We start from the raw sequence: 144,179 nt of genomic DNA, 5'->3' as shown, positions 1-144,179 counted from the left end.
CCTCCTTCCCGGGGACCTCGGCATGTACTGCTCCCGTCTGTGCCTCGCTCCCATAGGGTGCGCGCAAGTGCCCTGTTGACCTTATAAAGGGCCAGCGCACGCACCACTATATACCTCCCTAGCCTATACCTGTGTAGTCCTTCCAGTGCGTGGGCGTTGTTCTGTCTACCCATGTTCGTTATTGCAAATGGTCCCTTAGTTGTATCCTGTATCCTGTGTTCTCGTATCCTGTATCCCATATCCAGTAATTGTGTTTGATGCTGTAAAGGATCTGCCAGACACAGCTTCTGTGTCGACGCCCGTGGTTAATCAGTCTGCACCTGCTCCTAAGTCTGATAGAGTGACTCGATCTGCTACCACTCAGGCTGGTAGGCTCAGGAGTGGGAGAACCTATCACAGCCTGGCCAGACGGTTCTAGCTCCCGCCCTCGGTCTATTTATACCTTCATTTCCTGCTTGTCTCTGCCTGTGATTCTTTCCTGTTTCCTGGCTCTGCTGCTCCTGCTATCATTATTGACCTTGCTTTATTTTGACCCTGGCTTTACTGACTACGCTCCTGCTCTGCGTTTGGTACCTCGTACACTCCTGGTTTAACTCGGCTCGTTCACTACTCTTGTTGCTCACGGTCTTGCCGTGGGCAACTGCCCCATTTCTCTTAGCTTCTGTGTACCCTTGTCTGTTTGTCTGTCGTGCACATATTGAGCGTAGGGACCGTCGCCCAGTTGCACGCCGTCGCCTAGGACTGGCCGTGCAATTAGGCAGGGACTGAGTGGCGGGTAGATTAGGGCTCATCTGTCTTCTCCGTACCCCGTCATTACATAATCACAGGCCCATATACCTTTTCTACTCTGGTCCCTGACACAACTATGGACCCCCTTGAGACCCTGGCTCAGCAAATGCAGGGCCTCTCCCTACAGGTCCAAGCCCTGGCTCAGAGGGGCAACCAGCGTGATGCTACCTTGGTAGTGCTCCCCACCTCACCTCTTGAACCCCACCTCAAGTTGCCTGACCGGTTCTCAGGGGACCAGAAGACTTTTTTCTCCTTTCGGGAGAGTTGTAGGCTCTATTTCCGTCTATGGCCCCACTCCTCAGGTTCTGAGAGCCAGCGAGTGGGTATAATTATGTCCCGGTTCCAGGACGGGCCCCAAGAATGGGCCTTCTCCTTGGCTCCTGACGCCCCTGAACTTTCCTCTGTTGATCTTTTTTTTTTCTGCTCAAGACTGACAAGACTGCCTTTGCCGAGAGTCAGCTGGTGACCTTACGTCAGGGTAAAAGACCCGTTGAGGAGTACTGTTCTGACTTTAGGAAGTGGTGTGTAGCTTCTCGGTGGAATGATCCTGCCTTGAGGTGCCAGTTTAGATTTGGTCTGTCGAACGCCCTGAAAGACCTGTTAGTTAGCTATCCCTCTTCAGACTCTCTAGATCAGGTTATGGCTTTAGCGGTACGTCTTCACCGACGTCTCAGGGAACGACGACTTGAATGTTTTTGTGCTTTCTCCTCTGGCTCCCCCATGATGGCTCCCAAGGTTCCGTTGCTTCGTTCTTCCACAGAAAACTCGGATGAACCAATGCAACTCAGGGCCTCCGTGTCTCCCCAACAACGTAGAGAGCTCCGCAGGAAGAATGGTCTCTGCTTCTACTGTGGGGATGACAAGTAGAGATGAGCGAACCGGGACAACCGAACCCGGTTTCGGTCCGAACTTCCGGTAAAGTTCGGTTCGCAGCGAATCCGAACTTCACCGGGTTCGGCCGAACCCGTTTTGACCGAACCCGGTCAAAAACATTATACAAATCGGGAGCCACTTATCTCTATCAATCACTGATAGAGAAAAGAGGCTGCTGATTAAAAATAAAATAAAAAGCATTTCATACGTACCCGGTCGTTGTCTTGTTGACGAGTCCCTCTTCTTCCTCCAGTCCGACCTTTTCTGACGCGGCAGCCTGTGATTGGCTGCAGAGGCCTCTGCAGCCTGTGATTGGCTGCAGAGGCCGCGGCAGCCTGTGATTGGCTGCAGCGCTCACAAGGCTGCATCGTCATCAAGGAATGTCGGGCCGGATGTCGAGAGGGACGCGTCACCAAGGCAACGGCCAGGAGACCGGACTGGAGGAAGCAGAAAGTTCTCGGTAAGTATGAACGTCTTTTTTTTTACAGGTACTGTGATCGGTAGTCACTGTCCAGGGTACTGAAACAGTTACTGCCGATCAGTTAACTCTTTCAGCACCCTGAACAGTGACTATTTAGTGTATGTGCACACACACTAATTACGTCCGTAAATGACGGACGTATTTCGGCCGCAAGTACCGGACCGAACACAGTGCAGGGAGCCGGGCTCCTAGCATCATACTTATGTACGATGCTAGGAGTCCCTGCCTCGCTGCAGGACAACTGTCCCGTACTGTAATCATGTTTTCAGTACGGGACAGTAGTTCCACGGAGAGGCAGGGACTCCTAGCATCGTACATAAATATGATGCTAGGAGCCCGGCTCCCTGCAGGGTGTTCGGTCCGGTACTTGCGGCCGAAATACGTCCGTCAATTACGGACGTAATTAGGGTGTGTGCACATACCCTTACTGACGTCGCCTAGCAACGCTGCCGTAATGACGGGTGCACACATGTAGCCACCCATCATTACGGGGCCTCATGCACACGACCATAAAAACACCCGTTATCACGGGTCGTAATTACGACCCGAAATAGCGGGCCCATAGACTTCTGTTAGCCACGGGTACCTTCCCGTTTTCTCACGGGAAGGTGCCCGTGCCGTTAAAAAGATAGAACATGTTCTATTTTTTTATTTTACGGGCCGTGCTCGTAATTACGACTCGTAAGTACGAGCACGGCCGGCCGGCCACGGGCAGCTGGCCGCTTTTGCGAACCGTGCTGTCATTATAATTATAGCAGCACGGCCCGTAAAATAGAAAAATAGAACATGTTCTATTTTTTTAACGGCACGGGCACCTTCCCGTGAGAATACGGAAAGGTACCCGTGGGTAACAGAAGTCTATGAGCCCGTTATTGCGGGTCGTAATTACGACCCGCAATAACGGGTGTTTTTACGGTCGTGTGCATGATGGGAGCACGGCTCGGAAAAACGAACGGCTGCCCGTGCTCATCTCCTGAAATAATCTGTGCTGCCTTAAACTCTGTGGACAGGTCAGGATCCTGTTTCTTTTAAATGCTGCTAGGGAACCCGCTCGATCCACTATATAAGGCTACGCTACAGTGCAGCATTTAAAAGAAACAGGATCCTGACCTGTCCACAGAGTTTAAGGCAGCACAGAGTATTTCAGGAGATGAGCGTGCGGATCTTGTGCGTGGTGGTGACTTGCCAATCATGTGAACGTGTTATAGAGGACAGGAGTGGAGGAGATGTAACAGACTGAGCTACGTAATGGTAAGAACAGAGTTCACAGCAGCACAGAGTATTTCAGGAGAGGAGCGTGCAGATTCAGTGCTGCTGTGAACTCTGCTCTTACCATTACGTAGCTCAGTCTGTTACCTCTCCTCCACTCCTGTCCTCAATAACACCTTCACGTGATTGGCAAGTCACCACCCCGCACAAGATCCGCACGCTCATCTCCTGAAATACTCTGTGCTGCTGTGAACTCTGCTCTTACCATTACGTGGTGACTTGCCAATCATGTGAAGGTGTTCTGGAGGACAGGAGTGGAGGAGAGGTAACAGACTGAGAGCTACGTAATGGTAAGAGCAGAGTTCGCAGCAGCACTGAATCTGCACGCTCATCTCCTGAAATACTCTGTGCTGCCTTAAACTCTATGGACAGGTCAGGATCCTGTTTCTTTTAAATGCTGCACTGTAGCGCAGCCGTATATAGTGGATCGAGCGGGTTCCCCAGCAGCATTTAAAAGAAACCGTGTTTGTGTATGTGTGTTTGTGTATATATGTGTGTTTGGGTATGTGACTTTGTCTGTTTTTGTTTTTATATGTGTGTGTGTATATATGGGTGTGTTTGTGTATATGTGTTTTGTGTATATGTTTGTGTATATATGGGTGTATTTGTGTATATGTTTGTGTGTAGATGTTTGTGTGTGTTTTTGTATATGTGTATATGTGTGTATATGGGTGTGTGTTTGTGTGTATATATGGGTGTGTTTGTGTATATGTGTTTGTGTATATGTGTGTTTGGGTATGTGTGTTTTTGTTTGTATATGTGTTTGTGTATATGTGTTTGTGTATATGTGTTCGTGTATGTGTGTATAACTGTGTGTGTGTGTGTTTGGATATGTGTGTTTTTGTTTGTATATGTGTGAGTTCGTGTATATGTGTGTGTTTGTCTGTTTATGTGTGTGTGTATATCTTGTTGTGTTTGTGTATATATGTGTGTGTCTGTGTATGGTTGTTTGTTTGTGTGTGCGTGTATATATGTGTGTAGGTGAGTAGAAGTATTGGTATTGTTCACATTGATAACTGTTTTTTTATGTTGTTGCAGATTTTGATGTACCGATTGGACTACATCTACGATTCGTTGGACTACTGCGTAGATCTGCGTTTTTTCAAATTTTAATAAAATGGTTAACGAGGGTTTTGTTGGGGATTTCTTATTTCAATAAAAAAGAATTGTCTTTGTGTTTTTTTTTTCAAACTTTATTAGTGCCTAGATAATGGTAGTTGGCTGATTGACAGCGTCCATTATTAAGGCGGTACTTAGTGTTAGCCGGTGCAGAGGCTAGCACTAACCACCCATTATTACCCCGGTACCCACCACCACCAGGGGTGCCGGGAAGAGCTTGGTACGATCCAGTACCCGACCATCTGTTGTGATGGTCGGGTACTGGGGCGGCCGTAGGCTGGTATTATGAGGCTGGGAAGGGCCAAAATCAGTGGACCTTCCCACCCTTGTAATGCTAGGCTGCTGCTGCTGTGTTGTATCGGGCTGGTTATAAAAATGGGGGGGACCCCCACGTCGTTTTTTTTTTGGAATTTAACAAATTTAGCAATAGACGGGTCTCCCACATTTTTAATAACCAGCCATATACAAGGCCGCAGCAGTCTGGCATTACATGGGTGGGAAGGGCCACTGGTTTTGTCCATTCCCAGGCTAATAACACTGTGTTGTATGTGGCTGGTTATGATAAATTGGGTGGAACCCCATGTCTTTTTTAAAAAAAAAATGTAAATAAATAAATAATTTAAAAAAATGACGTGGGGTCCCCCCCACTTTTATAACCAGCCAGATACAACACAGCAGCAGCAGCCTAGCATTACAAGGGTGGGAAGGTCCACTGTTTTTGGCCCTTCCCAGCCTCATAATACCAGCCTGCGGCCGCCCCAGGGCCCGACCATCACAACAGATGGTCGGGTACTGGATCGTACCTGGCTCTTCCCGGCACCCCTGGTGGTTTTGGGTACCGGGGTAATAATGGTGGTTAGTGTTAGCCTCTGCACCGGCTAACACTAAGGGTATGTTCACACGGCCTATTTACGGACGTAATTCGGGCGTTTTTGCCCCGAATTACGTCTGAAAATAGCGCCTCAATAGCGCTGACAAACATCTGCCCATTGAAAGCAATGGGCAGACGTTTGTCTGTTCACACGAGGCGTATATTTACGCGCCGCTGTCAAATGACGGCGCGTAAATAGACGCCCGCGTAGAAGAAGTGACCTGTCACTTCTTTGGCCGTATTTGGAGCCGCTATTCATTGACTCCAATGAATAGCAGCGCTAATTACGGCCGTAATTGACGCGGCGTTCAAGCGCCTGCACATGCCGGTACGGCTGAATTTACGGGGATGTTTTCAGGCTGAAACATCCCCGTATTTCAGCCGTTACGGACCCCCGCCGTGTGAACATACCCTAAGCCTCGCATTAGTAATGGATGTTGTCACTCAGACAGCGGCCATTACTAAAGTGGTAATAATAAAATTTGAAAAGAAAAAGACAAAGATATAGATAAAATATTTTATTGAAATAAAGCACCCCCAACACAACCCTCATTAACCATTTTATTGTAGAAAAAAAACCGTCATCGAAGTAGTCCTCGAAACCGACGTAGTCCAAACACCAAACCTGTAAAAAAAAAAAAAATGAAATAAAACATGTCGTAGGCTTAGATTCAGTTTAATGTGTGATACTGACTGTTATACCATGTATAGAAGCCTGCCGCGAAGTTGACTTAGATACAGGGCGCCAGCAGACAGTATCATACATGGCCATACATACATATATACAAATATACATACATATATACAAACATACATACATATATACAAGCATGCACATATATACATGCAAATATACATACATGCAAACATACACACATATATACATGCAAACTATCATACATACATACATACAAACAAACATGCAAAGATACATACATACATATATACAAGCATGCACAAATATACATGCAAACATAAATACATGCAAACATAATTACATACATGCACATATATAAACATACATGCAAACATACATGCAAAAATAAAAACATGCAAACATACATACATGCACATATATACATACATACATGACAACATACATACAAACATACATGACAACATACATACATGCAAACATACATACATGCAAACATACATACACACATGCAAACATATATACATGCAAATATACATACAAACATGCACATGTATACATACATGCCAACATACATGCCAACATACATGCACATATATACATACATGACAACATACATACATACATGACAACATACATACATATATATATATATATACACACATGCAAATATACATACATTCATGCAAACATACATGCAAACATACATACATACAAATATACATACACACATGCACATATATACATACATGACAACATACATACATACATACATGACAACATACATGCAAAAATACATACATGCAAACATACATACATGCAAATATATACATGCAAATATACATACAAACATGCACATATATACATACATGCCAACATACATGCAAACATACATGCACAGATATACATACATACATACATGCCAACATACATACATGCCAAAAAATAATAATAATACGTTCATACTTACTTTCCTCCTGTCCGGCCTCCAGCGATGACGTTTCATTCATGTCGCCGCTGCAGCCTGTGATTGGCTGCAGAGGCGGTCACGTGGGATGAAGCGTCATCCTGACGTGCGTGACCGCCACTACAGCCTGTGATTGGCTGCAGCGGCGAAAGGGATGAAACGTCATCGCTGGAGGCCGGACAGGAGGAAAGTAAGTATGAACGTATAATTTTTATTTTTTTATTACATTTAAATGGTATTTTCCGCGCGCCGAGCATGTACTGTGAAGGTTGCTGAAAGAGTTAGTGCAGCCCATTAACTCTATCAGCACCCTGGACAGTAGCATGCTCGGCACACGTAAGTGACAGGTTCGGTCAGAACTAGTTCGGTCCGAACCGAACTTTTTTGTGAAATTCGGCGAACTAGCCGAACCGAACTTTTGATAAGTTCGCTCATCTCTAATGACAAGCATCAAGTGAGCAACTGTCCTAGGCATAAAAATATCAGCCGGAAGAACTTGCGCACCTAAGTGACCATCAGGGAGGTCACTTGGGCGCACAGGTATTACCCGTAAATATGAAACCTAATAAGATCTTGCTTCCCTTTCAGGTCTCTTTTGAGGGTAGGTCTGCTACCGGCAGTGCCTTCGTGGATTCAGGGTCTTCTGCTAATATTATGTCTGTAGAATTTGCTATGTCTCTAGCTATGCCATTGATTGATTTGCCTAAGCCTGTCCCGGTAGTGGGTATCGACTCCACTCCACTTGCTAATGGTTATTTTACGCAGCATACCCCTGTTTTTGAACTCCTTGTTGGCTCCATGCATTTGGAGCAGTGCTCTGTACTGGTGATGCAGGGATTATCGTCCGATTTGGTTTTAGGCTTTCCCTGGTTGCAGATGCATAATCCCACGTTTAACTGGAATACTGGGGATCTTACCAAATGGGGTAATGAATGCATGACGTCATGTTTTTCTGTTAATTTTATTTCTCTCCCTAAGGAGGTGAACACTCCACCTGAGTTTATTCAGGACTTCGCTGATGCCTTTTTCTAAAAAGGTCTCCGAAGTGTTAGCTCCTCATAGAGAATACAATTGCGCAATCGATTTGGTACCTGGAGCTAAGCTCCCTAAGGGTAGGATATTTAATCTCTCTTGTCCCGAACGTGAAGCCATGAGAGAGTATATCCAGGAATACCTGGTCCATTGGAGAGGATACGGGTCTGAGGAGAGGACTTGGGTACCCGCCCGGGATGTTCACGCTGGGGTATTGCTCAGGAGGTTCCATCTTCGGTTCCCCAATAAGCCAGGTCCACCTAGGAAGGGTCCAGTGGCCCTCATAAAAGGGGGGTACTGTAAAGGATCTGCCAGACAAAGCTTCTGTGTCGACGCCCGTGGTTAATCAGTCTGCACCTGCTCCTAAGTCTGATAGAGTGACTCGATCTGCTACCACTCAGGCTGGTAGGCTCAGGAGTGGGAGAACCTATCACAGCCTGGCCAGATGGTTCTAGCTCCCGCCCTCAGTCTATTTATACCTTCATTTCCTGCTTGTCTCTGCCTGTGATTCTTTCCTGTTTCCTGGCTCTGCTGCTCCTGCTATCATTATTGACCTTGCTTCATTTTGACCCTGGCTTTACTGACTACGCTCCTGCTCTGCGTTTGGTACCTCGTACACTCCCGGTTTGACTCGGCTCGTTCACTACTCTTCTTGCTCACGGTCTTGCCGTGGGCAACTGCCCCATTTCCCTTAGCTTCTGTGTACCCTTGTCTGTTTGTCTGTCGTGCACATATTGAGCGTAGGGACCGTCGCCCAGTTGTACGCCGTCGCCTAGGACGGGCCGTGCAAGTAGGCATGGACTGAGTGGCGGGTAGATTTGGGCTCACCTGTCTTCTCCCTACCCCGTCATTACAGATCCTGAGTGAAGTCTATTGTTGGAGTCATGTTCATCCTCTGTCCCACGTGTTATCTGCCATGCCAAGTGTCATCTGCCATGTCAAGTGTAATCTGTGCCAAGGTGTCTGCTACGCCAAAGTGTCTGCTATACCAAAGTGTCTGTCAGAACGTCTATACAGGTACTCTAGATCATTGTCTGTAGTTTGGCCAGCTGCTACGCCACTACGGCAGAGCGGCCTAGTGGGACCACATACCCCACAGCCGTGACACAATGACATCCAGAAAGTCTGTGTCCCTGCGTCTATCGTGTATGGTATTGTGTGAAAACCCCAAGTAATGTTACATTCCATTTAAGAAATTAATACATTAAAATGCTTTCATTATAAAATACTCTTTTCTGGAGTTTGAAATGCTTATTCAATCCAAAGGAAATTAGGGAGATTTCCAAACTTTCTTACCTTTCATTTTTATCTCAACATATCCTGAGATGTGTGGCACGAGATGAACAACATGATTTTGCGATACTCTGTCATGAGATGTATATGCTGCATGTATCTATGTGCGGTAACCCAGTGGTAATGGTGCGCTTTGCAGCTTCTCAAGAGTGTTGCTAGAATGTCCCGATATTGTATTGAAATATTTTCATGATAAATTTGAGTCCCTAATCAAATTCAAGCAAAGGTAAGAGTGGATGCATCTGTATCTTAACATAACTGAAATGTTTGGAGCTTATGGAAAGGTATGTGCTGGTAGTTGATGACCCTTTTTTGACAAATATATAAAAAAAATCTTTTCATAGCAATGTTCTAATTTCTAATTAGCAGCAGTACTCCATATGGGGTCCAAATCTATCTCAAGGAACTATCTGGGTAACTACAGGATGATTTCAAAATTTGGGCAGCTGTCTGGCCATGGACATTGAATTATTATTTTTTTAAATAAAACAAGGGGGCATCCTGGCAAGTTTCCAAGTGAGGTACTCTTTACTTAAATGACGTCAAAGTACTCCCTTGGCTATGATCAAACAATATGTTACTTATTAAAAGCACAGCACGGCATGGTATATACCCCGAAGGGTACATGTACCATAGGTTGTGAACCTAGGATATGTACATCGGTTTAAAGTGCAAGGTTTGGGAAGTATTGTGAAGCAAAGTAAAAAACTGTGAATGGTACCATTATAGGCTTGCCATTCTTGCTGTGGGTTGTATAATATTCAATATTTTACTCTATTGCTTTCAAAGGCATAAAAATTTATTAGCCAAAAAACTTCATAGAACTGTTTTCCTGTAGATTCTGTATTGGAGCCGAATGGCCAGTAGATGGCATGATTGGGCCACAACTTTGCAAACTCATTATCTTGTATTTCAAATAGCACAGAAATTGTATCATCATGAAGACTCCAGACAAAGGCTCAAGCCCAGGGGTGGGATCTGGCCGGTTCACCCCAGTTCTCCCGAAGCGGTTGTTAAAATTACAGCCGGTTCTCAGAACCGAGATTAAGCCGGAGCCCGGAACCAGTCCTCTGTTCTCAATTGTATCCGCATCCTTAGAAAATGGATACAATTGATTTGCCTAGCGCTGCCATGGCAAGGCACAGGACGCCTCACCATTCGGCGCTTTAGCAGTGATGCACTCGGCGCGATTACATCATCGCACCGCTGCGTCGTTCCACAGGATGAGGCATGTAATGTTTTTTATTTCTTTTACAATGGGCAGCATTGGGGGCACTAAATCTACAGGGGGTACTAAATATACAGGGGATACTAAATCTACAGTGTACTCTGTAGGGGGCTATATCTACAAGGGGTCATATCTACAGGGGGGCGCTAAATCTACAGGGGACTCTATAGGAGACCCTATCTATAGGGGGCACTAAATCTACAAGGGACTCTATAGGGGGCCCTATCTACAGAGAGCACTACATCCATAGGGGGCACTACATCTACGGGGGACTCTATATGGGGCCCCATCTATAGGGGCCACTAAATCTACAAGGGGGCACTACATCTACAGGGGGCACTACATCTACAGGGGGCACTATATGTGGCCATATCTACAAAGGGCCATATCTACAGGGGGCAGTAAATCTAAAGGGGGTACTAAATCTACAGGGGACTCTATAAGGGGCCATATCTACAAGAGGCACTATCTACAGGGGACTCTATAGGTGCCCTTATCTATAGGGGGGACTTAATCTACATGGGACTCTATAGCGTAGCCCTATGTACAGGGGGCAATACATCTACAAGGGGAACTACATCTACAGGGAACTCTATAGGGGGTCCTATCTACTGGGAGCACAATCTTCAGGGGACTCTATAGGGGGTCCTATCTACAGGGACCCTATCTACGGGGAACTCTACAGGGGGCACTATTTACAGGGGGGACTCTATGGGGCACTATCTACAGCTAACTCTAGGAGAGCACTATCTACGGAGGGCTCTATGAGCGACACTGTCTACAGAAGGGCTCTATGAGGGGCAGTGTCCACAGGGGGCTCTACGAGGGTCACTATCTACAGGGGGCTCTATGAGGGGTGCTATCTACAGGGAGCTCTATGAGGAGCACTATCTAAGGGAGGGCTCTGAGGGGCAGTAACTACAGGGGGCTATATGAGGGGCACAATCTACAGGGGCACTGTGTGTGTGTGGTGCATTACTTTACAATGTTTGACACTATTTTATTCATGGGCACAGTGTATGGTACTATTATATTCAGAGGCATAGTGTATGGTACTATTATATTCAGGGGAACAGTGTGTAGAACTATTATATTCAGGCGGCACAATGTATGATACTATTATATTCAGGGGCATAGAGTGTGGCACCATGAGAATTTTATCTTCGTTTATAGGTGCAGAAAAGGTGAAAAAGTGAGCTTCCGAACAAATCTGACTGTCAAACTGCAGAAATGGGTCTTGGCTGGGAGAAGTCACCATAGAGGTCTGGATCGGATGGAGAAGAAAAGAGAAAAAGAACTACTCCAATCTGAGAAGACGTCACCTGTGAGTTACTAAATGTAATTGTTTAATCTCCCTGTGACTGATGAGTACTGTGGTCAATACATGATCTGCAGCGAGATGATGGGTGTATCTTTCTTTTTTGTGAAACAGCAACGCCCAGCATATCATTATCATTGTTCAGGCTATAATGAGAGCTGTAGTTTTATGCCGTACAAAATGATATGGCAGGGGTTAAACTGAATTTGCAAATGATCTTTGTACTGAGCTGTATTTGTACTTGTTCTGTATATATGTACTGAGCTTTGTTCTGGTGCTGTATATATGTACTGAGCTTGGTTGTGGAGTTATATACATCATAACAACCAAGATCAATACATATATACAGCACCAAAGAGAAGCTCAGCATATAAATACTGCACCAGAACCAAGCTCAGTACATAAATACAACACCAGGACAAAGGTCAGTGCAAATATACAACACCAGAACAAAGCTCAGTACATATATGCAACACCAGAACAAAGTTCAAAACATATATACATGTGCTGTGCTTACTTATGGAGTTGTATATATGTACTGAGCTTCTCTTTGGTGCTGTAGATATGTATTGAGCTTGGTTCTGGAGTTGCATATTTGCACCGAGCTTGGTTCTGCTGTTGTATTTATGTACTGTACTTTGTTCTGGTGCTGTATATATGTACTGGGCTTTGTTCTGGTGCTGTATTTATATACTGAGCTTGGTTCTGGTGTTGTATATATACTAGTCCTTCTTAATGAATTAGAATATCATCAAAAAGTTAATTTATTTCTGCAATTCAATTCAAAAGTGACACTCATATATTATATAGATTCATTACACACAGAGTGATCTATTTCCAGCATTTTTATTTTATTTTAATGTTGAGTATGGCTAACAGTTAATGAATACCCAAAATTTAGTCTCTCAGAAAATTAGAATATTATATAAGCCCAGTTTCAAAAATGATTTTTAATACCGAAAAGGTTGGCCTACTAAAAAGTATGTACAGCATATGGACTCAATACTTGGTCGGGGCTCCTTTTGCATGAATTACTGCATCAATACGGCGTGGCATGGAGGCGATCAGCCTGTGGCACTGCTGAGGTGTTATGGAAGCCCAGGTTGCTTTGATAGCGGCCTTCAGCTCGTCTGCATTGTTGGGTCTGGTGTCTCTCATCTTCCTCTTGACAATACCCCATAGATTCTCTATGGGGTTTAGGTCAGGCGAGTTTGCTGGCCAATCAAGCACAGTGATACTGTGGTTATTAAACCAGGTATTGATACTTTTGGCAGTGTGGGCAGGTGCCAAATCAGCATCTCCATAAAGCTTATCAGCAGAGGGAAGCATGAAGTGCTCTAAAATTTCCTGGTAGACGGCTGCGTTGACTCTGGACTTGATATAACACAGTGGACCAACACCAGCAGATGACATGGCACCCCAAACCATCACTAACTGTGGAAACTTCACACTGGACCGCAAACAACTAGGATTGAGTGCCTCTCCACTCTTCCTCCAGACTGTGGCACTTTGATTTCCAAATGAAATGCAAAATTTGCTTGGTAAAGTTTCCACAGTCAGTGACGAAGCAACCTAGGCTTCCATTACACCTCAGCAGTGCCACAGGCTGATCGCCTCCATGCCACGCCACATTGATGCAGTAATTCATACAAAAGGAGCCCCGACCAAGTATTGAGTGATCTGCGGGTATGTGGAACCACTAGGCCACATCGCCGTAACTGAGTAGCAGCTGGCCAAACAACAGTCCTAGCACAAGAGTACCTTTGATAGTCCAGACAGTAGCGGAGGCTTAGTCACAGATGAACTTGAAGACAGATGACGCCACACGTGGCGGATGATATCAGACACGGCAGATGACACCAGATGTGTGAGACAGCAGGCGTTACAGGTGGCACAACACGACTCCAACACTCTAAGGCACAGTAACAAATACATCACAGGATGCAGGATACAGGTAGCAGGGCACGGGAACAACAGGAACAAGATAACACTAAGGGACCATTTGCTAAGACTAAAATGGGTATACACAACAATGCTCAGGCAAGAAGTGAAAGGGCAGAGCCCGTTTTATAGTCCAGGGTGGTCATGGGCAAATTGGCGATGTTTTACATGTGCACGCGCTGGCCCTATAAGGCCCTATGGGACACAGCAGAGTGGAGCAGATGTGAGTATTGGTGTTTCCTAGGAAAGAGAGGCCAGCCTTCACTCACAAGTCCATGGTCCCGGCCGTCGAGGGGTAAGTCGGAATGACAGTCAGCGGCCGTGGAAGTTACAGTATCTTACGCCCCCTCTCCTTGGGACCAGAGTGAGAGAGGAATTTCTTAATGACTGTAGGGGCATTGAGGTTCTCTTCTGGCTCCCAGGACCTTTCCTCTGGACCAAAACCCTTCTAATTCACCAAATAAAAAGTCCTTCCTCCTTCTTTCTTGAAGTCCAGGATCTCCTTAACCTCGAAGAAATCTAAAAAAACGCTGGCAGCAACTGCAGGGTTAGGAGTTCTAGTGTAGCAGCTTAGGACCACAGGCTTCAGGAGGGACACATGAAGGGAGTAGGGCATCTTGAGGGTAGGAGGCAGCCGAAGTGTAACGTCCGTGGTCGCTGACCACGAACTCTTTCAATCCAGTCGACGCCCTTCTCTCAGGAGACGTCTGCACATACGGCCGTCCTGCTCCACAGTGACCACCAGGGGGCACTTACAACGTCAGTCCAGACTTAAGCAGCCAGAGCGCACATATGTTTGAGATTGAGCTAATTGCTCCCAGAGCACCCTGGGCTATAAGAAGGTCCCAGCCCCATCCTCCCATGCCCGAGCGTTGTTGTCGTATTCCAAGTTTGTCTTGCAAATGGTCCCCTAGTGTTTCCTGCTCCCAGTGTTCCCTGTTCCTGTATCCTGTAACCTATATCCTGATCTAGTGCCGTGCTGAGCTGTAACCTTGCTGTGCTGTATACCCGCCTGTCCTGTTTCTCCACGCCTGACATCTACCTGCTGCCTTGTTCCTGCCAAGCCTGCCTTGCTACTGTCCGAGCTGCCACAGGTACACTATATGAACTATAGACTCAGACCTGCGCCCTGTTGGCCAGCTGCCATACCGCCAAGGCGGTACGGCCCAGTAAGTCCACGAACCCTACGTGACAGTATGCTCAGGCCATGGACCCCGCTGGTCGATCCAAGACCATGACGACGTCACAAGAGATGCGGGCGGATATGCTAGACCTCCTGTCTCGACAGGACCAACTCCTCCAGGCAATGAACATTCTCGCAAGTCGGCAGGAGGCACGAGCTGCCGTTCCTCCTACTACACCTCCTGGCAGTGTTGATCCTCAGACTACACCTCCTGGCAGTGTTGACCCACGTTTTTCTTTGCCACTTCCGGACCGCTATGATGGAGACGCAGGTACCTGTCGTGGATTTTTGAACCAGTGCCAGATCCACTTCAGACTGTATACTAGGACATTTTCGTCTGACGGCACAAGGGTCGCTTTCATCATCTCTCTCTCCTCACTGGCATGGCTCTTGCATGGGCAAATTCTATCTGGGAGAGACAAGGACCAGAGACCCGTGACTTCCAGGGCTTCCTCCAGACTTTTTTGCATGGTGTTTGAGGAGCCTGGACGGGTCTCATCTGCAGCAGCTTCCTTGATTAACTTACGCCAAGGAGACACCTCCGTGAGCGAGTACACCATCCACTTCCGCACCCTGGCGGGAGAACTGTTATGGAACAATGAGGCCTGGTGGCTGCATTCTGGCATGGACTGTCTCCTAAAATTAAGGACGAATTTGCCGCTCGAGACATGCAATCTACCCTGGATGACCTCCTTCTTCTGTCCGCCCGGATTGATATGCGGATCCGAGAACGCCTCCAAGAGGTTCGTCGGGAGGGAGCTCTTCCTAGTCTGGCCCCTACTGTGCAGCAATCCCTGTTGTCCTCAGATGTCAATCCTCCTAAGGAGTCTGTGATGATGGACCAGTGTAAGCTATCCACCCAGGAGAGACAATGCAGACGCACTTCGGGACTCTATCTATATTGCGGCCTCGGTGGCCATCTTGTGCGCCTGTGTCCCCAAAAATCCCAAAGCCTAGGGTTGCTAGGAGAGGCAACCTTGGGTAAGAAAGGACTTCTGTTTAAATTGTCCATACCAGTGACTATAGTATCCGGCGAGAGAACGCATCAGGTCTCTGCGTATCTGGACTCTGGATCTGCTGCTAATTTCATTCGTAGAGACCTGGTGGATCTTCCTCAATTACCCACCACCCCCCTGGAGAGGCCGTTGACGGTTGCATCAGTGAATGGACTACCTATGCCAGATCCAGTTATAGCTGTGACCAAGCCGCTGAGGCTCCAAGTGGGAGTTCTTCACACCGAACTCCTGTCGTTCTATGCCCTATCCAAAGCCGTTAACCCTGTGTTGCTGGGCCTGCCTTGGCTCCGACTACATGCCCCAGTCCTGGACTGGAATTCTGGAGAGGTTCTCTAGTGGGGCTCTGAGTGTCAAAGCCGATGCCTGGTGCAGATTCGTTCGGCTCAGCCTTCGCTGCCTCGGTCATTGGCAGGATTGCCGGGTCATTATGCTGCATTTTCGGATGTCTTCAGCAAGAGGGAGGTGGAGACATTGCCTCCACACCGGGCATATGACTGCCCTATCTAGCTGATTCCTGGTGCATCCCTTCCCTGTGGTAGGGTATATCCTCTTTCCTTGCCAGAGACCATGTCCGCCAATGTGAAAGAGAACTTGGAGAGGGGCTTCATACGGAAGTCTTCCTCCCAGGAGCCGGGTTCTTCTTCTTCAAAAAGAAGGATGGTTCTCTACGTCCTTGTATTGACTACCGAGGTCTCAACCAGATCACGGTGAAAAATAAATATCCGTTGCCACTAATCTCAGAACTGTTTGATCGTATACATGGTGCCAAGATTTTTTCCAAACTAGACCTGCTTGGAGCTTGCAACCTAGTCTGGATTCGCCAGGGTGATGAATGGAAGACTGCATTTAACACCCGTGATGGACACGATGAATATCTAGTAATGCCCTTCGGCCTGTGTAATGCTCCTGCGGTCTTCCAGGAGTTTGTTAATGACATTTTCCGTGACCTCTTCTATGTTTGTGTAGTAGTCTACCTTGATGATATCTTGATTTTTTTCTCCAGATCCTATGACACATCAGAGACATGTCCGTCAAGTTTTGAAGCAGTTAAGGGAGAATCGTCTGTACGCTAAGTTGGAGAAGTGCGTGTTTGAAAAAGATGCTCTACCCTTCCTGGGCTATATCGTCTTTAATCAAGGTCTGCAGATGGATCCTGAAAAGGTAAAGTCTGTCCTGGAATGGCCACGCCCTTAAGGCTTGAGGGCCATACAGCGTTTTCTGGGATTCGCCAATTTTTACAGACAGTATATTCCAAACTTCTCACTGACTTCTCCTATCTCTAACCTCACTAAGAAGGGCATGCACGCAAAGGCATGGACTCCTGAGGCAGAGTCCGCATTCAATAGCCTTAAGAGTGCCTTCACGTCAACCTCTATCCTCCTTTATCCAGATGTATCTACACAGTTCTCGTTGGAGGTGGACACATCCTCTGTCGGTGCTGGTGCACTCCTGTTCCAAAGAGGCTCCAAGGGCAAGTCAATGGTATGTGGATATTTTTCTAAGCTCTTCTCTTCTGCACAACGCAACTAGTCGATTGGGGATCGGGAGTTACTGGCCATCAAATTGGCTCTGGAGGAGTGGAGACATCTACTAGAGGGCGCAGCTCATCCCATCTTGATTTTTATGCACCATAAAAACCTCACCTATCTTCAGACGGCCCAACGGCTGAACCCTCGTCAGGCCAGGTGGTCACTGTTCTTTACCAGGTTCCAGTTTGAGCTCCATTATCGCCCGGCCAACAAGAATGTGAGGGCCGATGCCTTATCCAGGTCTTTCAAGACAGAAGCCACATGGAGATTCCACAGAACATCATTGATCCGTCTTGCATTGTCTCTGTCAACCCCTGCAAGTTGGGGACATTCCTTCAGGGAGGACTTTTGTGCGCCTGGCTGACCGTGGAAGAATCCTCCGCTGGGGACACTCCTCTAGACTGGCAGGTCACGCGGGGACCCGTAAAACTCGGGATCTGATTGCTCGTCATTTCTGGTGGCCCACACTGCCCAAGGGCATTATGAACTTTGTTTCTTCCTGTTCAGTATGTGCAGCCAACAAGGTCGCTCACTCCAGACCTGCTGGTCTGCTCCAGCCATTGCCTGTGCCCAATGCCCCCTGGCAGCATATAGCTATGGACTTTATTACGGACCTGCCTCTCTCTGCCGGATGCAGTACTGTCTGGGTGGTGGTGGGTCGATTTTCAAAGATGGCCCACTTCGTTCCTCTGACCGATTTTCCTTCTGCTCCTCTGCTGGTCAAGCTGTTCATCCAACACATCTTCCGCCTGCATGGTTTGCCGCAGCATATTGTGTCTGATCGGGGGGTTCAGTTCACTTCGATGTTCTGGAGAGCCCTCTGCGGACTCCTAGATATAAAGTTGGACTTTTCCTCGGCCTACCATCCTCAGTCCAATGGTCAGGTTAAGAGGATCAATCAGATCTTGGAGAACTACTTACGCCAATTAATCTCCAAGCAGCATGATGACTGGGTTCAGTTGCTTCCTTGGGCTGAGTTCTCTTACAACAATCATACCAGCGAGTCCACAGAAGACACTGTTCCTTATTCTCTATGGCCAGCACCCACGAATTCCTCTCCCGATAACCGTTATGTCCGAGGTGCCAGCTGCTGACACGGCCTTTGGAGACTTTCTGCAGATCTGGCAGCAGACTCGATCCTCCATCCTAGTGGCGGTCGACCGCATGAAGCGGAGGGCGGACATAAGGAGAAGAGAACTGCCTTCGTTTCTTCCTGGCAAGAAGGTCTGGCTGTCCTCCAGGAATATTGGACTGAGGGTGCCGTCGTACAAATTTGCTCCCAGGTTCCTCGGTCCCTTCGAAATCCTGCAGCAGATCAACCCTGTCGCATACGAGCTTCGGCTGCCTCCTACCCTCAAGATCCCCAACTCCTTCCATGTTTCTCTCCTGAAACCAGTGGTTCTGAACCACTTTACCAGACTCCAAGCCCTGCGATTGCCTCCAGCGGTCATTCAGACACATTCGAGGTTAAGGAGATCTTGGACACCAAGAGAGTGAGAGGAAAGACTTTTTATTTGGTGGATTGGAGGGGGTTTGGTCCAGAAGAGAGGTCCTGGGAGCCAGAGGAGAATCTCAACGCTCCTACCTTCATTAAGAGGTTTCTCTCTCGTTCTGGTCTCAAGAGGAGGGGGCGTAAGAGGGGGGATACTGTAACGTCCGTGGTCGCTGACCATGAACTCCTTCCATCCAGTAGACGCCCTTCTCTCAAGAGATGTCTGCATATACGGCATTCCTGCTCCACAGTGACCCCCAGGGTGCGTTCACGAGCTCAGTCCAAACTTAAGAAGCCAGAGCGCACATATGTTGGAGATTGAGCTAATTGCTCCCAGAGCACCCTGGGCTATAAGAAGGTCCCAGCCCCATCCTCCCACGCCTGAGCGTTGTTGTCGTATTCCAAGTTTGTCTTGCAAATGGTCCCCTAGTGTTTCCTGCTCCCAGTGTTCCCTGTTCCTGTATCCTGTAGCCTGTATCCTGATCTAATGCCGTGCTGAGCTGTAGCCAGTGGCGTAACTACCGCTATAGCAGCCGTAGCGGCTGCTACGGGGCCTGCGGCATGAGGGGGCCCGTGTCGCCACCGGCACGGGCCCCCACCATGGCTGGAGGCTCCGCTAGCAGCCGCTATGGCTGCTACAGCGCGACGCCACTGAACACTACGGCAGAGAAGGGAGGCATCTCCCCGTTCTGCCATTAAACAAAAGACATGTATCCCCTATCCACAGGATAGGGGATACATGTGTGATCGCTGGCATTGATAAGGAGAACGGGGGACTGAAAGTCCCCTGAAGTTCTCCATCACAAACCTCGGACTTCCGGGGTCTGTGTCGGCAGCTCCGTAGAAATGAATGGAGCGCCGGTCGCGCTTCTGCGCATGCGTGACCAGCGCTCCTTTCATTTTTATTGAGCTGCGCAGAAGCCGGAAGTCAAAGGTTAGTCATGGAGAACTTGGGGGACTTTCGGTCCCCCGTTCTCCCTAGCGCTGCCAGCGATCACACATGTATCCCCTATCCTGTGGATAGGGGATACATGTCTTTTGTCTTTTAACACTGTAGGTCGCATTTTTTTTTTGGGGTTGGGGACGCTGAAGGGGGTTCCCTACAGGGGGGGCTGTATAGCGTTCCCTACAGGGGGGGCTGTATGGCGCTCCCTACAGGGGTGGGCTGTATGGCGTTCCCTACGGGGGGGCTGTATGGCGTTCCCTACAAGGGGGGCTGTATGGCGTTCCCTACAAGGGGGGCTGTATGGTGTTCCCTACAGGGGGGGCTGTATAGCGTTCCCTACAGTGGGGGGCTGTATGGCGTTCCCTACAGGGGGGCTGTATGGCGTTCCCTACAGGGGGGCTGTAAGGCGTTCCCTACAGGGGGGGGCTGTATGGCATTCCCTACAGGGGGGCTGTATGCCGTTCCCTACAGGGGGGGCTGTATGGCATTCCCTACAGACCCCCCCTGTAGGGAACGCCATACAGATCCCCTGTAGATAACGCCATACAGACCCCCTGTAGATAACGCTATACAGTCCCCCTGTAGATAACGCCATACAGCCCCCTCTGTAGAGAACGCCATACAGCCCCCCTGTAGATAACGCCATACAGCCCCCCTGTAGATAGCGCCATACAGCCCCCCTGTAGATAGCGCCATACAGCCCCCTCTGTAGATAACGCCATACAGCCCCCTGTAGATAACGCCATACAGCCCCCTGTAGATAGCGCCATACAGCCCCCCTGCAGATAGCGCCATACAGCCCCCTCTGTAGATAACGCCATACAGCCCCCCTGTAGATAGCGCCATACAGCCCCCTCTGTAGATAGCGCCATACAGTCCCCCTGTAGATAGCGCTATACAGCCCCCTCTGTAGATAACGCCATACAGCCCCCCTGTAGATAGCGCCATACAGCCCCCTCTGTAGATAACTCCATACAGCCCCCTCTGTAGATAGCGCCATACAGCCCCCTCTGTAGATAGCGCCATACAGCCCCCTCTACAGATAACGCCATACAGCCCCCCCTGTAGATAGTGCCATACAGCCCCCTTTGTAGATATCTACAGAGGGGGCTGTATGGCGTTATCTACTGTGGGGGCTGTAAAAAAGGCACTATCTACAAGGGGGGGGGTTGTGTGACACCCAGGGGAGGGGGGCCCCAGTCAAAAGTTTGCTATGGGGCGCAGTCTTTCCTAGTTACGCCCCTGGCTGTAGCCATGCTGTGCTGTATACCACGCCTGTCCTGCTTCTCCACGCCTGACGTCTACCTGCTGCCTAGTTCCTGCCAAATTCACTGAAGTGACAATAGAGTAAAAAATACCTTTTATTTGTAACTCACTAAAAACAGGGGTAAATCACCACTGTGAAAAGCCCCACCGTGTGTATTAAAAACTTATTAAACATTAAACACTGTTAAGTTTCATGAACATAGCACAGTGTTTTTGCAGATATGCATTCGGGATCAGCATTAATATTGGGCACAACAATAGTTTGAATCCCAGGTACACACCAGAGTCCGAGATTGACACACCGGAAGCTCCCAGTGCTGGGTATAACACAATGCTATCGTTCCCTATGCAAAAAATCCCTCAATCAAAAAGACCCTACGCGTTTCAAATACTTATCCTCAGGGGTCTGTGTCTTGGTCACTCTGGGCCGATTGCCAGCGATATATATTTTCAGCAGCAGATATTCTGCTGTACATCACGGAAGGATGCTCGCATTGATGTCTGCGGCACACTTCGTAACGGGGCTATGAGCTGCTTTAAACACCTAGCTCCACCCCCTGTTTTCGGCAGCGCTAACCGAACCAGCCAACCACATGCGTCCCCCGAATTCGTGACACCTGTCCATGTGACTCCCGGCCGTCAGCTGACAACCCGGAACCATCATCAACCGCATCAAGAAGAACACGCAGGCGCAGTGGAAGCCATTGACGTATCGCCCATGCTGCCAAAACCAGCGATAAAGGAGGGAGTGTAACGATATGGGATATAGGATATTGGTTTTACGGATCAGTTCCAAACCGCAAAAAGACTGCCTTTAAAAACAACTCTTCCACTGTAAGTACATATTGAAAGGATAAGTGCGATGTCCCTCACATTGTAAAGTATTGATTACACACATGATGACCCACTGGCCATATCAATTCGCTTGAAAGCCACCTTTCGAAGAAAAACAGCCATATGGACTTGGCTGCCCGATAATGGATGATATAACTGTATGTTCATATAAAGCATGTATAGTTTGTCTGTTCATTTAAACCCGCTGGTTGTGTACATGCCAATCTGTAAATCCATTGGGCTTCTTTGCGTAGAATGAGATTGTCCCAATCGCCTTCCCGTTTGGGAGGTCTTATAAGTTCAATTGCTTGAAACTTTAAACATTCTGCATGACCCTGGTGTTTGGCATGTACATGTTTAGATATCGGAGTATCCCTTGTATGGACAATATCTCCGACATGCTCCCTTATCCGGCGCCGAAATTGTCGCATCGTTTTGCCCACATAGTTTAAGGGGCATGGGCATGTGATCAGATAAACCAGCCCTGCTGTTTTTCAATTGACAAAATCACGAATGTCGTACTCCTCTTTTGTGACGACACTCCTGAACTTGTTTCCCCTTAGGATGAAGTCACAAGCCTTACAGCTACCTCATCTATATGTGCCTGGTATTTGTCTATCCAGCCATGTGCCCTTTGATGTGATAGGCTCAAAACAGCTGTGCATAACTCTATCCCTAATGTTTTTCCCTCTCCTAAACGTGACTGAAGGCCATGATGTGATCTGATCTGCTAAGTCTGTGTCAGTGCTAAGGATACGCCAGTACCTTTTGAGGATTTGCATAATTTCGCCCTGTTTAGAGTCATAAGTGCCTATGAGTCTCGTAACTTTTTCTTCTTTACGTTTTTTAGGGACAAGAAGACTCTGCCTATCCGCATCTCTCGCTCCCTCGTAGGCCTTTCTAACTACTCCCATGGGAAAACCCCTATCCTTCAATCTATTTTTGAGCTCCTTTGCTTGTCTCTCGAAATCATCCATGGAGCTACAATTACGGCGTATTCTCATGAACTGGCCTTTGGGAATACCACGTTTAAGGGGATAGGGATGGCAGCTGTTCCATTGTAGGAAACTGTTGGTTGCTGTTTCCTTCCGGTGTACTTTTGTACTAATTGTGCCCTCCATTGTTTTTGTGATTTTCAGATCTAGAAACGATAGTTCTTGGTCACTAATTTTGCTGGTGAACCTCAGCCCTAAATCATTTTTGTTAAGGGCTGCTACAAAACTATTGAACTCCTCAACTGTTGAGTTCCAGAACAACAGCACGTCATCAATATATCTTATCCATATTCCTATTGATGAGGTCCATTTGGCAAACTTGTCCCCAAAGACAATTGTCTCTTCCCACCAGCCAAGAAATAAATTTGCATAGGTGGGAGCAGTGGGACTCCCCATAGCTGTACCGCATTGCTGGTGAAAGATCGTGTCTTCGAAGATAAATATATTTTTTTCCAACACAAAATGTAATAACTGTAATACCAATTGGTTATGGGCCACAAACTGAGTACCTCTGGATCTAAGGAAGTACTCTACCACTTCACAACCAAGTTTATGTGGAATAGACGAGTACAATGCCTCTACATCCAAACTAGCCAATAGTGTGTTATGCTCCAAAGTAAAACCTTCAATTTGTTTCAGAACATCCATGGTGTCACGTACATATGATGTGAGACCCAGTACAAACGGACGCAGCACCTGATCTATATATGTACTCACATTCTGTGTTAAATTGTTGATGCCTGAAACAATCGGTCTGCCACGTAAGGGGGGATACCCTTTGTGGATTTTGGGCAGGCTATAGAAACATGCCATGATGGGAAACTGTGGATACCAAAAACCAAACTCACTGGCACTGATCAGGGATCTGCTCTTGGCATCACTCAGAATGCCCAAAAGCTCCTTTTTGAACCGTGCTGTGGGATTGTCTTTTAAAATGGTGTAACAGTCAGGATTGAGTAAAATGTCCTCACACATTTTCTTGTAGTCTTCCCTGCTCATAACTACGATGTTACCACCTTTGTCAGATGCTTTTAAAACAATATTTTGTTTTTTCTCCAAGGTGGTCAGAGCTAACCGTTCAGACCAAGACAAATTGTTGTCAATACCCCTCATATCCTGACTCAAACCTTGTATCTCGTCTCCCACCATGTCTACAAATAAATCCACATCGGTGAAGTTTCCTATTGGTGGCAATTTTCTACTCTTCATTTTGAGATTGGTGAAAGGGCCTAAACCTGGGGTTCTATCAGATTCCTCAAATAACCCCTCCAAGGCCTCAAGGCCTTCCAAATCCGATTCTTCCAACCCCATTTCTATACATTTTTTTCTATTATGATGTTTTAAAAATGTTATCCATTTTAGTTTTCGAGCGAACAAATTCAAGTCTTTTATCCAAGTGAATGAATCAAACTTCACCGTGGGGACAAATGAAAGTCCTTTCTCTAGTAACATGGTCTCAGAAGCGCTCAGATTGTATTCAGACAGGTTGATGATTTGTAGCCTATCTGTACCTTTTCCCTTTACTAATCCTTTTGTCCCCTCAACATGTAGCGGGAAATGGGGGGATTGTTGGATAAAAAATTATTACTCCCAGTGTTGGATGAAGCTCTTGCCCGGCCTCTATTCCTACCTCTGGCCCCTCCCCTAAATTTCTGTCTCCCACCACCAGTTCCAAAGAAAGGGCCCACTCTTTCAGAGTCTGTTGTTTCACTCTCTGATGTAGATGGATCAGATTCTCTTGGTACCCTATTTAGCTGTTGGTGCTGCTGTTGTTGATCGTTAACAAAGTCGTAAGCTTTCTTCTCCCTAAATTCCTGTAGATCTCTTTGGAACTGGAAGTGCTTACGCTCTTTTAGATGACTAGTGAACCTTTCTAGAGTTTGTTGTAGGGTTTTATCTTTCTTCTCAAACCCAGGGGTATCAACCAGAGGCTTAACCATCTCGATTTCTCTCTTAAGCTCGACACTGATGTGATCAAACTGGACTTTTTCTTCCTCAACTAAAATTTGCATAAGTCTCAGTGAGCTCCCTGTAATCTCCTGTTCCCACCTCTCTTTTATGTTAGTTGTTTTTAGTCTGGAGGCTGGGACAATAGGGATTCTCAGGCCTCTGGGGACTATCTTATTTTTCAGATAGTTTTCCAGACTCTGAATTTCCCACCAGCTCCTTGTGTAATCCTTGTGTAATCTAGTTAGGTTCTTGAAGGTAGATTTAAGGGACGCACCCTGCACTGTATACACCAGTTCACATTCAGAAAAAACACTTTTGGCTTCACTTATCCAACCTTCTGTATTCAAATCGGAAAGTGCAAAAGCTGCCATACCCAGATATGTATTATATAATGAACTGTATTAAATTATAGAATTCACTGTATTAATTTGGATAAATATAATTGTGCTCCCACAATATAGGAATTTCAGTAAATTCACTGAAGTGACAATAGAGTAAAAAATACCTTTTATTTGTAACTCACTAAAAACAGGGGTAAATCACCACTGTGAAAAGCCCCACCGTGTGTAATAAAAACGTATTAAACATTAAACACTGTTAAGTTTCATGAACATAGCACAGTGTTTTTGCAGATATGCATTCGGGATCAGCATTAATATTGGGCACAACAATAGTTTGAATCCCAGGTACAGACCCCTGAGGATAAGTATTTGAAACGCGTAGGGTCTTTTTGATTGAGGGATTTTTTGCATAGGGAACGATAGCATTGTGTTATACCCAGCACTGGGAGCTTCCGGTGTGTCAATCTCGGACTCTGGTGTGTACCTGGGATTCAAACTATTGTTGTGCCCAATATTAATGCTGATCCCGAATGCATATCTGCAAAAACACTGTGCTATGTTCATGAAACTTAACAGTGTTTAATACATTTTTAATACACACGGTGGGGCTTTTCACAGTGGTGATTTACCCCTGTTTTTAGTGAGTTACAAATAAAAGGTATTTTTTACTCTATTGTCACTTCAGTGAATTTACTGAAATTCCTATATTGTGGGAGCACAATTATATTTATCCAAATTAATACAGTGAATTCTAGTTCCTGCCAAGCCTGCCTTGCTACTGTCCGAGATGCCACAGGTACCCTATATGAACTATAGATTCTGACCTGCGCCCTGTTGGCCACCTGCCATACTGCCAAGGCGTACGGCCCAGTGGGTCCACGAACCCTACGTGACACTAAGCTTATAGGAGACAGGGTTAATTTGTTGCAGGATCTCAAAAGGTCAGAGAAACCTGGGAGCAAATTTGTATGAAGGTACCTTCAGCCGGATATTCCTAGAGGACAGCCAGACTTTGGTACCCGGAAGATAATAAGGCGGCTTTCTTCTCCTAGTATCCGCTTTTCGCTTAATGCGATCGACTGCCAGCAGAATAGAGGACCGGGTTTACTTCCAGATCTGTAGAAAGTCCCCAAAAGCAGAGTCAGATTCGGGTAACCTGGGATGTAGCCGAAACAGGAAGAGGGATTTGTGGATATTGGCCGTAGACAATGAATAACGGTGTGGAAGCAGCGGACTCACTTGTGTGGTTGTTGTATGAGAACTAGGCCCATGGAAGAAGCTGTACCCAGTCATCATGCTGCATGGAGATGAAGTGGCGAATATAATTCTCCATGATTTGGTTAATCCTCTCGATTTGGCCATTGGACTGGGGATGGTAGGCTGAGGAAAAGTCCAATTTCACATCTAGGAGTCTACAGAGGGCTCTCTAGAATCTCGAGGTGAACTGAACGCCCCGATCAGACACGATATGAAGGGGCAAGTTATTTCGAGCAGAAGATGTGCTGGATGAAGAGATTAGCCAGTCGAGGAGCAGAAGGTAGGACGGTCAGTGGAATAAAATGTGCCATCTTTGAGAACCGGTCCACCACCACCCAGACAGTATTGCATCCTGCTGAGGGAGGAGGATCTGTGACAAAGTCTATTGCTATATGCTGCCAGGGAGCGTTGGGCACAGGCAGAGTTTGGAGCAGACTGGCAGGCATGGAGTGAGAAACTTTGTTGGAAGAACACATAGTGCAGGAAGAGACAAAGTCCACAATATCTTTGGGCAGCGTGGGCCACCAGAAATGATGAAAATCAGATCTCAAGTCTTACGAACACCTGCGTGTCCAGCCAGTTTGGAGCTATGTACCCAACGAAGGATTCTCCTCCTGTCTGCTAACTGCACAAAAGTCCTCCCCGGAGGGATGTCTCTAACTTGCAGGGGATTATCAGAAATAGTGCAGGACGGGTCTATGATACTAAGGGGACTCCACAGTGTCTTCTGTTTCAAACAACCTGGACAGGGCATGGGCCCTCACATTTTTGTCAGTGGGACGGTAGTGGAGCACAAATTGGAACCGGACGTAGAATAGCGACCACCGGGCTTGATGGGGGTTCAGCCATTGAAGCGACTGAAGATAGGTGAGGTTCTTGTGGTCAGTGTATATCAGGATGGGGAGAGCTGCGCTCCCTAGTAGATGTCTCCACTTCTCCAGAGCCAATTAGTTGGCCAGTAACTCCCGATCCCCAAAAGAGTAATTGCGCTCTGAGGGAGAAAAAAGTCTAGAGTAATAGCCACACACTACTGCCTTTCCTTTGAAACTTCTCTGGAACAGAAGTGCACCTACACCAACAGAGGAAGCGTCCACCTCCAACAAGAACTGTCGAGATACGTCAGGCTGATGGAGGATTGAGGCTGAAGTGAAGGCACTATTAAGGCCAGATTCTGCCTCCGGAGTCCACACATTGGCGTTCATACCTTTCTTGGTAAGGGAGCCGTCAGTGAAGAGAAGTTTTCTGATAAACTGCCGGTAGGAGTTGGCGAATCCCAAAATCGCTGTATGGACCGCAGACCCAGAGGACGTGGCCATTCCAGGACGGACTTTACTTTCTCAGGATCCATTTTGTGGCCTTGATCCGAGATGATGTAGCCGAGGAAGGGCAGAGAACTTTTTTTAAAAATGCACTTCTCCAGCTTGGCATACAAACGATTCTCCCTTAATCGCAGCAGAACTTGACGGACATGCCTCCGATGAGTCGTTGGATCTGGGGAGAAGTTCAAAATATCATCGAGGTAGAACACAACACAGACATAGAGGAGATCTCTGAAGATATCATTGACAAATTCCTGGAAGACCCAGGGAGCATTACACAGACTGAAGGTCATCACCAGGTTTTCGTATTGCCCGTCTTGAGTGTTGAATGCCGTCTTCCACTCCTCACCTTGACGGATTCGGATCAAATTGTAAGCCCCACACAAGTCTAGTTTAGAGAAAATCCTGACTCCTCGTATACTGTCAAATAGTTGGGAAATTAGTGGCAACGGGTATTTATTCTTAACAGTGATCTGGTTGAGACCACGGTAGTCAATGCAAGGTCGAAGAGATCCGACTTTTTTTTTTAACGAAGAAGAGCCCGGCTCGGGAGGAGGATTTTCGTATGAAACCCCTCTCCAGATTCTCCTTGATATAGGCCAACATGGACTGAGTCTCTGGTAAGGAGAGAGGATAAACCCGTCCACTGGGAGAAGAATTTGGAACCAGTTCAATCGGACAGTCGTAAGACCGGTGTGGGAGAAGCATCTCAGCCTCCTTCTTGCTGAAGACGTCCGCAAACTGAGAGAAATGAGGAGGTAATACTGCTAATGACTGAGGCAGAGGAGGCTAGACAGGATGGATCTGCAACAGACAGCGGTGGAGGCATTTAGATTCCCATTTGAGAACTCCGGAACTGCAGTCCAGGACTGGGGCATGTAACTGGAGCCAAGGCAGACCCAGTAGAACAGGAATGACGGCTTTAGGCAAAACAAGAAATGTAATCAGTCCAGTATGAAGGGCTTCAACTTGGAGCTTTAGTGGCTTGGTCACAGACACGATCGGATCGGGCAGAGGAAGTCCATTTGCCGAGGCAACAGCCAAAGATGTCTCCAGAGGAACTGTGGGCAACTGGAGATAATCTACGAAGTCTTGTATGAAGTTTGCCGCGGACCCTAAGTCCAGATAGGCGGAGACCCTTTGCGTCTTCTTGGCGGACACCATAGTCACGGGAATGAACAGTTTAGAAGATAATTTTTTATTTAGCGCCATTCCGCCTAGGGTTGTCTCTCCAACCAATCCTAGGCACTGGAGTTTTTTGGCTTCTGGGGACACAAAAGCATAACATGGCCTCCGAGGCCGCAACACAGTCAAAGTCCCAAAGTGCGTTTGCGTTGTTTCTCCTGGGCTGACAATTTCAGCCGATCCACCTGCATAGGCTCCTCTGGTGGAACAACTGGTGAGGGCAACAGAGATTGCTGGAAAGTAGGGAATCTTCTCTCCCTATGGACAATGGATGGACAATTTAGAAGAAAGTCCTTCTTCACCCAGAGTTGTCTCTCCAACCAACCCTAGGCTCTGGGGCTTTTGGGGGCACAGACGCACAAGATGGCCTCCAAGGCCGCAATACAGACAGAGTCCCAAAGTGCGTCTGCATTGTCTCTCCTGCATAGACAACTTGAGATGGTCTCTCTTCATAGACACGTCTGGTAGAACAGCTGATGAGGGCAGCAGGTGTTGCTAAAATGTAGGAGCCGGCCTTAGGGAGTCCTCCCTCCCGACGAACCTCTTGGGACCTTTCCCGGATCCTCATGTCAATCAGGGTAGCTAGAAGAATAAGACCATCCAGGGTAGGTGGTAGATCGCGAGCGGCAAGCTCGTCTTTAATTCCAGAAGACAGTCTGTAGCCACCAAGGCCTCGTTATTCCAGGTCAGCCCTGCCGCCAGGGTGCAAAACTGTTTGGCGTACTCGCCCACGGAGGTGTCTCCTGGCGAAGGGTCAGCAGAGATGCAGCAGCAGAAGAACCTCTCCCAGGTTCCTCAAATATTGTACGGAAAGTATGTAAGAAACACAGTAAGTCACGGGTCTCCGGTCCCTGATGTTCCCAAATGGGGTTCGCCCATGCCAGAGCCTTGCCAGTAAGAAGAGAGATTATGAAGATCCTTGCGTCATCAGAAAGGAAGGCTTTTGCATGCAATCTGAAGTGGATCTGGCATTGGTTCAGAAATCCCTTGCAGGTACTCATGTCTCCATCATAGCCAGGAGGTAGTGGCAGGGAGAATCGAGAGTCAGCACTGGTATTGACAGGAGTTATAGCAGTAGGAACAGCTGGGGAAACCGCAACAGGTGCTGTGAAGACAGCAGCTTGCACGTCTGGCCGTTGTGCAATTGCGTTCACTGCCTGGAGAAGTTGGTCCTGTCGTGACCCAAGGTCTTTGTCGCGAAGGGTTCGTGGACCCACTGAGCCATACCGTCTTGGCGGTATGGCAGCTGGCCAACAGGACGCAGGTCAAAGTCTATAGTTTGTATAGGGTACCTGTGGCAGCTCGGACAGTAGCGAGGCAGGCTAGGTAGGAACTGGCAGCAGGTGGACGTCAGATGTAGAGAGGCAGGTCAGGCGTGGAATATAGCACAGCACGGCTACAGCAAGCACAACACTAAATTCAGGATACAGGAACAGGAAACCACTGGGAGCAGGAAACACTAGGGGGCCATTTGCAAGACAGACTAGGGATACAACAAAGCTCAGGCACAGAACCAGGGGGCTGGACCTCTCTTATAGTCCAGAGTACTCACAGGTCAAAGGTCAGGAACGAGGTCCGGTGCGCGAGCTGCCCCTTTAAGAGCGGGCACGAGCGTGCGCGCGCACCCTACGGGATCCGGCATTGGTGAGTAGACGCGAGTGTTGGCTTCTCCTGAGGAGGCTGAGGCCAGCGCTTGCCGACTCGTGGCTGCGGCTATCAGGGGAGGAACGGAGCTGACAGCCCGCAGCCACGGACCTGACAGTCTGGCATATCTGCCTGCATGACTTGTGACATCGTCATGGTCTTGGGTTGACCAGCGGGGTCAATGGCCTGAGCGTTTTGTCACGCTCCAAGAAGCTACGTGTTTCGACCTCGGACTAAGGTCTTCATCAGGCTTGTACAAGGTCGAAACTGGTAGCTTCTTGGACCAACTTTGAGACATATGCTATTTTACTACACGTCTTTTTTAAAGAAATACATTTCTACTTACTGTGATACTCTGCTTCGACTGGGAATTTGGTTCAATCGTTCATATAAGCACAGACGCGCCTTCTACCAAGAGTGATCATTTTTTTCCAAAATCATTTGGAACCTCTTCTTCACATCGACTCCCGCTGATTCTCCAGCCGCAAGTGTTCACTCTGAGAGCCAGCAGAATGCCTATACATGGAGCATCAAGGCTCCATACGTTTGATGATCGAGTTGTGCCCACCACCTAGCACAACTCCAAAAGGTGAGTGTATTTCATACATACACATAATTGCTATCACTGACCACCCTATTTCTGCGGCATCACCCCAGAGGAGCGCTCTGTGTCTCTCTCTTTTTTTCCCCATATCATTGTCATTTTTAGCATACACTACAAGAAATATAAAAAAAAAATTTTTTTGCTCCAAAGGTTTCAAATGTTATTTGAGTACATTCAGATTGTTTTTCCACTTTAAAGGGATACTTATTGTCACGTAGGGTTCGTGGACCCACTGGGCCGTACCGCCTTGGCGGTACGGCAGCTGGCCAACAGGGCACAGGTCAGAGTCTATAGTTCATATAGGGTACCTGTGGCAGCTCGGACAGTAGCAAGGCAGGCTTGGCTGGAACTAGGCAGCTGGTAGATGTCAGGGGTGGAGTAGCAGGAAAGGCGTGGTATACAGCACAGCATGGCTGCAGCTCAGCACGGCACTAGATCAGGATACAGGTTACAGGATACAGGAACAGGGAACACTGCGTGTGCTCTGGCTTAAATCCGGACTGAGCTCGCGAGTGCACCCTGGTGGTCACTGTGGAACAGGACGGCCATAGGTGCAGAAATCTCTGAAGAGAAGGGCGTCGACTGGATGGAAGGAGTTCGTGGTCAGCGACCACGGACGTTACATTTATCTTCAGTGTTTCCATGTTTATGCATGTCTTATATGGAATAAGCTATATATAAAATATATTTGATCCCGCTGTATAACCTATGAACATGTTCTAGCTATGGCAATTGTGTTCTTTTTTTCCCCCTACTGAGCAGTGAAAAAGCTATAGGGGTTGCATATGTAGCACTTAGAAACTGGCACCAAGATCATGGGGGGATCATAGTCTACACAGGATTATAAGAAAGTGGTAAAATGGTACAATGTAATCATGCTTAACAAACCTCTCTCACTATTTAAATTAATATATGATACAATGTATATAGATTCTATATTGTGTTTCATCATTTGATACGGTGGCATATGAATCCATTGGATGTTAGGTGACCCATGTTAGCCAAGCTATGTTTATGATACTGAGGGTTAGTTGTAGGCACAACTGATTTTTTTAATTGAATACAATTTAACGTAAAGATCTCGTCTTTGATTAATTACAAAAAAAGAAAAATCAAAATAATGGAAATAGTGATTCATAGATTCATGGTAAGAGTAAAGCATCGAATGGAACAACCTGTATACATGCTTTAGATGGAATATGCATAAAAACAAATCTCGCTTCCACCTAAGCACAGTATTGATATCACTGGTTCTCTGTGCAAACATATTACCTTACATTGATTCATGTGACATTACATGGTCTGTTAAGTCGAATTCTTACATGACTCAGACAAATTGCTTTTCCACAAATAATCTAAGTACAGACGGAATGGTGGAGCTGGCGGAATTGCCAAGATGGTTTATTGGAATGAATCATGTCTCATGTAGGTGACGGCGCATCACTTGATGCTATGGAAACATATATAATCAGGCTGCTTTTTATAGAGCGTTAATACTGAAGCAAAATTCATAAGGGTTATGGTTTAGAAAAATAGGCGCTGCTTTCTCTCCCCCAACTTAAACAGTGACACTCTTGACCATGGGCTGTGTCTGGTATTGCAGTTAAAGAGGCTCTGTCACCACATTATAAGTGCCCTATCTCCTACATAATCTGATCGACGCTGTAATGTAGAGAACAACAGTGGTTTTTATTTTGAAAAACGATCATTTTTGAGCAATTTATGAGCAATTTTAGATTTATGCTAATTAGTTTCTTAATAGACAACTGGGCGTGTTTTTACTTTTTACCAACTGGGCATTGTACAGAGGAGTGTATAATGCTGACCAATTAGTGACCACTCAAAGTCATACACTTCTCATTGTTCCAGCCCAGCTTCTATCACTGCACAATCACACTGGGCTGGAACAATGAGAAGTGTATGACGCTGATTGGTTACTGATTGGTCAGCGTCATACACTTCACTTTACAATGCCCAGTTGGTAAAAAGTAAAAACACGCCCAGTTGTCTATTAAGAAACGAATTATCATAAATCTAAAATTGCTCATAACTTGCTCAAAAATGATCGTTTTTCAAAATAAAAAACACTGTTGTTCTCTACATTACAGCGCCCATCAGATTATGTAGGAGATATAATCTGGTGACAGAGCCTTTAAGCCCCCTTCAAGTGATCCTAGGAGACAGAGCCCACACTATGTCAGACTTTGTGAACGTGACGCCCAGCGAGTTCATTCTGCTTTTCATCTGTAAGGCAGCAAACACTGCCGCATAGTATTTTTAATGTTTAATTGGAGGCACAGTTTGGGATGATTGGTAATGGACCAACAACCTGGTAATCATTTCATCACTTAAGCGGTGTGTGTATTAGAACCGTATTGTGGCCATGTGAGACAGGCCTAACAAAACCATTAGAATAGTGACATCTACTGGTTACAAATTATAGATCTTCAGAGTTGTCGTGTGTGATTTACATATCAAGACATATCATCATACAGAAGATGTAGGCCAGATCCATATTCCAAGCCTGGGAGAGGGCTACTACTCCCCCTGAATTGTCCTTAGGGTTCAAGAAGAAGAACATTTTGTTTTTTGTGTTTCTCCGAGTCCTCACAACAAACAGTCCACCTGAGCTTGATCCCTCTTGTCTGTTAGGGATTTAAAGAGGTTGTGCAGTCCCTAAAAGTTGATGGCCTAGCCTCAGGATATCCCATCAATAGCTGATTGGTCGGGGTCAGACTACCGGGACCCCCGCCGATCAGCTGTTTTGAAGGTGCTTCCCCTTTAATTCCTTGTCTGCTCGTACTGTGAATCGCCGCGCCAAAACACACTTATAGCGGCGGTTTACAGTATTAAAGCCTTCTCCCATTGAAGTGAATGGGAGAAGGTTGGAGTACTGTGAACTGACGCCAAAAGCATATCGGCGATTCACAGTACAAGCAGATAAGGAATGAAGGGGAAGCAGCGCTTGTACGCTGGAGACCCCGACCAATCAGATATTGATGGCCTATCCATAGGATAGGCTATCAATTTTTAGGGATTGGACAATCTCTTTAAATATTACTCAGTTCAGGGTCAACTCAGATGAATGAACGAGGATGAGGACAGAATTTTCTACCCAGCTGAAGATTTTTTTTGAGGCTAGAGATAGCAAACAACGATCTCTTGTTCACCCTTGGTGGCAGAGAAAGATAACTGCTGTCATGTGGAGAATTTTTATATGACAATTTAATAGTAGATGATCTGCCATTGCAAGGGTAATTTCACACCAAAGTTTTGTCGGGCTTAAAAAAATCTGCCTCAAAATTCCTTCAGGATTTTGAAATGCCAGCGTTTTTTACCACGTCACAATACAAATAACCCTTCTGTTAAGGAACAACTGTTCCTTCTCTAAGGGTATGTTCACACGACAGCGTCCGTAACGGCCGAAATTACGGGGCTGTTTTCAGGAGAAAACAGCCCCGTCATTTCAGCCGTAACGGCATGTGCAGGCGCTTGAACGCCGCGTCCATTACGGACGTAATTGGCGCTGCTTTTCATTGGAGTCAATGAATAACGGCTCCAATTACGTCCTAAGAAGTGACAGGTCACTTCTTTGGCTCGGGCGTCTATTTACGCGCCGTCTTTTGACAGCGGCGCGTATACGCCTCATGTGAACAGACAAACGTCAGCCCATTGCTTTCAATGGGCAGATGTTTGTCAACACATTCAAGCAGTAATTTCGGACGTAATTCGGGGGTTAATACGCCCGATTTACATCCGTAATTAGTGTGTGTGAACATACCCTAAGGCTTAGTTCACATCTGGGCGGATACACTGCGTAATAGCACGCAGCGTATCCGCCCTGTGCGAAAAAGCGCACCAAACTGTGGTTCAGTTTTTCGCCCGGAATATCCGCTGCAGCACTTAGCCGTCCTGCTAGACGTCTCATCCCAAGAGACCGGAGCCTGTGATTGGCTGCAGCGGCGGTCACATGGAATGAAGCGTCATCCCTCCTGGGATGTTTCATCCATGTGACCACCACTATAGCCTGTGATTGGCTGCAGCGGCGGTCACATAGGATGAAGCGTCATCCCAGGAGAATGAAACAGATTCCTCGGTAAGTATGATTTATTTTTTATTTTCTGAGTTGCGTTTTTTTGTGGCAGGATCGCTGCGAACCTCCCGCAAAAAACGGAACAGCTATTTGACGCGGGATTTATATCCCCATGGAATTCAATGGGGAAATCCTGCAACAAATAAGCAGCATTTACGTAAATACAATTGACATGCTGCGGAATAAAACTCTGCAACGCAGGTAAATTTTTGAGCGTTTTTTCTGAGATTTGTTTTATCTCATCCACTTTGCTGCTACTGTATTTGCTGCGGATTTTCCGGTGGAAGGAATGTTGAAGAAAAGTATCTGTGAGAACGCACCAAAAATTATTTTTTTTCAGGAAGATTTGATTTTATAGATTTATGATACAGACTAGATCTTCTAGATGTGTCTGAAGGATCCTGGAAATGTCTGCGTTAACAACAAGGAAATTGTTCAAGACTGGGACTATAAGGGGGCAATTTATTAAGACTGCCGTTTCACACGTCAGTCTTATTAACCCCTTGATGACCAGCCTATTTTAGACCTTAATGACCAGGCTATTTTTTACGTTTTTCCATCGTCGCATTCCAAGAGCTATAACTTTTTTATTTTTGCGTTTACATAGCTGTATAAGGTCTTGTTTTTTGCGGGACGAGTTGCATTTTTTAATAGCACCATTTTGAGGTACATATTATTTATTGATTAACTTTTATTAACTTTTTTTTGGGGGGGGGGGGGGATAGTAAAAAATCTGACATTTCGCCACTCTTTTTTGCGTCCTAAATCTACGCCGTTTACCGTGTGGTATAAATAACACAATAACTTTATTCAGCGGGTTGTTACGATTGCAGCGATACAAAATTTGTATAGTTTTTGTATGTTTTACTACTTTTACACAGTAAAAACGCTTTTTTTTCAAAATTATTTGTTTTTGTGTCTCCATATTTAAAGAGCTGTAACGGTTTTATTTTTTCGACGATGCGGTTGTATGAGGGCTTTTTTTGCGGGAAGACTTGTAGTTTTTATTGGTACCCTTTTGGAGTAGATGCGACTTTTTTGATCACTTTTTAATCACATTTTTTTAAAGTCAGGATTCACAGAAAACAGCAATTTTCCCGTCGTTTTTTATTTAATTTTCACCATGTTCACCGTGCGGGTTAAATAATGTAATAGCTTTATAGTCGGGGTCGTTACGGACGCTGCGGCGATACCAAATATGTGTAACTTTTTAAGTTTATTTTATTTTTTTAATAGTACAGCAGTTTGTAAGGGGAAAAAGTGGGTTTTTCATTTTTTTTTCCACAATTTTTTTATTTACTTTATTAAACTTTTTTTTAAAACTTTTTTACTAGTCCCACTAGGGGACTTCATTATGCGATCCTCCGATCGCTATTATAATACACTGCAATACTTTTGTATTGCAGTGTATTACTGCCTGTTCGTTTAAAACATTTATTACAGGCAGACCTGGGGGCCTTTATTAGGCCCCCGGCTGCCATGGGAGACACAGCACTAGGCGATCTTATCGCCGGGTGTCGGTGGGAGAGAGAGCGAGCTCCCTGCTCTGTTTACTTATTCCAATGCCGCGACGTAAAAAGTCTATGGCATCAGAATAAGGCCCGTTAGTGACCGACGTAAAAAGACTATGGGCCGGTCACTAACGGGTTAAGAAAAGTCGGAGTAAGAGGCGACACATTTATTAACAGGCAAAAGCCTCTTAATAAATGTGTGGCATCTTCCCGGTGCATCCATGCACCATTAGGTTCCCCTACATCGCCAATAAAATAAACGGATACTCACCTCCGGGCCCTTCATCGCACTAGTGCCGTGTATTCCGAAAGGCATCAGGGCCTTATATGCGACACGGCACTTCAACATCATCAGTGCTGCATCTCATGCAAAGTCCTGACACTGCTCAGCATCATTACATCGTATGAGTTGTGCCGGCGTGATGAGCGAGTTGGAGAGAACTGAGGTGAGTATTGTTTATTTCTTTTTTTATTTAATGTTTTTCTATTTATTTAGCTATCCAATGGGGTGGCCAGGGGGGTAGTGTGACGGGGGGGGAGGGGGGTCAAGGTAAAGGCCCAGACAATAAAGTGGAATCTATGCCAGCTAAGAGCTGGCATAGATTTAAATTATAATTTAGACCAGTTTTCTGGCGTAAATTATAATAAATTTATCAGGCCGCTGTGGCCCCGCCACGTTTCACAAAACCATGCCCCCCTTACTACAAAAGTGGCGAAAAAAAAGGTCAACAGCCACACTCTGCACTGCAGATTTTGGGCCCTTTTGTGATTTTTCTACGCCAGAAAACTGTCATAGAAAGGCTAATAAATTAGCCCCAAAGTCTTACTTCTTGAAGAACGCCATTACATCTGCTATTAGCTTTGTAAAATATTTTGAAACGGAGACAATGAAATTTAAATCTATGAATGGACGAGTTCTTGCATAGCAAACTAAAGAAATGAATGATGCCAGGGACGAAACCTGCATTGTTAATATTTCACCGATTTGTTCAAGTGTTCTCTTAGCTTTATTATGCGCCTTTGACAAGAAGAGTCTTGAGTAATGGCCCTATAATTTTGCTTCTTCTGCTGCAGGAACTATGACCTGTGTATAAAGATTGTCTATGCCTTCCATAACTTTTTCTTGGATCATGGACTCAATCTCGACACCTACAGCACAAATCTGTTATATGACCAGAGGACCTTGTGTTCCTACAAACTACTTACTATATGTAATGAATACCTATATAGAACCAGACCTAACGATAAACGTTATAGTAAACGTCCACACATATCAAGGAAAAACAGACAATAAATACCTATAACTGTATGTGAAGACAAATCAAATCTCCCAAAAGGGAAAAATAATGACACCAAGTACAGTAAGTAACTTGCAAAAAATATAAATTCTTTATTACAATATACATAAGAACATGTTGGCCATCAGGACCTAAAAACCACAGACAATTAAAATATACAATGTGGAGAACATGAGGCTACTCAGAATGGCCTATATTCAACATTCAATAATACCGAACAGGGTCACTATGACAGTCATGCTATAAATGTGCAGTACAAGGATAACCGACACCACAAAATGTGTCTCCAAAAAGCATGCTGAAACAGAACAATGTAATACAGACCCTGTAAAAAATAGTATACCCGAGAGACTTGTAGCTAACACTGAAATCTCAGTGTAAATAAAGTGGTATAGAGACCAGGGTATCACCAAAAATCAGAGTAGGTCCCAGAAGCCATACCAACCCGTGTATTGCATATCAAGCCACAAATGAGCTCCACAGCAAGAGCCCCGACGCACGTTTCGCGGTACCCCTTGAAAAAGCTACCGCGAAACGTGCGTCGGGGCTCTTGCTGTGGAGCTCATTTGTGGCTTGATATGCAATACACGGGTTGGTATGGCTTCTGGGACCTACTCTGATTTTTGGTGATACCCTGGTCTCTATACCACTTTATTTACACTGAGATTTCAGTGTTAGCTACAAGTCTCTCGTGTATACTATTTTTTACAGGGTCTGTATTACATTGTTCTGTTTCAGCATGCTTTTTGGAGACACATTTTGTGGTGTCGGTTATCCTTGTACTGCACATTTATAGCATGACTGTCATAGTGACCCTGTTCGGTATTATTGAATGTTGAATATAGGCCATTCTGAGTAGCCTCATGTTCTCCACATTGTATATTTTAATTGTCTGTGGTTTTTAGGTCCTGATGGCCAACATGTTCTTATGTATATTGTAATAAAGAATTTATATTTTTTGCAAGTTACTTACTGTACTTGGTGTCATTATTTTTCCCTTTTGGGAGATTTGATTTGTCTTCACATACAGTTATAGGTATTTACTTACTATATGTAGTTTAATCTCTAAAGGGATGCTTATTGTCATAGACATACTTCATCCATGGATGTGTATTATGTCTGTATGTAAACAACGATGTCCTCTTATTTACATTTCTACAGTACAGTAAACGTAATATTCCTTTGAGGAGTCACAAGGTCACTTCTAGATGCGTCTGAAGGATCCTGGAGAAGTTGGCAACAAGGCTAGGGCTAGATGGAAACTTTGACTGACACGGTTCATGCGTCCAAAGATCTCTGTCGCGCTGCGTACATCACAGCAACGTAAGTGAATCTTGCTGCTCTGCGACCCACCAGATGACTTGACCATGGTATCCCAGTTGCAAGAAGTCCATCGGGTTAGGATTCCTTGCAACTGTGGTGTCACAGTTGCTGCAACTTGCTGATCGCAAAGCCACCATATTTACTATTATTGCCTGTGATGCAAGCATCGCGACACAGTAGTCCTTAGCTATTTGACCCAGGCTGCAGCCAAAGTCACCGTGTAGCCTTAATCTAATAAGAAGGTAATTTTTCAAGTATGGGGCTTTATCTCATTCTCTCTTAAAGAGGCTCTGTCACCAGATTTTGCAACCCCTATCTGCTATTGCAGCAAATCGGCGCTGCAATGTAGATTACAGTAACGTTTTTATTTTTTAAAAAAACGAGCATTTTTGGCCAAGTTATGACCATTTTTGTATTTATGCAAATGAGGCTTGCAAAAGTACAACTGGGCGTGTTTACAGTAAAAGTACAACTGGGCGTGTATTATGTGCGTACATCGGGGCGTTTTTACTTCTTTTACTAGCTGGGCGTTAGGAATGGGAGTGTATGATGCTGACGAATCAGCATCATCCACTTCTGTTCGTTAACACCCAGCTTCTGGCAGTGCAGACACACAGCGTGTTCTCGAGAGATCACGCTGTGACGTCACTCACTTCCTGCCCCAGGTCCTGCATCGTGTCGGACGAGTGAGGACACATCGGCACCAGAGGCTACAGTTGATTCTGCAGCAGCATCAGCGTTTGCAGGTAAGTAGCTACATCGACTTACCTGCAAACGCCGATGCTGCTGCAGAATCAACTGTAGCCTCTGGTGCCGATGTGTCCTCGCTCGTCCGACACGATGCAGGACCTGGGGCAGGAAGTGAGTGACGTCACAGCGTGATCTCTCGAGAACACGCTGTGTCTGCACTGCCAGAAGCTGGGCGTTCTGAAGAGAAGTGGATGATACTTCTCGTCAGAACGCCCAGCTAGTAAAAGTAGTAAACACGCCCAGATGTACATACACGCCCAGTTGGACTTTTACTTTAAACACGCCCAGTTGGACTTTAGCAAGCGTCATTTGCATAAATACAAAAATGGTCATAACTTGGCCAAAAATGCTTGTTTTTTAAAAATAAAAACATTACTGTAATCTACATTGCAATAGCAGATAGGGGTTGCAAAATCTGGTGACAGAGCCTCTTTAAGGACACAATTACCTCTGCTATTAGCATTGTAAAAACTTGAGAAGCCGAGGAGATTCCGAAAAGGAGACACGGAAATAGAAAATTATGAATCGAGGAGTCCTGGTATAGCAATCCGGAGACTTTGCTGATGCCAGGCACAAATGAGTAGATAGTAATATGCATATATTAAGTCTATTGTACACATGACTGCATTTTTTTACTAGAGAAACAGCTCCAGCTTGAATTTTCAACAATTCAGTGTGTTATTTTTTTCCTTTTAACTTTATTATGGTCCAGCAAGAACAGTTGCGATTTTTTGACCAAGAAGATTCTTGAGTAATGGCTCTTGAATTTTGCTTCTTCTGGTGTAAGAACTATGATATGTGTATGAATATTGTATATGCCTTCCATCACTTTTTCTTGGAGAGCATAGATAAATGCTATAAAAAAATAATACTTGTACAGCAAGGGCCAAATTCTACTCCATAACAGTTTTCAATAATCCGTGTTTTCTGTACATCCGAAGAGAAACGCAGAAGTCTCTACCCTACTCTTTCAGCGTGATTGTTTCCCTATTTTTGTATTGGGCTGGAGGTAGTAGTTCATTTTTTTCCTCCCTTGAGATAACTTAGACCGTTTGTAATAGGATGTGTTTGTTTGACAAACTAAAGGGTCTTATTAATATGATACTAAGGGATTACATATTGTTAGAGACCAGACATACATACTTTCTTACATGTCCATTGCTTCTTTCCTTTGATACCCATCCATGGTAAGTTTGTGTCCTTACACTTATCTACCCAGGCTTAGTTTGTTTATGTATTCCTTTGTTCAGTTTATGTACATTGCTTTGCTCCTAATCCATTCATGGTCCTTTATGCTTCCCTAGCTACACAGACCACACTGAAAGCTCCCACCTAAAAGGTGTTGTATCTAGTTACCTTCAGCTAGGACTATGAACTGGATAGGTGGCCAGCAACCTCTTGGTCATCACCAAAACAAATGGGTGTCTATTAGTGCACAATATACAACGGGGCTACTTTGCAGATATCATCATATCCCACTTACATGCGTCTCCAGCTATAACCAAAAAAAAAACTACCTTATCAATGTTACCTTCCTCTGATACGTCCTCACAAGATGGGCAGGATCCCATCTCCCCCCCACATCCCAAATGTTTGTTTGCCTCCCACTGACTTTTGGCACATGATTTGGGCCTGTCCAGTTACTGGACGAAAGTGGTGGGTCCCCTGGCTCTCCACCTATGGCTCAGAGAATCTTTGTTTATGGCAAGGAAAGCCATCGCTATGAAATGGATAGACCTCCTAGGCGTGCTGTCTGGAAGGGGTTGGTTAACATTGTAGTTTTATATGAAAACCTTATCTTCATTCATAGAAATTGTCTGAAAAAATTTCAGACAATATGGGGTTTATGGTGCCAGTCACAACTTACTGTCTGCTCAACTCATACCATGGCTCGTTCAATACAAGACCTCCTTAATAACGAGGGCTTGTTTACACGTGTTATTCGTCCGTGCAACACGCGTGATTTTCACGCGTGTCGTACGGACCTATATTAGTCTATTGGGCCGTGCAGACATGCCCGTGAATTTTGTGCAACGTGAGTCCGTTGCAAAACTCACGACATGCTCTATATTTGTGCGCTGTTCGCACATTATGCACCCATTGGAGTCAATGGGTGCGTGAATACCACGCATGTCACACGGCAGCACTTCCGTGCGAACAGCGTGATTCGTGCAACAGCAGTGAAAAGGATGAATGAAAACAGAAAAACACCACGTGCTTTTCTGTTTACAAACATTCAAACGGAGTGTCATAATGATGGCGGCTGCGCGAAAATCACACAGCCACGTATCATATGGTGATAACACATGGAGCTGTTCAGTGCCTTTTGCGCACGCAAAACACCGCGTTTTTTGCGTGCACACAACGCACACGCTCGTGTAAACGAGGGTGTGCGTTTTTTGCGTGCACACAACGCACACGCTCGTGTAAACGAGGCCTAACTCATACTTTTTACACTGGATTCAGGTGTCCCCCATGCTCCCCCTCCTCTCTGTACTAAAGGGTTGCGCATGCCCTTTTTTCTCCCTTACCATTATAAATAATTTGATGGATGTCAATTTTAGATCGAGTATTGGTCTTGTACCGAATTCCTTAATACCTGTCTGTATTGCATATGAGGTGGGTGATTTTTTTTCCCCCTTTTCATGCACTGGACTACTTTGTATTGTAAGTTATGTTTTGATACTATTCCAATAAAAAAAAGTTTAAATAAATATAAAAAAACCTACAATGGGGGCTCCCCATTTATTGTGGAAAACTACTCAGCTATAACTACATCTAAGTATCATTTCAAAATTTTTTACATCAGTTTGATTTTAGTGTTTTATTAAAAACGTTTATATTTATTTGTGTTTGTGTTTTACTTTTTTTTATTTTTTTACTTTTTCTTCCCTATGGGGGCTGCCATTTTTTTTTCCATTTCTGTATGTGTCGATTAACGACACATACAGACATGGAGTACGGCAGCTACAGTCCCATAGTGAATGCGAACGGGGCCCGTTCCATCCACTATGCTGTACGCCGTCTGTGTGGGAACGGCGCATGCGCCGCTCCCACACAGTCCAAGTTGAACTGTGCGCCGTCTGGCGCCATTTTCCTGTAGACCGGAAGTCGGAGCCGGACAGTAAGGGTATGTGCACACACACTAATTACATCCGTAATTGACGGACGTATTTCGGCCGCAAGTACCGGACCGAACACAGTGCAGGGAGCCGGGCTCCTAGCATCATACTTATGTACGATGCTAGGAGTCCCTGCCTCGCTCCAGGACAACTGTCCCGTACTGTAATCATGTTTTCAGTACGAGACAGTTGTCCTGCAGTGAGGCAGGGACTCCTAGCATCGTACATAAGTATGATGCTAGGAGCCCGGCTCCCTGCACTGTGTTCGGTCCGGTACTTGCGGCCGAAATACGTCCGTCAATTACGGACGTAATTAGTGTGTGTGCACATACTCTAAGACTACTACTTCCGGTCGCGGCTTCCGGACTTGTGCACTTGGAGCGGCGGTAGCAGACGGAGCGGCGGCGACTGGAGCAGGTAAGTTATTTCTGTGTATGTAAGTGTTTTACTGTGTGTTTACTACTGTATGTTAACCTACTACACTGTGTGTTAGCTCAAAAAATGGCGACACACAGTGTAGGAGGTTTGACCGTTCAATCCCCTCGTTTCTCCCGGCACTAGCCAGGATAAAGGAGGGGGGGGGGGATTCTGAGAGCTCACTAGAGCGAGTGAGTTTTCTCAAATTTTGCAGCATAAAGCAATGTGGTTGCTTTACCACATGCAATGCTGCAATTTTGGGAATTGCTCCATCTAGTGACCAGCACTGGGAAATATTATAAATTAGAATCTAATTTATAATATTTCCTGCTGACTCGTGAAAAAAATTAAAACAATGTTTAATCACCTATACACTAATTGTTTAACTAAAAAAAAGCGTCGCATTCCCTTTAACCGGTTAAGGACTAGGCTGTTTTACAGCTAAATGACCAGAGCAAATTTCACAATTTTGCTATGCGCTTCTTTAGATGACTAGAACTCTGCAGGTGAATAAAGTTCATCTTTGAATTTTACACTCTTTTTAAAGGACAGATAGGGCTTTGTTTTAGTGGCATTTGTCAGTATATATCATTTTTATTTTTTTCTCTAAAGTGGGCAAAATTGGAAAAAAATGCAAGAATTTAGCAATTGCGCCAGTTTATGCTAGCATTTTTCACACACGGTATGGACCACGGCCAAAATTCATCTCCTTTCACGTTCTTCCACTTCTCCCGTGCATGGGGATACCAAATATGTGTGCCTTATTCGCTGTGCGGGCATGTACCAGGGCTTGGCATAAAAGGAGGCTTTTTGGCCTTTTCGGTCCAGGAATTTTGCATTTGATTTTATAGCCGTATACTGTTTTCTGGGGGTCTTAATGCTGCTGAAACATTAGAATCACCCCATAAATGACTTCATTCACACAATTAGACCCCACAAGGTTTCCTTCAAGGGGTTTATCATATTTTTAGCAAGTCCAGTTTTCTTCTGAAAGTTTCTTGAATAAGATGGAACAAAATAAAATCAGGACTTTTTTAGCAAATGCGTCAGTTTAGGCTAGTATTTTTCACACACGGTATAGTCCACGGCCAAAATTCATCTCCTTTCACGTTCTTCCACTTCTCCCGTGCATGGGGATACCAAATATGTGTGCCTTATTCACTGTGCGGGCATGTGCCAGGGCTTGGCATAAAAGGAGGCTTTTTGGCCTTTTCGGTCCAGGAATTTTGCATTTGATTTTATAGCCGCATACTGTTTTCTGGGGGGCCTAATGCTGCTGAAACATTAGAAACACCCCATAAATGACTTCATTCACACAAGTAGACCCCACAAGGTTTCCTTCAAGGGGTTTATCATATTTTTAGACAGTCCAGTTTTCTTCTGAAAGTTTCTTGAATAAGATGGAACAAAATAAAATCAGCACTTTTTTAGCAAATGCGTCAGTTTAGGCTAGTATTTTTCACACACGGTATAGACCACGGCCAAAATTCATCTCCTTTCACGTTCTTCCACTTCTCCCGTGCATGGGGATACCAAATATGTGTGCCTTATTCGCTGTGCGGGCATGTGCCAGGGCTTGGCATAAAAGGAGGCTTTTTGGCCTTTTCGGTCCAGGAATTTTGCATTTGATTTTAGAGCCGCATACTGTTTTCTGGGGGGCCTAATGCTGCTGAAACATTAGAAACACCCCATAAATGACTTCATTCACACAAGTAGACCCCACAAGGTTTCCTTCAAGGGGTTTATCATATTTTTAGACAGTCCAGTTTTCTTCTGAAAGTTTCTTGAATAAGATGGAACAAAATAAAATTAGCTTTTTTTTTTAACAAATGCGTCAGTTTATGCTAGCATTTTTCACACACAAAATGGACCACGGACAAAATTCATCGCATTTCACATTCTTCCTCTTCTCCCGTGCATGGGGATACCAAATATGTGTGCTTTATTCATGGGCATGTGCCAGGGCTTGGCATAAAAAGAGGCTTTTTGGCCTTTTCGGTCCAGGAATTCTGCACTTGATTTTATAGCCGCATACTGTTTTCTGGGGGGTGTAATGCTGCTGAAAGATTAGAAACACCCCATAAATGACTTCATTCACACAAGTAGACCCCACAAGGTTTTCTTCAAGGGGTTTATCATATTTTTAGACAGTCCAGTTTTCTTCTGAAAGTTTCTTGAATAAGATGGATCAAAATAAAATTAGCAATTTTTTAGCAAATGCGTCAGTTTATACCAGCATTTTTCACACACAGCATAGACCACGGCCAAAATTAATCTCCGTTCACATTCTGCCACTTCTCCCGTGCACGGGGATACCAAATATGTGGCCTTATTTATCACATAGAGATGTAGGAGGGCGGAGGATAGAAGAAGATTATTTCACATATCGCTTTTTTTCAAAGCTGGTTTTACAAAACTCAACAGAGTTTCTATAACACTTCCAAAATATCTGCTCTTGAAGCAGAAATCCCAAAATATTCATCTAGGGGTATAATGGGAATTTATTTTTTGGGGTTTTCTAAAATAAGAAATTGCAGGTTAATGCAAATGGAGCTCTCCAGCAGATGAACTTTAGAGAATATGCAAACATGACATCCACCCCCCACCCATTCCCTCCCTCACCCTTGGAGTAAAATCATAGGAAAAATAAAAACGTAATGTAGGGCAAATATATTTTCAACAAATTAACTAAAATCTAATAATTCAGAACAGTGTGGTATTTTTTAAAACATGGCTCAATGCACAGGCCTGGTTGTGAGGGACATGAGGGACAGAAATATCGGGAATCTTTGCGGTGCCCGTCTTTTCTGCGGACGCGGCACTTTTTCTGGGGGTTGCTTCTGGTTGCTGTTGGGGGAATCCGACTGATGAAGTGTCTTTCAGTCAGTCGCGTGACATCCTCAGACTGGGGGCATTCTCGGGTGTCTGAACATCAAAAATGAGGCATTCAATAATTTTTTTCCTGGAAATCCAGGTATGTGTCTCTGCCTCTGTTTTTTTTATACAGCACAAATGAGTTGTGGATGGCCACCTGTAACAAATAAATGGCCACCTTTTTGTACCAGGTTTTAGTTTTGCGTTTTACTAAATAGGGCTGTAAAACCTGGTCGCTTAAATCCACCCCCCCCATGTACTTGTTATATTCGGACACGCTCACTGGTTTGTGCTTGTCCGATGTTGCCCCCCTTTCCCTCACTGCCACTGTTCCTGCGGTATGAATCGTGCTTAGCACATACACATCTTTGCGATCCCTGAACTTGACCGCCAGCAATTCTTCAGATGCATAAGCACAGGAGTCCCCCTTTACCATGCGCTTCCCCACTAATTGCTGTGGAAAACCATTTTGGTTTTTGCGCATGGTACCACATGCCCCAGTCCTTGCAGCATGCAAATGCCTAAACAGGGGCACACTAGAATAAAAATTATCACAGTACAGGTGGTACCCTTTGTGAAGCAGAGGCTGCATTATCTCCCACACAATCTTACTGCTGGTGGAAAGATCAGGGGGGCATCCAGGAACATTTATTGTGCGGTCCCGCCCTTCATAAATCCTGAAGGCGGTGGTATATCCTGGCCCGTTTTCACACAATTTGTAGAGCTTAACGCCATATCTTGCCCTTTTGGAAGGTAGATATTGGCGAAAGCTAAGTCTGCCATGAAAGTTGAGGGGGGATTCGTCCACACTTACATTCTGCTCAGGGGTGTAGAGTTGCAGAAATAAATTATTCAGGGAATTTATTAGCGGTCTTATTTTGAACAACCGATCCCGGTTTGCATCGGTACTTGGGGGGGCCTGTGCGTTGTCATTGAAGTGGAGGAACCTCATTATTGTCTCATAACGAGACCTGGGCATTACTGCAGAATATACTGGGGTGGCTTGGGCGGGTCTTGTTGACCAGTAAGACCTAATGGAGGGCTTTTTGACAATACCCATATTTAGGGTGAGCCCCAAAATTTTTTTTAATTCCTGCAAATTGGTGGGCGTCCAATCTCTGGCATGGGTGGATGAAGGTTTCTGCCTTATATATTGCGTGGCATATAAATTTGTTTCGTGGACAATCTGATTTAGGATGTCGTCCGTTATAAATAAATGGAAGTAATCCATTTGGACAAAATTTGTATTGTCCACGGTTATGCCAGGAGTGGCCGTAAATCCGTGGATTCTAGGCCCAAAAGATGGGGCAGGTGCCCATACAAGAGCCTGGACTGGAGGGACCAGGCTCTCCCGTGCTACAGCGCTTTCATGTTCTGCAGTTTCAACTGCATCAGGGACAACGTCCCCTGAAGATGAACCTGAAGTGACGCTGTCATCGTCACTACCTAAAACAGGTTCCATCTCGGACGCCATCTCTGATGCGGTCTCCGACTCAGACCACAGCATGGCGTATGCCTCCTCGGCGCTAAACAACTTCCTCGCCATAACGTAACTAACACTAACTAAACAAAATTTTTTTTTTTTTTATAAAACACACAAACTAACTGCTATATATATCTACACTACCGCTAACAAAAAAAATAAACCGCTATTGCTATATATATTATATATATGTGGATATATATAATTATATACTCCCTACCTGCTTATTCTAATAGAATAAAAGAAAGAAAGGTAGATAGATAGAAAAAAAGATAGATGGATAGATAGATTGTATAGATAGAAATCTATCTATACAGAGAATGTTTTAGAGTGTAACTGTATTTTTTTGTAACTGTAACTGTAATCTTCTGGCAGCAATTCTCCCGAGTCTCTTCTTCTCCTCAAACTGAAACAATGTTTGAGGAGAAGAAAAGAGGCAGGAGATTTACTGCCAGAAAAGTCAAAATAAAACAAATGTGGTCGCTGTGATAGGTTTTCACAGCGACCACATGTTCAGGGACCATCAGATTGGTCCCTGATACTCTGCCCAGTGCCCAGAGCTGTTGGTAACAGCGTGGGCACAGGGCTGTGTGCACGCGATCGCGTGCACACTGTTTTATAAGCAGGAATGCATGTGATCGCTGTGATTGGTTGTCACAGCGACCACATGTTCAGGGGCCAAAAGATTGACCCCTGACATTCTGCCCAGTGCCCATGGCTGTTAGCAACAGCCAGGGCATAGAGCTGTGTGCACGCGATCGCGCGTGCACAGTCTCTGAAGTGCGGCCGTATATATACTATAAGCCGGACTTTAGAGACCCTGACCGCTGGCCGTATATTTACGGCCAGCGGTCGGGAACCTGTTAAACCTCTCTATATTCTTGTGTGCTTATAGTCATTCTTTGAGCATAAGGCTGGGTTTGCACAACCTATTTTCATACGTAATGGAGGCGTTTTACGCCTCGAATTACGTCTGAAAAACGGCTCCTATACGTCGGCAAACATCTGCCCATTACTTTCAATGGGCTTTACGATGTACTGTGCCGACGACCTGTCATTTTACGTCAAAAGACGGCTCGTAAAATTACAGCCTTGTCAAAAGGAGTGCAGGACACTTCTTGGGACTTTTTGGAGCCGTAGCCGCGATAGACAGCCGACAGCCGCTCGTGGGAAAAACCGCCTCCACCTCCCATTGAAATCAATGGGAGGCATTTTTGGCGCGGTTTCCGCATCAAAAAACTCAGTGTGAACTGGGCCTTGCAGAAAAGGTTTGGCCAAAGCAAACAAACCCTTTAAAGTTTAATGGTGCGGTCTTTCAAATTTTGACTGTTTATTAATCACGTAATAATCCTGTGTATATCCAACAGCACAGAGAACATTTTACCCATGTCTAAGGTCACATTGCATATAAACTGTGGAATGAAACATGGAGACATTTAAATCAGAATCTTTCATTAACCTTTTGGTTATTAATACCTCTGGAAAAAAATTCTCATCTTACTAGCAGCAATATAAGAACCTGCTAAAGAGCATTTTGAAGTGAAAACGTTAGACATCCTACAAAAGATGCTACTTAAAGAATTTCTCCACAGTGGAGGAATTAATATGTAAGGCTATAAGCAAACGGTACACAACATTTACCATTACGTAGTATATTACAATTGTGCAATCACTGCAGTACGTTTGGATGACATCACGACAATCTATTACAACATGAGGGTCTACAGATACCATAGCACATGTGATAATGAGGTATGGCAAATCAGACCTCATCTGTTCATTCCAACATTCTCTAGAAAAAGTCTACTAATACACTGTGCATAGGATAAATAGTGACCGAATTAATCAACCAAAATCTTCAGCACAATTAAAAAATTTATTTAGTATGTTAGAATATGTTTATACAAAGTAGGGTTTGAAGAGCACCGCCCCTCCTGAGGTGTTTTTCACTAAATACTAGTATTACCCATAGTATAACAATTCTGAAGCATCTTTTCTTAGAAGTCAGCATTATGCTGTTCCGTTATTCTTCCTGGAAATGTGTGATTAATTATTTTCCCATTGACAATAGGGTGAGTCCCTACAGAGCCTGACAAGGTCAGAACTGATTGGACAGTGTCATTGTATATGGACACAAGCCTTTGACAAGGGAGATGGTAACGTCCAGTTGTCAATTAATACATTTCAAAGAGGAATAACAAAGGACCAGCACAACGCAGATTTCTATAAAAAAAACAAACAACATTACTACTATAAAAGACGCTCCAGCATTGTTATTTTATGGGGAATGTAAGCGTTTACTAGAACACACAAGTCATGAGAAACGACAGGTCCTAATTAAACACGTTGAGTACTATATGAAAACAAAAATAAAACACCTCAAAGAAATAAATAGTGCTTTCTTCATCCTTGAAACATTTTAAATGCCAAATGTTTCAACACAGCAAGCATTAGTCTCCCAGATCTCATCATCCACAGGTTCTAACTGCCTAAGGAACGAACTGGTGACCGGGGCCTTTTCCAGTCCACCGTCCTGCCTGCTTTCCACCTCGGCTTTTGTTTCTCCAGTAACATCTTTGGGTTTTGCTGGTGAAGAATCACTGGTTACAGGCAACTCGCCAAATGTTTTATTGGTCTCCCAAATCTCATCATCCACAGGTTCTAGCTGCCTAAAGAATGAACTAGTGACGGACATCTTTTTCTCATCAAGTTCACGGTCCTGCTTGTTTTGCACATTGGATTTTGGTACTCCATTCAAATCTGGTTTTGCTGGTGAAGAATAACTGGTGACAGGCAACTCGCTTTTCAATGGGCAGTCAAAAAAGTTATTTTGGACAACGTATTTAACGCACTGCAAAATGACATTCCTTTCATGTCTTATGTCACGGGCTAGCAACTACAAGAAAAAGAAAAAACATTAAAAGTGAAATGCAATACTGTTATTTATTTTTTACACATTTAGTTTTGTGCTCAACTATTAGGCCGGGTTCCCACGGGTCAGATACCCTCTTCTCTGCGATTAGTCCTGCCTCACTGGATGAAGCTGCAGCGGTCACCTGGGATGCAACGTTACATCCCAGGAGGCCGGTCTGCAGGAAGGAGGGAGGGAGTTCTGGGTAAGTATGGTTTATTTATTATATTCCCGAGTTATGATTTTTGCAGTGGAATCGCTGCGATTCCGTGGCAAAATTTGCAACACTGGCTTTCTGTTGCGGGTTTTGAAACCCCATTAACCCCTTAGTGACCAGCCCATTTTAGGCCCTAATGACCAAGCTATTTTATTCGTTTTTCTATAGTCGCATTCAAAGAGCTATAACCTTTTTATTTTTTCGTCTACATAGCTCTATGAGGACTTGTTTTTTGCGGGATTAGTTGTACTTTTTAATAGCACCATTTTTGGGTACATATAATTTTTTTATTACGTTTTATAAACTTTTTTTTTGGGGGGGGGGGGGGGGGATTATAAAAGAAACCCTGAAATTCCGCCATTGTTCTATGCGTTTTTAAATTGACGGCGTTCACTGTGCGACGTAAATAACATGTTACCTTTATTCTATGGGTCGGTACGATTACGGCGATACCACATATGTAGAGGTTTTTTTATGTTTTACGACTTTTGCACAATAGAAACACTTTTGAACTAAAATTATTTGTTTTTGCATCGTCTCTTTCCAAGAGCCGTAATTTTTTTATTTTTCCATCAATGTAGTCATTTTTTGAGCTTGTTTTCTGCGGGACGAGACGTAGTTTTGATTGGTACTGTTTTGGGGTGTATGGGACTTATTGATTCTTTATTATGACTTTTTTGGGGGGCAATGGAAAAAAAATTGCTATTTCACCATTGTTTTTTTTTACGGTGTTCACCTTGCGGTTTAAATTACATATTAACTTTATTAATGGAGTCATTACGGTCGCGGCGATATCATATATGTGTACTTTTATTTATTTTTTACACTTTTACTAAAAAAAAAAAACTTTATGGAAAAAAATGGATTTTTTTTTACTGTAATATTTATTAATAATCTTTATTTCACATTTATTATTTATTCCATTAGTCCCACTAGGAGACTTTACTGTGCGATCTTCAGATCACTGCTATAATGCTCTGGTATACTTCGTATACCAGAGCATTATTGCCTGTCAGTGTAAATCTGACAGGCAATCTGTTAGGACGTGCCTCCGGCACGTCCTAACAGGCATATGTCCAGGGCAGACCTGGGGGCTTCTATCAAGCCCCCGGCTGCCATGACAACCCATCGGAGACCCGCGATTGCATTTGCGGGCCGCCGACGGGTGACAGGGGGAGCTCACTCCCTCTGTAAACAAGTTAAATGCTGCGGTCGCTATTGACGGCGGCATTTAACGGGTTCGATCGCGGGCGTTGGAGCAGGAGCTCAGCTGTCATCAGACAGCTGAGCCCCGGCTCCAGCCTGCACGGGAGACCCGTGCGGTACTTAAACTAGGCTCACGTGAAAAGGCGTCAGCCTAGCCTAAGGCCCCTTCGTGACGAACGTGAAAAGGCGTATTGTTGGTCACTAAGGGGTTAAATTCAATTGGGAAAACGCATCATAAATGGACATGCTGCGGATTTATATTCCGCACCACAAGTCAATTTATAAACGTTTACGCTGCGTTTTTTTAAATCTCATCCACTTTGCTGCTACAGTAAATGCTGCGGAATTTCTGCACAAATCTCCGTTGCGGAAATTCCACAGCGTTTATGCTACGCGGAAACCAAGCCTTAAAGTAAGGACAGCCAGCTGACTATGTACGACTAAGCAAAATGCCTAGGCAGATATTGATACAAGGAAAGGCTGGATTGTCATACTCGCAGCCAGACCATGGATTCATTAACACAGCCATTTCAAAATTCCGCCAACATCACTAAATATCCTATAATCTGTATTTGAAAGGACGGGGAAATAATTATCTGAATACCATGCGGCACATAGGACTCTCTAAGCCGGCCTCTTAATTAATACACAACAGACTCTGCGAAACCTGAACCGTTGATGCTTTATTAGTGCAAGTATAGAATGGTAATTGATGGATATAAGCTGGACTCACTTAAAACTGTCAAACTGAAAGCCCAAAGTAATGTTCTAAATTATTTATAATATCTGTAGGTAAATAAATTGTCTGGTAAAGCTACTAAAGGGGTCGTACCAGGATCGACAATGATCACTCATTCGGACTGCTAGAAACCCGACCAATTGTGGGAACAGGGGTCCCGAACCCCCCCCGCTTCTAACTGCACCGCTGCAGCGAGGAAAACTTTAATGGAGCTGCGGTCGAGCATGCACCCGCCGCTTCATTCAATGTATATGGCGCTATCTGAAACAACTGAGCACTGTACTCGGCTGTTTCTGTCATTCACATAGATTTTGAATGGAGCGCCAGTGTGCATGCTTGACTGGCACACCATTCAAAGTCCTCCTCACTTTGGTCAAGCAGTGAGGATAAGCTAGGGGTTCAGGACCCCCGTTTCTCAGGATTGGTGGGGTTCCAGCGATCAGATAATCATCAGCAAATACTGTGGATAGGTGAGAATTGTCAATTCTGAGTCAGCCGCTAAAAAAGGGTTTTTCTTTGTCCTCCTAGTCATCAAGTGAGGATTTTGATAAAAAAAAATTTCCCCTAAAAATGCCCTCACTCAGCGCTCAGATCTGTACATGCACCCCCCTCCACTCACTGTCTCTTCGATGTACGGGACACCTGTATATTGCACAGAAAGGGTATGCCCACTGTGAGACACAGCCACGTAACATACTGGGATTGTGACAGGGCTGCAGCAGGGACATCTTTTCTATGCAATGTACAGGATTTCAAAATATGTAATTTAAAAGCCCTCTTATTTTTCATGCATAAGAGGGCTAGATAAAATACATATATATATATATATATATATATATATATAAGCCTGGAAAACCCCTTTTGAGTACCTCAAAAGATATTTAGGACTTGTTCAGCGGAAACACAAGATGAAGCATACATTTCCAGTATGCAGAATAATATGTTGAGCCTGTCATGATATCTAGTGGGTGCTAAAAAGGACCATTATAGAGCAAATGCCAGTGGCTTTACACTAAAATCCCCTATCCAAATGTCAGCAGCTTTCCTGTAATCAGCATTGCCTACTCCTCTTCACTTTTTTACTGGTGTTCATACAATGATTCCACGTTCTTACCATTTCCAGTAGTGTAGTCCGACTCTTTGTGTTAATTGGTTTCTTCATGTTGCAGCCTTTATTGGTGCGGCCTTTATTATAGGGGACTTTTGGCTGAAGCGCAGCACTGCAAGAGTCTGTGTTTGCCACTTTTGAGGTGTTCTCAGCCTTTACATTTACTGGCTTGGAGGCCATATGTGCTTCCAGTATCTGCCTATTTTCTTCTATGGCCTTAGTCGCGGTCTTAATTGGGAGCTCTGAAACACACCAAACAAGTGACCAAAAGACGTCAAAATGGATAAGAAAAACAAAACAAAAAAACACAACAACCTTTCAATGCTGTGAAATGTAGGATTACAAATAAACTTTATTTTTACATGTCTAGTTGTATGCAACAAAATACTGTACGGTGTCATCATAGAGCAAACGCCCACTAGAGGGAGCCAACGCACACAAAAAAAAAAAAGTATATAAATACGAATGTGTAAAAATTCTCAGCCACTAAATATTTCTTTAAAAAAATATTATGCAAGACAGAAATGTGTCATGAACAACATGGTTTGTCAGATTTACCCATGTTTGTATGCTTAGAGGACTAATGTATATATTTATTTTAAAAAAAAAATAATCCCCCCATCAACAATCCCCAGTTAAAGATTTATTCATGAAGAAAACTATAAGTATGCTGCTTTTCCCTCTCCGTAAACAGGGAACTCACTATTACCATTTCTGGCAATATACTAAAGACAGAATATGGACATTTGTCCAATAACCGAAAAATAGGATGTAACAAAACAATTACGCACTGGCTGCAGGACAATAATCATACTCAAACTGAGACAGACAGGACATTTGTAGCCTCTGTACACAGATGGACATTATGCTGGTGCTACATAATACCTACTCACCCTCAGGTTCACTGTCACTTTCAGTTGCACTCCCATAGCTGGAAATTAGTTTGCGAAGTCCAGAGGTTACCTGCTTTGGAATGACGGTTAAGCCAGAAGATGTTGGTTCTTCACCACTGTCAGATCCTACAGGAAGAAATGAGAACATAGAACTGACAAATGCACCTTTTAAAACATCCCATAATTGTAACAACACTAAACATACAAAGTAAATGATATAAAATAAGGCCCTGATCTGAAGGTGGTCAGGGGGAAAGACCAACATCCAGGACAAGTAGTGTACTGCATAGCTGCTGGGAAAGTTTCTACTGAAGCGCAAACAGCAAGTGAATTTCCCTCATAAGCCGTTTATGTAAGTAATCTTACATCACTATTGTCATCCAAACACTGAGATCATACAGGAGGTCTAACGCTAGCTGCAAACTTTTTGTCAATAGACAGAGATTCATCTTCCCATGTGATCAGCCAGCTCAGATGACAGACACTTCAGCATCCAATGTCGAAAACTGAGCCGCAGAAGAATATTGGGGCTATCAATGGCGATGACCAGTTTAAAATCGTGGCTGTGAACCAACTGATATTGCCTACAAAAAGCCGGCATTGCTACGCTAAACCCAAGAGATCAGCGGTTATTACAGGGGAAGGACAATGTAATAAATGACAGGCAGAATGCCCTAGAACAAGAGTCCCTCTTACATAGTGTCTCTCCTATCTGGCTCAGTGTGGGGCTCCAAGCAGGGGACTCACTCTATGACAGGGGTCTCAAACTCGGCCGGGTAAGTGTGCCACAAATAGAAAAAATGTGAAGTTGACAGGCCGCATTACTTTCAGATTTTATACAAAACAAAATTATTGTTAATCAATTAGTTATTTGAACTAAATCACTATAATAATAGCACTAGGATTAAACTTAACGGAAATTTGTGAGTTTTCTCCACGTGCTTATTTCAACAATCCAGTTTTCCAGCTTAAGTATAGCTAAATGCAGTCCGGCGGCTCAGTTGGCAGACACACAAATGTCAAGATTGGGCAGTCCCTTTTTAGATGCTGCCGCCGTGCCCTCTGTAGATGCTGCCGCCGTGCCCTCTGTAGATGCTGCCGCCGTGCCCTCTGTAGATGCTGCCGCCGTGCCCTCTGTAGATGCTGCCGCCGTGCCCTCTGTAGATGCTGCCGCCGTGCCCTCTGTAGATGCTGCCGCCGTGCCCTCTGTAGATGCTGCCGCCGTGCCCTCTGTAGATGCCACACACACTCCTTGTAGATAGTGCCACACACCCCCCCACTAGATTGCTCCATTGGGGCTCCCTCTAGGAGTGGAATCCCTAGCCAGAGCGTTGCCGACACTTTGACCAGGGATTCCTCTGCTGGAGGAGCCCCTGACGTCACTGTCCATACACAGTGACGTCAGGGGATCCTCCTGGACCGGAATGTGCTGTCAGGGGCAACCCCAAACCCGGGGTCCCAGAGCGGAGCACTAGCATAGGCTCTGCTACGGAACTCTGGGGAAGCACCTGATATCAGCGTCCATATATTGAGTCCCGGAGAAGAGCCGCTTCTAGCACTTTGCCTGGGATTCCAGCTCTGCTCCTGACATCACTGTTCATATATGGACAGAGATGTCAGGGGCAACCCCAGAGCTGGAGTCCCGGGCAGGAGCGCTAGTAGCGCTCCTACTGGGACTCCAGCTTTGCTCCCGACATCACTGTCCAGCTCTGGGGAAGCCCTAAACATCGCTGTCCATATGTGGACAGCGATGTCAGGGGCTTCCACAGAGTCCCGGAGCAGAGCCTATACTAGCGCTCTGCCCGGGACTCTGGCTCTGGGGAAGCCCTAAACATCGCTGTCCATATATGGACAGCGATGTCAGGGAATTCTACAGAGTCACGGAGCAGAGCCGATACTAGCAGCTCTGTGTCAGGCGGGCCGCAGATGACAGCCTCAGGGGCCGCGTGCTTGAGACCCCTGCTCTATGATGTCTAGATGCCCCATTAGGGCATATGGACAGGTGTTCTTTAGGAGACAACGCCTTTAAAATACCGCACACTTAACATTAGTAAATTTATCATTTGATCAGAGGATTTCTCTGTGGAATACCAATGACAGACTTTTTTCCTAAGCAAAGTAGTTACTAGAGTCTGAATTAATGCATGGGTCTCCATTAAGATGTATAAGCAAATATTTATAAAGCTCTATTGTGTCAATTTGTTACTGGATAGTTGAAGTTCATTATATTATATATTTTCTTTTTTTATTTATATTTTTTGTGTGTACGTTGCACAATTGCATTAGTGCCAGGTATACTAGATTGAATATATCTTTTTTTGTGAGAATAGTGAAACTACCCTTGCCACTTCCCATTCAAGATATATTGACATGTGCAGCTATTACCACCATACACTGAGATTTACTACAAGCCTAAAACGTTTCGGCATGATAGTTGTTTACCATGAAAACTTTACTAATTTGATGCAAAATCCTAATTAAAGTTCAGCATAGCAATTCTTAATAGAAATAGAAAATACAAATCGAAAAACAAAAAGTTAAGACTGATACCTGGGTCACTACCAGCAAGCATGTCTAGTGGGTTCACAGTCTGCTCATTACTCTGACGGGTCAGTGGTTCCTTGGATGGCACTACAGAATTCCCTTTTTGTTTTACAGGCTCATCTTTTTTTGCAGCCTCATCGAACCTGAATTTGGTTCTCATTTTCTTAGCATGTTGATGATTTTTCCAGGAGGATTTATCCTTGGCCCCACCTGGGCCATTTCTCATTCCCTTCATCTTACTGCAGGGGCACACAAAGTATCATTCAGTAAAAATCAAGTAAAAAAGTCATAAGTCAAGGTTGTAACAGCGCTAACTAGGAGAATTGGGGTAATTAAAAATATTTTACTCTCTAAAACAAGTAATAACACAAGGTCTAACTAATAAAATGATTTGAACAATGGCAGCAAACAAAGCATCGGTCACTCAGACTCAATCACTTTTGAAAAAGTCTGAGTAGGTGGAAGGTGTCATCACTTACAGCTCCTTTCAATAGGAGCCGCTAACTCTCCTGACATGCCTGTTTTAGTAAATATTTGCATTCCACACAATTTAACAAAACTGGAGCATTTCTCCTTAGACCTCTGCGTTGCGCCAAAACAGGGACATGCTCCTTTGAGAAGGGGAATGGTAATCCCCAGTACACATTGAGTTTTTGGCACCGCATTGAATCAACGCCAAGAAATGGACCCCCATTGATTTCAACGGAAGGCAGAAAAGTTTTTCTTCCTGGACGGCTTTTGGTCGCTCTCAGGGGAAAAAAAAAGGAGGCGTGCTCATTTTTAGAGAGGTTTTCACCTCGGACCTCCCATTGAAAGCAAAAATGGCAGTTTTTTTAGGCAATATTTGCATTAGCTTCAACAGCTTAAAAAATCAGCAGGCAAATAATACCACACAAAACATTGAAAAAAAAGCGTCAAACAACCCTGGCAATTCAAAATCTGCCTCAAAATTCCATTATCTGTGCTCTACTATTAAGCCCTGCCTCTGACGAGGCTTAATAGAGTACTTACGGCAGACCTGGAGGCCTAAATGCCTTTGACTGCCATGGCACTTGATTGGAGAGGTAGGACCAAAGGAGCCCCAACCCGCTATACAACCGCTCAGATGCCGACGTCGATAATGACGGTGGCATCTGAGTGGCTAAATGGCTGGGATCAGAGTTATCTCCAATGCCGGTATACGCAGCCGATTGTCAGCAATATGAGACAGCCGGTACCCGCCGCATATGACGCGGGACTCAGCTCGTTTACCTCGTAATCTCGCGAGATTACGCTTGGCTTGCTGGAATCTCACAGAAAAGATTCAGAAGTGTCAGGATTCTGAATACACATGACGTCCAGGCTGGAGGTCATGTGTATTCATTATCAGGACACTTGTGTATGTGGCTGCACATTGTTCTAGTAAGAACACTATGTGCTGTGTAAATGAATGGAGAGGAGTGCATGACGCTGATTGGTCACTGATTCGTCAGCATCATACACTTTTATTCACAACGCCCAGCTAGTAAAACAATTAAACACGCCCAGTTAAAAACACAATATACGCCCAGTTGGACATACGAAAAAAAAAAACACGCCCAGTTGTCCATTTCAAAGCTCATTTGCATATATATAAAATAGCTGATAACTTGGCCAAAAATGCAAGTTTTAAAAAAAAAAAACAAAAAAAAACACGTTACTGTTATCTACATTGCAGCGCCTATCACATGCAGGGCCGCCATCAGGGGGGTATTAGGGGTAGTGGTGTGAGGGGCCCGGCCAAACCTAATTGAAAGGGGGGCCCGGCAACTGCCTCGACATTCTTTTGGTAGGAAAAAACGGGCCCCTGCAATGGGGCCCGTTTTGTTCACCAAAAGAATGTCGTGAGCTGCTGCTGCTGCGGGCCCCCTCCCCTCGTCATGGGGGGCCGTCAAACCGTCCACCCGCGCGCGCGCACCCGATCGCGCGCACAATGAAACTCCCGCGCGTGCGCACTCGCGAGCGCGCATCCACGAACGCCCGCACTGGAGACCGCCCGCGCGCGCACCCGCGATCGACCGCGCGCGCACCCGCGACCGGCCGCCCGCGCACCCGCGAACGAAGCGCGCGCAGCCGCGGACCCACATGGACAAAACTTACCTGGAGCCTGGCTGGAGGTGAAGGACTGGACGTCTGGACCGAAGACCTCCCCTGGAAGACATCGCCGGAAGAGGACTGGAGTGGGAGCAGCTCTTCTGACAGTGAGTAAATTATCTCAAAGTGTTGTTTATGTATGGCCCTGTTCACACAGTATTTTGCAGGCAAAAAAAAAATCTGCCTCAAAATTCCTTAAAGAATTTTGAGGCAGATTTTGCCCTGCCCACACTATCTTGCCGCGTTTTTTTGCTGCGTTTTTTGCCCGCGGCGATTGGAGGACAGCAGACAAAAAACGCAGCGAAAAATGCATTTTCTGCCTCCCATTGATTTAGATGGGAGGTCAGAGGCGGAACCGCGGCAAGAAAGGACGTGCTGCTTTTTCTTTTTTCCGCGACTGGCTCCCATTGATTTCAGATTAAATCAATGGGAGGCGGTTTTGGAAGTTTTTTGGTGCCGATTCTGACGCAGTGTCCGAGTCAATATCAAGGCCCAAAAACTCTGAACTGGGCCTTATTGTTAGGGCTTATTCAGACGAACGTGTAATACGTCCGTGCAACGCGCGTGATTTTCACGCGCCTCGCACGGACCTATGTTACTCTGGTGCCGTGCGGACTGTCAGTGATTTTCACGCAGCGTGTGTCCGTTGCGTAAAACTCACGACATGTCCTATATTGGTGCATTGTTCGCGCATCACGCACCCATTGAAGTCAATGGGTGCGTGAAAATCCCGCCCAGCACTTCCGCAGCCGTATAAACTATGAATGAAATTAGAAAAGCACCACGTGCTACAAACATACAAACAGAGTGTCATAATGATGGCGGCTGCGCGAAAATCACGCAGCCGCGCATCATACGCTGATGACACACGGAGCTGTTATGGAACTTTTGCATGCGCAAAACGCCACGTTTTTTGCGCGTGCAAAAAGCACACGCTTGTGTAAATCCGGCCTTAGGGTAGGAACACACTAGGCATGAACGCTGCGGATTTTATGCAACACATTTTATTGTGGAAAATCCGCAGCGTATTACAGTCGCAGCCGAGTGGATGAGATTTTAACAAATCTCATCCACACGCTGCAAAAAAAATGGACCTGCCGTGTGGCTTTGGCTTTTTAAGCCGCAGCGTGTCAATTTATTCTGTGGAATCGCCGCTCCTCTGTTGCGGAAATGCTGCGGTTCTGCCGCAAAAATCACACAAGAGAAGAAAAAAAAGGTACTTTTTTAAATTGATAAAGTTTAGACTTCCCCCGGCCGTAGTCCTGGTGACGCGATCCTCTATTCTTAGCGCAGCTCGGCCTCCTGTCATGACGTTTCATCCCATGTGACTGATGCAGCGGTCACATGGTCTACAGCGTCATCCCACGAGGCGGGGCTACGTTCAGAAGAGAGAGATGCGTCACCAGGACTACGGCCGGGGCAAGTCTAAACTTTTTTTTCCCTGCAGGATTCCCGCAGCGGACACGCCTCACGAAACCTGCGCCGCTATTTGGTGCGGTTTTGCTGGCAGAATTCCCTGCGGCTCCCGGGATAAGCTGTGTAGTTTTACTCAGCATATCCGCCTAGTGTGTCCCTTATGATGTCGCTCCTGGAGCTGCTGCCGCTCTCTAAATAGGCAGTTGGTCCAGTAGAATTTGGAATTATTTTTTTTTGTGAACCAGCTTAAAAAAATACAAAACGTTTGTGTTAGGGCCTGTTCACATCACTGTTCGCTTCCGCTCCGGGGTTCCGTCTGAGGTTTCTGTCGGGTGAACCCCGCAACCGAAAGTGAAAGTGACAGCACAGCTTCCGTTTCAGTCACCATTGATCTCAATGGTGACGGAAACATCGCTAATGGTTTCCGTTCGTCACCATTCCGGCTGGTTTTCGGACGGAATTAATAGCGCAGTCGACTGCGCTAATGGTGATGGAAACGGAAGCTGTGCTATCACTTTCACTTTCCGTTGCGGGGTTCACCCGACAGAAACCTCAGACGGAACCCCGGAGCGGAAGCGAACGGTGATGTGAACAGGCCCTAACACAAAAGTTTTGTATTTTTTTAAGCTGGTTCACAAAAAAAAATAATTCCAAATTCTACTGGACCAACTGCCTATTTAGAGAGCGGCAGCAGCTCCAGGAGCGACATCATAAGGGACACACTAGGCGGATATGCTGAGTAAAACGACACAGCTTATCCCGGGAGCCACAGGGAATTCCGCCAGCAAAACCGCACCAAATAGTGGCGCAGGTTTCGTGAGGCGTGTCCGCTGCGGGAATCCTGCAGGGAAAAAAAAGTTTAGACTTACCCCGGCCGTAGTTTAAGTGACGCATCTCTCTCTTCTGAACGTAGCCCCGCCTCCTGGGATGACGCTGTAGACCATGTGACCGCTGCAGCAGTCACATGGGATGAAACGTCATGACAGGAGGCGGGGCTACGCTAAGAATAGAGGATCGCGTCACCAGGACTACGGCCGGGGCAAGTCTAAACTTTTTTATAAATTTAAAAAAGTGCCTTTTTTTTTTTTTCTCATTTGTGATTTTTGCGGCAGAACCGCAGCATTTCTGCAACAGAGGAGCAGCGATTCCACAGAATACATTGACATGCGACTGCAGTCACACTGCAGGTCCATTATTTTTGCAGCGTGTGGATGAGATTTGTTCAAACCTCACCCACTCTGCTGCGACTGTAATACGCTGCGGATTTTACACAATAAAATGTGTTGCATAAAATCCGCAGCGTTCATGCCTAGTGTGTTCCTACCCTAAGGCCGGATTTACACGAGCGTGTGCTTTTTGCGCGCGCAAAAACGTGGCGTTTTGCGCATGCAAAAGTTCCATAACAGCTCCGTGTGTCAGCAGCGTATGATGCGCGGTTGCGTGATTTTCGCGCAGCCGCCATCATTATGACACTCTGTTTGTAGCTCGTGGTGCATTTCTGTTTTCATTCATAGTTTATACGGCTGCGGAAGCGCTGGGCGTGATTTTCACGCACCCATTGACTTCAATGGGTGCGTGATGCGCGAACAATGCACAAATATCGGACATGTCGTGAGTTTTACGCAGCGGACTCGCGCTGCGTGAAAATCACTGACAGTCTGCACGGCACCATAGAGTAACATAGGTCCGTGCAAGGCGCGTGAAAATCACACACGTTTCACGGACGTATTACACGTTCGTCTGAATAAGCCCTAACAATAAGGCCCAGTTCACAGAGTTTTTGGGCATTGATATTGACTCGGACACTGCGTCAGAATCAGCACCAAAAAACTTCCAAAACCGCCTCCCATTGATTTAATCTGAAATCAATGGGAGCCAGTCGCGGAAAAAAGAAAAAGCAGCACGTCCTTTCTTGCCGCGGTTCTGCCTCTGACCTCCCATCGAAATCAATGGGAGGCAGAAAATGCATTTTTCGCTGCGTTTTCTGTCTGCTGTCCTCAATCGCCGTGGGCAAAAAACGCGGCAAGATAGTGTGGGCAGGTCAAAATCTGCCTCAAAATTCGGTGCGCGGTTCCAGGTGGTCGCCGGTGCGCATGCGCGGGAGTTTGCGGGTGCGCGTGATCGGTCGCACAGGCGGCGGTGTTTGACGGCCCCCATGACGACCCCATGCTACCCAGGGCCGCCATCAGGGGGGTATTAGGGGTACTGATGTGAGAGGCCCGGCCAAACCTAATTGATAGGGGGGCCCGCAGCTCATGACATTCTTTTGGTGAAAAAAACGGGCCCCATTGCAGGGGCCTGTTTTTTTTCTACCAAAGGCAAGTCGCGGCAGTTTGCCGGGCCCCCCTTTCAATTAGGTTTGGCCGGGCCTCTCACATCAGTACCCATAATACCCCCCCTGATGGCGGCCCTGGGTACCATGATATAGTACTGGACGGAGTACCGTTAACAGGCGGTGCCACGGTAGGGGGGCCCAGAAAATGTAGCTGTAGGGGGCCCTGAAATTCCTGATGGCGGCCCTGATCACATGCAATAGGAGATAAGGATTTGAGAATCTGGTGACAGAGCCTCTTTAAGATGGAGAAAAAAGAAAAAAGGATTGCCTACTAGGTGGACCTTATCTTTAATATGCCCTGACAGGGCAAATAAAACAACATGTACCAACAATACACCTTAAAGGGGTTTTCTACCTTCTGACAACTGATGACCTATCCACCGGATAGGTCATTAGTACATGATATGTGGGGGTCCGACACAAGAACAGATCAGCTGGTCCGGTGCCTCCGTGCACGGGACGTACATGCCGGAAGCAATTGGCTCCGGCCACGGAATAGCGGCCGAGCTGCAGTACTGCATTCAAGCGAATAGGAGCAGAGCTGCAGTTCTGCAGCATGACCTCTATGCTAGGTATGGAGCCAACTGCTTCCGGCTTCGTACGTAACATTATGTGCCATAACATCTGGTGCCCGCAGGAAGCAGGAGAAGCTGATTAGTGTCGGACATGCACCGATGATATACTGATTACCTATCCTGTGGATAGGTCATCAGTTCTCAGAAGGTGGAAAACCCCTTTAACATTGCACTAATCGTTAAACATCTACAAGACTAAGCGGATACAAACCCAAACTGTGCCGTTTTCAGCACATCTCCTCTATCTTCCTTTGCTTTTTGGAGATGATTCTTCTTCGCAATGTTTTGTAGAGTTGGGTAGTTTCTACAAACGTGAAAAATAATTATACAGATAAAGAAAGTATACACAAGTCTAAATGGATGTGAGATCCTCCAAAATAATTTTTAAAAATAAAATAGTGAATTGAAAAATATACTAAATGTTTAGAAAACATAGCAAAGACACGCAATCTTTACACACAGTAGAGAAACATACATGTTTCATAAGTGTTTTGCTGCAAGCAGTAAGTGGTAGACATTTTTCCTAGGACTCAAACTTATTTATAGCAACTGCTAGTTAAAGGATTTTCTGATTGTGTAACTAAAGTCTAATAATTGTATAATAAAATGTTATGCTACATTCCAATATACTTTACTTAGTCATTCCCAAGATACCTGCTTGCTTTTAGTGAATGGAAACATTCTTGTTTAGCGTCAACTAGCAGAGGTGCAAAGCTCATACAAGAACATGAACTCAGACGTCATGAGCCTTGTGTCAACAGGACATGATCAGAAGAGGTTTTCAGCATCTAGATGTAAACAAGGAAATTTCCATTCACTGAAAGCAACCACAGATCTTGAAAATGGTTAAGAATTAAATCCTAAAGTACATACGGACGTTTCAGAACTTTTAAGATATACAACTTTCTTAATCTACACACAACCTGAAACCCCATTTTAACCATTATGGGCTACTCAGGTTTCCCCATGTCTAAAAGTCATTCCAAACAATATAAAAGGCCAGGTCAGAAGTCCATTTACACTAAAGGGGCCTGGTGTTTATATCAACTAAAACGCCTTTGTTAATTTCTCTCAAGTCTTAATAACACAGAAAATAATGAGACCGCTGTAAGTTTTCTTGTGAAATGTTCTATTTTCAAATGTTAGTCTCAGAGGCCAGAAAGGACTGTCAAATAGATTCAGAGCTACAGACTCAAATGGAAGTTGGCTGTAGTTATAGTTCTACGCAATATACCAAATTACAGGAGACATGGAATTAACTTGACCTTTGTAGACAGACAAAAAAAAAAACGAAAAAAAAACGCAAATGCTTGTTCATTGCTTGGAGTAGGCACTCATCCCGGCAAGCAGTTACAAGGTCAGATTTTTAGCTTGTACTACAGATTTCTATGACAACCACCGTTTCTGGATCACAGAAAACTATCAATTTTGCAACAATAGAAAGTGAAGTAACTGCACTAAACAGCAAGCAATTCAGGCAATTGAATTTGTTAATAACTATCATTTGAATTCGGAGTTATTACCTCACTCATATTAAAAAGGGGATTATTTAAAAGGCAACTTCTTCCAAAATAAATAACCACTTATTTGTCTGTCCTGGTTTAACCTAGTCCTACGTTTAGTGGATATTACACATTTGGGGGCTACATATGTCGTGGAGAACAAAGAAGTCCCTGCTCTGGCTTTATTAAAAGACAGTACTCTTATTCCAACAGTTGAGTATTTACTCGCAGGTGGATTAGTGTTGCTGGGATTGTTGCTCAGCCAAGTTGAATGGCAAAACTTGTCAATCTTTGCATCAGACATTTGTCATATGCTCGATTTTTCGCTATTGAGTTGACTTTACCATCATTCACCGGTGAGATCAATGGGCACCCAATTATGTTTTGTTAAGCCTAAGTGTTGCAGTTCTCCCATTGGAAAGCTACGATCGATAGGGCTTCCAGTAGCAAGATCAAGATCTTGCGATCAACTGTTGGCAGAGGAATTGACAAAGCTGACGCATTTCAGCACAAGTCAAGCTCACAATACCTAAGCCGCCCACGGTTCTACCACAACTAAGTTAGATCCCCTATGATCATCTAAGATGGGTCCAGTAGAACCACAAGACGTCTGGGTTCTGTAGCCGCAATATAGAGGCTAAAATGTACCTGCCTGTCTTGCAGCTTGTCTGAAAGCTGCCTCAACCAGATCAATGGTACATGGTCTGCGACTAACGGAATAATAGTTTTGCCAACAAAGATTTTATTACTTCACCAATATTATGTCTTTCCATTTTAGGAAGATTTTAACCAAAGCAATAAAATCCAAGAGGTGCATACAGATATGTTCACATAATATGAACTTTCTGCTTCTTGTTAACTCATTGGCATCATTGCAGTTGGCAGATTCAAAGAGCTGACAGCTCAGCACTAGTCAGATGCACACCGCTGTAATATGGCACATGCTTACAGCCCCTGCTGCGTACATCTGCCGAGATTTTGCACATATTGTACATTCATACTGTTGGAACGGCTGACAACCAGTTGTTATATTTTTAAAGCGAACCTTATTCTTTGTTTTAAAAGGAGGAAATACCACCTTTAAACAGATTAATTTATGTTAGAATCATTCAAGGGTTAATCTCCTATAAAGTGATGGAATATCCTAGCGATATTCCACCACTTTATGATTAGGGGCTCCGACCTCTTGGACTGGAACGAATCTGGAGAACAATGGGGACAGCTGTATCCAGTTCTAAGTTTTTCCTGCACACATTCACTTGAATGGCACCGTGCTGCAGATCTCTGCACAGCGGGCGGCCACGGCGCTGATGTAAAGGGAAAACCAGTGAAGGGAACGCAGTGCTAGATCAGCGCAGCAGCCCCTTTATTTTCTGGATTGGAAGGGCCCCATTGATCGTAAAGTGATGGTCCATCCTAGCAATACTTCATCACTTTATAAGATGGGAATAATCCTTTAAGTTTAAACTTGCAAGCTGGTTAATTATTACAAAAATCAACACTTTGGCATAGATTTGACCCGATTAAGATAGGAAAAGTGAATCAAGCACTTGGACCAGGGGTGTTAACATCCAAGAGCTTAGTTCAGTTGCACTGGTACCCTTTTCTAGAATTTTATAGACTCCAATAATTTGTATAGTCAACATGGCTTGGCTTACAGATCATGTGGTCCTTAGGCTTTCAAGTCTGATTATCTTGATATCAAGTACAACAGTTTTTGCAAATAAGCCATGAGGGGTTGTTAACCCCTTAACAACTGGCGTATAGTGTTTTTACGTTGCCCGCTCAGGGTAGTTCTTCTGAAGCGACGCGTTTCCACGTCGGCACTTAAGAACTTTCCTCGCATCGTGAGGGGTGCTGCTGAAGCCAGGGCTGTTAGTAACAGCCTAGGGCTTCAGGGCAACGTTCGGAGACCACTAGCAGTTGTCTCCGATCATATTTAACGCCTCAGATGCGGTGCTGAATAGCGGGCGCCGCATCGGAGTGATTTTAGAGGGAGGGGCTCCCTCTCTCATCCCACTGGCATCCCCGCATGCATCGCGGGTGCTGATGGGATCTATGGCAGCCTAGGGGCCTAACAAAGGCCCCCAAGTCTGCCTTTAGTAATAGCTTGTTAGAGCATGCCAGAGGCATGACTTAATAGGTGCCTGTCAGTTTTACACTGACCGGCAATAATACACTGCAATACAGAAGTATTGCAGTGTATTATAATAGCGATCAGAAGTTTGCACAGTAAAGTCCCCCAGCGGGACTAAAAGTAAAAAAAAAAAAAAGTTAAATAAACTTTGAAATAATTGTCCCAAGTAAAAAAAAACAAAAAATAAAAATACTTTTCCCCCTTACAAAATACTTTATGAAAAAAAAAGTAAAAAGTTACTCATATTTGGTATCGCCACGTCAGTAACGAACCAAACTATAAAATGATAACATTATTTAACCCGTACGGTGAACGCCGTAAAAAATCTAATAAAAAACAACGCCAGAATTGCTGTTTTCTGTTCATCCTGCCTTCAAAAGAATTTGATAAAAAGTGATCAAACAGTCGCATCTACTCCGAAATGGTACCAATACAAACTACAAGTTGTCCCGCAAAAAAGAGCCCTCATACAGCTGCATCGGGCAAAAAATTAAGTTATGGCTCTTAAAACATGGCGACACAAAAGCAAATAATATTGAAAAAAATTTGTTTTTACTGTGTAAAAGTAGGAAAACAAACAAATCCATATAAATTTGCTATTGCCGCAATCGTAACGACCCGCTGAATAAAGTTATTATGTAATTTATACCACACGATAAACGGCGTAAAATTAAGACGTAAAACAAATGGCAAAATCTCTGGTTTTTTTCCAGTACCCCACTAAAAACAATTAAAAAGTTAAATCAATAAATTATATGTACCCCAAAATGGTGCGATTATAAAATACAACTTGTCCCGCAAAAAAAAAAAAAAGCCCTTTTACAGCTATGTCGACGAAAAAATAAAAAAAAGTTAGAGCTCTATGAATGCGACGATGGAAAAACTTAAAAAATTGCTTGGTTATTAAGGTTTAAAATACCTTCGGTATTAGGCCTCATGCACACGACCGTAGCCGTGTGCACGGCCGTGATTTTCGGGTCGGCAGGCTGCGGACTGTCAGCCGCAGGCCGCCTGCAAATCGCGGGACATGCACATAGCCGCGGCCATTGTTTTCAATGAGCCCGGCCGCAAAAACACGTTCGTGTGCATGGGGCCTTAAGGGGTTACACAGAAATAAGTGACAATTTGTAAACAACAAAAATTGTAAACAAAAAAGTGTTTAGGTGGAAAACCCCTTTAACCCCTTAATGACCAGGCTATTTTGTGCGTTAATGACCAGGGATTATTTTTTTGTTTTTTCACTGTTGCATTCTAAGAGTCTTAACTTTTTTTTTTTTTTATTATGTCGACATAGCCGTATAAGGGCTTGTTTTTTGCTGGACGAGTTGTATTTTTCAAATGCATCATTTTTGGGTGCATATAATATATTGATTAACTTTTATTAACTTTATTTTAGGAAAGAATTGAAAATAAACGGCTATTCCAGCATTGTTTTTCACGTTATAAATTTACAGCGTTTACTATGCAGCATAAATAACATGTTACCTTTATTCTATGGGTCCACACGATTATGGGGATACCATACATGTGGAGGTTTTAGGTTTTTCTACGTTTGCAAAAAAAAAAATTACTTGTTTTTGCATCGTCGCATTTCAAAAGCCGTAACTTTTTTATTTTTCCGTCGATGTAGCCATGTGTGGGCTTGTTTTTTTTGCAGGACAAGGTGTAGTTTTCATTGGTAGTATCTTGGTGTACATGGGACTTATTGATCAACTTTTATTTTTTATGGTGGGAATGGGAGCAACAAAGGAACTTTGCCATTGTTTTTTGGACGCCATCCACCCAGCGGTTTAATTAATGCGTTAACTTTATTGTTTGAGTCGTTACGATCGCGGTGATACCATATATGTGTAACCTTTTTTTTTTTTTTTTTTTACACTTTTACTAAATAAAACTACTTTTTGGGGAAAAAAGTGATTTTATTTTTACTGTAATTTTTTTTCCCATAAACTTTAGTTAAAGAGGCTCTGTCACCAGATTTTGCAACCCATATCTGCTATTGCAGCAGATAGGCGCTGCAATGTAGATTACAGTAACGTTTTTATTTTAAAAAAACGAGCATTTTTGGCCAAGTTATGACCATTTTTGTATTTATGCAAATGAGGCTTGCAAAAGTCCAAGTGGGCGTGTTTAAAGTAAAAGTCCAAGTGGGCGTGTATTATGTGCGTACATCGGGGAGTTTTTACTACTTTTACTAGCTGGGCGTTCTGACGAGAAGTATCATCCACTTCTCTTCAGAACGCCCAGCTTCTGGCAGTGCAGACACAGCGTGTTCTCGAGAGATCACGCTGTGTCGTCACTCACAGGTCCTGCATCGTGTCGGACGAGCGAGGACACATCGGCACCAGAAGCTACAGTTGATTCTGCAGCAGCATCAGCGTTTGCAGGTAAGTAGCTACATCGACTTACCTGCAAACGCTGATGCTGCTGCAGAATCAACTGTAGCCTCTGGTGCCGATGTGGCCGACACGATGCAGGGCCTGGGGCAGGAAGTGAGTGACGTCACAGCGTGATCTCTCGAGAACACGGCTGTGTCTGCACTGCCAGAAGCTGGGCGTTCTGAAGAGAAGTGGATGATACTTCTCGTCAGAACGCCCAGCTAGTAAAAGTAGTAAAAACGCCCGATGTATGCACATAATACACGCCCACTTGGACTTTTGCAAGCCTTATTTGCATAAATACAAAAATGGTCATAACTTGGCCAAAAATGCTCGTTTTTTAAAAATAAAAACGTTACTGTAATCTACATTGCAGCGCCTATCTGCTGCAATAGCAGATAGGGGTTGCAAAATCTGGTGACAGAGCCTCTTTAACTGTTTTCCTTTTTTTTGTCCCACTATGGGACTTCCCCATGCGATCTGCTGATCGATTATATAATGCTTTGGTATACCAAAGTATTATTGCCTGTCAGTGTAAAACTGACAGGCAAGCTATTAGGCCATGCACGTATGTGCACCCCTGTGTGGAATATCTGCAAGGTGGCAAAGTACTGTGTACAATAGAGTAGGGACAGTCTATTATGAGCATCACTAATAAGAATAAGCCACCCCTGATATATAGTAAAAGTAACGAATAGTAATAGGAATAAAAGACACATACTTCCGTCTCTCTTCTCTCCATTTATTGATTTCATCTGGTGTGTCCAGTTTTATTCTCTTGGCACCAGGTCCATGCATCTACAACAAAAATTTATAAATAAGTGGTATTATGTTGCATGTACAAATACAGCTAAAACCCACTGATGACTAGCAAGGACCATATGCATAAAATTCTCAGATTGAATCTCTACCAGAGATTAGATGATCACAAGACATCTTGCTCCTCAGAGGAGCTGTAACATTTACACAGGCTGAATTGGTGGCCACATTATAATTTTGTTACAACAATGAACTTTTCAGTTCAGTGTCAGCACTCTGTGCTTTACCCAACGTGCACAGGACTGGGGGAACCCCAAACTAAATAGATTATAGAGGAAGAGAACTACAGATGTTTCCTCCCTTACCTTCTCTCTAAATTCGACATAACCGGAGAAGTATGGCGAAAGATCTTAAACAAAAATGTAAAAAAAAAAAAAAATGTATACCTGACGGATGCCATCCATCGTCCATAGACTCCCATGTTAAAAACTGTATACGTTAAACGTTTGTTTTTTTTTATCATGGGAGTCTATGGCCAACGGATGGCATTCATCAGAGGCATCTCTCAGCCATTGGTTGGCCATGGACTACCATGTTTTAAAAAAAAAAAAAAAAAAAAAAAAAAGGGACGTTTAATGTATACTTTTTTTTTTATTTTTACTGGATGTTGTGAGATTATTTTGGAATTAGTATTAAGACAGATCGTATAACGTAACAGAATTCAAGAAAAAGTAAGGGTGGACACATCTGTGTTGCTCAAAACCATCTTAAACATCAGGAAATCCTTTGTTACTTTGAAAAAGCACATTCTCTATTCTAGGTCTGGTGGAGTCCATAACTATTGTGCTCATTTTAAGGCGAAAGGGCACATTGTATCCATGCAGGTAAGGCTAGTTCACGCATCAAGGAAGCACTGCAGTAACTTACATTTCTCCAGTGAAATTGTACCAGCTTCTCATGGGCTCTGAAATTGCAGTCGGCTTCTTGGCACTGTCAATAAAGAAACGTCACTTACTCACTATGGTGTTATAAAGCACTGGCACAAACCATTTGACGACATTTATACAGGGATGTGTTTGTTGAAAGCATAATAGTGAAACTTTAAATTCATGAAGCAAAAGGCAATCACCTTGTATATAGCTCTTAGACTTATGTCCACTTGCAGATGTGGAGATTTTTAAAGTCAGCCACGTTTGGGCATGGGGCTTACAGCAAATTTATACACCCACAAGCTTTACAAAATGCTTTAGGTTTTATTCTCCATGTTTCTGGAAAATGGTAATTAAAACTTTCAAAAAACTTTTGACGGGTCATAGATACATGTCAGAAGTATAAGTTCGCTAAAACAAAGCCGCAGAAGCAATCAGGTGAGCGCTGTGCTGCTTAGTTCCTGATCAGCTTTTCTCGGTGAGCCGATCAAGTTATGCATGGGCTTAATAGAAAGTCTATGAGCCTGTGCACCGTTCGATCTGCTTTCTAAGACTACCCCTTCAATGCCACAGCACGATGCTCACAAAGTATGCCCGGTACAGGAACATATCTCAGGAAACTATGTTGAATTCTCACGCTTTTATTACGATCGTACCTTGACATGCTGCATTACATGCTCCTCATACTTTTCCTCGTTCTTAAAGCCTCGGTCACAGGTGTCACAGAAATGTGAGTAAATAGGTTCTTTTTTCTTCCTTTTCTAAAATCACAGAAAATATTGATGAAACAATGTAAACAGTATAGAACACTGACTTCATTCATCTGCTCTCCTTTGATCCCACGTCTCATATTACAATTAAAACAGAAATATATAAAATAAATCTGTGTCACAGGGGCTCAACCGTGTTGCTCCTCCTCCACTTCTCAGGTCTGTAAAACAACTGGATGCAGCAGTACCCTCTCCCTGCCCTGTCTGCAGTAGGACAAAGATTATTAAGCCCCTCCCCTCAGGTAGGTACTCCCAGCACCTCAGTTGTTCCCTAGCGAAAAATGGAACAGATCAGCAGGATTTCTAAAAGACTGAAAATCCTGCAGACTGACAAACATTGAGGGAAAATGTACCTCCTGTTTACTTTTATCATTTATTTCTAGGTTTAGTGTTAATTTAACCGCTTCGTGCATGACGACGTGCCATTACGTCGTGGTGAGGGGTGACATATGGAGCGCACTCCATACGCTGCGAGGAGCAGCTGACACCAAGGCTAACAGCTGGAACAGCGATTGTCCTGGTTATTTAAGCTCTCAAATGCTGCGGTCAATGCCGACCGCATCATTGGAGACGCTAGAAAGAGGGGAGTGTCCCGCTGACAGCTAATTGGCGCCCCGACAGCATAATCGTGGGTTGCCGATGCTGGTCATTGCAGCCCAGGGTCCTAATGAAGGACTGCCTTCACTCTCTCGCTGTTAAGCCCTGCCTATGGAAATGACTATACACTGCAATACATTAGTATTGCAGTGTATTGTACCAGTGATCTAACGATTGCTGGTTCAAGTCCCCTAGACGGACTAATAGAACGTGTAAAAAATAAATAAATGCAAAATAAAGTTTTTAGTGGTAAAAAAAAATAAAAATTTTAAAAAAGTTTAAAAGAATAACCCTTTTCCCAAAAAAAGTAAATAATAATAAAATTAAAAAAAAGTCAAGAGAATTGGTATCACTGCATCCGTAAAAGTCAGAACTATTACAATATTCCATTATGTAACACGCACGGTGAACGCCATATAAAAGAAAACATTTTAAATTCCAAAAATTTCAGTTTTAGGTCAACTTCGCTCTAAAAAAAAAACAAAAAAACTTAACGAAAAAAAAACAACTTAATAAAAATTACAGCTTGACCCGCAAAAAATAAGCCCTCACACTGCTCAATCCATGGAAAAATAACAAAAAGTTATGGCTCTCAGAGTGTGGTGAAACAAAAATTTTTTTTTTTAACAAAGTTGTTTTTTGTTTTTTTTTTAAAAGTAGTAAAATATATATATAAAAAAAAAAAAAAAACTATATAAATTTGATATCACCATAATCGTATTGAACCACAGAATAAAAGTTAAGTTCTCGTTTTTACCGCACAGTGAAAGCCGTAAAAACGAAACCCAAAAGACAATGAAGGAAATCAGTTTTTTCCCCCAATTTCAGTGAGCAAATAATTTTTTTTTCAGTTTCCCCAGTAAATAATATGATACTGTAAATGCTTCCAATTGAAACTACAACTCATCCCTCAAAAAAATAAGCCCTGACACCACTTTATTTACATCTCTTTGGAAGGCAGGTAATTAAAAACAAAAAAATAAAAAAAAATGGCTCAGTCCTGAAGGGGTTAACTCAAGAACTAATGAGTATCAAGAGAAAGAAAACAAAAATTTAAGTGGTATTTGGATCTTTTAACTTAGAGGTTTCCCAGGTTTTTACAGAGATTATGGGTTATGAATGAAGTAAGTGATTTTACACATAACAGCATACTCAATACTTTCTCCCTATATGACTTAAAGGGCTGGGATAAATTTTCAAACAGTTGCAGAATTACTAAGCGAATTACAGCCCAATTTGTTAACTTTGGAACACCCGTTAAAGCGGTTGTACAGGATTAGAAAACATGACTGCTCTCTACCAGAAACAGCAACTTACCTGTCCATGAAAGTGAATGGAGCAGTGCTGCAATACCAAAACGACCTGTTGATAGGTGTGGAACTGTTTTCGTAAGAAAGCAGCCATCTTTTACTTATCCTGTACAACCACGTTAAATTTATACGTTTTATAGATGAAGTTTGACTCGAATTAGGGTGCATGTAAAATAACTTTAATACTACTGCTTCATAACCGGAGCCCAAGAAGAAAATAAAACTCGGCTACCTGGAAATTGCGCTACAGCTGCATCCAGACATATTTATACGCAGAGAAATGTTGGATGTAAAATTACATCCGCACTTTACTCGCTTATAAAACAGAAAGGGCAATGTGTTAGTATACCAATAATGGATTGCCTGTGTCTAACTATCCTGAGAAGTTGCAAACTTAGGGCCTGCCCGCGCATTAACGCAGTCTACCAACTTACAGGCCATGACGGTCTTCCAACCACTAACCTTGATCGCATTTATGATGGTTTCTAACCCCCTCAACCAGCTTTCCTACAGTCCCTTGATTTTCCCTCTCGTACATCACAAGCTATCATTTTTCAGGGGCTGAAATTACAGAGGACCAACTGGGAGATGTTATTAAAACCCTTAAAAGGGAATTTCCCATCTTTGTCATTAATGGCAAATGCACAGGATATGAAATGAATGTCTGATAGATGCGAGTCCCAAATCTGGGACCCATACCCAGATGAAGAAAGGGATATCCGGGATCTGACCATTGTATAGTGGCCATGTTGCAGTACTGCATCTCTGTTCATATTCAAGTGAATAGGCGCATAGCTGCAATAACCCAGCATGGCCACTATACAGTGCACGGAGCCTTCTGCTTCCTGGACCGACCCCTGCATAGCTTCAGACGCCCGGAGGCAGCTGATCCGTGTGTCGGACCCCCACTGATCATATACGGATGACCTAAACTGTGGATAGGTCATCAGTATGAATAAAAACAGCCTCAACCTGGACAAACTCCTTAAAGGGGTTGTCCGAGATATATTTTTATTTTAAATTTAAACACACAATGCACACATTAAGTATTCCATAATATACTTACCTGTGCAATCTTGCTTCTGTTCTCCGTTCTGGCAGCTCTTTTCTGCCGATCACATGTCTTCTGACGTCACGTATTCTTCCTCTTCCACTGTCGTGTCGTATCCCGATCACATGGTCTCACCCCAGCGAGACCTCGGATGGGACACGACACGTCACTGGAGACGTGTCGTTTCTGCTGGTGCCCGCCCGCCCAGCCTATGCATCTTTTCACTGTGAGCGCGCCTATGCGTGTTCACAGTGAAAAAAGTGAAGAGGGACGGCACCTGCGGACTAGAGAGGTACAGTGGCATCTGTACTTTTAGTTCTTCCCCTATCAAAGCCTACACATAGTAGGCTTTGATAGGGAATTATACAACACGATGCAGCACACGGGTCGCATGCAGCCCTTGAGGCTGTTATCTGCTGCCCGCGGGACACCGTACACTGTTTAACAACTGGTTCCCGACCGCTGGCTGTATTTTTACGGCCAGCGGTCAGGGACGGGTCCTTAAAACCCGAGCCATAGACTTTCTACGGCTCGGGTTTTAACTTGCTGCCCGCGCGATCGGGCAGCTGAATGTCGGGTCTCCGGCTGTCAGTGACTGCCGGGGACCCTGAGGAGAAGACAGAAGCAGCTTTAGCTGCTTCTGTCTTCTCTGATGTTTTTTTACACAGCGTTCAATGAACGCTGTGTATAGGACTAGAGGCAGCGGCCCCGCTGTCTCTATTCCCCCCGGTGATCATGTGACTGGTCACATGATCACCATGTGCCGTTACTGACAGACTGCTGCTGGGTCTTACTAGACCCAGCACAGCCCTATTAGTGACAATCGTCACTATGAGAGGGCTGATTTCCCCTGTAACTGGGGCTGCTGTGCAACTCCAGTTACAGTGGAAAAACATGGTGTAAAAGAAAGAAAAAATATATATATAAAGTTCCCCAAAGGTCTTTTCTGACCTTTGGGGGACAGACCATAGTAAAAAAAAAAAATAGTAAAGTAAAGTGCAAAAAAATTTTTAATAATAAATACACATAAAATACCCACCCCAAAAAAATACTGTTCCCCCCGCCAATCATTGTTGTAACGCTAGCGCTGACCCTAGTACCCTAATATAGACATGTAATATATAAAAATTTACGGTAGACAATGACGATCACAAATAAAAGGTCTATTTTAGGGTAAAACTATGTTATTACCAAAAAAAAAATAGCTGAAACTTAAAAAAGCTTATTTTTTTACTATTATTTTCAAACTTTATGAAAGAAAATTCTAAAATGGCAAAAAAGGTGTGTATAAAAACGATAAAAAATTAAACCTGCATTGTCTACGGAAAAAACATTGCAAAAATCACGTCGTTAGCCCAACAAATAAAAAAGTTATAGCCATTTAACGAACACGTGCTAAAAATGGCTAAACGGTGTCTGGTCCTGAAGGCGCAAAATAGCCTGGTCCTGAACTGGATAAGATCTTCTGGGGTCCTGTATCTAAGCCTACATTGTTAGGGTATGTTCACACGAGGGCGTCCATAACGGCTGAAATTACGGGGATGTTTCCGCCTGTTTTTTTTTAAGCGGAAACAGCGTAGCAAAACTTGTAAAAAACGGACCAAAAATGCGTACCATTGATTTCAATGGGAGGCGTCAGCGTCTTTTTCCCGCGAGCAGTAAAACTGCCTCGTGGGAAAAAGAAGCGACATGCTCCATCTTCGGCCGTTTACGGCTCTGACCTCCCATTGACTTCAATGGGAGGCAGAGAAAGCGTATTTCCGTTGTTTTATGCCCGCGGCGCTCAATTGCCGTGGGCGAAAAACACTACGGAAAACGACGAGAAAAACGCAGCAAAAAAAGCCGCAAAAACAACGCCAAAAAGAAACGATAAACGATGCGAAAAAGGCTATGATAAAACGCAACGGAAAACACAGCAAAAAAAAGACGCAAACAAACAAGCAAAAAACGCCAAGATAAACTAAGCGAAAAACTGCCCGAACAAAGCGGCAAACAAAACCGCAAACAGCGCACAAAAAACTCCGGGAAAAATGACGCAAAAATCAACGTGCAGGGAGAGGTAAATCTGCCGCAAACTTCAAGACGGAATGTTGAGGCAGATATTCCTCCGGCAAAAAAACTCAGTGTGAACATGGCCTTAGTGGAGAGAGACATGAGATAGAAGAGGGTGGACGAGGGTGAGGGAGACATGAAGAGGTTTATAGACCTGAAAAGAGAAAGAAAACATAAATGTGAAAAACATAATGGGGGGAGAACGGTCACCATCCTTCAAGAATGTCAGCAAGAAGACAAGTCCAGTGAAGGAGGTCAGCGGGGAGGAGCAAGGACAGCTCACGTGAACTCTTGGAAGGTACGTGCACGCTCATTGCAGCCTGCAATGAGCGTGCACGGGAAAAAAGTTTCATAACAAGGAAAGATCAACAAACCAGACCTTAACCCCTTCAGGACTGAGCCTGTTTTGGCCTTCAGGACGAAGCCGATTTTTAAAATCTGACATGTGTCACTTTATGTGGTAATAACTCCGGAATGCTTTTACCTATCCAAGCGATTCTGAGATTGTTTTCTCGTGACACATTGGACTTTATGTTACTGGCAAAATTTGCCCGATAGATTCAGTATTTAATTGTGAAAAACGCCAAAATTTAGCGAAAAATTGCAAAAATTAGCATTTTTCTAAATTTAAATGTATCTGCTTGTAAAACCGATAGTAATACCACACAAAATAGTTACTAGTTACCATCCCCCACATGTCTACTTTAGTTTGGCATCGTTTTTTGAACATTATTTTATTTTTCTAGGACGTTACAAGGCTTAGAACTTTAGCAGCAATTTCTCATATTTTCAAGAAAATTTCAAAAGGCGATTTTTACAAGGACAAGTTCAGTTCTGAAGTGGATTTGAGAGTCTTATATTAGAAAGTCCCCATAAATCACCCCATTTTGAAAACTGCACCCCTCAAAGTATTCAAAACAGCATTCAGAAAGTGTATTAACCCTTTAGGCGTTTCACAGGAATTAAAGCAACGTAGAGGTGAAAGTTACAAATTTCATTTTTTTTATACAAAATTCATTTGTAATACATTTTTTTCTATACCACAGAAGGTTTTTCCCAAAAAATGTAACTTCTTATTTATTGCCCAGATTCTGCAGTTTTTAGAAATACCCCACATGTGGCCCTAGTTCGGTCATGGACTGAAACACAGGCCTCAGAAGCAAAGGAGCACCTAGTGGATTTTGGGGCCTTCTTTTTTTACCATATATTTTAGGTACCATGTCAGGTTTGAAGAGGTCTTGTGGGGCCAAAACAATAAAGACCCCCAAAAGTGACCTCATTTTGGAAACTACACCCCTCAGGGAATTTATCTAGGGGTATAGTTAGCATTTTGAGCCCACAGTTTTTTTGCTAAATTTATTTGAATTAGTTTGTGAAGATGAAAATCTACTTTTTTCTGAAAAAACGTAGAAATTTTTAATTTTTTCAAGGTATAAAAGAGAAAAAACACCCCAACATATGTAAAGCAATTTCTCCTGATTATAGCAATACCCCATATGTGGTAATAAACTGCTGTTTGGACCCACGGCAGGGCTCAGAAGGAAAGGAGCACCATTTGGATTTTGAAATTCTGATTTTGCTGGAATGGTTTTGAGTGCCATGTCGCGTTTGAAATGCACTGGAGGAAACAAAATAGTGGAAACCCCCGGAAAGTGACCCCATTTTGGAAACTACACCCCTCAAGGAATTTTTCTAGGGGTAAAGTTAGCATTTTGACCCCACGGTTGTTTTGCTGAATTCATTGGAATTATTCTGTAAAGGTAAAAATCGACTTTTTTTCTGAAAAAAGGTAGCCATTTTTTTTTTTTACAAGGAATAAAGGAGAAAAAGCACCCCAACATTTGTAAAACAATTTCTCCCGATTACGGAAATATGCCATATGTAGTAATAAACTGCTGTTTGGACCCACAGTAAGGCTTAGAAGGGAAGGAGCGCTATTTGGCTTTTGGAGCTCTAATTTAGCTGAAATGGTTTTTGGGTGCCATGTCGAATTTGCAAAGCCCCTGAGAGGCCAAAACAGGGGAAACCCCCCAAAAGTGGAAATTACACCACTTAAAGAATCTATCTAGGGATATAGTGGGCATTTAGACCCCACAAGTCTTTTGCAGGATTTCTTAGAATTAGGCCGTGAAAATGAATATCGACATTTCTTCCACTAAAATGTTGCATTTTTTTCAATTTTACAAAGGATAAAGGGGGTAAAAGCACCCCAACATTTGTAAAGCAATTTCTCCTGAGTACGGCAATACCCCACGTGTGGTCATAAATGGTTTTTCATTAGAAAGTAATGAACCCTTTCTGGAGTGATCCATGTTTTTCTTTTCCTTCTTAGTTTTTTCCTCCTCGCGTTCCAAGAGCCACAATTTTTTTATTTTTCAGTCAATAGAGCGGTATGAGGGCTTATTTATTGAGGGGCGAGCGGTCGTTTTTATTGGTGCAACTTTTTGGTACATACAACTTTTTGAGCACTTTTTATTAAATTTTTAGGTAGAGCCAAGGTGACCAAAAAAACAGCGATTTTGCCGTTCTAAATTCTTTATTTTTTACGTGAGACGCTCCATACATCACCCCCCACACTACGACATGCTAGGTCATGGTGCGCGCAGGGGTTAATGCGCAGCGCATGGTGCGGAGTGAAAATTACAATTTTTCACTCATATGCCATTTTAGTGCACTATATGTTATGCCCAGTTTGTGCCACTGAAGACAAATAACTCAAAATAATAACCGGGTTCTCCCGGGTATGGCGATGCCATATCTGTGGACGTAAATTGGTGTTTAGGCACGCTGCAGGGCTCAGAAGGGAGGGACGCCATTTGGCTTTTGGGGCGCAGAGTTTGCTTGGTAGTTGTTCTGTTTGGGGTTTTACTGGTGTTTCAGTTTATAATGTGGGGGCATATGTAAGCTGTGCGGGGTACATCAGGGTATATGTTATCTGTGCGGGGTACATCAGGGTATAATAAGTGGGTATAATAATGCAGTAAATAAATAATAATCCGTAGATATGTGGCAGGTGTCGCACTGATAAATGGCACCCGATCTTATCCGCTTTTGGAACACTCTGCACGTTTTGCATCGCCATATTCTGAGAGCCAGAACTTTATTTTTTCTCCACCGGAGCCGTGTGAGGGTTTATTCTTTGCGGGACAATCTGTAGTTTTCATTGGTACCATTTTGGGGTACCAGAAATTTTTTTGATCACGTTTTATTCCATTTTTTGGCAAGCAAGGTGACCAAAAACCATCAATTCTGACAATGTTTTTTATTTGTTTTTTTTATGGCCTTCACCCTGGGCTATAAATGACCATTATACTTTATTCTGCGGGTCGATACGATTACGGCGATACCAGATGTATATCATTTTTTTATGTTTTGCAGCGTTTGTGCAATAAAATCACTTATTTATAAAATAAATTAATTTTTGTGTCACCATATTCTGAGAGCCATAGCGTTTTTATTTTTCAGTCAAAAAAGCGGTGTAAGGGCTTGTTTTTTGCGGGACGGGATGTAGTTTGTATTGGTACCATTTTGGCGTACATGCGACTTTTTGATCACTTTTTATTGTATATTTTGGGAGGGTTGGTAACCAAAAAATTGTGATTCGGGCACTGTTTTTCGTTTATTTTTTTCGCGGTGTTCACCGTGCGGGAAAAATAATATTACATTTTTATAGTTGGGGTCGTTACGAACGCGGCGATACCAAATATGTGTACTTTTTTTAACGTGTTAATTTTTTTCCTATAATAAAAGTCTTATTATAGGAAAAAAAGCATTCTTTGTTTATATCACTTATAACTTTTATTTTTACACTTTTTCAAAACATTTTTATTATCTTTTTTTAACTTTTTTTACTTGTCCCACTAGGGGACACTTAGACTTGCAGCTTTGATCGCTGCTGGAACACATTACACTTCACACGTAGTGTAATGTGTTCTAACTGTCATTGTGACGTAACTGTCACACTGACAGGAAGCAGAGGAGGAACGGCCGGAGGCTGATCCTCCGAGGCTTCCGTACATGGCAACCCGGAGGTCATTGTCTGGCCTCTGGTTGCCATGATAAGGATCGCCAGGCCCCGCAAATACATGTGGGGGGCTGCCGATCCGCTGTAAACCTCTTCGATGTGGTGATCGCAATCGACCACCGCATCGAAGGGGTTAATTGCCGATTTCAGCGGCGACAGGCCGCTGATCGGCAACGGGGAGAGCAGGGCTGACACCCTGCACAGTTAACCGCCGCTGCGGTGTAGCGCCGCGCGGCGGTTAACTTTTAAAGCGCGGACGTAACTGTACGCCCAGGTGCGTGAAGTTACTGCTTATCTGGACGTACAGTTACGCCAAGGTGCGGGAAGGGGTTAACTGCATGTAAACAAGCTGTGCTAAATTCAAAGAAGAAATGTGCTAAGTAGAATTTTTTTTTTAAATAATGCTTTATTTAGGTTGTCTGTATAAGGGGTAATGTATGACACAGTTTTTTAAAAAATGTTGGTATCTCGGACAACCCCTTTAAGCTTGTATTCACTAGCCCATTTCCAATACATATTCATAGACATGCCCAGGGCTGCCCCTGGTCACAAGCATCATTTGCTCTTGCCATCAAGCCCCTGGCAGGAAGGCGTTGAAATATTCATAATTGGGGGTTTGGAATATTGTCTGTCAAAGACAGAAGTGGAAAAGGAAGTTAAGATATAAAGAAAAAACTACCACATCTCCTATCTGCGGTGTCCACTTGTGTTTGGCTCAAAAAAAGGAGCCAAAAACTGCATCAAAACTATGTGTGATCCTGGCCTTACAAACATTGTGTTGTTAGAATCAGTCCCACCACTGATCTCACAATGTGAGAGACTTCCGGAAATGGATTACCCCCTGCACTTTCATGGTTTAGTCAGAATCACACTCTGCACATGGTAATTCCCTTAGGGTTTTACATCAGATTTACTTTTTCCCATTTACCCTAATCTCCCCCACCTTTTTTTTAGGGAATGTGTGGAAACAGGGGACACATTTGGTGGACCTGCCCGGCTCTCACTAGAATATGGAAGCAGGTCTTACAAATCATCAATGATGTTCTACGGACAGAACCCCCCCCCCCCCCCCCCCCTGGCGTTTCCTATAAAGCCAGCAGGTTCGTTCATTATATTCTTTTAGCGGTGGTCGGGAAAAAAAAAAAAAAAAAGAGGTTAATCACACTAGGCTCTTGGAAAAAATAGAGGCTAGCAGAAGCGATACCAGGGACCGGTTTATGGGCATCTAGGATCTCTCCTACATCCACCCCGCTCTATGGCGTATGCTAGCGCTATCCTTTTAAACTCCTGTGCATTTTGTTTTCACTGGCCTTCTAGGACATTTATATCTCTGAATTTTTCATGCCATATGTATCAAAATATACATGCGTGAATTACCAAATCTATTGTCTTGGGTTTCTTTTTTCCTTTCATTACATATTTTAATGTATTGTCGCAATATGTAAGTCGCAATGTTCATATGCGACATACAATACTATGTGCAATCTTTATATAGTTTGCTTTACTACATATTGCCCCTTGTGGGCTTATATTATGTGCCTTCCCTTGTTTTTATGAAGAAACGGAATGTATTATTATTATTATATGCAAAAAATACTTAATAAAAATCTTCAAAACCAAAGTGTATGGACAGCTTAATATGAGAGGATGAGGAAAATTTTATAATAGATAAATTTGCAACGTTAATGTAATTATATAAAATAAAGCAATGGATTGGTTATGCGGGATTACATAATGTACTATACCTTATGTTCCTGGTTTCCATGACACCCATTCCCTTCATGCACATGTTGACTGTGGCCATAATGCCTGGGCCCTCCTGAAATAACACAAGACAGAAATTGGAAGTAAGAAATGGTGTTCCATTATATTACATGTCTAATGGAAACAATACATCTTTCATAGGCTCCACTCTCTGGCTTCCATAGTAACAAAAACCATTACTTATTACAAAGGAACCCTGGCATAGAAGTGTTGAGCTACATGACATTTCTCATTAGACTTGCTGAGGTAATTTGGATGCCATTGTAATCCACAAATGTCTCACATGCTACAGTTGTGTCACCAGCAGAACAGCAAGGGTTGGCATACAGCGTATATCCCATTAAAATACTATGACAAAACACTTGCAGCACAAAATATATATTAATATATAATTTTTGCAGGCAAGTGAAAAAACTGGAATTTACTTTCTATATGATAGTATCAGACAATTCCCAAAAAAGGCAACGTGCCTAGAAAATGCCCACTTGTTGCGGTCGCTTCCAACGTCTACACTATTTCTGTGAGAACTGAACACATTGGGGGTGATTTATCAAAATTACTTCCAAGGAAAAGTAGAGCAGTCGAACATAGCAACCAATCCCCTTCCAGCTCTTATTTTTCCTAATGAAAGCTGCAGCCTGATTGCTATAGGTAACGGCTCCCCTAGTGTTCAATATGCCTTCACCTCCTAGTGGACCACAATGGTATTGCATGATGCATGTATACTGTAGAAGAATTACGGCGTCTGATCAACCACATTCTTCATATTCCTGTTGAGCCTGTAGACCTTGGATTGTAATAAGCTGTATGCGGTGTTATAACTGCACTAACTTTTTCTGAGCTACCTTTAGAACATTACAGCGGTGCTGCTCGTACTAAATTCAAGAACGAGAGACCAAGCAAGAGCTTCGTAAAAAACTTTGTTCAACTTGCGGTCGTTAAATCAGATTATCTCATTAAGACATCCCCTTTTCCATATGCTCTATTAGGACTCCGTACACAGCATGTCGCGAGCGCTGCAATAAATCATTCACATCTGCGTTGTAGCTTCCGTTCTAGCGCATCCGTCAGAGGACCACAAGAACGGAAGTTAACGTTTCAGTCAAAAAAAACTTATTGAGTTCAATGGGTTTTATCTTGGCATCAGTTGTGCTCACTTAGGCTCCGTTCTGTCAGGTTTTCGTTTTGATAGAAATACCGTAGTCTGCCGCGCTATTGTTTCCGTCAAAAATGACGGAAACCTGACGTAAAGGAGCTGTCTGTTTTTGGGTTTTTTAACGTTGAAGTTAATGAATGACGGATACAAACTTATATGCCATCCGTTTGTATCAGTTATGCACCACACTGAACGGAACAGGTTTTTTTTCTGCACGTGCGCAGACGAAAAATGAAAGCATGCGGATTCAACCGATGATAAAAACGGAACTGATAAACTAAAAGAAAATAATCAGATTTTTTTTTTACAGATCTGGTAAACTGATCTGTCAAAAACAAACATATTTTACCTTCCGTTGCATTCAGTCTGGCACCAGTCAGTCTGTCCAATTTTTTTTATTTAAACGGATCTGCTAAAACGGATGCCACAACGCAGATGTGAACGAAGCCTAAAGTGTACATTTTACAAAAACGAAGTCACAGCCGGAAAGAAGTCAATGATGAAGTCAGTGTCTCTGTCACTACCTTATGCTGCAAAGCGACACAGTCCGGGAGCAATTCTGGAAGTAAGATAAGATTAGGCAAAAGCAGTCACAGTCCTGTGCCCTAGTGGCATTGCTCATGGGGAGAACAGCTCCCTAATACAGTACACAGCATCGGCCCATATGTACAAACCTAATCTATAATACCGCTGTGTACATGAAGTCCAAGGCTTCGTACATATATGCGTCAGGGCTCTATCTTGACGTTCCGTCGGAATGGCGCCTTGACTGAAACAAACGGAAACCATAGGTTCCCATTACCATTGATTTCAATGGCGATGGATCAGGTGCCAATGGTTTCAGTTTGTCTCAGTTGTGCAAGCGTTCTGAGGGAATCATTGAACGGAAACCATTTGCACCGGATCCGTCACAATTGAAATCAACGGTGATGCAAACAGAAACCTATGGTTTCCGTTTGTTTCAGTCAGGGCTCCGTTCTGATGTAATTCTTCGACGGCACGTCAGAACGGGACCCGGACACAGGTGTGAAAGAAGCCTTACATTGTAAACTCATCGGGCAAGGGCTCTAGTCTTGTAGATTAGGTTTATGTATTTTGCTGAGGTCTATATTTGCACCCCTGTCATGCAATGTAAATCTCAGCGGAATGAGTAGATGCCTTATAAAATATAATATATAAAATAATTGTACCGGGAATGAAAAAATTTTGGGGAAAAAAGCTGTACCCAACTCACATGCACCAAAAGCCACCATGTTTCCTGGCCTACAAAATGGGACTATGAATCCCTATATCTTTTTCTCCTGTACTACATGAGCGCACAATGTAACACATAGCACTGCAGGGTATGAGGCACTTCTACATGCAGAACTTCTGCTCCATGCTGCCCTGTTATCACCCACCATATTGCTGCATGTGAGGGTCCTGCTGATATCCGTGCTGGGATCCCCACTGATACCATCCTCCATACCAGGGTCCAGGTGGCGCTGCCGGGGACCACAGTCCGTGAGGCCCGGTATTCGGGGGTGGGTGCCAAGGTCCCGCTTGCCCGGGAGCAGCGGTAGTAGAAAACATTGACGGCCGGAGGACTGGAGAGGGATAAGGCGCATGCTGCTCCATGATAACAACGTGCATGTGGCGCTCACTTCCGGGTGACATATAGCGTCATGACACGGGAAATAATCCCGCTACTTGTCAAAGAATAAGGATAGTATTTTCCTGTTCATGATGCCGGCCTTTTCATACAACACTGATGTATATCTACAGATCTCTAAAATATGATATCATATACTGCATATGTGCTCTGTAAAGTCGGGCAGCCCGAATTAAATATGGCGGCGTACGAACATAGCACACGTCACGTGGTTGTCTATGGAACGCATACGTCATTTCAGCAGCGACCATGTCTGTGGAATGTATTTGTGTTTATCTCGCAGTATGCAGCGAGTACACATTATAGTGTTCACATATCATTGCGCTGAGCCAGTTAGCATTCTAGATATGTCCGTTCTAATAAATGTCGTGGCTGTAGCTGCGACATAATTTAGGGCGGAAGCAGTGGCGCGTTGTAATGACGTTTCGCTGCCTTCTCCGTTCAAGATGTCCCGGGATTTAATCGGTCCTGCTCTGCCTCCTGGGTTCTGCGGCGGTAACGATGAGGAGGAAGAGGGAGAAGGTATACATCGGCCATATTATACTGCTAAGCAATACTTACCCTGAGTTACCGTCTGGTTTATGATATTCTACTTAGTAAAGTCTATACCCCAGTGTTCCACTTGTACCGTAGGGACGTGGTAGTTATAGGGGTTCCACCATGGTAGAGACTTCTCTAGCAAATAGTGGCGTGCAAATTGCAAAATATCTATGGCAGAGGTGGCATCTGAGTCGCATGACAATGAGCCAGTCAAGGAAGACATCAGTCATACATCACTTCTGCCTGTGCCCCTCTCTGTAGAAGATGTAGCTACGCTCCAGTTATTGGACAGCGCTATTTTATGGTCGCCAGCAGGGGCGTAACTAGGAAAGACTGGGCCCCATAGCAAACTTTTGACTGGGGCCCCCCTCCCCTGGGTGTCACACAACCCCCCCCCCCCCTTGTAGATAGTGCCTTTTTTACAGCCCCCCATGTAGATAACGCCATACGGCCCCCTTTGTAGATAATGCCATACAGCCCCCTTTGTAGATAATGCCATACAGCCCCCTTTGTAGATAATGCCATACAGCCCCCTTGGTAGATAATGCCATACAGCCCCCTTTGTAGATAATGCCATACAGCCCCCTTGGTAGATATCTACAGGGGGGTCTTTATGGCGTTCTCTATAGGGGGTCTTTATGGCGTTCTCTATAGGGGGGGCTGTATGGCGTTCTCTACAGGGGGGGCTGTATGGCGTTCTCTACAGGGGGGGGCTGTATGGCGTTCTCTACAGGAGGGGCTGTATGGCGTTCTCTACAGGGGGGCTGTATGGCGTTCTCTACAGGGGGGGCTGTATTGCGTTCTCTACAGGGGGGGCTGTATTGCGTTCTCTACAGGGGGGGCTGTATGGCGTTCTCTACAGGGGGGGCTGTATGGCGTTCTCTACAGGGGGGGCTGTATGGCGTTCTCTACAGGGGGGGCTGTATGGCGTTCTCTACAGGAGGGGCTGTATGGCGTTCTCTACAGGGGGGCTGTATGGCGTTCTCTACAGGAGGGGCTGTATGGCGTTCTCTACAGGAGGGGCTGTATGGCGTTCTCTACAGGGGGGGCTGTATGGCGTTCTCTACAGGGGGGGCTGTATGGCGTTCTCTACAGGGGGGGCTGTATGGCGTTCTCTACAGGGGGGGCTGTATGGCGTTCTCTACAAAGGGGGCTGTATGGCGTTCTCTACAAAGGGGGCTGTATGGCGTTATCTACAGGGGGGATTGTATGGTGTTCCCTACGGGGGGGCTGTATGGCGTTCCCTACAGGCCCCCCCTGTAGAGAACGCCGTACGCCCCCCCCCCCTGTAGAGAACGCCGTACGCCCCCCCCCTGTAGAGAACGCCGTACGCCCCCCCCTGTAGAGAACGCCGTACGCCCCCCCCCTGTAGAGAACGCCGTACGCCCCCCCCCTGTAGAGAACGCCGTACGCCCCCCCCTGTAGAGAACGCCGTACGCCCCCCCTGTAGAGAACGCCGTACGCCCCCCCCCTGTAGAGAACGCCGTACGCCCCCCCCCTGTAGAGAACGCCGTACGCCCCCCCCCTGTAGAGAACGCCGTACGCCCCCCCCTGTAGAGAACGCCGTACGGCCCCCCCCTGTAGAGAACGCCGTACGGCCCCCCCCTGTAGAGAACGCCGTACGGCCCCCCCCTCCCAAAAAAATGTGACCTACAGCGTGTCCGACAAAAGACATGTATCCCCTATCCACAGGATAAGGGATACATGTGTGATCGCTGGGAGCGATAGGGAGAACGGGGACCGAAAGTCCCCCAAGTTCTCCATGACTAACCTCTGACTTCCGGCGTCTGCGCAGCTCAATAAAAATGAAAGGAGCGCTGGTCACGCATGCGCACAAGCGTGACCGGCGCTCCATTCATTTCTACGGAGCTGCCGACACAGACCCCGGAAGTCCGTGGTTTGTGATGGAGAACTTCAGGGGACTTTCAGTCCCCCGTTCTCCCTATCACTGCCAGCGATCACACATGTATCCCCTATCCTGTGGATAGGGGATACATGTCTTTTGTTTAATGGCAGAGCGGGGAGATACCTCCCTGCTCTGCCGTAGTGTTCAGTGGCGTCCCGCTGTAGCAGCCATAGCGGCTGCTAGCGGAGCCTCCGGCCATGGTGGGGGCCCGTGCCAACGGGCGACACGGGCCCCCCCATGCCGCGGGCCCCGTAGCAGTCGCTACGGCTGCTATAGCGGTAGTTACGCCACTGGTCGCCAGTATGGAGTGGATACAATTTAATTCTAAGTTTTGGGCAAAATGGTATAGCCATCTGTGTGTTTGATATCACTACTGTGCTGGCACTACAATTCAGTCTACGCCTTTTAGCAGGGGCGTAGCTAAAGGCTCATGGACCCCGGTGCAAGAATTCAGCTTGGGCCCCCCTACCCCTCCCAAACACCGCCATCATCAGACCCCTGCGAGCGCCTATGCTCAGACGCCTTGCCCAACAGCCCCCATAGTATAATGCCCCCACACAGTATAATGCTCCCATAGCTGCCCCCACACAGTATAATGCCACATAACTGCCCAATACAGTATAATGCCCCACATAGCTGCCCCCATGCTGTATAATGCCCCCATATCTGCTCCCCATACAGTATAATGCCCCCATATCTGTTCCCCATACAGTATAATGCCCCCATATCGGCTCTCCATACAGTAACATGCCCCCCATATCGGCTCCCCATACAGTATAATGCCCCCATATGGGCTTCCCATACAGTGTAATGCCCCCCATATAGTATAATGCCCCCCATATGAACTAACCATAGTATAATGCCCCCCATATGAGCTACCCATACAGTATAATGCCCCCCATATGAGCTCCCCATATAGTATAATGCCCCCCATACAGTATAATGCCCCTCCATATCAGCTCCCCATACAGTATAGCGCCCCTGCATATGAGCTTCCCATACAGTATAATGCCCCCCCATATGAGTTCCCCATACAGTATAATGCCCCTCCATATCAGCTCCCCATACAGTATAATGCCCCCCATATCAGCCCCCATACAGTATAATGCCCCTCCATATCAGCTCCCCATACAGTATAATGCCCCCATATCAGCCCCCATACAGTATAATGCCCCTCCATATCAGATCCCCATACAGTATAATGCCCCTCCATATCAGCTCCCCATACAGTATAATGCCCCTCCATATCAGCTCCCCATACAGTATAATGCCCCCATATCAGCCCCCATACAGTATAATGCCCCTCCATATCAGATCCCCATACAGTATAATGCCCCCCATATCAGCCCCCATACAGTATAATGCCCCTCCATATCAGCCCACATACAGTATAATGCCCGCATATCAACTCCCCATACAGTATAATGCCCCCATATCAGGCCGTAATTTTATGCGCCGTCTTTTGACAGCGGCGCGTAAAATGACAGCTCGTCTGCACAGAACATCGTAAGACCCATTGCAAGCAATGGGCAGATGTTTGTCGACGTATTGGAGCCGTCTTTTCAGGCGTAATTCGAGACCGTAACCAGGAAGTGCCGGCTTCACGGCACAGAAAATGTATTTAACAAGCATGCTGTATAGCAACGTGGGCCCCCCAGGCTTAGGGGCCTGGTCACAACTGCGAACCCTATAGCTACGCCACTGCCTTTTAGTCTCATCCTGTGGTATGCGCCATCTCTAGAGATTACTCGCACGGTCCTTCTGCTGTTCTTTTAACACTCTGATAGAATTTATTTGAAGAGTGTCTGTCAGCTCTCCTGAGATGTTTGTTTTGTTAAATACTTAGTGTCCCTCTAGTTGTACTCTTCCGCTTGACACGGCAACTGTACTGCTCAGCGTGCCGGAGTTTGTCTCCATACCCAATGTCCATTCGGGCAGGAGAGTACACCTAGAGCTACTATTGACAAGGAGAATGTTAACACCCGTTTATCAGTTTATTTAAGTCCTGTCTACAGCTCGCACTACAGGACGATGTATGTAAGCCCTTTTGCACGCAACCAATTGCCACTCGGGCCGTTTACGGCATCCGAGTGGCACCCCATAGTCTTCACGGACCTATTCAGTTTAGAGGATGAATCAGAACTGTGAAAACTGACCCGATTCTCCGATCCGTGGAAAGATAGGATATGTCCTATCTTTCCACGGATCACTGATGCGACTCGGCCGGCGAACGCTGTCATGTGCCTGAAGCATAAGGGAATTGATCATGTGAAGACTCTATGGGTAGAAATACATGGAGGGAATAACTGTAATAAATACTGTTAGGGGTTTGCTATAAGCCACCAAATATAACAGAATTCACCGAAAATTTCTACTAAGGAGGGATTCACACGACCGGGTCCCGCCCGAGTGTCGGCCGGTAAAATCAGCCATTTTGCCGTGCAGATCTGGACAGTGACATCAGCGGCAACTCCTGAAGGGGAATCCCCATGTGTTCGGGGATTCCGCTTCAGGAGTTTCCCCTGATGTCACTGCCCAGATATGGACAGAGACATCAAGCGCTCTGTCCAGGAGCGGAAGCCCCGAAAACACGGGGATTCCGATCCTTCAAGGAGCTAAAGTACGGCTAGCACATAGCAGAGCGGGGAGATACCTCCCCGCTCTGCTATAGTGGCGTCGCTACAGTAGTAGCAGCAGCAGCTGCTAGCGGCGCCATCGAAGGTGTCGCAGGGCCAGGGTGCTTTTAAAACAAGCAGGGGAAGGGAGCCAGCGCAGCGCTCCCTTCCACCTGCTGTACACCCCGGCCCTGCCACACAGTGTACAGCGTAGCCATTCGTCCGAATGGCATCAACTCCTCCTCCTCCTCACATGCACTCTGCGCTGTGAGGAGGAGTAGATAGAGCGCAAGCGCCAGAAAACCCGGCCATCACTCGGGACACATCCCGGTGATGGCCGTGTATTACCCGGCCCCATAGACTTCTATGGGAGCCAGGATGGCCGGGTACCCGGCCGAAAATAGAGCATGTCCTATTTTTTGACGGCCGGTTTTCCCGGCCGTCAAAAAATCGGTCGTGTGAATAGCCCCATTAGGGGTCTATTATTCCTAATGCAGCCGGGTGCCGGCCGATTTATGAACGGCCGGCACCCGGCCGGGAAACCCTGCCGTGTGAATGAGGCCTAAGGGAAATAGATGAGGCAGCAAATCACAATTGGAAATTGAAACCTGTTGCGCCTCATGTACACGACCGTGTGTGCCGTCCGAGTCCCGTCAGTGATCCGAGGAAAGCTAGGACATGTTCTATCTTTCCTCGGATCGGAGACTCGGACCATTTTTCACGGACCCGATTCACCTGCTAAAGTGAATGGGTCTGTGAAGACTATCGGATGCCGTCAAAAACGTCCCGGGTGGCACAACGGACGCGTGCATGGGGCATTAATCTCAGGAAACCGGTTTCTATCAATCACTAAATATAAATTTCCTTTCCCAAATGGTGCAGGACCCAACTAGAGGGAGGACCCTAACCAATAGACCTGACAGAATAACAAAGGTGCAGGTTGGGGGCATCTAGGAAATAGTGACCATAACATAATTAAACTTCTTGTCTTTCAATAGGATGTTTTGTTGAGGAAGCCACAAAAACTCTGAACTTCACAAAGGTGAAGTTCGATCAACTTTGAGATGCCCATACAGGGAACCCGTCACCATCATTTCTCCTAATGAACTCTACTCACCCCTCGCTGGCCATTGCTGTCAAAAGTTCATTGCTGTTATCTTCTCTCCTAAACTACTCCACCGACCGCAAATAACTGTCTGCAAACATGTCACGCCTTTTATGGCAATAATCCGTCAGTCTCGTTGTTTCCTCTTCTAATTCCCGCTCTGAATGCCAAAATCTCGTCTGAAATAGTGTGCATGCGCCCGTCATGTATGGTCCGATACCCTTTCCTGTTGCGGCTGGGCCTCAAATCTAGTTACTGCGCATGCGCCGCTATGGTGTCCAGATGTGTGCACGCACCAGAACAGGACATTGATGCGCAAGTGCTGGATTTAGGCCCCATGCACACGACCGTAAAAAACCTCAGTTTTTGCGGACCGCAATTGCGGTCTGCAAAAACGGAGCCATTCACTTTCATTGAACGCTGACACCTTTCCGTAGCACTACGGAATGGTGTCCGTGCCGTGGAAATGTTCCGGGAATTATGGAACATGTCCGTTCTTTTGCATTTTGTGGGCCGTGCTCCCATACTTTGTATGTGAGCACGGCCCGAAAATGCGGCTGTCAGTCGGCGGCCGGCCGTGATTGCGGGCACGGTCGTGTGCATGGGGCCTTAGTGTGTGCTGTGGGGAGGCGAGGAGCTGTCAATCAAAGCTAAGGAGGCGGGGTAAACTCGAAAAGGCTTGAGGAATGAAGATATAACTCTTTTCGAACTAAGATATGACTCTTGTGCTCATTAGCATACGGCGTGGGAACACTAAAAAATGGAATACTAAAGGTACAGAGCCGACTAAGAATATAATTATAGGTTACATAAAAATTATTTTCCCCCACTTCCACCAGGTATTGCTGGTTTAATAGGTGAAATGCTGGTGTCAGGTTACCTTTAGACCCCATGCCCACTTCAGTTTTTTCCTTCAGGGTGCTAGCCGTTTTTCTGACGGCTAGCACACTGACCCATTCATTTCAATGGGGCCATGCACACTTCAGTTTTTTTGACGGTCCGTTGCTCCGTTCCGATCCAAAGTAGAGCATGTTCTACTTTGGTCCTGGATTCCGTGTCCGTGAGGCCCATGCAAGTCAATGGGGCCGTCAAAAAAACTGAAGGCACACGGAAGGCCTGGGATTGGCTGCAGAGGCCGCTGCAGCCTGGGATTGGCTGCAGAGGCCGCTGCAGCCTGGGATTGGCTGCAGAGGCCGCTGCAGCCTGGGATTGGCTGCAGAGGCCGCTGCAGCCTGGGATTGGCTGCAGAGGCCGCTGCAGCCTGGGATTGGCTGCAGAGGCCGCTGCAGCCTGTGACCGCCACTACAGCCTGTGATTGGCTGCAGCGGCGACATGGATGAAACGTCATCGCTGGAGGCCGGACAGGAGGAAAGTAAGTATGAAATATATATATTTAAAAAAATAAATTTTGTTACATTAAAATTGTATTTTCCGAGTGCCGAGCATGGTACTGTCAAGGGTGCTGAAAGAGTTACCGCCGATCAGTGCAGCCCATTAACTCTTTCAGCACCCTGGACAGTACCATGCTCGGCGCACAGAAACGGAAACACGGAGTGCACACAGCCGATAAAACGGACACACGGATCCGTCAAAAACGGCTGTGAAACCCGTGTCTGAAGTGTGCATGAGGCCTTAACCTCATTGACTAGGACAATGTCTCCAATAATAAGGGTAAATCTACAAAAAACCTCAAAAGGGGAAGAAACAGGGGGTCCTCCACAACTGCAGAAACACCCCAATATATGGTATAGCACAAATAACAGCCACGTATTGTAAAAAAAAATTTACATCTTTATCAACAACAATACATGGTATCACATAGAATGTAATAAAAAGATGGTCACACGGAGAGCAGCATCAAAAAGGTATATATGTAAATATACCAAGAGGTAAACAGACATAACCCATCTCAAAAACGAATGTCCCATGCCTAATACCACCAAGTGTAGAACAAATGGATAATCTGATAGATATGAAAGAAGTAAAGATGCCAGATTAAGCTACAAGTACTACATAGTGTTTATAATGCAAATATCTGGATAATGTGTAAGAAAGCCTACATAAGTCAACTAACACAATAGCAGCGATCACTAATAATAAAAGTAGCAAGGCATACCTAAAGACATGGTGGAGGAACAGGACGTAATGAGATGTGGCACAGAAACAGGACGCCTCGACGCGCGTTTCGCCTAGGACCGGCTTCGTCAGGCCGCCTAATATATATCTATATATCTTTAAGAGCCCCTTTAAACAAAGAAGGCTAATGAGATCTAGATATCGCACGTGATCCTCCCTCTGAGGGAAGAGCCACTACAAAGGACCTTGCTCTGCAGGATTCAACATGACCATACATACATACATTTCCGCCTGTTTGGTGCCAGGTAATACTAGATTTAGGGAAATGTTTCCGCCATTGTTAATGGTGATCCTTGGGTGTTCCAGCAGTTGGACCCCCACCCCCCAAATATCACTGTTGTGGGAACTGCCTCAAAAAATGCCTATGTGGATGGAAAACACTTTAATTATTTTGCAAATAATTTGTTACGGCAAATCCGCTATCTACTCCTGTATGTGCATTTTTGATTATTAAAAGGTATAGGTTTTCAAGTTTATCACTGACATTTACTTTTCTTTATACTGGTAAAGATTAAAATGGACTCTTTGAGCCTTTCAAATCGTTCTACATTTAGTGGCACGTTCTTGACATTATTAACTAGGTATATCCCAGAGAATAGATTTAAGGACCTGTTCACATCCGCGTTGGCTTTCCGTTGAGGGGTTCCGTTGGAGTTTTCCGTCGGGAGAACCCCTCAACGGAAAGGCAAATGTTCCGTTTGCATCACCATTCCGACTGCGCTATCGATTCTGTCAAAAAAATGGAAACCTGACGGAATGTTGACAAACGGAAACCATTAGCAATGTTTCAGTCACCATTGATATTAATGGTGATACAAACGGAAGCCAAGGTTTCCGTTTGCCTTTCTGTTGAGGGGTTCTCCCGACAGAAACCTCCGATGGAACCCCCTCAACAGAAAGTCAACGCTGATGTGAACCGGCCCTTTGATGCGTCACATTTTTTATTTATCCCACTGTCAGGAAATGTTTTCTACAGTATATCAGTGTGTACTCTTGTGTCGATGGGTATATTATGGATGTTGGGTGTTGCGGCATCCTCTGACAGCAGATGATCCTAGGCTCTGTGCCAGGTACATTCAGTATTAAGGAAAAAAATTCAATATCTATGCCAGAATATAAAGTGTCCCTATGGTATTCAAAAGCTGCCACAGAGAAGAAATGCTCACGAGTATATCACAAAACGCGGCGGCCATCTCCTGAAATTGGATATTCATCCTTGGGCATCACACAGACTGGCAGCTAATGAAGATCCATTGAGTGCCAGCTGTTTCATCTAGGGTATGAATTTGTAAAAAGCCACAGCATCTGTGTTTACATACTAAAATGTTTCTGGTTTTTAAGGATCAGTAAACCTAGGGCTTTTTAGATTATAATAATTGTTATATTTTCAGATAGAACACACAACTCCTTCTGACACATAAATATAATGTCCTGTTTTCTTTTGACAAATGCAGGAGCATTAAAGAGAAGTTTTATGAAATAACAATTATTCACATGTCCTAGTGACGTGTCAGAAGTTTTGATCGGTAGGGGTCCGGGTGCTGAGCCCCCCACCAATCGCTAAAATGAGGAGGCAGAAGTACTCAGAGGCGGGGTTTGCTAAAGACTTCTTCAGCCCCTTCGTTTCAGCAGTCGGTGGGGGTTTCAGCACCCGGACCCCACCTAGCAAAACTTCTGATGTCGCTATGACATTTAAAAAGTTTTATGAAATGACAGCACAGTTTAATTCATTTATAAATTATGACTCCGACTTTTACTGCCCATGCCTGCTCTGGTCCAAAGATTTGGACCTGCTTGCAGGAGCAAGTGACTGATGCCTTACAGGACTGACGGTGGTTTGTATTCGGCATGACACGAGCCCATGGGGAATATTGACTGAAGTGACAGGACTCCCATGTCAGGTGGCATACGTTGTCCCTGTGGCTGTACAGAAAGCAGTTGTGTAGAGCATAAAAGTCCGATATTACCCATATTTGGAATACTAAATTGCTGAATGTGACTGGACACTGAGTAAACACAGATATTTTGCACTTTGTTTTCTCTACTTGGTTCCATATGTGTAGTTCTCAGCTACAAGTAAGCACCAATCTAAGTAAAATCTGTAAGCCAGACGTAATACCTGGACCTCCTGCAGGTCCGGGTATTGTTCGTAATATGTACACCAAAAATGCAGTCACGTTACGCTGTCTGAAACCAGCTCTAGAGAGCGAGCATGACAACGAGTAATCAAGTTACTTATGTCAGTTTTCCATTGACTTGGATTCTTTTGCATAGTTGCAGGCCCTGTATTACCTCCTGGATACAAAAGGAACAAGAGTTCAGGTTCATCTGAGGACAGCGATCAGGAGAATTCACACAGCCCATGGCACTGTAAGGAGAGAATTGAGTCAACACAGAGGTGAGTTTAGCAATAGATTTGTCAGGTTTATAAAAAAAAAAAGTTTGTTTTATTTAAAATTTAAAGCAGTATTGTATCTTTTTTTTCCAACAGTCTACACATTTCACTATCTTTCTGCCCTTTATATTGTAGCCATTTATGACCACCAGAATTTGTTTGTCTGACTCCCGCACTCCGACTGCAATACATTTTTTTATTTCTTGTTTGTATCATTCATGGAACTGGGTATATACTGTTATCACTAGGAGGCTTGACACTAAGACCTTCTTTACACGACAGGGTTTCCCGGCCGTGTGACGGGCGTTCATAAAACGGTCGTCGCACGGCCGCAGTAGGAACAATAGACCCCTAATGGGGCTATTCACACGGCCGTATTTTTGACGGCCCGGGAAACCCGGCCGTCAAAAAATGGGACATGCCCTATTTTCGGCCATTCACCCGGCTCGCATAAAAGTATGGGGCCGGGTAATACACGGCCATCACTGGAATGTGTCCCGACTGACGGCCGTGTCTTCCGTTGCTCGCTCTCTCTCTCTCCCCTCCTTCTCCTCACAGTGCGAAGTGCATGTGTGGAGGAGGAGGAGGAGGGTATTTTTTTGCTCCCTGTAGGAGCGGAATCCCCAATCCCCGGCACAGCTTCGGTAACGTTGTGGCCGGGGATTGGAGATTCCGCTTCAGAAGTGCCTGACGTCACTGTGTCCATATATGGACACAGTGAAGTCAGGGACTTCTCCTGGAGTGGAAACACCACACTGGCCACAGGGTCAGGGATTACACTTCAGAAGTGCCTGACATCACTGTGTCCATATATGGGCATTGAAGTCAGGGACTTCTCCTGGAATGGTGGTGCTATCTAAGAACATGTAGGGGGGGGGTGCCATCTATGGGGGGGGCTGTGTGGCATTACCTATGGGGGGGGGGCTGTGTGGCATTACCTATGGGGGGGGGCTGTGTGGCATTACCTATGGGGGGGGGCTGTGTGGCATTACCTATGGGGGGGGCTGTGTGGCATTACCTATGGGGGGGGGCTGTGTGGCATTACCTATGGGGGGGGGCTGTGTGGCATTACCTATGGGGAGGCTGTGCGGCATTACCTATGGGGAGGCTGTGTGGCATTACCTATGGGGGGACTGTGTGCCACTACCCACGGGGGTGGCTGTGTGCCACTACCCACGGGGGGTGGGCTGTATCTACAGAGGGCAGTGTGTGGCAGTATCTACAGAGGGAAGTGTGTATCAAAAAATTTACAAATAAAATGAAGGCCTCTTTCACACGACAGTGAAAAACGGCCATGTGAGGCCGTCCTTTTAACGGCTTTCACATGGCCGTTTTCAGAACAATGATATTCTATGGGTGCATTCACACGGCCGTTTTTTTAACGCCCCGTGAATAATGGCCGTCAAAAAATAGGACATGTCCTATTTTTGGCCGTTTTAACGGCCTGACGGCCCCCATAGAAGTCAATGGATCCGTTTTTAACGGCTGTCAATACATGTAACAACCGTTAAAAACGGATCTGTTACATGGGGATTGGCAGGGGAACTACTAGTTCCCTTGCTGGCTATCGCTGGCATACTCACGTTTGCGGCGCTTCTTCAAGTGTGGTCACTCGTCTGTGGTCACTCGTCTGTGGTCACTCGGGTTTGAAGGCGCCTCGATGACGTTATCGCCCCGTCGCGCTGTCTTGCCAGATCCCGTGCAGACGAGTGACCATACCTGAACAAGACAAGAGACGGCACTGCTCTCGTGAGTATGTTGCATGATCTATAGGCAGGCTGGTGTGGCATCTACAGGGAGGCTGGTGTGGCATCTACAGGGAGGCTGGTGTGGCATCTACAGGGAGGCTGGTGTGGCATCTACAGGGAGGCTGGTGTGGCATCTACAGGGAGGCTGGTGTGGCATCTACAGGGAGGCTGGTGTGGCATCTACAGGGAGGCTGGTGTGGCATCTACAGGGAGGCTGGTGTGGCATCTACAAGGAGGCTGGTGTGGCACGATCTACAAGGAGGCTGGTGTGGCACGATCTACAGGGAGGCTGGTGTGGCACGATCTACAGGGAGGCTGGTGTGGCACGATCTACAGGGAGGCTGGTGTGGCACGATCTACAGGGAGGCTGGTGTGGCACGATCTACAGGGAGGCTGGTGTGGCACGATCTACAGGGAGGCTGGTGTGGCACGATCTACAGGGAGGCTGGTGTGGCACGATCTACAGGGAGGCTGGTGTGGCACGATCTACAGGGAGGCGTGTGGCATCATATACAGGGAGGCTGTAAATAGTGTCTAGGTGAACATGTGACCTTCCTTTGGTTTTTTTTCAGGGGGTTGGGACAAAAAAAGCCTGACAAATGAAATGCATCAGTTTTTTTTAACGGCCATGAAAAACTGATGCAAAATGGATGTCAAACGGCCATTAAAAACGGACAAACGGACTGGAAATGGATGAAAATTTAGAGACACACTGATGCAAAATGGCCATGAAAAACTGACAGTTGATCAGTTTTAAATGGACATTTTTTTTCACTGTCGTGTGAATAAGGCCTAAGCCTTATTCACACGACAGGGTCTGAATGTCTGCCGATAAAATCGGACGTTTTTCCCGTCCGTTTTGCATCCGTTCCGATTCCGCCGTTTTTCATGTCCGTTTTGCATCCGTTCCGGGCCGTGTTGCCGTTCTTAAATGGTCGATTTTGACCCGTTTTGCATCCGTTTTTCCCCCTGTTCGTTTTAAAATCGGATGAATTTCATTTGTAAATTTTTGCCGCACAGCCCCCTGTAGGTACTGCCGCACAGCCCCCTGTAGGTGGTGCCGCACAGCCCCCTGTAGGTGGTGCCAAATTGCTGGGGATTCCGCTTCAGAAGTCGCTGTTGTCAATGTGTCCATATATGGATACAGTGAAGTCAGGGACTTCTGCTGGAACGGAATCCCCGGCCACAGCGTTGCCGAAGCTGTGGCCAGGGATTGGGGATTCCGCTCCTACAGGGAGCAAAAAAAATACCCTCATCCTCCTCACATGCACTTCGCACTGTGGGGAGGAGAAGGAGAGAGCGAGAGGGACGGAAGACACGGCCGTCACTTGGAGCACGTTCAAGTGAACGGCTGTGTATTACCCGGCTTCTATGGGAGCCTGGCGGCCGGGAGAACGGCCGAAAATAGGGCATGTCTCATTTTCTTGACAGCCCTATTTTCGTGTGAATAGCCCCATTAGGGGTCTATTGTTCCTACTGCAGCCGTGTGACGGCAGGGAAACCTTGTCGTGTGCATAAGGGCTTCGTCTTAAAAGTGTTAACTCTTCCTACAGGATATACCCCACCTACAGACTGTGAGCCAGTTCGGTCTTAGCTTGGTGTGCATATCAGGCAGACGTTCCATTATGTACAGCAGGCTGTCTTTTTTTTCTTGTTTTGTTTTATTTCCTTTCTAGATTGGGAAACCGGGTCGACATTGTCCTCCTGTTACTTCCTCTAATGGCTGGCACACGCTGTCAACTCTACTATGCCGTTGTCCACTTTCCTATATAGACAATAGCGTCAGCTCCTCTGTTGTCCTCCAGACTATGGTGCATCCCATCCAATGGGCGGCGGCAGTCCTGGTCTGCATTTCCGCTGCGGCATTCAACTCGCACTGATCTTTTCTCACCCTAGGCCTCAGCTCCTCCCATTTTCTTCACAGCTCCTTCTTTGCATGGAAGCATAATCATCATATTACTGCCTCAATGTAATCGCGGTGTCTTGCAGGCGGGCCTTCTTCCCTCTTCACTGCAGGTTTCCACCATTCGGCAGATGAGCCTTCAACGCTGGACCACCTGCTGAGCCGCTGCTGCCTCTAGGACAGCACCACGCTCTGACCGGGTAGGAACATCCCTTGGGGCGTTTTTCCTCTCCGGTTCCCTCCTGCAGCCTCTGAGATGGGTGTTCCTAAACTAGGGATTATAGACCCAACAGCACCTAGGTGGAAGTGCGCAGACATTACCCCCTTCACTAAGGTGGTTTAATTGTTCTGCACTTGCATCACCTGAGGAGGTTTATCTGTCAGTGACCCTTCTACTGCCATTTTGTATTTCAGAGGAGAAGCTTCCAATCCTGTAGTGCCCATGACTGTTTATTATGCCTGCACTGCAGTTGATATTTTTCATGCAGTCCTCTTTCTGCTCAGTGTGATGAATGCCGGCCACCAAGCCAACCATCTTAGTCAGAACCACCTTCGCCACCCCTAGTGTTTCCCGCACCTAGTGCTAAAGCTAGTGAACCGGAGTGTCACTAATGTCACCCAGTCCATGGTGCAGAGGGGGAAATCTCCGGTTCGGAACTGGATGGGGAGCAGTCTTCCAAATTGTCTTCCACGGTTGACAGTCTCACTTCAGCTGTCTGAAATACCGGAGCCTTCTTCTACACCAGAAGTGTTTTTCTTTTTGCTGATCTAAACCTTCTCACAAGGTCATACAAGAAGTTTTTTACAAGTGGAAATTGCCGCTTAGCCAAACATTAATGATCCCCATGGCGGATGCAGCATTATTCCAAGATCCAATTGACCACCACATTGAATCCTTCCCAGGTTATCCTTCGAAGCTACTTCTGTTTTTGCTGCTGCATGGGTCAGCAGGTCTTCCACAGAGTTGGTTCACCAGAGCCTTAATGGTGATCTTTTGGGGACCCCCCCCCCCCGAGAGGAATTGGTGGACCGCACCCACCAACGTTCTATTCCGGCTATATACCTGTGTAAAGCCTCTCTCAACACAGAAAGACCTGTGACTCATGCCTCCGCTTTTATCATTGCTAAAGTGCAGCTCCATTTCTTAGATCAGATTTTTATGAAGTATTAGTAAACTGATTTTTTTTTTTTAGCAGTTTTCTAATATACTTCTGTTAGAAAATATGATTCATTTCAGAAATTAATCTCTGGCACTTTGGTGAAATGGAGCAGTCTGCAGAGAGGACATGATGATCCAGTAGTCAAAGTTCTATTAGCGGACTGCAGGCTTCTATAAGGTGCTGTCAGCAGAGGATGCAAAGCTGCAGTAAATTTAAATTATTGCAACAGAGAGCGTATAAACTTTCTTTATATGCAGAACCGACACTATGTTTAATCTTGATAGGGTCTCGCGTAAAAACAAAATGTTCTGAGAAAGTTTTCCCAGCAGTGCATTTGCGGCCTTTTAATTCTGTAACGCCTAAGACTAAAGGTATCTCTGTTTTATTCAAATGTTTCCCGATCACAGGCTTTGGTTAAGCTAGGTTACCTGTTAAAGTGGGAACCCGAGGTCAATTTGACCATCCCATTGCCAGAAAGGTATTCTGCTGTAATTATATGCATGCCTGGTGGAATTGCCAATTGGTTTTCAATTTCTGGAAAGCTGCTTTTCCATTTTTGTCATCTCTTTTGCAATACTTCATCCCCCCTTCTCTTGCATTGGGGTTATGTTTTATTGGTCTTGGAGATATTCCTAAAGATTTTCGGAGTATAACAGGTCATGTACTCTTAGCTGCCAGATTGTTGATAGCCAGGACCCTCTCACTTTAGCTGAGTTAATTAACCTTGTCCACTTTGACTATGTCATGGAAAAGATGGTAGCTGTATGCTCAAACTCATATGGTAAATTTCTAGCAAATTGGGCAGTATGGACTGATTTATAAGGCTTCTGGGGCTCCTCCCCCTTAGTGGTATACTTCTTAGAATTTGGTTGAAAGGATTTAATTATCTACGATGTCCCGTGCATTTCATCCACATTTTATTCTTCGACACATGTTCCCCGTATAAATGAAAGTCTCCATCTCAAAGGAGATTAAAAATCGAATTTAATAAAAAATGTTCGCCAGTATTTTTTCCCTGTCATTTTTTTTTAAATGTGGAATTTGATTGGTTGCTATGGGCAACACGGACTCTTCTTTTTAAATTTGTTTTATTGAAAAGTGTAATAGAAAGCACAAGTCACAAAATACAGAAAAAACATTCGTACATACAGTACTGCTCAAAAGTTTTAGGCACTTCTATTTTTGAAAGCATTCTTACTTTGCATCATTGTTGCCACAACTGCCTAAAACTTTTGCACAGTACTGTATATTGTATGTATTACGGTAAGTAAAGTACCTGGTGTGTTGCTAATAAAGCCATGAGTAAACTCTTGTAAAAAAATCTTCTCTGCGTGTGTGATTCTATCAAAGTATGGTTATACACGAGCAAAAATCAGTGTATTGGGGAGGAATTCCACATTCCCCAAACTTTCTAAAATGTATCTGGACATTTGCCTTTTTATATATTATTTTCTCATAATGAGAAACTTTTAAAAAACATATGCTAATCTCATAGTATACCTTATATAGATCAGCTTTGTAATTTACTTACTGTTAAAATGTAATAGTTTTATCCATGCACATTCTTTGTGATGTTAATGCCACTAGGTATCTCCCTTCCTGTAACCTGCTGTCCACCCCCTGTTGACAAGCAAAGTCCTTCCAGGTTTCCAGAAAGTGGAGATGTGTATCTTCACTGCCTGACAATACAAGTGTATGGAGAGGGCAGTGAGGAGCAGAGAGGGACACAGACACGCTGCCCATACACGTCTATAGAGAGGGGAGGGAGAGCAGGAGCAGAGTGAGCAAGACACATAGAGACGCTGCTATAGCTTTTGGTAAGTGTTCCTGTCTCAGCCCGTGCTGGATTTTGAGCTACATTGCTCATTGCTACTGTATAATTTCCTCAATGCTGCTGTAGTTTCTATATATGAGTGCAGGATTATCCTCTTCTCTGTGTGGAGTGTGTAGAAGACATGATAGCTGTTAGGCTCTGCCCACTAGCTCAGAGAAAACTGAGAATGAGAGAGACAGCAGAGGGGAAAACTGATAAACAGGCAGAATACAAATCATAGAATTGCCAGAAATAGTTGTATTCCTCACATACATACACACACCAGGTTTTTTTTTCCTGAAAACACACCTGAAAAATTTGGTACACTTTAAAGATGGATATAGCATTTTTTTATGCATGAAGCCCATTGACTTTATCTTGGGCAATTAGCGATGAGGGTAGGGTGTTTTATATTTGTGTTTTTTTTTTTATGTATGTCAAGTTTTTATTAAAAAATTTACAGGAATTATCATTAATGGGTACTGAATTATTATGTTTTTAGAAAACTAGAAACTCCACAAGATGATGATAATGATGAAGACGAATTTTTTGGACCTGCCCTTCCACCAGGTTTTAAAAGACCATCGGACTCGCCTGAAAGGTATGCCTTGTGTTTATTAATTCAATCTGCTTTTTTTTTCTATTTTCGTTTTCCCTTCTCTTTCCTATTCACTTTAACCATCGTATTGCAATCTCAATACATGACCGTGTTTTTTTGCTCTTTATAAAACTTAAAAATAAAATAAAAATTTGTGTTTGGTAGCATTATCTCACCAATCTGCCATTTTATAACGATTGGTGCTGTGCTAAAATGCAAATCTTAATGACATTCAATTTGCTCAGGGAGACTGTCAGCCACTGTGCATACGGGGGGGTCGGGGGGATCACATGGGATACACTGTCAGTGAAAATAAGTAGGCGAGCACATACGGCAGAGTCTGCAGGGGGAGGAGGGAGTCACACGTGTCTGTGTAGGCATGGGAGAGATCACACATGGGCTTAGGCCTCATGCCCACTTTATTTTTTTTTTCGCCAGGGTGCTATCCGTTTTTTCAATGGATAGCACTCTGACACATTCATTTCAATGGGGCCATGCACACTTCCGTTGTTTTAACGGAACCGTGCGGCCGTACCGTCAAAAGTAGTGCAGATCCTACTCCTGCCCGTCTTTGACGGAACAGTCTCTGCCTTTTCATTGAATTTGGTTCGTGATACAACGGACTGCACACGGAAGCCATCCATGTGCTGCCCGTGTTTGACGGAACAGTCATTAGCGGCCGTACAATGGCTGACTGAAGTGTGCATGAGATCTTCGTGTCCAAACAGGGGAAATCCGTGCAGGAATAAAGCTGTGCTGATACATGGGTACTATTGGAGGCAGCAGCATTTTGGATTCACAGCACTCCCATTCAGCATGTATTACTGGGACGAACATGCCCACATGAGCCAAGTCTGAAACTAGGAGCAAGTTTTAAACTGAATATCAGGGGGTCTGAACATGTGAGATGCAAAAAATGATCTTTTCTCATAATTTATTTTTTTTACCAGTGAGCACTTTTTTGAAAGTTGGAATCCAGATCTGTTGATTTCCAATATTTATTGTTTTAGCAAAAGCCTTGCATTTTGATTGCCGTCTGCTAACTAAACTTTTGGGCAAAAATAAGCGAATTTGCTGTCACTACTTTTGACATTTCCTATTGATTGGTGTTTTCAAAAGTCAATCGTGTTAGGAGACATTCCCTCCTTGGCATTCGAGCATCAGCCTTGGGTGTACTGGACAGTAGTTTTCTGTAATAACGGACTATGTCATACTATTGAAATGTGTACTGGATGTCAATCAGACAGCAATAGTCAAGAAAGGAGCAGTTTGTATGCAGCTTCTGTTTGATTGCATTATTGTGTAGCCAGGCTTTAAAATCGGAGCCAAACCGGATGATGGCTAAAAGTGTTCTTTGTCCAAGAATCCATGTATGTTTTCTGGGTTCTTTTCATAATCCTTGCGTCATTGCAAACATTTTATCATATGGAATATTTGAGTAAAGCTTCTTATTCTAGGGTTATTATATACTTTACAATTTTCTCCTTTTTTTATTTTTAGCATTGTGTTTGTTTGGTTTTTTGCTTATTGTTTTATTTTTATTCCAAGGCCGGTTATAGGTCCAGCTTTGCCACCTGGTTTCACAAGACAAATCTCCGATAGCGAGGATGATTCCGATTCTAAAGGATCTCCAGATAAGGTACACACTGGCACATTACATGTACTTTTGCTATTGTGATGTCTTAATTAAAACGTCAAAAATGTGCAACAAATTTGTCCGCAAATTAATCATATCGCTTTTATTACAAACTTTTATACCTAATCTTCTCTTGGGTCACATGAGTTAGTAAGTGATTGGAAGTCTGGTCCTCCTTTTAAAGGGGTATTCCCAGAATCGACAATTATCACCTTAGCCACAGGATCGCGATAGCAGGGATTCCGACCTTTTTTTTTTTCTTCTTCTCACTGTTCAACCGCAGTGAGGAGGACATTAAATGGAGCAGCAGTTGAGCCCAAACGAGATTACAAGTTTAATTTAGCTGTGATTTGATATTCTGGTGATCCTGTCTGCTAGAGATACACAGAACCCACTCTCCGCTGAACTTAAAGGAACATTTTTTATAATTGACAAATCACCTAAAACATACATTTGATTAAAAAAAGCATAGCCTTTAGGTTTTCAAATTCTACAACAGATCTGGAGATTTTTGTTCCGGGATAAGTATTGGAAGTAGACCAGAGAAGTGGGGTAGAGATTGTGGTTGCGGTGGTAACACATATATCCAGTGGTAAGATGTGAGATTTGGACCAATTGATAGTGAGTCCTGACTTGGATCCAAAGTCTGACCTACAGGTGTCCTTATTTTAATGCATCTGTCTCCATCCCACTCATTAAAGCAAACCTGTAAGGTTAAACATGCTCAATGTCTGAGGATGTTCTAGAGGAGTAGTGAAAAACATGACGCACATAACAAGAACACTTAGAACACATTTTAGTACTTGGTTGAATAATCTTTATAAATTTACGGCCACATTTACATAGTTGTCTCAGAGCAACATTCCATTCAGCCCCATCTGTAGCCAAGCATTGCATCACTTCTGTCTCTAAACAGGTGAGATGTAATAGGACTGCAGCATGATGGGACACTCTAGCCCTACTTTAATGCCTACTTTAAAAGTATTCTTTACTGTTCCCGCATTTTAAGGCCTTATTCACACGGACGTGTCAGTTTTGCGCGCGCAAAAAACGCTGCGTTTTGAAAGCGCAAAAGATCCGTGGGGCATCTGCATATGGTGCGTGGCTGCGTGATTTTCACTCAGCTGGCATCATTATGACACTCTGTTTTTATGTTTACAAACAGAAAAGCACGAGGTGCTTTTCTGTTGTCATTCATTCTTTTTACTACTGTTGCGCGAATCACGCGCGGCACCCGGAAGTGCTTCCGTGCGCGATTTGCACGCACCCATTGACTTCAATGGGTGCGTGCTGCGTGAAACACGGGCAAGTGTAGGACTTGTCGTGAGTTTTATGCAGCGTAACACGGACGTATAACACGTTCGTGTGAATAAGGCCTAAGTTGAATTTGCTTTAGCAGAAAAGGTGCTGGGAGGGCTGATCGCAACACGTCATCATAGTAATATACTACTGGTGTTACTAAATAATACCCGCTGTCCCTCTGCTGAGCCCATATATAATATTGAGCCCATACAGATTAGGCTTAGTGCACACTACATTCTTTTAGCCAAATTCATGGCAGTAGTACTTGAAAGAATACTCTGCCAACCTCACTTTTATGCTTTCTAAAAAAGTTTGCCAGCATAACCAATTTAATTCAACAGTAGAAGGTATTTCTTTAACCTGTTAAAGTGTAGCTAAACGTTTGACAAACTTATGACCTGTCAGAAGTTTGGATTGGTGGGGGTCCGAGCACTGAGACCCCCACCAATCACTAGAACGAAGTGCTCGTGTGAACGCTCAGCTGCTTAGTTTCTGTTCGACTTTTTCCGGAAAGCCGATTGTATCAGAGTACGGGCTCATAGAGTTTCTATTGAGTCTGTACACCGATACATTTATTTCCGGAAATAGCCGAACAGACATGAAGCGGCTGAGCGCTCACACGAACACTTCAGCTGCTACGTTCTAGTGATTGGTGGGGGTCTCAGTGCTCGGACCCCCACCAATCCAAACTTCTGACATGTCAGACGTTTGTCAAAAGTTTAGCTACGCTTTAAGGACAAGGCTTTTTTTTTACAGCTAAATGACCAGAGAAAATGTCACAATTTTTCTATGCGCTTCTTTAGATAAATATAACTCTGCAGGTGATTACATTTTATCAGATAGGGCTTTGTTTTAATGCCATTTGTCGGTATACATCATTTTTATTATTTTAAAATGAGCAAATTTGGAAAAAATGCAAGAATTTAGCAAATGTGTCATTTTATGCAAACTGTGATCACACATGTTATGGACTACGGATACAATTTATTTCATTTCACGTTCTGCCACTTCTCCCGTGCATGGGGATACCCAATATGTGTGCATTATTCACTGTGAGGGAGCTAGTGGACACACAACTGTCAAAAAGAGCGCCACGAGAAGGAGTGATCCCTTTTTCCAAAATCCATTGGTTCTTAATAACTGTGCATGCATATACCAGGGCTTGGCATAAACGGAGGCGTTTTGAGTCCAGCAATTCTGTTTCTGGGGGGCCTAATGAAAGTCCAGTTTTCTTCTGAAAGTTTCTTGAATAAGATGTAACAAAATAAAGTTCGCTTTTTTTATTATTTTTTTTTTTGCAAATGTGTCCGTTTACGCAAACGTTTTTCACACAGTATGGACAACGGACAAAATTAATCTACTTTTGCTTTCTGCCACTTCTCCCGTTAATGGGGATACAAAATATGTGTGCCTTATTATCATATAGAGATGTAGGAGGGCGGACGATAGAAGAAGCTTATTTCACAAATCACCATTTTTCATAGCGTATTTTACAAAACTCAGCAGAGTTTCTATAAAACTTTCAAAATATCTGCCCTTAAAGCATCGATCCCAAAAGCATTCATCTAGGGGTATAATGGGAATTAATTTTATTTTGGTTTCCTAAAATAAGAAATTGCAGGTTTATGCAAATGGCTCTATTCAGCAGTCCAACATTAGAAAATACGCAAACATCACATCCTCCCCTCCCATTCCCTCCCTCACCCTTGGAGTAAAATAAGGGGGAAAAAAAAAATGTATGTGGGGCAAATATATTTTCATCTAATAATTCAGAACAGTGTGGTATTTTTTTAAAACATGGGTGAATGCACAGGCCTGGTTGCGAGGGACATGAGGAACAAAAATATGGGGAATCTTTGCAGCGCCCATATTTTCTGCAGACGTTGCACTTTTTCTGGGGGTTGCTTCTAGTTGATGTTGGGGGAATGGGAGTGATAAAATGCCTTTGCGTCAGTTTTTTTTACATTCTCAGACTGGGGGCATTCTCTGGTGTCCTGAGCGTCAAATATGAGGCCTTCAATAATTTTCTAGATATGTGCCTCTGTCTCTGTTTTTTTGTTTTGTTTGTTTCTATGTTTTTGTTTTTTAAGAGCGCAGATGAATTGAGGATTGCCACCTGTAGAAGATAAATATCCGCTTTTTTTTTTTTTTTTTGTACTAGGTCTTCATTTTCCGTTTCACTAAATAAGTTTGTAAAACCTGGTCGCTTAAATCCACCCCCATGTACTTGTTATATTCGGACACGCTCACTGGTTTGTGCTTGTCCAATGTTCTCCAATCTTTCCCTCACTGCCACTGTTCCTGCGGTATGAATTATGCTCAGCACATATACATCTTTGCGATCCCTGTACTTGACCGCCAGCAATTCCTCAGATGCATAAGCACAGGAGTCCCCCTTTACCTGGCGCTTCCCCACTATTGCTGCGGAAAATCAATTGGGTTTTTTCGCATGGTACCACACGCCCCGGTACTCGCAGAACCTGTCCCTTTTTTTGTTTTGTGTCCGGAGGAAGCTGGGATAACGTGTGTCCTCCCAGCATTGCTATGTATGCAGATCACAGATAATAGTGATCTGATGCTGCCGGCCATTAGATCACTATTGGAAGTGATCTGCATAGAGATAATTGCTCGGAGGACACAAATCATGTCTTCCTAGCATTCTCCTAGACCCTATCAGACTGTTGGAAGCCAGTGACATCATCAAGCCATCACGGGTTCCCATGGCAATAGCCTGAATGAAGGAAGTAAGCTTCCTGCATTCAGGTCTCATTGCACAACACATTTCTCACTTTGTATATTTTGTGACAAGGAGCTGACCATTTCAGCCCCGTCGCATCAGGAGGATCGGACTCAGTGTGAGCCCGATCTCTTTAACGGCAGAGAGCTATACAGCACGATTTGCCATTAAACAGGGTCATGTCAATTCATGTCACTGCAGCATGTGGTGTACTGTGGGTGGTTTACTGCGCATGATCGCTCAGAAAATATGTGGCCAGGCGTGATCACGTCTTCTACACTGCCTGGCCCTGCCAATCAAAGAAGGGTGGGAGGGACGGACTGTGGGTAGAAGGTGGAGCAGTTTGGAGCAACGGTCACGTATGGTAAAGTTATCGCTGCAACGGAGCCACTCTGGAAAATGAAAACGGTGTTCTATTCATGTAAGGCAACACTATATTACTGTGCTGCTGCTTTGGTGCCAATTTCTGTTGACAGACTCCCTTTAATATAAATAAGCATTGGGCACCCCCAAGCTTAACCTAGTATGGTTTGGAAGGCACAATCGGATAACTCTGGTTTATCTGAACTTTGCAAAGTTTTGATTTAAGTGATTCTGTCTGATCAGATTTGCAACTTAACATAGCTTTCACATTAAAGGAACACTAAAAAATAAATTTTGTAGCATTTCCGCTCTTAAACGTGTCTCCTTTTTGATTCTATTTTGTCTTATATTGCAATTATTACTGAGAAATATATAAAGAATTATTTTCTGTGTATGTATCCGAGGAGATCAGCCTCCCCATATCTCACAATCCTATCAGTCTGTAAGAAAACTGGCTGAAGCAGAAGCCTCACTTCTGCCTTTTTTACAGTAGGGCATATATATCATTAGGCCCCACCCCTTTGCTAAGCCCCACCCCCTCAGTCATACACCTGTTAAAAACTGGAAGAGATCGGCAGGTAATTATTAATCCCTGTGTTCCCTACAGGGTTTTTACAAGACTGTTTGTTTCAAGAATATGCAGAAAATCCTGCATACTGACAAACAATATGCGCAACTTTATCTCCTGTTTTACTTTTATCATTACGTTCTCGATTTAGTGTTCCTTTTAATGTTTTATTATTTATATTGTATTTGATAGACTTTTAGATTTGTACAGGATTTTTTTTTATAGTAGTATAAAAAAAACAGAAATAAAAAAAACCTCTAACATGACCTTTCCATCTAATTTATATTTTTTTTCCTTTTGAACTTTTGCAGCTTTTAATTCCCAGTGCGAATTGACCTGTCACTGGATTTTGGAGCACTGTTCTGCTTCTTTTCCCGTCTGACAGTTCGAAAGGCAACAGGGATCTGAGAAACCACAATGTGTCCAACCCAAAAAGTAAACCGCAATAAATTTTAACATACTGTACTATACAATTTTTTTTTCCGCCATCTCAGAATAAAACCGTTTATCCTGGACAGCACTTTGATATATAGTCATACATGTGTATTCCTATAAACTGCTGAATAAACAGGTTTCTGGTTTTCTGTAAACTGTTTCATTCTTTTGATCCAAATACGTCCATTCGCTGACTGCAAACCAAGCTCCTAAATATGGTGCGGAACTAAAGCAGAAAGCATATTAATTAGGAAGTCGCAAAACGTTTGATTATACATTAATGACGCTTAAAGGGTTTTCCGATTTTATGGAAATAATACTTGAACACAATTTAATACATTTTGTGTTTCAATTCCTCACCATTTTCAGCATATTAGTTTGCTGTGAGTGAATGAGAACACTAATGTCAGCAAATTTGTATATACCTAGCCCTGCCCTCAGCTGAGCAGTGGATACAATTGTACCCAGTCTAGGCAATGCTCTGTGAGCTAATCAGACCAGACTCCAGAATGATACATTGTAGCAATCTATCTGAGCGATTTGTGAAGCTTTGTCTATAGTGCTCAACTTTGTAATTGTTTTTTATTTAAAAATGTTTTTCGTTTTGAGATAGTTTATAGCTTAGATGTGATCGATAACAGGTAGATCCTGCATGTCAGAGAAACGCAGGATATGCTGTTACCGAAGTCGTCAGTCCCACTGACCTGAGCGATTCAGGATACATAGAAGCTTGTCAAAAAGTAAAAACCAATTGCAAAGTTGCACTAAACCGTATAATACATTGTTTTAGTTAGAAAAAAAATTCTTCAAAAGTTTCAATAGCCTTTAAAGAGGCTCTGTCACCACATGACAGTAATGTTTTTTATTTAGAAAAACTATCTATTTTAAACCACTCTATGAGCGATTTTTAGATTTATGCTAATGAGTTTCTTAATGCCCAAGTGGGCGCGTGTTTTGCTTAGACCAAGTGGGCGTTGTACAGAGGAGTGTAAGATGCTGACCAATCAGCATCATGCACTTCTCTCCATTCATTTACACTGCACTAGCGATATAGTTATATCGTTATGTGCAGCCACATACACAAACACTAACATTACTACATTACTGCAGTGTCCTGATAATGAATATACATCACTACCAGCCTGGACGTGATGTTTATTCAGAATCCTGACACTTCTGAATCTTTTCTGTGAGATTCCAGCAAGGCAAGCGTAATCTTGCGAGATTACGATGTAACCTGTCATTTCAAACAAGATTACGCTTTCCTTGCTGGAATCTCACAGAAAAGATTCAGAAGTGTCAGGATTCTGAATAAACATCACGTCCAGGCTGGTTGTGATGTATAATCATTGTCAGGACACTACAGTAATGTTAGTGTTTGTGTATGTAGCTGCACATAACTATATAACTATATCGCTAGTGCAGTGTAAATGAATGGAGAGAAGTGCATGACGCTGATTGGTCAGCGTCATACACTCCTCTGTACAACGCCCACTTGGTCTAAGTAAAACACGCCCACTTAGGCATTAAGAAACTCATTAGCATAAATCTAAAAATCGCTCATAAAGTGGTTTAAAATCGTTTTTCTAAATAAAAATCATTACTGTCAACTACATTACAGCGCCGATCTCCTTATATAGGAGATAGGGCACTTATAATGTGGTGACAGAACCTCTTTAAGTATTTCTCATGTTAATGACTTAAATACCACTCAAAATGAAACAAAAACTATGATAGAACTTTTGGTCTACTGCCATAATTCATCTGCTGTATTTTATCTATAGGCTACATTAGTTTTGCTTTAAATAACCTTTTATGTTATTTTAATCGTGTAGAATAACAACTGATCGGGCATGCTGGATAGCTGCTACAACATGTCAAATCTTCCTTGTACAGATCTTTTCAATGTGCCCCTCAGTGATTTGCCCAATATTATTGGTAACCCTTTAAAACTAAGGAATACATGTTGAAATCTCAAATGTTAGGCCCGAAATTTGGACTTCCTGCCCTTAATGTTTGATGTTACATATAACCATTTATTTCTTCAGTAAGGCCCAGTTCACACAGTTTTTTTTTTTATGCTGAAACTGCTTCGGGATTAGCGACAAAAAACACCCTGAAGCTCCCTCCATTGTTTTCAATTGGAACCCAGCTTTTTTTCTTTTTCCGGACAGTGTTTGGAGCGGTATCTGCTTCTGAACCTTCATTGAAATCAATTGAAGGCAGGAAAAAACACGCCGCTCGTTTTGAAGCGTTTTTTTTTTGCAAGGTTTTTGCATTTTGTTCATAAAAAATAAAATGCTGACATGTCAAAATCCGCCTCAAAATTCCTGAAGCAATTTTGTGGGCAATTTTTATTTTTTATTTTTCTGTGAACTTATCCTAAGGCCCTGTTCACACAGTTGTTTTTTGGGTTTTTTTTTGCAGGCGGAAAAAAATCTGCCTCCGAATTCCTTCAGGACTTTTGAGTCAGATTTTGAGCTGCCGCTATGTATTTTTCCGTGTTATTTTTCGCTTGCGGCCATTGAAGCTAATGCAAGGACCGCGGGCAAATAAACGCTCAAACGGGTGCCGCAAGTTTTTTCTGCCTCCCATTGAAGGTCAAAGGCGGAAACTGCAGCAAGAAAGGACATGCCGCCTTTTTTTCTGTGAGCGGCCAAAACCCGTCCAGGGAAAAAAAATTCCCTCTACCTCCCCATTGAAATTAATTAATTTCAGCCATTTTTTGGTGTTAATTCCGACGTGGTTTCCGCATCAAAATCAGCGCCACAAAACTCTGTGTGAACTGACCCCTAAAGGGGTTGTCCACTACTGAACAACTGATGACCTATCCACAGGACAGGTCATCAGTATATCATCGGTGCGGGTCCGACATCCGGTCTGGTGCACAGTTAAGTCGCTCCGGCTATCTCCGGACACAAGATGTTATGGCCCATTATGCTATGTACGGAGCCGAAAGCAGTTCGCTCCATACATAGTATAGCGGCCGAACTGCAGTTCTGTTCCTATTCACTTGAATAGGAGCAGAGCTGCAGTATGGCAGCACGGCCGCTATTCAGTGGCCAGAGCCAACTGCTTCCGGCATGTACGTCCGGTGCTCGGAAGCAGCCTTAGCGGCTGAACGGTGCGGGGTCTGGGTGTTGGACCCCGACAGATCATGTACTGATGACCTATCCGGTGGATAGGTCATCAGTTGTCCTATAATGGACAACCCCTTTAAGGCTTTGCCAGGGGAAATGACAGATTTTACTAGATGTGTCATGTGCATTAAAGGGTAGAAGCCCAGGGCCCCAAATCTCAAGACTCTGGAATTTACTTGTAACAGCGCCTGGAGCTAGCAAGTCATGGCAGGGCATACTTGCTGTCCCTTCCATGAATTTTTTTACTTTGTGATAAAACATATAATGATAGTGACACTTCAATGCTCATTGATCTGTCAGCACTTTAGCAAGTAACATATGGCAGTTGTCAGTGTTCATCTAGACCCATCAGACATCACTGAGTAGTCCAAGTCTTCAGGTAAAATGCCCTTATGTGTCGTGCATTTGTATATTTTAGTATTCTTGAATGTAAAACCGTTTTATTTTTTTCCCAGGCAGAGGATGATGGTGGTGATGATGAAGAAGACATAGTTGGCCCATTACCTGCCAAAGGGCCTGTCCAGTCCAGTGTTGCTGAAGATTTTGAGCGCCGTGCCCTGAAAATGAAACAGAAACTTACTTCAAATGATGTGAGGTTTAAATGGTTTCTCCTACAGTCACTAAATGGCCCTATATTTTGTTCCAGATATGTATGATTTGCCAGTAATCCTGGGCAGTTTGTGTGTGTGTGTGTGTGTGTGTGTGTGTGTGTGTGTGTGTGTGTGTGTGTATATATATATATATATATATATATATATATATATATATATATATATGTGTGTGAAAATATATACTTTATACATTACATCACCATTAACTTCTGGGGGGGGGGGGCAATACGGTCCGCAATTACTGTCCCGTTCAGTTGTATTGGTCGCGGACACGTTCCGTATCGCTACGGAAGGGTGTCCGTGCTGTAGAACTGTGCAGTGAATTATGGAGCATGTCCTACTTTTTGTATATTACGTGCCGTGATTACAGGCATGGCCGTGTTCATGAGGCCTTAGATGTGTGTTTTATTTCCATTGAAGCTTAACTAAAACATATGTAAATTAATCTATATCTTGTATCGAAGGATGAGGCCAAGAATCCAACAAGAGAGTCTTGGATGACCGAGCTTCCTCCAGAGATGACTAAAATTGGACTGGGACCAAGAGCATTTAAACGAAGAAATAATGAACGTTCCGGTGATAGGTCGGATTGGACAGATACTCCGGCTGAAAGGGAGAAGAAGGCAAGAGTGAGTATATAAAAGCTAACTAAAAGTTTTTTGTTTTTTTTTAAACATTTGTTCTGTTCAACATATAGTAGGAACATACTACTTAGATCTGTACATCATAGGGACATATTCCAGTAACCAATGCTACACATTTTCAGCTGGCACCTAATCTTTTAGGTTATTTTTTTTATTGATGTCTGTATTAGTATGTTCTTATAGTGCCCCACATCTGGAGAAAAGTAGTCCAAGAATGGTTAGAGCTGGTATGGTGAGGGTCTTTAGGAATTGGGTTTTGTAAAAGCAGAATAACCTAGGAGAGGATACTTATATTCAGAACTAATTATACATCTCTATGGCAACAATAATTTATTGTGTGCGCCTCTTAATAATTTATTGAAGTAAGAGAAAAAACGGGATAAACGGCGCTGCTTATAAAGGTAGGGTTTATTAGAAGGATGCTACGCGTTTCGGCGCCGGACCGGCGTCTTCATCAGGCATGTCGCAGGGTTAAAAACCACATGTATATATACCAAATACCATAGGGTAAATTACAAACTGATTGGACCAGTTCAGACCAGCCTCCTGGCCAAAAACCGCCAAAAACAGCAGGTCAAAGTTCAGAAGTTGATACAACTAAAGAGAGAGAAAAAAAAAAAAAAGGAAATGCAATATGCAAACATATAACAAGGAAATAACAATATATGACAAGGATGATTAGATAAAAGACATGGATCACAAATCAGAGTGAACTACCAGCTAGTTTACGATAATAGAAATAAAAATTATATATAATTATAATAACAAACATTGCTGAAGTACATACGTGATGGTAGTTTAAGAAAAGGGCAGCGGCCGTTGTATGTTGCCAGGAAACACATACACAATACAATCCGGAAGAGGTAAAGCGGTCTCAATGGAACGCATGGTGGAACGTTGTCAGGGAAACCACTGACCACAAAAATCCCGGAAGTGAAGCACAGTGATACGCATAATGGACCGCAGATACGGGCGATATGCTGGGATTATAAAAACAGGATTTACCTGATTAATACAGTAATGAATTACAATAGAAGATTTAGAAGGACATAATAAAGGACCTAACCCGGGGACATATAGACAATTAGGACGGCAATACTAGATACAATAGCCGAAGAAATTCAATATTGATTTAGACATGCACGAACTATAAATAATAATTAATAATATTATTATAGAGCGTAAAGAAATATATATATATATATAAAACGAGCTGGTAGTTCACTCTGATTTTTGATCCATGTCTTTTATCTAATCATCCTAGTCATATATTATTTCCTTGTTATATGTTTGCATATTGCATTTCTTTTTTTTTTTTTTTTTTTTTTTTTTTCTCTCTTTATTTGTATCAACTTCTTAACTTTGACCTGCTGTTTTTGGCGGTTTTTGGCCAGGAGGCTGGTCTGAACTGGTCCAATCAGTTTGTAATTTACACTATGGTATTTGGTATATATACATGTGGTTTTTAACCCTGCGACATGCCTGATGAAGACGCCGGTCCGGCGCCAAAACGCGTAGCATCCTTCTAATAAACCGTACCTTTATAAGCAGCGCCGTTTATCCCGTTTTTTCTCTTACTTCAATATTACTTTGGCATCTCCACGGGGATTGCGTCCGGGATTGGCAGCAGCTATTGATACAAATTACATGCCGGTAATTTGCCACTTAACAGGTGAGCATTTATGTACCGTTTTTTTGCTCCCTATACTATTGATCACGCTACTTGGCGCCGTGTCTCCCTTTTTGCTTTTTTTCCTAGTCTTAATAATTTAGACGCATCTTACTCAGTCGGGCTTCATACTAAAACGGGCATATAAAACGTCAGTCTTAGTAAATGTGCCCCACTATTGCTACCAACATGCTGCAATGTAATATAATACCCGAACGATCATTTCAACCATGGAAATAGACATTTACAATTGCAAGAAGGTTAAATACGGTAGTTCATAAATCTAAAATGGCAGCAACAGATGGATTCAGAATTTTTAGCAGTGGTTCCAAGAGAAGATTTGTTTGTATATTGGGCATGATCTTATAAACAGGATAATCTAGTGCAATATAATTTTTTCTTACCTTTTTGATGCTGCATGTATTATTTTTGAGAATACAGGAGAAGCTATTGCAAATGTTGGTAACAAGAAATGGATGTCTTTGACTACAACAGTACATGTGCATTAGGCACTGTTCACACTGTTATCCATTATTTCCTTTCTGCCAGCTTTTGGTTGCTCCTTGAGGGCCAGAATAGTGTAGCATGCTATGCTAGTTTCTCCAGGAAAACCCAAAAATCTATAGACCCATGGGTTCAATTAGGATCTATTATGAAACAGATCTAAGTGGATCTGGCATGACTTCTGTAAAAATGATACCAGTGTGAAAGGATCCACAAAAAAAAAAAGATATGGTCCACACACTTAATATTTTTCAGTGATTTATTACAGCTATGCCTAATTTTTAAAAACGGAACATGAGGTTTTTGGTGTACATTTTGATAAACTGTAAAGGCCCTCTTGCCACTTCACGATGACCTCATTGTGGGGGTTCCTAAGCGTAGGAACCTTTGTGTGGGTCTCTACGCTTAACCTTGGTGCATGACCACACAGTGACCACCGCCGCCACATGCAGGGGAGTAGCTCAGAAGTCCAACAGCAGCCCTTCTGCCAAGCCCTCTTGGTTTTTGATCTGTCCACATGTGTAGGACTTTGCAGTGCTATCTGTTGCTGTGCTTGTGGGGTTTTGTGGTTTAGGCTAGCAGGAGTGGTGCTGTTGGGTTTCTGATGTGCTGTGTTGCAGTGGTCACAACACACACACTCACTTTTTGACTCAGTTTTAAGAAGTGGATCTAGCATGAAGGAAATGTATAAAGAGAAGACTGATACATCTCCTTTCTTTTATATCCACTCATGTGTTTGGCTGTAAAAACTTGAGGTAAAAATTGTCTGGTTGATCAAAAATGTTGTTTATTAGCAATAGATCACTGTAAAATACTGGATGTGCGGTCGATGTCTTAATCTTTTTGTAGTTTTTTTTTTTTTTTTACCAGTGTGAACAGAGCCTGGTTACAGCATATACTTAAGGTTTTCACACCTACATCTGACTTCATTGGTTTCCTTCGTGATCTAGTTAAAGCGTTATAGTGTGTGTGTGTGTGTGTGTGTGTGTGTGTGTGTGTGTATATATATATATATATATATATATATATATATATATATATATATATATATATATAAATATATATGTGTGTGTATATGTATATATATATGTGTGTGTATATGTATGTGTATATATATATATATCTCCAAAAAAGAGACCGTGAAGCAGCACTCAAATAAAGTGAATTTATTCATCCAACATGGAACCACAACGTTTCACCTCCTCTACGAAGGCATTTTCAAGGACTTGAAAATGCCTTCATAGAGGAGGTGAAACGTTGTGGTTCCATGTTGGATGAATAAATTCACTTTATTTGAGTGCAGCTTCACGTTCTCTTTTTTGGATATCTAACACATAAGGAGAGGTCACTCCTTTTATTTTTGAAGCTTTGCACCAGCCTAGTCAGGCATTTGTTCACAGTGCTGCTCCAATCCTCTGCTTTTTATATATATATAATATATATATATATATGTGTAACCATATCTAAAAGGATAGGGTCCAATAACCAAACTCCTCATACAGCTTAGCATGCCGGTTTAATGTAGTAATGTCACTTTAGCGGCTGTGCAATGTTCCGTGAATACCACTTAATTTCCTCGGCTCCTGCGGATCTAAAATGACATCAATACTCCGCTCCTCTTTTCATCACTCCAAAGTCAAGGAAGCTGAATCTGATTGTAAGGTTTTTGATCTAGATGTAATTGAATGTAGGGAGAAAAATAATTGAAGTTCTGAATGAATTGAAATGAAAGTTGATGAAGCAGCCAGGTGATGAGCGTTTATTAATCCTTCACACTTGAACTGGGGCTTACCCTCTCAAATATATAATGCATCAATGTAACGTCTGTATAGGTTTGTCTTACCAACGGAACTTTGCTAACAAGCCGTACAAGCCAATCATGTATAATCAGACGAAGCAGCGTCTCCATGCGTTAGAAACGTTACTCACTTGCAGCGGCCTATGATCGCACGATATTACCGGCAAAATCATGCACCCATTGGCCACCACAAGTAAGCGGGATTTCGGCCGCCACGTGGGAACCGTACCCTATTTGTTGCCAGTATTGGTGACTCGTTCTCTGTGGAAGGTTTTAGGCCTTATTCACATGAGTGTATTTCACAGCCGTGTGCTGTCTGTTTAAATAACCGACCGCACACTGACCAATGCAATTTAATGGGGCTATTCACACGCCTGTGTTTTTTAGGGATTGGGTGTCCGTTGCATGAAACTGACCATGTGTCTGTGAGAGGGGAGGGGGAGCAGCAGGGGGGTATATTTTATTGCCTTGGAGCACACACTGTGTCTGCCACTGGTTACCTCTAGAGCAGGGGTCTCAAGCACGCGGGCCGCGGGCCGCATGCGGCCCCTGGGGCTGTCATCTGCGGCCCGCGGGACACAGAGCCGCTATTATCGGCTCTGCTCCAAGACTCTGTAATTCCCTGACATCGCTGTCCACATATGAACAGCGATGTCTGGGGCTTCCCCAGAGCCGGAGTCCCGGGCAGAGCGCTAGTATAGGCTCTGCTCCGGGACACTGTGGAATTCCCTGACATCGCTGCCCATATATGGACAGTGTGTCAGGGTCTTCCCCAGAACGGAGTCCCGGGCAGAGGGCTAGTATCGGAACTGCTCCGGGACTCTGTGGAATTCCCTGACATCGCTGCCCATATATGGACAGTGTGTCTGGGGCTTCCCCAGAGCCGGAGTCCCGTGCAGAGCGCTAGTATAGGCTCTGCTCCGGGACTCTGTGGAGTTCCCTGACATCCCTGTCCATATATGGACAGTGTGTCAGGGTCTTCCCCAGAGCGGAGTCCCGGGCAGAGTGCTAGTATAGGCTCTGCTCTGGGGAAGCCTCTGACATCGCTGTCCATACATCGACAATGATGTCAGGGGCTTCCCCAGAGCAGGAGTCCCAGTGATGTCAGGAGCACAGCTGAAGTCCCAGGAAGAGCCTACTAGCGCTCTGCCCGGGACTCCAGCTCTGGGGTTGCCCCTGACATCTCTGTCCATATATGGACAGTGATGTCAGGAGCAGAGCTGGAATCCCAGGCTGCACTCACAACTCTACTATTATATCATGTACTTTTACTCCAGTCACATCCAGAGCTGCAGTCACCACTCTACTGTAACATGTTATACTCCAGTCACATCCAGAGCTGCACTCACAATTTTACTGTGACATCATGTACTATACTCCAGAGACATCCACAGCTACACTCACAACTCTACTGCAAGATCAGTAGATGCAGATGCAAACAGCTTGTCTTATACTCCAAACAAATCCAGAGCTCCAGTCACAACTCTACTATTATGTAATGTGCTATACTCCAGTCACATCCAGAGCTGCAGTCACAACTCTACTGTAACATCATGTCTTATACTCCAGTCACATCCAGAGCTGCAGTCACAAGTCTACTGTAACATCATGTCCTATACTCCAGCCACATCCAGTGCTGCAGTCACAACTGTACTGTAACATCAGGTCCCATACTCCAAACAAATCCAGAGCTGCAGTCACAAATCTACTGTAGTTCGAGTGCTAGAAGCGACTCTGCTCCGGGACTCCAGCTCTGGGCAAGACCCTGACATTACTGTGGTAGCATCTGCGGAGGGCACTGTGGCCTTATCTAGGGGTGTGTTGCATTATCTACAGAGGGCACTGCGGCAGCATCCACCGAGGGCACTGCGGCAGCATCCACCGAGGGCACTGCGGCAGCATCCACCGAGGGCACTGCGGCACTATCTAAAAAGGACCTGCCCAATCTTGACATGTGTGTCTGCCAAACGCTGCTAACTGAGCCGCCTAACTGACTGCATTTAGCGACACTTAAACTGGATTGTTGAAATAAGCGCGTGGAGAAATATCTCAAATTTTAAATCTAGCGGTATTATTATAGTAATGTAGTATTATTATTATTATAGTAATATAGTGTTATTGTAGTTCAAATAACTGATTAATAATAATTTTGTATTGTATCAAATTTGAAAGTAACGCGGCCCGTCAACTTCCCTTTTTTTCTATATGCGGCCCACTTACCCGGCCGAGTTTGAGACCCCCTGCTCTAGAGCATATGCTTCCTTTTGAACAGCTAAAATTCAGGATTATCTCTTAATGTTCTGTGTAGAATGGGAGATGATACTAAAATTTGGGTGGAAGCCGTTTTCTTTACAATGTCACCATCTTAACCATAAATCTGTACATTTATGTTTTTAAGGATAAGCAAGAAGGCAACGTTTCCAGCAGTAAAGTCAATGAAACCCCACAAGTTTCCGAAAGAGATAAAAGATTGGCAGAGCAGGTGTCCACATATAATGTAAGTAATTGTGGTAAAATTTTTATTTTTATTGTAAGACTGCATAACCGCTACCCTGAAAACCTAATGCACGAAACCACTGTAGGTAATACTGTAAAATAGGTATGTTATCCATATGCATGGATATCTGGATAGCAGATAACAAAGAGACGCCCGTATGTTATTGACTGGATATTTATGACGGTTCAGCACTGGTGCAGCTATTCCTTGGCGGTGATTGTGCAAGCCCTGGAGTCTGCTGTGACGTACCACTCCAGAGAACACACTACTGGAGACCTATACAGAGACATCCGTGACAATGTGCAGTCTGAACAGCAATGCCAATGCAAAGACGTCTACATGGCCTATGCTAGGGTGCTGCCATGTAGATATGTGTGCCTTGGGTTTCAGACCTCAGCAGTGACATCCATGTATGGACCTCCAGTAGTATAGACTCTGACTTTAGGATGACCACGCAGGCTCTGGGGCCTACACATTCACTGCCAGTTTGAGCCAAAGATAAAGTGTATGTTTGTATTTATCCAAACTACCAATAGTAGGAATTTTTAATAGGAGTCGAAAATAATAATAAGAATAGAAAATATAATAGGAATTTCTTAAAATCCTGCACCTTGGTGGTCATGTGGCCAGAGTATCTGAATTTACCATACAACCTTCACCGCTTATAGCACATTATTTCGATTTGAGATTTGCAATAGATTTCATCAATCACTAAACTATGCATCATCATATTGCATTACTAATCTCCCCAAACCACATCATGTGCTGTTTTCCATGTTTTTAAACTGTGATTTAGAGGAGGTTTCCCATGCTTTTAAGGACAGACTGAACATTTCTGAAGTGGAGTTTGCTTGTCAGAAACTGGCCAGAGCAGTATATGTGGGTATAGATAAGAGATTGGAATGTTTCTCAATTAAAAGAGAAAGGTACAGCAAGTAGTTTATATAGATATTGGGCGTCACTGTCTCTTGGAGAAGAATTTGTACAATTAAATGCCATATTATGGAAGGTTGAAGCAGATATTTCATATTCTTTTTTTTTTTTTTTTTTTTTTGCTTCAGGATTCAAAAAGAGCAGAATCTCTCATAGATCTTCACCGCAAAAAACTTAAAAGGAAAGCAGAAAAAGATAAAGATAAACCTGCCGAAAGAAGACCATTTGACCGAGAACAAGATTTACAGGTTAATCGCTTTGATGATGCTCAGAAGAAAGCTGTGTTGCGGAAATCCAAAGAGCTGAATACTAAATTCTCACATGGAAACAGCAGTATGTTCCTGTGACGACATACATCTATATAAACATATCATTGCTTTTCCATCTACTGAGCCCCCCGAACCAAAAGACTGCAAATCGGATGTCATACAGCATCTCTTATGTCTGCTAGTTTTTACTACAAAATGTTTTTTGACAGTTGATGTTCATTAGGCTTTTAGCTTATGCTGTAAATAATAATTTGTGACTTCAATCATGGACCTTTTATGGAATATCAATATGTTCCACAATGTTTCCTTTTTGTTGTAATATCCACCTTAAGCTAAAGTAAAATTACGCATTTTCAGTGCAGCAGGGTACCTGGGTAGGTAAGAATACTCACCAGGTGCTTTGACTTCTTCAAGTCTTATCCATCATCTTTCCTGCCTACTAAACTTATGCTTCACAGCTCCTCAGTGTGGACCGTGTTGAAAAGATAGTGGCTGCCAGGGCTATCCTGCCAGTTCTCCAGTGCCAGTTCTGCCCCATGAGAATATTATCTAGAAATTAGAAGGTATTCCAGACAGTTTGGAATTACTGTTATTTTATTGTATAAAGTTTATTTCCACAAACTTGCAGTAACAGGTGATTAAAGGGCTTGCTCTGTTTAGGAAAAACCTTTTTACTATACTTTATTAGGGAATTGTAAGTTAATAGAGGGGGGTCCCCTGTTCAGGATCCTTATCGCTCGGCCAGAGTGGAAAGCGCCCTCCATGACGAGAGATTCTCTTTGTAGTCATGTCCTGCTTTACACAGACAACTTATTGATTCGAAAGGGTACTGTGTAACGCTTCATTTCCCCTGTGGTGGCGCTGCAGGGAAATGGCACACTTACTGGCAGGTTTCCACACAGATTACAGCAAATCGCTGGCAGGGGCACACTTTATGATTAGCTTATTGTGAAAGGGTACTTATAACAAGTAGGGATTATCCAAATCTGACAATTCCTTTTAAGGGTATGTTCACACGGCCTATTTACGGACGTAATTCGGGCGTTTTTGCCCCAAATTACGTCTGAAAATAGCGCCTCAATAGCGCTGACAAACATCTGCCCATTGAAAGCAATGGGCAGACGTTTGTCTGTTCACACGAGGCGTATATTTACGCGCCGCTGTCAAATGACGGCGCGTAAATAGACGCCCGCGTAGAAGAAGTGACCTGTCACTTCTTTGGCCGTAATTGGAGCCGCTATTCATTGACTCCAATGAATAGCAGCGCTAATTACGGCCGTAATTGACGCGGCGTTCAAGCGCCTGCACATGCCGGTACGGCTGAAATTACGGGGATGTTTTCAGGCTGAAGCATCCCCGTAATTTCAGCCGTTACGGACCCCCGCCGTGTGAACATACCCTAAAGGAGCACTCCCACAAAATTCTTTATTCTCTGTCTCATTAGAGAGGCACATTATGTCAATTGCGGTGAAGATAATCTTCTTACTGGTTGCTGTATTTGTGAGTTATCCACTCCTTTCTGATACTCCACTAAGTCATATGATCAGCAATAGGACTCTCCAACTGCCACAGCGTCATGTGTGGTCAGGAAGTCCGTTTCTCTAATATGGTCACAGCCTCGATGTGAGTCTTATAGGAATCAATGGAAAAACGGACTTCCTGTCGGCACATGAGACGCTGTGGCACTTGGAGAGTCCTATTGCTGGTCACATGACACAGTTGAGTATCAGAAGGGAGTGGATAACTCACAAATACAGTCACTGGTAAGAAGATCACCATCACTACAATTTACATAATGTGTCTTTTCAACGGGCAAGTATTGGCAATTAATTTTTAGATTGCCTTTTGGCACCACTATAATAAAAATGTAATAAGAGTGATAACATACTTTTTTGCTAGGTGTTTGTCAACTTAACTGTCTATTCCCTGTGTACTGTAATTATTTTTGTTTTTTTTTGTTTTAAATTGATATTATACTGTGGTTTTTGTGTTTTGGATATTGCAAAAATTTCTACAAGCAATATTAATTTAAGAAAATAAAACAAAAATGTGTTACCCGAGAGCTTTATTTACTTGGTTTAATAAAATAAAGAAAATTACGCAAATATGTTTGTGTTTAATACATTATAGATTTTTCAAAATACAGAAAGTCCAGTGTTTTGGGTATGTTCACACGGAGAATCTGGCGCTAAATTCTGCCTCCTATTCATTTCAATGGGAGTCGGACGCTTCTTTTTCCCGCTAGCTGATTATTTCAGCTAGCGGGAAAAAGAGTCCTGCTGGATCTTCGGGCGGATTCCGCCCGTACCTCTCACTGAAGTGAATGGGAGGGAGTTATCTTCCTGCCGTCGGCAGGAATAGTTCCGTGCTGTTTTTTGCGGCAGGACCCGCCATGCAAAATACGCCGTGTGAACTAGTCATACAAGTGGAAATCTGTTTCATTTTTCTGCATGTGATAATTTATCAATTTACCAAAATCACTAATGTAAATACCTGTGAAATGTCTCTCCATTGGTAGGTTGAAGTAAGGAGCTCTTTCCCCCCTGTCATGTAGATGTGACTACTCTCACTCTTCACTGCTTTCAGTAACTGGCAAGTAAGTACTCTGGGGGAAAAAAACACTGCCTATGTTGCCTGCTCGCAGTAATAAACAGATGGGCTGGACTGTAGTGTAAAGTGAACTTTTATGCTCAAAATGATTGGCAGCGTATAATTCGCAAATTAATTAAAAGTTGTTGACCCATTTTGCATATGAAGTCTCATAGGTCCCATGATTAAGGACTCCATATTAAGCGCTTAAGGTGATTTAGAAGATGTCTGATATGAATAAGGATTCTTTAAATTGTCTTATCTTTGCAGGCAAATGGCATGGTTGTCTCTCCTGAGAAACCACTAACTACTCCATATACTGTATTTCTGATGTTTACCAACTTTAAAATTACCAAAGTTGTAACAGCAGCAAAATAGTAGCTAATGGGAACAAGGGCAGCAGGGGTTGTGTGAAGATTTCCTTTAACTTTATAAAAGGACCAAGCCATGTATGTCACCGGTGGGATGTAGTTCCCGCAGGATGCCATACATGTAGGTGATAACGTAAGCACAGCTGGAGTGAGAGTGGGTCTGTGTCACGAAGGGTCTGTGGACCCACTTGGCGTTAAGGCAGCTGGCCAACAGGGAGCAGGTGAAAGTCTATAGTTGGTATAGGTACCTGTGTCAGCTCAGACAGCAGCAGGGCAGGCTCGGATGGGACTAGGCAGCAGGTAGACGTCAGGCGCGGTGAAGCAGGTCAGACGGGGTTACAGCACGTCACGACTTTGGCACAGCACAGTGCTAGACCAGGATGGTATGGAATACAAGGTACAGGAACAGGAAATGGAAACACACTAGTAGGCCATCATTAAGACAAACTAGGAAGCATCAACAACGCTCAGGCGTAGAAGCAGGGGCAGGACCCCTCTTATAGTCCAGGGTACTCACGGGTCAAAGTTTATCAAAAGGTCCGGTGTGCGTTCTGCCCCTTTAAGAGCAGGCACGAGCGTGCGCGCGCACCCTACGGGATCCGGCTGAGGTGAATGTACGCGAGCACTGGCGTCTCCTGAGGAGGAGGCTGGGGCCAGCGCTTGTGGACTCGTGGCTGCGGCTTTCGGGAGGGGATTGGAGCTGACAGCCCGCAGCCACGGACATTACAGTATCCCCCCCTCTTACGCCCCCATTACAGTATCCCCCCCCCTGCTTCAGGAGGGAGACATGAAAGGAGTTGGGGATCTTGAGGGTAGGAGGCAGTCGAAGCTTATAGGCGACAGGGTTGATCTGCTTTAGGATCTCGAAGGGTCTGAGGAATCTGGGAGCAAATTTGCATGATGTCACCCTTAGTCGGATATACCTGGAAGACAGCCAGACCCTCGTGCCAGGAAGAAACTGAGGAGGTTCTCTTCTTGTGTCAGCCTTCCGTTTCATGCGGTCAACTGCCATCAGGATGGAGGATCGAGTCTGCTGCCAGATCTGTAGGAAGTCTCTAAAGGTGGAGTCAGCCACTGGAACCTCGGAAGTATCGGGCACCGGGAGAGGAATTTGTGGGTGCTGGCCGTAAACAATGAAGAACGGCGTATTCCTTGTGGACTCGCTGGTGTGATTATTGTAGGAGAATTCTGCCCATGGGAGCAACTGCACCCAGTCATCATGCTGCTTGGAAATGAAGTGGCGTAGGTAGTTCTCCAAGATCTGATTGATCCTCTCGAGCTGACCATTGGACTGAGGATGGTAGGCTGATGAAAAGTCCAATTTCACACCGAGGAGTCCGCAGAGGGCTCTCCAGAACTTTGAGGTAAACTGAACCCCCCGATCAGACACAATATGCTGCGGCAAGCCGTGCAGGCGGACGATGTGCTGGTTGAATAGCTTGGCCAGCTGAGGAGCAGAAGGAAGACCGGTCAGAGGAATGAAATGGACCATCTTCGAAAATCGGTCCACCACCACCCAGACAGCACTGCATCCAGCAGAGAGCGGCAGATCCGTAATAAAGTCCATAGCTATATGCTGCCAGGGAGCATTGGGCACAGGCAATGGCTGCAGCAGACCAGCCGGTCTGGAGTGAGCGGCCTTGTTGGCTGCACATACAGAACAGGAAGAAACGAAGTCCATAATGTCCTTGGGCAGCGTGGGCCACCAGAAATGATGAGCAATCAGATCTCGGGTCTTGGGGACCCCCGCGTGATCTGTCAGTCTAGAGGAGTGTCCCCAGCGGAGGATTCTTCCACGATCAGCCAGGCGCACAAAAGTCCTCCCTGGAGGAATGTCCCCAACTTGCAGGGGATTGACCGAGATAATGCAAGACGGATCAATAATATTCTGTGGACTCTCCAAGGTGTCTTCCGTCTCGAAAGACCTGGACAAGGCATCGGCCCTCACATTCTTGTCGGCCAGGCGATTATGGTGCTCAAACTGGAACCTTGTAAAAAACAGTGACCACCTGGCCTGACGAGGGTTCAGCCGTTGGGCCGTCTGGAGGTATGTCAGATTCTTGTGGTCTGTAAAAATCAGGATCGGATGAGCTGCGCCCTCTAGCAGATGTCTCCATTCTTCCACGGCCAATTTGATGGCCAGTAACTCCCGATCCCCAATCGAGTGGTTGCGTTCTGCAGAAGAGAAGAGCTTAGAAAAATATCCACATACCCTTGACTTGCACTTGGGACCTCTCTGGAACAGGAGTGCACCAGCACCGATAGAGGATGCGTCCACCTCCAACGAGAACTGCAGAGAGACATCCGGATTATGGAGGATAGAGGCTGACGTGAAGGCACTCTTCAAGCTATTGAATGCGGACTCTGCCTCAGGAGCCCACACCTTGGCGTTCATACCCTTCTTAGTAAGGTTAGAGATGGGAGAAGTCAGTGAGTAGAAGTTTGGAATAAACTGCCTTTAAAAATTAGCGAATCCCAGAAAGCACTGTATGGGCCTCAAGCCTTGAGGGTGTGGCCATTCCAGAACAGACTTTACCTTCTCAGGATCCATCTCGAGACCTCTGTTCGAGACTATGTAGCCCAGGAAGTGTAGAGCATCTTTGTCAAACACGCACTTCTCCAGCTTGGCGTACAGACGATTCTCCCTTAACCGTAGCAGAACTTGACAGACATGTCTCTGGTGCGTTAAAGGATCTGGAGAAAAAATCAAGATGTCATCAAGGTGAACTACTACACAAACATATAGGAGGTCACGGAAAATGTCCTTCACATACTCCAGGAAGACCGCGGGAGCATTACACAGGCCGAAGGGCATTACTAGATACTCATAGTGTCCATCACGGGTGTTAAATGCAGTCTTCCATTCATCACCCTGGCGAATCCGGACTAGGTTGTAAGCTCCACGCAGGTCTAGTTTAGAAAAAATCTTGGCACCATGTATACGATCAAACAGTTTAGAGATCAGTGGCAACGGATATTTATTCTTCACCTTGATCTGGTTGAGACCTCGGTAGTCAATACAAGGACGAAGAGAGCCATCTTTCTTTTTGACAAAGAAGAATCCGGCTCCTGCCGGGGAGTAAGACTTTCGTATGAAGCCCATCTCCAAGTTCTCTTTCACATAGGCGGACATGGACATAGTCTCTGGCAAGGAGAGTGGGTATACCCTACCACGGGGAAAGGCTGCACCAGGAATCCGCTTGATAGGGCAGTCATATGCCCGATGTGGAGGCAATGTCTCCGCCTCCTTCTTGCTGAAGACGTCTGAAAATGCAGCAAAATGACTCGGCAATCCTGCCAATGACCGAGGCAGCGATTGCTGAGCCAACCGAATCTGCACCAGGCAACGACCTTGACACTCAGGGCCCTACTGGAGAATTCCAGTCCAGAACTGGGGCATGCAGTCGGAGCCAAGGCAGGCCCAGCAACACAGGGTTAATTGCTTTGGATAGCACATAGGCAGAAGTTCGGAGTGAAGGGCTCCCACTTGGAGCCTCAGCGGCTTGGTCACAGATATAACTGGGTCTGGCAGAGGTAGTCCATTCACTGAAGCAACTATCAACTGGTTCTCCAGAGGGGTTGTGGATAATCGCAGAAGGTACACCAGGTCTCTATGGATGAAATTAGCAGCAGATACAGAGTCTAGATACGCAGAGACCTGATGTGTTTTCTCGCCGGACACTATGGTCACAGGTATGGACAATCTAGACGGAAGTCCATTCTTACCCAATTATCATTAATTAGCAATTATTCCACCATGTATCTCTAGCAGCTTTACTATATACGTCAGACACAGAACTCCCAGAGGGAACACAAGCAAACCCTATACTTTGGTTAAGCGTTCAATCCATGAGACCGCTAAGAAAACATTACAGGTTGGATAGTAAATATTCGCCCTTCCAATCATTTTTAGGTCACCCCAATTCTCTCTGCGGGCATCCACCCATTGTCTACAAAATTTTGGTGGATGGTGTAATTTTCTTATTGAGCTGTTGGATCATAACTACTATATACTCCCTCTTGAAGCAGCAAGTCTTAAATGCCCTCTTTTTTTACTGATCACTAGTTTATATTCTTACGTTTGTGCAGATTTTTTTATTAGGTTGTTTATCCAGTATGGTTAAAGAGTCCCTAGGTGCATGTTTGAATGTTTTTCTCAAGCGTGCCAAACGTCCGATCACATTAATTAGTTCAATTTACCATCACATTAGACCCTCTTTCTCATGGGACAATGTTGTGACTAGTCCTAATTATGGTCCTTTAACCACTTGAAGTCCAAGCCATTTTTTGTTTTTTTTCATTTTTCACTCCCTGCCTTCCACGAGTCATAACTTTTATTTTTTATTTTTCTTTCACTCCGGTTTGAAGGCTTGTTTTTTGCAGGATGAGTTGCAGCTTCTATTTGCACTATTTAGAAAACTATATAATGTACTGGGAAACTGACAAAACATTCTGTGTGGGGTGGAATTGGAACAATCTGTGATTCTTCCATTTTCTTCTGGGTTACGTTTTTTCATCTTAAATACAAGAAATTAACTTTATTCTGCTAGTCAATACGATATGGCAATACCAAATTTATATAGTTTCTTTTCAATGCTTTACTACTTTTACAAAGAAAAAACTATTTTTGTTAATAAAAAAAATAATAATTAGTTGCTTTCTATTCTGAAAGCCATACCTTTTTAAAAAAAAATCGCCATTTGAGCGTTGTGAGGGCTTTTATTGGTTACATTTTTTGGTACATATGACTTTTTTTTAATTCAATATATTTTTATTGAGAATATGCAAAGAAATATAAACAAGTCAGGCAATTTAACCATTTCGGCTCGCAGGCCTGCTGTAAATTTACTCATATATATATATATATATATATATATATATATATATATGTAAAGCAATAATATCAGACCTAGCCAAGTGGCACAGTAAACAAATGTAACAGTCGGAACAAGCTACGAGTTTATATAAAAAAGGTGCCCGCTTGGTTAGGTCTTCCGTTAATCCTCAGACACATTCCCTGAAAGCATTGAAGAAACATCAACAACAACAATAACAAAAACAGGTGACTGTCTCGAGACTACATATGACTTCTTGATCACTCTTTATTAAAAAAAATTAGCGCTAACATGACCAAAAAAAACAGAGATTCTGGCTTTTCTTTTACGGAGTCCACTGTGTGAGTTAAATAATTATATATTGTAATAGTTCGGACTTTTTACAGACACAACGATAACAATTTTGTTTGTTTTTTATTCTTTAACTTTATTTAAATAGAATCTCTATTTTTTGGTCACCTAATCGCCCACAAAAAATTAAATAAAAAGTGTTCAAAACGTTGCATGTACACCAAAATGGTATTATTAAAAACTACAGCTTATCCAGCAAAAAAAAATAAGCCCTCATACCTCTTTATCGATGGAAAAATAAAAAAGTTATGGCTCTCGGAATTTGATGACACAAAAAACATTTTATTTTTTACACTTAGGTTTGTGTTTGTACTTGTAAAAGTAGTAAAATATAGAAAAAAACTATATATATTTGGTATTGCCGTAATCGTATTGACCCACAGAATAAAATTAACATGTTGTTTTAATTGCACAAGTTAATTCCGTAAAAACGGTGCACAAAAACCATGGAGGAATCGCTGTTTTTTTCATTTTCTACCCCACAAATAATTTTTTGCCCATTTCCTAGTACATTACACTACCGTTCAAAAGTTTGGGGTCACCCAGACAATTTTGTGTTTTCCATGAAAACTCACACTTATATTTATCAAATGAGTTGCAAAATCACTAGAAAATATAGTCAAGACATTGACAAGGTTAGAAATAATGATTTTTATTTGAAATAATAATTTTCTCCTTCAAACTTTGCTATCATCAAAGAATGCTCCATTTGCAGCAATTACAGCATTGCAGACCTTTGCCATTCTAGCTGTTAATTTTCTGAGGTAATCGGGAGAAATTTCACCCCATGCTTCCAGAAGCCCCTCCCACAAGTTGGATTGGCTTGATGGGCACTTCTTGCGTACCATACGGTCAAGCTGCTCCCACAACAGCTCTATGGGGTTGAGATCTGGTGACTGCGCTGGCCACTCCATTACAGATAGAATACCAGCTGCCTGCTTCTTCCCTAAATAGTTCTTGCATCATTTGGAGGTGTGCTTTGGGTCATTGTCCTGTTGTAGGATGAAATTGGCTCCAATCAAGCGCTGTCCACAGGGTATGGCATGGCGGTGCAAAATGGAGTGATAGCCTTCCTTATTCAAAATCCCTTTTACCTTGTACAAATCTCCCACTTTACCAGCACCAAAGCAACCCCAGACCATCACATTACCTCCACCATGCTTGACAGATGGCGTCAGGCACTCTTCCAGCATCTTTTCAGTTGTTCTGCGTCTCACAAATGTTCTTCTGTGTGATCCAAACACCTCAAACTTCGATTCGTCTGTCCATAACACTTTTTTCCAATCTTCCTCTGTCCAATGTCTGTGTGCTTTTGCCCATATTAATCTTTTCCTTTTATTAGCCAGTCTCAAATATGGCTTTTTCTTTGCCACTCTGCCCTGAAGGCCAGCATCCCGGAGTCGCCTCTTCACTGTAGACATTGACACTGGCGTTTTGCGGGTACTATTTAATGAAGCTGCCAGTTGAGGACTTGTGAGGCGTCTATTTCTCAAACTAGAGATTCTAATGTACTTGTCTTGTTGCTCAGTTATGCAGCGGGGCCTCCCACTTCTCTTTCTACTCTGGTTAGAGCCTGTTTGTGCTGTCCTCTGAAGGGAGTAGTCCAACCGTTGTAGGAAATCTTCAGTTTCTTGGCAATTTCTCCCATGGAATAGCCTTCATTTCTAAGAACAAGAATAGACTGTCGAGTTTCACATGAAAGCTCTCTTTTTCTAGCCATTTGGAGAGTTTAATCGAACCCACAAATGTAATGCTCCAGATTCTCAACTAGCTCAAAGGAAGGTCAGTTTTATAGCTCCTCTAAACAGCAAAACTGTTTACAGCGGTGCTAACATAATTGCACAAGGGTTTTCAAGTGTTTTCTAATCATCCATTAGCCTTCTAACACAGTTAGCAAACACAATGTACCATTAGAACATTGGAGTGATGGTTGCTGGAAATGGGCCTCTATACACATATGTAGATATTGCATTAAAAACCAGACGTTTGCAGCTAGAATAGTCATTTACCACATTAACAATGTATAGAGTGTATTTCTGATTAATTTAATGTTATCTTCATTGAAAAAAACTGTGCTTTTCTTTCAAAAATTTGGAAATTTCTAAGTGACTCTAAACTTTTGAATGGTAGTGTATATGGCAAAATAAATGGTGCTACAGAAAACTACAACTCATCCCGCAAAAATCAAGCACTCATAGGACTATATCGGAAAAATAAAGTAGTTATGGCTTTTGGAAGGTGGGGAGGAAAAAACAAAAATAAAAATTTGAAAAAAGGGCTGCGGTGGGAAGGGGTTAAGAAAGATATAAAAAAATATCTATTCCAAAATATCTATATTTGTTCATGTGTGATTTGTGTTCATAAAACTCCACTTCAGGTTTGCTACAGCCAATCCCCATTCCATCTCACCCCTGGGGCTCAGTTTCTATGGATTTAGTGGTTGACCTACATCCTTCCAAAGGAATAAACCCCATCCTGGTTGTTATAGACCATTTCACAAAGATAGCCCATTTTATTCCAATCGGGGGAAATACCCACTGCGGAACAAACTGCTGAAATAATGATTTGTGAAGTATTGAAGTCACATGGAATTCCAGATAATGTGGACTCTGATTGAGGGGAACAGTCTTTTGCCTTTCATCACCGATCAAATGGACAAACTGAAATAACTAAACAAACTCTTGAACAGTACCTTCGATGCTTCATTAGTTATCTTCAGGATGACTGGTTGGAGGATTACTTACTCACAGCTGAGTTTGCATATAATAACTCTAAGCACAGTTCAACATCACAAAGTCCTTTTTATTCAGGCCTTCACCGAGTTTTTTTTCTTCATTTACCAATTTCTACTTTTCTACCAGAAGTGACTGAACGCTTTACAACATTAATAAGGGTTCAAGAACAGATTGTTGAGTGTTTGCATGAAGCTCGAAAACAATTTAACCTCTTAACGCCGAAGGACGGATATATCCGTCCTCTGCAGCTGCTAGTTCGCGCAGGAGGACGGATATATCCGTCCTGTGATTGCGCAGGTACTGGCAGTGTACACACGCGATCAGCGGCAGGAGCACGGCTGTTATACACCGCCTGGCTCCCGCTGCAACTGCCGGAATCTAAGCGCGCTCCGATTCCGGCAGTTTAACCCATTAAATGCCGCTGTCAATAGCGACAGCGACATCTAATGTGTTTGACAGAGGGAGGGAGCAAAGAAATCGTGGGTCGCCGTCAGGTTTCCATGGCAGCCGGGGGCCTAACAAAGACCCCCAGGTCTGCCTTCAGCAAATTCCTGTTAGGTCATGCCGGAGGCATGGCCTAATAGATTGCCTGTCAGTTTTACACTGACAGGCAATAATGCTTTGATATACTAAGTATACCAAAGCATTATATATGCGATCAGCAGATCGCATAGTGAAGTCCCCTGGTGGGACTAAAAAAAAAAATGTAAAGCAGTTAAATAAAGTTTGTTTAAAAAAAAAAAAAATGTACTGTCAAAATAAAATAAAACTACTTTTTTTTGCCCAAAAAGTGGTTTTATTTAGTAAAAGTGTTAAAACAAATAACACCTACACATATGATATGCCCGCGATCGTAATGACTTGAACAATAAAATGAACACTTTAATTAAACCGCCGGATGAACAGCGTAAAAAAAAACCTCAAAAAACAACGGCAAAATTCTCTCTTTTCTCCCATTCCCCCATAAAAAAATTAAATAAAAGTTAATCTATAAGTCCTATGTACCCCAAAATAGTACTAATGAAAACTACACCTTGGCCCGCAAAACTCAAGCCCACATTTGGCCACATTGACGGGAAAATAAAAAAGTTACGGCTCTTCGAATGCGGCGATGCAAAAACAAGTAATTTTTTTCTAAAAGGGTTTTTATTGTGCAAACGTAGGAAAACATATAAAACCTTTACATATTTGGTATCCCCGTAATCGTGCCGACCCATAGAATAAAGTTAACATGTTATTTACGCTGCATAGTAAACATCGTAAATTTATAACGTGAAAATCAATGCTGGAATAGCTGCTTATTTTCAATTCTCTCCTAAAATAAAGTTATAAAAGTTAATCGATATATTATAAGCATCTAAAAATGGTGCAAATTCAAAATACAACTCGTCCCGCAAAAAAAAAGCCCATATACGGCTATGTCGACGGAATAAAAAAAAAAGTTACGACTCATGGAATGCGACCGTGAAAAAACAAAAAATAATCCTTGGTCATTAACGCGCAAAATGGCCTGGTCATTAAGGGGTTTAACAGGCTTCTGATAAACACCGGATAGCAACTTCTGCTTTTCCTTTCCTTTTGTCCTTACACAAAAAAATGTAAAGCTGAAAATACCTCCTCCAAAATTGGGCCAGAAATGGGACCGTTTAAAATTTCTGCTCAAATTAATGAGGTTACTTTTCGTTGAAAAGTTCCTGGGACTATGAAGGTGCATCCTGTTTATTCATTGTTTATCTTTTTAAGGATAAATAATTTTACAGGCCACAATTTTTTCCCTACACCACTGAACGTGCAAGTTGAAGAAGAATATATTGTTGACAAGATCTTGGACTTTGGAATGTATCAGAGTAAACTGGAATACTTGATCGAGCATAAGGAATATGGCTCTGAGGAGAATTCTTGGGAACCAGGGGGCGGTGTCCTAGGCTTACAAAAGAGTTTTATAGAAGATATCCTGGCAATCGGACATCCCGAGGATATCCCGAGGACATCCTTGAAGAAGGGTAGTAGTATCATGATTAGAACGCAGAAACCCCTGTGTCACAGTCATTAGCTCTTCTCATTGAGTCACCAGTGCTGGACATCTCCAGTGTTGGATATAGTGTATAGCTTCTCTATATTGCTGCCGCTCTGGAATCCTTGCCTTGATTGCTAGATTTGTCTCTCTTTTGACTAACTATAAAAGTCTGGTTATAGTAAAGAAAGGAGGAGACCTCCAGCTCACCAGTAGTTGCGTCTCCAGACACCTCGCACGGATCCCCGCTACGGCCAGCGGTAGGTATATCAGGAAAAAGAAAGAGAAAATCCAGCGCTGTGTTTGATTAAAAAGGAAAATTGTTCCCAATTTTATTGAAAAAATGGTTAAAAGTTACACGGAGACGCAGTCTCAAGGTGTATATATAGCGGGCTGGATGACCTTGGCCTACGCGTTTCGAGCAAGCGTGTTGCTCTTAATCATGGCAAAAAGGATATGCATAATGGCGCTTTGACATTTTGGGGTACAAAGAAATTATGGATTCATTTATATTATTTTTATGGGGGGAAGAAAAAACAGCAATTGTGCCATTGTTTTGTATTTGGTATCGGCGTAATCGTTTTGACCCACAAAATAAAATTAACATGTTGTTTTAATTGCACAGTGAATTTCGTGAAAACAGCGCGCAAAAAAACATGGAGGAATCGTTTTTTTTCATTTTTTACCCCACAAATAATTTTTTCCCGTTTCCTAGTACATTATATGGCAAAATAAATGGTGCTACAAAAAACTACAACTCATCCTGCAAAAATCAAGCCCTCATAGTACTATATTGACAGAAAAATAAAGAAGTTATGGCTTTTGGAAGGTGGGGAGGAAAAAACTAAAATGAAAATTTGAAAAAGGGCTGCGGCGGGAAGGGGTTAAGACTCTTCACATCTATGTCGGAGGCTCTGCTAGGGGCCTCCTTCACGGAATTTGTTGATTTAGTCCGGCAAAACTAAAGACACCATGACGGAAACCATACAGGAACCCAATGGAACCGATTGAAGTCAATGGGTTAGGTTGGGCGCCGTTGGTTTTCCTTGCTCTACTGCTATGACAGAGCAGAACAACAGAAAACCCTAACCGAGATGTGAAAAGGGCCTTAAGCCTTATTTACACTTGTGTATTTTGGTCAGTATTTTGCATCTATATTTGTAAGCCGAAAACAGGATTTGGCCCAAAGCAAAGGTACAAATCTGTCCATTATCCTTTTTCTTTTTATGTTCCACTCCTGATTTTGACTTACAAATACTGATCCAAATTACTGCCATGTGAAAGAGGCCTAGCACTGAAATTGGCTGCGTCCTTAACAGGCTGAAGAAAATAGATGAATAATCAATAGTCTTTAAAAAGAAAATTATATGCAAAAACTGAATTCAATTTGCATTACATGAGCAAGGAAAGGTGTTATTGGGGTTATTCACATTCCCAGATTTTCATCAAGTATCCGGACTAGATTACTCATTCAATCACCAATACAATACGTTGAATGAGTCTTTACCAATCTATAAACTAAAACTAATCTCTTTCCATCATAAACTCAATATTATAAGTATTGCATGATGTCTTTCAATACATTTACTTAATTACATATCGATTATCTGTAACCGAACCTATAACACACTCTTCTTTCCATCTACTGCCTTGTGGATTTGTATGCCAGTGCCATTCCTTTACTCTTTTACTTAATGTGGAATAAGAAGCAAAAATCAGGATTTAGAATCACAATCTGTTCCTTACTTAACTGCTGGCATTCCACCTGAAAATTTTTCTCCAAACAAGTTCAGCGTTGAAACTTGAAAGACGTCTATGTAAATAACACCTTAGGGGAAATAAGAGACACTTAGAGCTGAGTAAATAAATCCTTAATTGGTGTATAATGAAATTATTCACATCGGTCGATAAATTATTCTACTTTACATGACTGGTATAGGCAGAGATGTTAGTAAACACACGGCCGTTGGGAGCAAGAAGTAAGACTTCATTTGGTTTACAAATACATTGCATGTCTGACTATGGCATGATAGATTTAGTTTTCCTTTGGTCACTGTTATAACCAGTTGCACTAGTATATATTTGTTGTCTTGTTCACCTAAATCCAAGACATCGGTAATGGTGCTCCAGCTTTGTAGATGTTAATATTTTTATCGTCACTCCCTACACAGGTTACAGATTTTATAAATAAGCCCTCAAGGTCAATTCCTCGAAACATAATATGACTTGTTGATTTTTTTTTTTTTTGTGGTTCAAGTATTAATATGACCTTTATTTTTGTGAATATTGTTGGAGATGGACCTTGTCAGCAGAGTGGTGTGTTCTACATAGAATAACAATGGTCTCTGCTGACAATGTCCCATAGACAGAAACATATGTGTCCTAAGACAAAAGGGTTGTCCAGGATTAGAAAAACATCTTCCAAAAACAGTGCCAGGGTTGTGTCTGGTATTGTAGCTCAATTCTACTGAAGTGAATGGGGCTGAGATGCAATGCCACACACAACAGGTGTGACACTGTTTTCTGGAAGAAATCAACCGTGTTTTTCTAATCCTGTACAACCCTTCTATCTCCACTTCTTAGGTTAGAAGTTTTGCGACTGTCACATTAATCTGAATAGACAGCGCTGCTATAACAAAATTGGAGAGGTCGATGTAATATATATAATTTGTTTAATGGGCTACGTGTTACGACATCAAACCGATGTCTTCATCAGGCCTTGTAAAAAACATAAATGACTACAGCTTATATACACAAGATACAATTGGGAAGAAGAAAAAAAACGCCAAATCTGTACAGGGCTAACATCAGCGGTGACGTCATACATTGATACTTGAAAACACAAAATAAAACCGCAGTTAAAAAAGTATACAATATTTATGAAAATAGGGGATGCAGCGTGGTATTCAATATCACTTATGAATGCTCACATGTTTGTATTAGAGAAACATTAGTACATTGAGTGTAAGCAAATTACATATATCGGTATAGAAAAAAACAAATATAGTAGATATAGTGGATAACAGTGTGTGAAGAAAACACCCAAACAAAAATATATAATTGCTGAATGCCGTTAATAAATATACAATTTGTTCAATCTTAACACAGGTAATAAATAAATAATACTACTCACGGTTTGATGTCGTAACACGTAGCCCATTAAACAAATTATTTATATTACATCGACCTCTCCAATTTCGTTATAGCAGCGCCGTCTATTCAGATTAATGTGACAGTCGCAAAACTTCTAACCTAAGAAGTGGAGATAGTTTATAGGTCCTATTTTTGTTTTTTTCTACATTTTCTTGGCGGTAACATTATCTGTTTTCCCGGATTTGACCTCGGCAGCAACTTATCTCCTAAAACCACTGCACACATCAGAGTTGTGCCTGACCAAGCACAACCTGTCAAGGTGAGCATATACCTCATCCTCTTTCCTAGTCTGGTTATCATTTTTAGCTGCACTATGGTGGCACCGTGCATCTTTTTTCTATCACTAACACATTAATCTGAATAGGGCGTGCAGAAATCCTTGTACATGCTGCAGAATCAATCTTATTCAGATGGAATATATGGAACAAATTTTCATAGATAATTCATAGTCCAGGGTTGTAATAAATATAACATTGTACTTGCTGAGCAGTATACTGCTGGGATATATCTTGGTTATAATAAAATAATCCTCATAGTGCTAGACTACAATGATGTAAGTAATATTTGCCTTATTTTACATCACAAGGGTATTAAAAAAACACCAAGGAGCTACGTAACCATATAAACACATTCGGTAGAGATGAGAAGACAAGTGGTTAGATACAGGTCACAGAAATCCAAAGTGGTTTCTAATTCCTCAAATAGTTTTCATATCCACTGTGTGACGTGCTGGAGCATTAGCAATATACCGGAGGGGCAGTGATACTCTTATCTTCATGATCTTCCCACTTGTGACAAAGAATAATTATAACATTGTAAATTGATGCTGCAGCCTGGTCCATGTATACTTACACTCATCTAACACACATTCAGAAAGTGATGTCTGGCAGAAGATATTGGTGTTAATGCATTACCCTGGGAAATATTTGACAAGGAATAATTTCTAATTTTCTTTCCCTTGGATGAGCAGATTTTGTTTCATGCTGTGGAAAAGAAAGTACCTGATTCATTAATGATCAGTGTCCGAATTAAGTACCCTGGGCCCACCAGATAAATTGATCCAAGGGCCAACTCTCTGACCTAGAACCTGCAGGGAATTGTGGTCGAAAAACTGCACCAAATTATGGTGCAGATTTTCGTCTGGAATCGCTGCTGCAGAAAGCAGAGGTGAAAAAAAAAAAAGATTGCCACATCTTCTGTGTTTGAGACCCCCGCTTAGCTTTGGGTAACAAATACTGATCTCAGGACGTTATAGATAGGGGGGGGGGACAAGAAAAGTAAGGGTATGTTCACACAGAGTTTTTTGCAGGCAGATTTCGATCTGCCACGTTTTTTTTGTGGCTTTTTTGCCCGTGGCCATTGAGCGCCGTGGGCAAAAAACACAGCGAAATACGCTTTCTCTGCCTCTCATTGATGTCAATGGGAGGTCAGAGACGTAAACACCCGAATATAGGGCATGTCGCTTCTTTTTCCCGCGAGACGGTTTTTCCGCTTGCGGGAAAAAAACGCCTCCGCCTCCCACTGAAATCAATGGGAGGCATTTTCGGACATCTTTTGGCGCGTTTTCCGACGCCGTTTTCGCGTCAAAAAAAGCGTCATGAAACTCTGTGTGAACTGGCCCTAAAAGTATAATGTTCCATGGTTCCATGTTACCAGTGGTTCCATGTTGGATGAATAAATTCACTTTATTTGAGTGCTGCTTCACGTCCTCTTTTTTGGATATCCAACACATAAGGAGACGTCACTCCTTTATTTTTGAAGCTTTGCACTATTCAGGCATTTGTTCACAGTGCTGCTCCAATCCTTTGCTTTTCTTCTACATATGGTGGCATTATACTGTACAGGACAGCTAAGGGGAACATTATACTGTGTAGAGGCAGCTATGGAGGGCATTATACTGTATAGGACAGCTAAGGGGAACATTATACTGTGTAGAGGCAGCTATGGAGGGCATTATACTGTGTCGAGGCAGCTATAGGGGGCATTATACTGTGTAGGACAGCTAAGGGGAAAATGTTGTGGCTCTATCTACAGGGGTCTGTGTGTAGTGCTATCTACAGGGGGTTGTGTGTGGTGCTATCAACAGGGGCTGTGTGTATGTGGTGCTTTACTCTACTTGACACAATTATATTCAGGGGTGCAGTCTATGGTGCTATAATATTTAGGGGCCCAGCGTTTGGTACTATTTTATTCAGCGGCGCAGTGTTTGGTGCTATTATAATTTGGGGCACAGTGTGTGGCACCATGATAATTTTATCTTTGTATATAGGTGTGGAAATGTTGGAAAGGTGAGGAGCCAAAGACATTTGAGTGGCAAATTCTGCAGAAATGGGTCATGGCCGGGAAAAGTCATCATGAAGTCTGGACCAGATGGAGTAGAAAAGAGGAAAAAAACTACGTCGTCACCTGTGAGTCACTCGATTTATAGACAATCTGTCATCTCTCCTGACATGTTTATTATAGGAAATCCTTGTATTTCACAAAAAGTCTTTGTGCAGTCCAGGACTGATAGACAAATAAGTGTTACTATTCCCCTTGTCAGGAGAATGTGTCCCTACACGGTGCGATACTTTCAGCGATGGTTGGAGACTGTCAGTATGTGGGGACACAGCCTTTTGACAAGGGAAGTAGTAACACCCATTTGTTAATGTCTGGACAAAAAGGAAGTGTTAACAATAGTTACAGGGCGGCGGTGGAGAAGGGGGGCCTATCTTTGGGTGACAGCCCAGGGCCTATGGTCTACTTAATCTGCCACTGGTATCGGACCATAGCCCGATTCTTTTACAATTGCAGCAGCAGACTGAAGGTTTAAGGGGATCTCTTAACCTTTTTGGTTACAATTATTTCAGGGAAACGATAGAATTCCCGACCAACTGGATGTCTTTATAGAAGCACATACCCAGGAACAGAATGGTCTATTGCTTTGGGACACATTAAAAGCATACCTGAGGGGCTGTCTGCGGTCTTCTATTTCATATGTTAAGCAATCCTCTGCTAGACAGTAACTTGAACTAGCGCAGAAGTGCAGGGGGTTAGAGGATATTTTTGTGGGGGGACCCTTCCCCGCTTAATAGAGAAGCTTGGCTTGCAGAGGGTAGACAATATTTGCTTATTGTCAGGGAGAAAGACGCTCGTAAGATATTCTTTACTAAACAATCATTTTTTGAACTGGGTATTCTAGTAAATTATTGGTATAGTGAAGCAGAATACAATGTCTCCCCCAGTGCTGCGCTTTTGTCACCCTATGCAGGGCTCTTCTACCATGCCACTAGGCATATTGAATCACTTTGATGACTTTTATAGAGAGTTATATACATCTAGGGCTCACTACTCTCTTGATCATTTGGACACCTATTTGGATGAGGTACGATTTCCTGCGTTGTCTTCGGATCATAGGCTTATGTTGGAGGCCCCTTTCATAGTGGAGGAAATCGCAGAGTGCATTTCCTCTATGACTAAAGGGAAGGCGTCTGGACCAGATGGTCTTCCCTTAGAGGTGTATTTCCAATATATGGATGTTTTATCTCCCCAGTTACTAGCCGTTTTTGATGCAGCTTTTCAAAGGGGTGAGTTACCTGACACTTTGAAAGACGCTACCATAGTAGTTATTTTGAAACCGGGGAAAAGTCCGGAGGAATGTGGGTCGTATCGCCCCATATCGTATCGCCCCATATCATAGCCTATAACATTTTAACCAAATTGTTAGCTATTAGACTCAGTGGAGTTATCACCGATATTATTCATCCGGATCAATCCGGTTTCAATCCGGGCAAGTCCACTTTGGATAATATACATAGGGTTCAGGTGGTGACTCAAATTGGTTGGTGGGAGCAGCAGGATTGGGCCTTGGCCTCATTAGATGCGGCCAAGTCTTTTGATTCTGTGGAGTGGCCTTTTCTATTTGCTGTCCTACGTAGATTTGGCTTTGGTGAGAGATTCGTCAAATGGATTAACATATTGTATAGGGATCCTTGAGCTTCGGTGGTGGTTAATGGGAGCTTGTCCCCTTCCTTTTGCCACCATAGAGGCACAAGACAGGGGTGTCCATTGTCCCCTCTTCTGTTCGCGGTGGCTATCGAACCCCTTCATATAGGTCCGCGCGACGATTGTATAGTTCTCTATGCTGATGATATGATATTGTTTATGGCTAACCCGAATGCCTCTCTCCCTAGAGCTATGTCGCTTATGGATAAGTTTGGTAGATTTTCCGGACTGTATATAAATTGGAGTAAATCGTTTCTTATGCCTCTTCACACTGATAATTGTGGGTGGGATGCAGTTTTCCAGGGCCTGCAGGTGGTCCCGTGTTTTAAATATCTGGGTGTCTTGGTCTCCCGAGACGGTGCACAATCTTACGATCTCAATATATACCCTTTGTTAACGTATTTGAAAGATACATTTTCTATTTGGAAAGTGCTTCCCCTCTAGGTTGCAGGTAGAATCAACTTAATTAAAATGATAGTGCTTCCTAAGATGCTATACTTATTAGAATATGCAGACTCCTTGGTCCCCAAACGTTTTTTTTTAACTTGGTTAGTTCTTTATTCTCCTCTTTTGTATGGAGTTCGGGAAGACCTAAGCTGAAGCTCAGTACACATCAGAGACCTAAAGATCAGGCTGGAGCTGCTTCACCGGACATGTTCCTTTACTATCTGGCGGGTCAGCTTAGGTATATCAAAATATGGTTATCGGAGGGACCATT

At 43.8% G+C, this 144,179-nt stretch overlaps 2 protein-coding genes across 2 annotated transcripts; one reads left to right on the top strand and one right to left on the bottom strand.

The window, feature by feature from the left end:
* Positions 1-50,130: 50,130 nt before the first annotated feature.
* Positions 50,131-86,574, bottom strand: NUFIP1 (nuclear FMR1 interacting protein 1). Its single transcript, XM_075850235.1, has 10 exons — positions 86,154-86,574; positions 83,579-83,652; positions 72,686-72,790; positions 72,028-72,090; positions 71,063-71,139; positions 64,536-64,628; positions 57,893-58,125; positions 55,343-55,468; positions 54,456-54,691; positions 50,131-51,164 (listed from the first exon to the last, which is right to left on the bottom strand). Exons 1-10 carry the CDS (start codon positions 86,407-86,409, stop codon positions 50,688-50,690), a joined length of 1,740 nt encoding a protein of 579 aa, XP_075706350.1. The 5' UTR covers positions 86,410-86,574; the 3' UTR covers positions 50,131-50,687.
* Positions 86,575-86,651: 77 nt separating this feature from the next.
* Positions 86,652-125,484, top strand: GPALPP1 (GPALPP motifs containing 1). The gene is made up of 8 exons (XM_075852269.1): positions 86,652-86,926; positions 96,981-97,104; positions 104,228-104,326; positions 105,872-105,962; positions 114,960-115,094; positions 115,580-115,744; positions 122,129-122,227; positions 123,289-125,484. The coding sequence occupies exons 1-8, from the start codon at positions 86,851-86,853 to the stop codon at positions 123,505-123,507; spliced, it is 1,008 nt and encodes a 335-aa protein (XP_075708384.1). The 5' UTR covers positions 86,652-86,850; the 3' UTR covers positions 123,508-125,484.
* Positions 125,485-144,179: the final 18,695 nt, after the last annotated feature.

Source organism: Rhinoderma darwinii, chromosome 2, assembly GCF_050947455.1.
Source record: "Rhinoderma darwinii isolate aRhiDar2 chromosome 2, aRhiDar2.hap1, whole genome shotgun sequence".
In the NCBI taxonomy this organism is placed as follows: domain Eukaryota; kingdom Metazoa; phylum Chordata; class Amphibia; order Anura; family Rhinodermatidae; genus Rhinoderma; species Rhinoderma darwinii.
The sequence above is the reverse complement of the archived record's forward strand: the minus strand, read 5'-3'. Positions and strand labels throughout refer to the sequence as shown.

Coding starts and splice junctions, on each gene's coding strand:
- NUFIP1 (XM_075850235.1), bottom strand. CDS start 86,409: ATGTCACCCGGAAGTGAGCGCCACATGCACGTTGTTATCATGGAGCAG. Junction 72,791..83,578: donor ATGGAAACCAGGAACATAAG/GTATAGTACATT, acceptor CTGTGATTTTAG/AAAAGGAAGAAAAAAGAACC. Junction 54,692..55,342: donor AAGTGACAGTGAACCTGAGG/GTGAGTAGGTAT, acceptor GGTGTGTTTCAG/AGCTCCCAATTAAGACCGCG.
- GPALPP1 (XM_075852269.1), top strand. CDS start 86,851: ATGTCCCGGGATTTAATCGGTCCTGCTCTGCCTCCTGGGTTCTGCGGC. Junction 97,105..104,227: donor AGAATTGAGTCAACACAGAG/GTGAGTTTAGCA, acceptor TTATGTTTTTAG/AAAACTAGAAACTCCACAAG. Junction 115,095..115,579: donor AGAAACTTACTTCAAATGAT/GTGAGGTTTAAA, acceptor CTTGTATCGAAG/GATGAGGCCAAGAATCCAAC.